The sequence below is a fragment of the Polypterus senegalus genome, chromosome 1 (genome assembly GCF_016835505.1).
Source record: "Polypterus senegalus isolate Bchr_013 chromosome 1, ASM1683550v1, whole genome shotgun sequence".
Taxonomy (NCBI): Eukaryota; Metazoa; Chordata; class Cladistia; order Polypteriformes; family Polypteridae; genus Polypterus; species Polypterus senegalus.
Window position 1 is genome coordinate 255,597,037 of NC_053154.1, and position 127,349 is coordinate 255,724,385.

At 36.6% G+C, this 127,349-nt stretch overlaps 3 protein-coding genes across 4 annotated transcripts; all 3 read right to left on the minus strand.

The window, feature by feature from the left end:
* Positions 1–21,721: 21,721 nt before the first annotated feature.
* Positions 21,722–62,684, minus strand: chata (choline O-acetyltransferase a). Its single transcript, XM_039742148.1, has 15 exons — positions 62,488–62,684; positions 61,869–61,998; positions 59,198–59,389; positions 57,139–57,257; positions 54,131–54,184; positions 53,300–53,480; positions 44,501–44,678; positions 39,829–39,998; positions 38,155–38,255; positions 32,509–32,637; positions 29,306–29,428; positions 24,590–24,731; positions 22,849–22,911; positions 22,237–22,374; positions 21,722–22,120 (listed from the first exon to the last, which is right to left on the minus strand). The coding sequence occupies exons 2-15, from the start codon at positions 61,929–61,931 to the stop codon at positions 21,845–21,847; spliced, it is 1,929 nt and encodes a 642-aa protein (XP_039598082.1). The 5' UTR covers positions 61,932–61,998; positions 62,488–62,684; the 3' UTR covers positions 21,722–21,844.
* Positions 62,685–63,376: 692 nt separating this feature from the next.
* slc18a3a (solute carrier family 18 member 3a) lies at positions 63,377–67,485 on the minus strand. The gene has a single exon (XM_039772325.1). The coding sequence runs from the start codon at positions 66,866–66,868 to the stop codon at positions 65,318–65,320; it is 1,551 nt and encodes a 516-aa protein (XP_039628259.1). The 5' UTR covers positions 66,869–67,485; the 3' UTR covers positions 63,377–65,317.
* A 20,593-nt stretch (positions 67,486–88,078) lies between these two features.
* On the minus strand, positions 88,079–119,363 carry rgra (retinal G protein coupled receptor a). 2 transcript variants are annotated; one of them, XM_039772358.1, is made up of 7 exons: positions 119,136–119,363; positions 118,677–118,833; positions 118,019–118,140; positions 112,662–112,815; positions 111,914–112,031; positions 107,778–107,891; positions 88,079–88,224 (listed from the first exon to the last, which is right to left on the minus strand). In XM_039772358.1, exons 1-7 carry the CDS (start codon positions 119,212–119,214, stop codon positions 88,192–88,194), a joined length of 777 nt encoding a protein of 258 aa, XP_039628292.1. In that variant the 5' UTR covers positions 119,215–119,363; the 3' UTR covers positions 88,079–88,191. The 2 variants fall into 2 exon arrangements, with proteins under 2 accessions (XP_039628292.1, XP_039628283.1); XM_039772349.1 differs by lacking the exon at positions 88,079–88,224 and adding an exon at positions 102,377–103,469 and having other exon boundaries at positions 119,136–119,326.
* Between the last annotated feature and the right edge of the window lie 7,986 nt (positions 119,364–127,349).

Consider the following 127,349-nt stretch of genomic DNA (forward strand, 5'->3'; position numbering starts at 1 on the left):
ATATCATACTCTATTTTTGCTCCCTAATTCCAAACCAACACTTGATTTCTATAGCAAAATTGCAATTTTTTAAGCACTGTGGCAAAGCATAACAAAAAAGTGGTATAAATTCTCATAGGTATATGTAGTTATCAGCTTCATCTTATAGATGATCACTGATGTCTTCTTGCCTATCAGAGGCCCTCAAAATATTTTCCAAATTTAATTCTTTTTCAAGGTGTTGGGATGCAGTATAAGAACTGCAATCCCCACTTGACATTTTTGTCAACTTTTCCATACATCATATCTATGACTCATAATATATTTGACATTGCAAGGAGACATGTTTGCAGTTCAGGGTACCTTACGTTTCTGTACTTAATTTTTCAAATCATTAATTATGTACAGTTCTTTTAGAAGTATGCCTATTAAACCTGGAAATAAATTGTGCCAGATTTCACAAATCTATTAATAGTAGTAATGGTAGTAATAGTAGCAGCAGTAGTATTATCACACGTGTAGTGTATACACTAAAGACTTTACTTGCATGTCTAACCAACATAAGATCTGACACATTGCAATGCAGGCCAAAGGAATTCTATATTCAACGTGGGCATCACTCATTTTGAGGTGTTAAAGCTATCTAATATATTTTATAGGCTTAACAGTCATAGTATAGTGATGTTCCATGTTAACCATTTATGAATGCAATAAGAAGCGAAGCAAAATGACATCTTTCATTGCCTAACTGACTAGTTTACAATGAGCAAGCTTTCGAGGCAGTCCAGGCCCCTTCTTCAGGCCAAGTGTAAACTTCTTATTATAGGCGTAACAATATCTTTCCAATGAATATTTAATACAGGATGTAGCTACCATGTATGATAAGTAAATATTGAATTCATGTTTTACACTGATAAAACAATTATTACTTTGTCATTGCGTATGACGAAAAAGACGACCCTTGATTCATTAATTGTTCAATGAGGCAAGATGACACGTACATCACATTTCTACTTTCATGAAAACTAAGTAAATGTTTTGTTTTATGATACCTCATTACAGGTGAAGCTATGAATTGCTATGAGGATATTTCACTACATTACAGATGGGTTAACAATCTCACAGGGCACCCTGGATATCACTGAGAGGAGTCGCAATACATGGCATGATGGCCACTCAGGTATGTACCAGGAACTGAGAAGGACGGCTGTAAGGCTCTGAGGGAATTTGTTAGAGAAATCTGTGAGCAGGTGAAACACCATCTATGGTCTAGTGACCCACTTCCATGTTTTTTTGAGGCTGACCCTCCAATTACCTGTGAACCACCCGGTCTCACTGAGATTGCACAGGTGGTGAACCAGGTATGGAAGGCTTCAGGGATCTGTGGTATCCAGGGTGAACTTCTCCTGGAAGGTGGTAAGGCTGTCCTTCCTCACATTGCGAGCAAGCTTTGCTTCTAATTAGGAGAGGGGCATCATCCCAGCTGACTGGAAAATGGGACTCGTCGTCCCTACCTGGAAAGGGAAGAGTGATCGCTTGGATTGTGGCAACTACAGGGGGATAACACTGATCTTAGTGGTGGGTAAGGTTCTTGCCAGGGTCATGCTCAATAGGATTTGTGATCACTTGTTCACCTACCAGCGACTGGAGCAGTCTGGTTTTATGCCTAAGAAGTCTACCATCGACCGCATCCTGACACTGCAAATGTGAATATGAGCAGAGTTTCTTTGCAGCCTTTGTCGATTTTCATAAAGTGTTGATCGAGCTGCCCTGTGGAACATCCTGAAACTTTATGGGATCCCCCCAGAGTTGCTGGATATCATGGTTGGCCTGTACAATGGCACTATGACTGCCAAGCAAAGTGGAGCCAGAACCTCCGCATTTTTCCCAGGGTTGTGCAGTCCAGCGGCTGTGGGACATCTGTTGGTGAAGAAATATTCACTGATCTTGACTTTGCCATTAATGCTGTGATCTTCGCAGAGCCATTGGAGGTCCTGATCAAGACTTTCAAGAGACTGAGAGAGGAGTCTGAGTGTTTGGACTTGCGAGTGTCTTGGATAAAAACCAAGATATGGACCTTTAATGACCTCTTGGGCATAGCCATCAGCAGTGTGTCTGTCTGCAGAGAGAATGTCAACCTTGTCGAGAGATTTACTTCTTTTGGCAGCAACTATCATGTTTCTGGTGACTCTTCCTATGGGTCATGAGGTCACTGGATAGGGGTGTGTGGTGCTCCCAATATCTTTGCAAAAGGGTAAAGGTCCAAGTCTTTAGAGGCCTGGTGCTTCCTGTTTTTCTATATAGTTGCGAGACATGGACACTATCCAGTGACCTGTGATGAAGACTGGATTCCTTCGGTACTATGTCTCTTCGTAGAATCCTTGGGTACCCCTGGTTTGACTTTGTGTCGACCAAGCAGTTGCTCACGGGGTCCTGAATGAGGCACATTACCTGCATTGTGAGGGAGCATCAGTTACGGAACTTCAGCCATGTGGTGTGATTCCGAGAGGGTAACCCAGCTCACATTTTTGAGGACTTGAGCGGTTGGGCTAGGCCAAGGAGACACCTGCATAACACCTGGCTGTAGCAGATAGACCATGTGTCTGCCTGGGGGGGTTGCCAACCAGGATCTCAAGCTGTTTTGCCATGTGGTGGAAACGACAATGCTCTGTACCAGTGCATACTCCCCATCTCGACCTGACCTGACCTAACAATTAAAGTGCTATTTGCCATGTAAATGCCTATAAAAAGTTTTCACACCCTTGGAAGTTTTTACATTTTTATTATAAAGCATCTAATCACAGTGGATTTATTGTGGCTTTTTGAACAATGACAAATAGAAAAAGAAAATACTCTTAAATGTCAAAGTTAAAACAAATCTGTGAAAAGTGATCTAAATCAATACAAATATTAAACACAACATAATTGAATGCATAAGTATGGCATACTTAAATCATCACTGATACAACCAATTGAAACTTGCTTTAGAAGTCATTAATTACAGTAGTTCAATAGATTTCACCTAGCTGTTTTTTAGTCGGTTGTAACATAAATACATCTCATCTGGAAGGTCCAACTTGGGATGTGTCAGTATCATGGACAAAACTACACTGTGAAAACAAAATAACATTCCATGCAACTCTGTGACTGAAACACAAAACTCAAGGGACGAATACAAGAAAATATCCAAGTCACTGAAGATCCCCTAGAATTCAGTTCAATTTGTCTTTAAGAAATAGAAAGAGTATAGAACAGCTGTAAATCTGCATAGAGCAGGCTGTCCACAGAAAAATCAGCTGGAAGAAGGTTCTATGGTCTGTTTGGCCATGGGACTAAACAGAATGCTTGGCATAAACCAAAAACTGCACATTAGCAAAAACACACCATCCCCACCGTAAAGAATAATAGAGGCAGCATTATGCTATGGGGGCGCTTCTCTGCAGCAGGTCCTAGGAGGCTTGTAAGGGTAAAAGGTAAACTGAATGAACCAAAATAAAGGGGAAATCCTAAAGGATAACCTGAAGCAGTCTGTAAAAAACCTGCACCTTAGAAGAAGATTTTCTTTCCAACAAGACAAAGACCCCAAGCACAAAGATAAAGCTACACAGGCATGGCTTAAAAACAAAAGTGCTAATGACCCAAAGTGGCAGAGCCAGCATCCTGATCTCAACCCAGCTGAGAATCTGTGGCTGAACTTGAAAAAGACTGTTCTCTTATGGTCCCCATGCAACCTGACAGAGCTTGAGTGCATCTACTAAGTACTGATTATTTATGCAATCAATTATTTTGTGTTTTACATTTGTAGATAATTTGTAGATGTGTTTTCATTTTGGTACTAAACAGTCTTTTTCTGCTGATCAAAGTCAAAAATCCAAATTAAATCCATTATGACTCAATGTTGTTTAAAAATAAAATGTGAAAACATCCAAGGGGGTGAATACTTTTTATAAGTTTCTTTCTCTGCTCTCTCTATTTGCATACCACTGTAAATAGAGACAAATACCTTTTACTAAATATCCACTGCTGATAGCTAGGGGTGTGTGAAACTTAAAGTGAGCAAGAGCAGGAAGTTCAAAAACCTGACATTCTTAAGGGAAAAACTGTTTGTTAAATGTACAGCCCTTTGTAATTCACAGTTCAACGGAATGTTCATTTCCATGGTTATTCAATTAAAGTCTGTAAAACTTTTATACGACATTCTTGGCCCTAATTCCATAACAGTATGTCTTCTACAGAAAACAAACAATTTCAAGAGTATCCCTATTAGACTACATCCGAGGAAGCTAAAGAAAAGGAAAAGAGGTGGGAGTTGCAAAGGAAGTTCAATGAATCATATGACAATTTTCTTTATCTAAAGCCACTAACTAACCTGGGAGAAGAGCAATGAAACTAATCAGAGTGCACCTCCTAAGACTACAAGTTCTGTAACAACCACATCCAGCAAACCCACAATATTAATGGTGTCCTGCTCCTTCTTAGCTTTCTCTACAATCAAATGATAGTAGGTCAGCTCAACAAGACAAATATGCAACAGACATTTCTGTCATGAATCATTGCCTTTGATGCCAGGAGATTATTTCTCAGTTTTAGCATGTGCTGCCTTTCTGTGTGCATTTGTCTTGGTCATATTTGTGACTTGGGTCATCCCTGCTGTTTATTAGTAATGCCAGATGTTGCTGGTCATGTGGGTCTAATAACACACTGTAAAAGATGGCATCCTACATTTGACCAATAAAAAAAAGCAAAATTGATTTTTGTTTTGTGTTAGTTAGAGGAATAAAATACAAGGTAGTTTTTCGGATTTTGCTTTGCATATTTGATTTCAGTCCCTGTTTGTGCACATTTGGTTTTTTATGATTGGCTTTTCTAGTTATTTTACATTGTGTTGATCTTCTGTATGTCCCCTGACAAAAGCTTTGCCTTTCTCTTTTTGATCTTTGGTATGCCCTTTGCCATTTAATTAAAAATCACCCTTCTGACTGGTGTATTTAAGTCAAACAACGGTGGTGATTAATCTCATAAAACTCTTTCAACCATATTTCAAACCGCAGCAATAGACAAGGTTATATCTTTACTGGGACTTGAAGTCTTTATCATGTCTTTGAGTTTTCTTTTAATAACAGAAACAGCTTTTCTTTCTAGTCAACCTGTTGCATAGCTCTTAGGACTTCTCTACCCACAAGGACACATACAGCCTTAAAAATGATTCAGAAGAATCCATAAAGTGAAGGTTTCTTTTGGCATACATACAATATACCAATATAATCAGAACACATTGCCAAATAATTAATTTAAAAGCTATTTCGCTAATGCATGTCTGAGCGGAAAATTACCTCTGTGCTTGTAAATCTTGCAGTCATTGGTCTTTCAGGACAAACACTAAGTTAATACCTGAATTGAACATTTTGTGTTCTTTTTCTTTCTTTCTTTCTTTCTTTCTTTCTTTCTTTCTTTCTTTCTTTCTTTCTTTCTTTCTTTCTTTCTTTCTTTCTTTTCTTGCCAGCAGTTGAAAGTGTCCAGTAATTAATCGCTGAAGATAGATTTTAACCATGATAGTCTTTAACTTCCCTTTTCTAAATTCAGATATATTTTTACAGTAACATTTTCATCTAGCGCCTCTGCTACTTCTGAGTAGCAGCAACACAAAATGTCAAAATTGGGTAAACAGGCTTCAAAACAAGCAGATACCCAGACCTGGACTTCACTGATAAGTCTCAGGAACAGGCCTCACCCCAGGTAGCCTGGCCTCAAAATCAAAAAGCAGAGCTTATGACTTGCATGAGCCCAAAATGGAGCTCATGCTTTTAAAACGTCAAAGCTATATTTAGTGCTCAGAAATACACAGAGCTGTCCTTCAAGACAGAGGATGACAGTAAACCTCTGGCTTGAGAAGACAAAAGCAAATGTACAGTAGACTCTTTATAAATGAAGAATTTACACTATTCAGAAATCAAAAACCAAAGACAAAAACCAAAAATCTACTACAATATTCACAACAATCTGCAGGCACCACAAACATCAATATAACCCCCGAGGGACCAAATATCCAGTCTCAAATATAATACACATACTGTATAACAGATTTGTTGCTACCCTTACAGCTCATTAAAAAAGTGCTGTATGCCTCCTGAAAACTGATTTTCTGAAAAGCTATTGTCTCACGTATATCACCATGCCTTTGATATGTCATTGAGTAAAGCAAAGCAATTGTGAAAAGAGATTAAGTATTGCTTATTTTAATTAAATTCTAAAATGGCCTGGACACATTTGTTGGTACCCCTAGAAAATATCATAATAATTGGAATACAGTGACTTTTCATACTAGCTGTTTTCTTTAATTAGTATCATAGATGTTTCCAATCATGCATATCACACAATCAATCATTCAGCCTATTTAAATGGAGAAAAGCAATTACTCTGTTTGGTATCTTTGAGTGTTCCAAACTGAACATGGACCAAAGAAACCAAAGGAGAGAGTTGTCTGAGGAGATCAGAAACAAAATTATTGACCAGAATGTTAAATGCAAAGGCTGTAAGACCATCTCCAAGAAGCTTAATGTTCCTCTGACAACAGTTTCAAATATATAAAAAAGATTAAGGTCCATGGAACTGTACCCAACCACCCTGGGTGCAGTCACAAGTGTAAAATCAACCCCAGAATGGGCAGAAGAATAGTGAGAATGGTAGACAAAAAGCCAAGAACAACTTACAAATATATAAAAGCTGAACTCCAAGGTCAAGGTCCATCAGTTTCTGATATCACCATCTGTCACTTTTTGTGTGAGAGTGGGCATAATGGAAGAAGACAGAGGAGGACACCACTGTTGAAAGAAAAACATTAAAACACCAGACTGGAATTTGCTAAAATGAAGATTGACAAGCCACAATGCTTCTGAGAAAAATGAACAGATGAGACACAACTAGAGCTTTTTTGCAAGTCACATCAGCTATATATACACAGATGAAAAAAAATGAAGCTTTCAAAGAAAAGAACACCATACCTACTTTTAAAAAAGGAAGAGACTTTGTTCTGTTTTGGGGCTTCTTAGCTGCATGTGAGTCTGTGCAGGATACAATGAAATCTGAAGACTATCAAGACATTCTGGAGCAAAACATACTATCCAGTGTCAGATAGCTTTTTCCCAGTTGCAGGTCAAGGATCCTCAAACAGGATAATGATCCAAACCACTCAGCTAAGAGCAGATAAGAATGGCTATGAACAAAACTTTGGAATATTCTGAAGTGAAGCTCTATGAACCCTGATTTCAATCCTACTGAACATTTAATGACAGAACTGAAACATGGAGAACACACCCTTCAAACTTGATACAGCTGGAGCAGTTTTCTCAAGAAGAGACGGCCAAGTGAAAAAGTCTCATTGAGAGCTGCAGGAATCACTTGTTTGCAATGATATTAGGTTAAGAGTTCCATCATTTTTGTCCATGCCATTTTCATTTGTATTTGAAACATTCTGTTGAATTAAAACTCTAAAGCAAAGTCTGATTTTTGATAAATATTGAATAAAACAATGATGGGTGACAATTACTTTTGCCAGTTTCAAGTTTTATTTTAGACACAATTGATGATTCTTCGTTTATCGTGGTCAGGTACTAACAAATTTGTCCATGTCTGTATGTTAAATAATAAATAAATAAATAGTGACATATGCATTTGAGTTTCTCCTCACAGGCTCATTGAAGGTTTGTGATAACCCACCAGGGAGAGAAGTGGTGCTGTCACTAACATTATTTGTCCTACCCACATCACAGAGAAACCACTCAGTGAGGGCACTTCATGAAGTGGTCATCCCTGGTCCTTTCAATCTGTGTAACATGAGAAGCCCAGCCACCCAGAAGGAGGTGTCTTTTGACAAGCAGAGCCAACTGTTGGACAGAGCTCCTCTGAAAATGACCCGACTTACAAATGGCCAAGCACTAGATTAATTGTACTATTTAATTTTGCCCAATTATAACCCTTCTTTATAAGGGTTTCCCACAGTACCAAGCACAAGTATAGCAATAATGCACAACAATACTTTGTCTTTGTCTCTTCTTCTCTTTATTACTGACTCCTCCACTCCTCCTGGAAAGCTTTGTCTTCCTCCTTTTCCTCCTGCAGCTGACGCAGCCAGCCTCTTTTGTGGGCTCACTAACAAAGTAGGGATCCCTAGTCCCTACAGCACGTACAGGACCCAACATGGCTGCATTGACAAACTCCAAGTCCCATGATGCCCTGTGAGAATCTGTGGCACCACTACAACCCAGAGGGGGCTGCCACCTAGTGGTTCGGTGGAGACAGTGCCCTACAAAAGTGGTCTTAAACCAACCTTCCATTTCATGGGCTTCCTAGCCAGGTAAGGATACCAGATGTCCCTCAATATCTCTCTATTATAAAAAGAAATCCTGTCCTGGAAAGCAAAAGCAAGGCTACAATATGTGATCTTCTCGGAAGACATTTAAAAGACCCGCGAGACGAAAGAGACTACGGGAGCAGCAGAGACACAAAGTAGGAGAAAGGACAGCTTCTGTAAAGGCTTTAAAAAGATCGAAGGGCAGCGCGACAGCAGCCCCACGCCCCCACCCCCCGCACGAGTGAGCAAGTGAGCAGTGTTGTACGTCCTGCAAGAAAGAATTTAACCACGCGCGGGGCTGTAAATAAAGGAACAAGTGTTGTTTTAAGAACGTCACTAAAGACCAGCCAGTGAGCCATCATTTAAAACAAGTCCACAGACATCTAACCCTGGCAGTTGTTGGATTGCATCTGTCAGACAAGCATCATGTGCTCCCAGCTCCTAAAACAACAACAACAGACAAGCAAAACGTGCAGCTCGCCAACAAAAGGAAGACAGCAGATGATGCGACGGCTGCGACGGCATATCCTTAGTGTACGTTCAGCCGCCCCTCTCTTCACAACGCAAGCAGCGTTATATGTCTGGCGAGGAAGAGATGTAACCATGCACGTGGCCGAAAATAAAGGACAAGTGTTGTTTTTACAAAAATTTTTTAAGCTAAATGTGAAAATAATGCATATGTAACAATTCCCAAGAAAATAATAATCTCTTTAAATCGTATATTGCCTGCCTAAGGTAAAGTCATCCCTGATGGAGGATCGCAGGAATCGTGGGAAAGAGGTGTCCATTCATCGGATTAGCCCTATTTCAGTTGTGGAATGGCCAAATGGGGGAGGCAGCTTGATGAATGAGGTCTCCAGGACTTAAAACAAATCCAAAACATATTATATGATATCATCTAATGTGAAATTCTAATCCGTACTTGTAGAATTTTTATTTTTATACTGTATTGAGGATTTATTCTGTTCTATGTATTGTATTGTATTGTATTGATCCCATTCTTTTTGACACCCAATGCACACCCAACCTACTTGAAAAGGGGTCTCTCTTTGAACTGCCTTTCCCAAGATTTCTTCGATTTTTTCCCTACAAAGGTTTTTTTTGGGGAGTTTTTCTCTGTCTTCTTAGAGGGTCAAGGCTGGGGGGCTGTAAGGAGGCAGGGCCTGTTAAAGCCCATTGTGGCACTTCTAATGTGATTTTGGGCTATAAAAAAATTAATTGTATTGTATTGGATATCCGGTAAACCAAACACTGAGGTGTTTTTTTTTTTTTACTGAATGCAAGTGTTGTTTCTTCCGTCACCTCTATATCTGGGCTAGATCGATGAGTAGACATAGATGCCAGGGAGAGGGGTGTTCTTTTTTTGTTAAATAAAAATTTATCTAATAGGTGGAGAGAAATGAGAAAAAAAAAACTATACCTCTTTAAATGTGAGAATATAAGATGGGCCAGCATGTGTCTAGTGGCAAATAATGCCAAAATGGGTGGAGCTCATGCCAAGTACTGATCATAGAAAATGTGAATTACTGGCACAGAAGACTTTGGTTTGTTTGAAGCTAGTGGTTACGTATCTTTATAAGGTTTCAGCGTTCTCCTTGACCCCAAAATCTGTTCAGACTTGTGACACTACTCTTCTTAACAGACATCATCTACTGTACAATTTCAATGTCAGGTTTTAAGAGAATTGCAAGGGCCAGATGGAATTGGAATTTACTGTACATACTATAAAACAGACAGGGGGTCAAAAATCTAAAATACAAAAGGATTCTGACTCACATGCATATTCAGCATAATGACTGAGGCTCAAAAGCACATCCTTTTATTATTAACATACAAAGATGGAATCCATTGGATAGGATGAGAATTATATGGCATTTGTGAGAACTCATCTAAAGTGTGGTATTGTTTATATTTATTATGTATTCCTTAAATTTTATGATGTGATACCAGACTGTACCCAAAGATTATTGTGAGCTAAAGCAACTAGCAGATGATTGCTGATGAACTTTAAAACATTTTCAGAAACGAGCAAGGGTTAGGACTGGAAAGACAAACTAACAAGGCAAAGTCAAAGGTCAAGAAACAGAGAGGTTAGGAGCACGAGCTAAAGAGCGTATTGCCACACCCACCACATGACTAACCAACTCAGGATCCCAGATTAGGACCCGAGTGCAGCCATGCAACGGGTGACACCTTAGCACCACACTAGTTCAAATGGAATGGACAGTGTGAGGTTTTTTATGGTGACTGGAGTGCCAATTCTGCCACCAACCTCCAGGTTTTTCCCTGCACATTGGAAGGCATACATGCAGAGCTAGATGCAGATTAACATCATACTCAGAATGAGGAAACAGAGCAGAAGTCAAAATCAAGCTGAAACCTAACATTATGGCCTACTTAATGAAACAAATATCACTAAGAATGAAGTTGTCTAGAACATCTACCAAGGCATACTGTATAAACACATGGCGTATCACCTTATTTTTACTGGCCACACCATCATCCCACAAGTCCCGCAATGACATGAACAAGAAGGTGAGAATATACTGTACATTTAAAATACCACGCAAATAAGAAAAACTTAACATGCTTGTCAATGCCAAAAAAACAACACTTAAAAAACTAGAAACCTGACAAAAACACACATATAAAAATGAACATATACTACAATCAGGGCAATGACACTAACTGCCTCGGTGGGCTTTCTGGTACCAATGAAGCAGACAGACGATTACCTAGTTTATTCAGTATTGGAAAAAAGGAGATAAATCTGTGCAGGTGAGGTCCATTAGGATATACAAAAAGAAGTCAATTTCTGAAGATGTTGTCCTGTGCTGTGTTTGTTGTATTAATTGGCTGGATTTGCATTTGGGACTTGTTTTCCTTGCCTTTACAGGCATTCCCTGCTGTGCCTCTTGTGTTCTTCAGAATTTCAATGTGTAACAGCGCCTTTTTTTGAAAATAAATCTTTTATTTATTTATTATAACTTATGTGCTTTTGGATTCTCAAGCTTCATTACACTTAGGACTAAGACAGAATGATAACCAAAAAGTGAATACAAATGTCTCAGCCATACTGCCTGCCAATTTTGTGAACTAAAACTAAAACACAAAACCAAAGCTGAAGTCAAAAATAAATAATGCAAAGTGTTAATACTAGTTTGTATTTCTTGCCTTTAACTCACTCAAACTATATCACAAATTTGTCAAATGTTGACCATGTCACATGACCACTGGAGTGCATAGCAGCTGTAAACAAAATGCTGTCTTCAGAATAACCAAAAAAATAATAGATTAGTCAGTGGTGTAACTAGGATTTAATTTCTGGGTGGGAGTGAGAAAGTATTCTAATTATTCATAACTCTGGCTATGATCAATTTGCTTGAACTGTCATAAATATATTTTGAGGGGTTCAAACCCACACCCCCCACCAAGTTATGTCTATTAAACCAGCTGAAAAAAATACTAAAATTACAAACAAAATGGATAAGTGATGTTAAACATTGTTTTGATATTGTTGCCAGTTATGACATCAACACAGCTATTTAAGATGGCAGTTCAAGATTTTAGATTTGAGGGAACTTGAAATATTGCAGTTTTAGTTAACACTTAATTCTTGCATATATTTTATAGATCATTTCTTGATCTTTTTGATTTATAGTGTTTGTTTTGGTTTTGGTATTTGGCAAATTCAAATTCTTGGACAGTGTTTTGTTGTGTTTTATGATATCTTCCTGCAGTGTGTGCAAATTTGAGCACAAGCTCTGCCCAAGTTTCAGTTTGAAGAATCTAATGCAACTGACATGAGTGGGTAGTGCAGTTCAAAAGGTCAATTAAAAAATTTGGTGACCCAGAATTATTTTCACTGTTCAAAAAAATTAAAGGAACACAAATCATACAGTACATTGGATCTCGATGAACAAAATATTTAAGTGGAAAACCTCTACTGTGTAATTCATTGAGAACAAAATGATATAACAATGATCAATTGAAACCAAAACCACCAACCCATTGAGTGCTGAGTTCAACATCACACTGAAAGTCAAAGTCAAAAATTGAACAAAATAATAAAACATAATAGATAGATAGATAGATAGATAGATAGATAGATAGATAGATAGATAGATAGATAGATAGATAGATAGGAAAGGCACTATATGATAGATAGATAGATAGATAGATAGATAGATAGATAGATAGATACTTTATTAATCCCAAGGGGAAATTCACATAATCCAGCAGCAGTATACTGATACAAAAACAATATTAAATTAAATGCAGACAATAGCTTTGAATAATGTTAGCATTTACTCCCCTGGGTGGAATTGAAGAGTCACATAGTGTGGGGGAGGAACGATCTCCTCAGTCTGTCAGTGGAGCAAGACAGTGACAAAAGTCTGTCACTGAAGCTACTCCTCTGCCTGGAGATGACACTGTTCAGTGGATGCAGTGGATTCTTCATGATTGACAGGAGTTTGCTTAGTGCCCATTGCTCTGCCACAGATGTTAAACTGTCCAGCTTCATTCCTACAATAGAGCCTGCCTTCTTAACAAGTTTGTCCAGGCGTGAGGCATCCTTCATCCTTCATCTTTATGTTGCCTCCCCGGCACACCACCGCGTAGAAGAGGGCACTCGCCACAACCGTCTGGTAGAACATCTGCAGCATCTTATTGCAGATGTTGAAGGACGCCAACCTTCTAAGAAAGTATAGTAATGTGACTTAGTAGTGTGTATTGCCCCCAAGTGTCTGTATGCCACCCCTGACAACATCTGGGTATGCTCCTGATGAGATGACAGGCCATATCCTTGGGGAATGTCACTGAATCACCCTGAATCCCTTGGATTCTGTTGTGGGGAATATGCAGGCCAGTCAATGGCATCAATGCCTTTGTCATCCAGGAACTGCCTACATACTCTGACCATAAGAGTGGCATCTTCCTGCACCAGGAGGAACACAGGGCCCACTGTATCAGTGTAAGGTCTCACAATGGCTCTAAGGACTTCATCCTGAAACCTAATAGCAGACAGGGTACCATTGTCTAGCACATGGAGGTCTGTGCAACCATTCAAAGTTATCCTCCCCAGATCATCACTGGCCCACCACTAAAATAGTCATGCTGGATGATGTTACAGGCTGCATAATGTTTACAATGGCATCTGCAGACTCTTTTACATCTGTCACATGCGCTTAGTGTGAACCTGCTCTCATCAGTGAAGAGAATGGGGCCCAATTGGCAGAGCTGCCAACTGTGTATTCTCTGGCAAATGCCAATCGAGCTGCACGGTGATGGGCAGTGAACACAGGTCCCCATGCCATCCCTCCTGGAGTCTGTTTCTGACAGTTTGGTCTGAAACAATCACACCATTAGCCAGCTGCAGGTCATTTTGCAGGGCTCTTTGAGTGCTTGTCCTGTTCCTGGGTCGATGCTCTTCTACAGCCCTGTCCAGCTCTCCTCGTCTAACAGCTCCTCTACTAGAATCTTCTCTGTGCTCTTGAGGCAGAGCACAGAAAACCATCTTGCGACAGCACGTATGGATGTGCTATCCTGGAAGAGCTGAATTGACTGCAGGTACCTCCTCATACTAATAGTAGTGACAAGGACATTAGCAAAATGAAAAAACTAGAGAAGAACCAGTCAGATAGAATAAGGAGAAAGCAGTTGTTTGTGGCCACCACTTGCAAAACCATTCCCTTTTTGTCTTGCTGTTGCCCCTCAAGGACACCTGTTGTCACTTTCATTTGCACCAAAGCAGGTGAAGTTAATTCACAATCATTTTTCTTCCTAACTAGATAGACTGATATCCTCGAAGGTTAATTGATTTGGTGTTCGACTGTGATAATTAAGTGTTCCCCTACATTTTTTGAGCAGTAGGTTTGCCATAATGACTTCAGTGTGGTGAATTGTGATTTACACATCAATTTTAAGAGTGGTTAATTTTGCAATTTTATCGTCATTCTTAGGTATTTTTGTGTATTAGAGGCATATAAAGATGTTAATTTCAATATTCCCCTTGTATTATTTGGCATATTTGTTATCAAATGATTAGGAATTGTGACACAGAGGCAGAAGGTTATATGGTCAACACAATGGAGATCCTGACAGGTACAGTGTTACCGCCGGCAGATTTCTTCTTCTTCTTTGGCTATTCCCATTTTTATATGGGGATGCTATTTAATTTCAAATCAAATTTTTGTTGCCAGCAAGCAAGTGATTTCCATTCTTTTAACAATTAATATTCCTAACCCCGCTTATCCAGGATAAGATTGCAGAATCAGTCCATTGTAGAGGGAACACACACATATAAACACACACTAAGGCCAATTTAGAAATGCAGCTCAGCTAACCTGCATTTTGGACTGTAGGAGGAAACCGAATGCAACTCTAGAAAACTAAAATAAAGAATTGTACTTGGCCAGATTTCTTCAGTTTCCTTGTTTTTCAAGACTGCTCAAACAATCTGTTGATCACTAAAGAATCTGCAACATGACTAAAAGCCAGACCGAGCCTGATCTTTATACCATTGCTTAATTTAAACAATTCATTTTTAAACATTTTTACACAACATAAGGAAAGAGTTGCAGCTCTTGGCTGACCTTTATTATAAGCATTGAATGTGTGGTGTGGATTAAACCATATCATTTGTGTTTTAGGCACTGTCTGAAGCATCATATTTCCTTATGTATGACTGAGCTATTTTAATGTATTATTATGTAAGGTGTGGCTGACATCACTGTGCTTAGTGTATGTAGAAAGTGTGGTTTTCTTTCTGAAAGTGAATTTTGCGTTTGGTAATTTATTTGCCTTTTGTAAACACACCACAATTTTATTCACTCATTTTTTTACTTAACAGGCAGTCATTAAAGACAAAAGTCATCGTGTAATTCAAGCTTCTTTATTTCTGCTAAGAAGTCTTGACTGAGCCAATTAACTGATAACATCATTGACAATACAGGCTACACACAGAAGGCACAAGTAACAGGTTATGTGTAAATTTCACTAAATGACATTGTTCACTGCTCTAATAAAAAGACATTAAACACTTTTACAAAAAAAAAATACATATATGTATTGCTTAAGTACTCCATTTGATCTTTAATCTTTGATCTTTAATTATTTAAACTGAAATTTACATGTAAATTTTTCAATCTATAACTCACATTTGCAGAAAAATATTTAATCTTTACTATCTATACCTGTTACCAGGAAAAATAAATATATATTGTACAAGAAACACTATTGCAGTATGCTAAATATACATGTTCTCTTTTATATCAATCCACATTGACACTGGAAATTATATTAGTTACCTAAAATTCTCACAAAGACACTTTGAAACATTTACTCTGCCATTTTTTAGCATATATTTGATTTTTAAGCAGTAAGTTGGAAGAACCTGCAAATAATTGCTGTTGATGGTGTTGTTTTAGAAAACAGAAAATGTCAAGTCATTTAAGATTACCTATAAGAAGCCATTTTATTAAAATAATTTCTTTCAAAATGTCTCTTTTTTATTCTTTCTTTTGTTTTCAGACGTTTACCACCAGATCATCTTTGGAATGCAAAAGCTAGAGTTAATCAAGCAGAAGTTGCTGAACTCCAGTAAGAATTTGTGATGCATTGCTAAACTGAATTTTCATGACAATTTTCTCAATCAGAAAAAAATATTTATATTGCTTTTGCTATTAGTATTGCTTGTTTGGGCAAAGCTGCATGTTTTAGTTTTTATACAAACATAACTTTTTACACTACACGAAAGTATGTTCAACATTACAGTTCTTTAAAAACAACAAAGCACCCTGCATGGCAAACTGTTGCTAAAGAGAGAAGCAGCTTTCTTCTTTTCAGGGTTAGTACTGTATGTCATGCATTCTTTTAAGTGAAAGTTCACCCAACTGAGACAAATATCCAGTAACTGTATTGTGCAAAGAGTGATCACCTCTTTCTTTCTTTAATACAGTTTTATTTTATTAGAACTTTTTTCTGGTTGAAGATGAAGTACTGTAAAAAAAACAATCCATTGTCTACTTACAAAATGCTAGATCTTTATGTAACATAAAGCAATAGCACCAGTGGAAATATTTGCTACACGTTAACTGTTGACTTACTGTAAGTAGGCCCGTAAGTATATAGTTTTAATATTGGCTGTAAGTCACTCTGGGGCTTCCATTCGGTTGAAGCCTAATGGGTTTATTAGAAGAACTTGTCCATTCCCTTAGTTCACACAGCGACCAATCCTAATTGTCAAATTGGGTGGGCATGATGGAGATCATCCTTATATTTCTTTAACTATCACACCAAGGTGTTGGGCAATTTCTAAGCATTATTGTCACCAGTTTAACTTTATGAAGAAACCAGTGGTGGGCATTGAATCCCAAATGACTTCAAGTCCATATGTCCTTGTATTAATTCAGTGAAGCTACCTGAACATTCATTCACCCCGAGTGGCAACTAACACTTATGACCCGGGCAATAGACGCTCACACTTGCACTGTATAAAGGACGTTTTCCACTATTTAGATGACCGATATTTTTCTGTATTTACAGGAGTTGTGTATTTTCCCACTGCATTTTGAATAAACAGCCCTATTGGTCTGTATTTTAGATGCATATGTAATTACTGCTCAGTAATTGTTGATATATTTTGTTGCTCATTTGCCTCACTTGTAATGTGATTATTTAATGCTAAAAGATCTGCAGGTTATGGGGCACTAAATTAGCAAGTTTAATATTATGAATTGTACGTATTTGTACTTTTTCCTAAATGATTTTTGACTCCTTATCATAAATCCTTTCTTTTGTTGCTATAAATACAAATAAATCTGACTATGTGATATATACTCCCATAACTCAGTAAAATAACCTTTATCAGTGCGTCTCAAGAGTGGTAAAAAAGAGTAATGGCTAAAGAACAGTCTCTATAATAAGAGATACTATGCCAACAGTGCTAAGTTTTATTTTGTAGTTCTTCGCTTGCTTTTATCTTTCTCTCTTTTATATTTAGCATATTTTACACATTAGTTTCTCTGTCTGTTGAGCAACTTTATATTTTACGGATCCTATTTACAGCATGTGAAAAAACAAATTGATAATGTCCCTTTCACAGCATAGGAAGTGCATAGCAGATCTTTGTAACCTTTTGAATTAAACTCTCCACATGTTGTATACCAGTAGTTCCTAAGATAAAAGAGTGAAAATATATAAGATAAGATAGTAAAAACACATTTATTTCAGCTATATTAAAAATATAGGTTTCAGATGTGTACATTTTTCTTAAAACTATGAAATTATAAGGGTGTTTCATTCATCTTACAAGAAACATTTTAAAAATAGAACTGCAAAGAATATGATAAACACTGCAGTACTGACATATGATTTTCTACTTGTGAAGAAAGATGGCTGTCAGCATCTTGAACAAATGGAATTAAAGCTCTGCAATTATAACATGAACATCTAACATATGGGGTGGCGCAGTGCTAGCGCTGCTGCCTCACAGTAGGGAGGACTAGGGTTCGCCTCCCAGGTCCTCCCTGCGTGGAGTTTGCATGTTCTTCCCGTGTCTGCGTGGGTTTCCTCCCACAGTCCAAAGACATGCAGGTTAGGTGCACTGGCAATCCTAAATTGTCGTGAGTGTGTCCTGCCCAGGATTTTTTCCTGTGTTGGCTGGGATTGGCTCCAGCAGACCCCCGTGACCCTGTGTTAGGATATAGCGGGTTGGAAAATGACTGACTGATATATAACATATGGAGCACATGTAATGTTCAGATATCTTCCAAAAGATAGTTACAGTATGTGTTTTGCAAACTATAAAATAGTAACGCTTAATTAACAAGAAGTAATTTTGAGATACCTTAAAATGTACAGTACATCACTAAGCAAATGGAAGCAGGTTTCTCTCTTATGAAAATTAATAAAACAGTAATTTTCAAAATGAAGGACAACATATAAAACAGTATCAAACAAGATACATTTATAAAAATACTGCATTTAGGTACATGTAAGCAAAATTATCATATCTAGAAGCACATAGATTATACAAAAACAATATTGCATGGAAATCCACAATTCAATACAAATCTGTGAAACATTTAAAGCACAGAAAGGGTTTCATTAGTTAAGGAAGCTATAGAAGTCATGCAAGTCGATCTATTTAAATGCTGTTTACCTGACTGGAATATCTGATTTCTATAAAAATATTAAATACATTTTTAACAGAATTTAGTAAGCCATTCAATATTCGGTGAGATACAGCAAATTGAATACTAATCTGTTGTACTGTACTGTACTGCTCATATATTTTGTTTTTTATCAATAAGGCATTAGATTACTAAGTGTGGGATTGCCAAGCCAGAGACCTCACTGAATTTCTAAAATACTTTTCTATTCTTTTTATGGAACTTACATATTGCTTATACATTTTTTACTGTCAATCTAATTTTGAAAATGCTTAATCAATATCAGTGACTTGAAGGCCAGACATATCCTGGCAGCACTTAGTATACAGCACTTCTCTATCACAGCCTGCACTTGCACACACTCTGATTCACTCGTCTTTTCTGCTTAACAGTCACATATTAGTCTATCCTGCACATCTTTGGAATATGAGAGCAAAATTTCCTCCAGGGGACAGATACAGTTCTGTCTATCTACTCTAAATCTAAATCTATCAATAGAGGAAACGTCACATACCACAGATTTCCTCTAGATACTCCAGTTTTCCTTCCACATCCCAAATATATGTGTATTGGGTTAACATTTTAGTATTCCATAAATAAGAAAAATAGATGATGCAATGCAGCAGCAAAGCTCATGATTTTAGTATATCATTCAATCTTTCTATAGTATCTTCAGCTGACACGTACAATGACAGACATGCAATAGGAAAGTCTTTTATATGCAAAATATTATATGAATGCAAATGACATCAGCAAAAAGGGATTGAAAAGATCGAGAAAACAAAGATTTTTTTTCTGAAAGAACCAGATTAAATTGAAATATAATAAAATATATATGTACAGAAAGAAATATGTACAAAAATATCAGTGACTTTCATTATATTAAGTGTTTCAGAGACATCTGACTCAAAAATGCAAACATCTCTAAGTATCAGAGATGGTCAGACTGATCTTTGCCTCTTAAACAATTTAACTATGTCATTTTGGCCTTTTTTGGTATCTACAGCAGGCCCGCCGCCAGAAATATTTAGGACCCCAGACAACTGGGTACGTGTGGGCCCCTCTGCCTTCCCCCGGGTCCCCACATGCCAAAAAAAAATCAAGCGTGAAGGGGCCCTCTTCCGTTAGGGCCCCGGACCAGAGTCCCGTTTGTCGCCCCCCTGGTGCCGGGCCTGTCTACAGTTCTCAATGACTTTCATGAATGAAATTAAAAAGAGCACCAGGTCAAAGATTAAAGACCACATTAAGGAAGAAACCTTACATAGGAACCTTACAACTGATCAGATTGTTTCTAATGAATGTTTTGATGATGTAGTGAAAATTGCCACAAATCATCAGCAATTATATCATTTTGTAATCACTGAGTGAGTATTCTTTGAAATGGAAATGCCTGATCATACTTTAGGGTTACTTAATACATGCTGGTTATTAACATTAGGCAGCTTCTGACCATTACACAAAAATGCAAGAAGTATCCATTATATCAAGACTATTCCTGTGAAAACCACATGTTTCTAAGCCAAAATGCATGCAGACTATCATTGTCATTGTTATTACTTTGGATTTATAAAGAGATACCCATATGAATCTCTCTCACTGAGCTTAAATTAAAGTAATGACTGGTACTTAATTTTATGAAAAGTAATTACATAAATAGGTGCCACTAAGGATTAAGCTTATAGTTTTACTTCTTTAACAAAGTGATTGATACAGGGCTATACTTGTTGACAGAAATAATTCCCTTTCAATGTTTATTGGGGTCACCACTTATGCTGGCCATACTTTAACGTAGGCAGAAACCTACCTTAAGTTAGATGCTGTTGCATCACATCAAAATAAATTCAAGTACTGTATGGCTTTGATATAAAGAAGAAACATATACTTTCCATTTGCATTGATATACAAGAAACAGTGTCAAAGTATTTTCAGACTTTTTATAGGTAAGCTATGCCTCTTAATTTGATTAAATTCTTAATCATTTGATTGCACACAACATCCATCCATCTATTCACATTGCATTTTCTACACATGCTTTCCAAGATTCAGACACTGAACTCAGTGGCCCAGAGATGTGAATCTAAAGCATTAACCTCTGCTGCACAGTACAGTAGACAACGTAGGCTTTTATAATTGTTTTTGCATAGATGAAAAGAATTATCTTAGAATTAAAATTGCAGCTATGAGAAAAATAAACCTCTATAATATATATTTATAAATATTCATTTTCTTTGTATTTATGTGAACCCTAGCTTATACATGGTATATAAACAATATTATATACTGAGCAAAAATGGTTTTAAAATGTAATTGCCTCTCTTCCAATAAATACGGTAATAATTGCATCTTATTGTTATGATTTCTGTACTTATTTTTCATTTTCTGTAATATATATTAATATATGCAGTCTTCAGAAATCTGGTTAATAACATTCTACAGACGGATAAAATATTGATATATAAACTACAACAACACTGCAGACAAATCAATGTACTTGATTGTATTAGAGTAAAAGACAATTTAAGAAAGTAATGGTCTATCAGCTTTATACTATAACTTCAACAATTCATGTGTAAGAGTAGTACTGTACATTCCAAACTTTTTATGTCCAAATAACTACTGCATTCAAACTTTTCACTTTGCATTCAATAAATGATCACATAATATTCAGATATGACATAAAATCATAATCAAATCTAACACTTTTTGATATCTTTGGTGTTGAAATAAATAAATATTAGATATTAAAATAAAGGGAAGTTTATATTTTCTCCAAGGGTAATTCACACGAACAGCTATTATACTTCTCTTACCTTCTATTCATTCCAACTCCATATATATTTAGAGTGCCTAGAGAAATTAAATGCCCCGCCACTGAAAATACTGCTTTTCAAATCTTGCTGACACTGTTCTATGCTCTCATTTTACTGTGCATTACAATTTTCAACATTTTAGCCAATATTATTTTTAGATTTCAGAGTGTTCCTCTTTGAAGATTTTCTGAAAACTGCCACAGATCCTGCTGTGCAATATATTAAAATTTAAAATATTTTTTAGCAGTTAGTCTTGTGACTTATAAACAAAATAAATATACACTATATAAATTGATGGACATAACTGATGTAAAACTAAACGGGTACAAAAGCTAAATAAATATATAATTTTCATTTATAGTAATATTACCCATTTCTAATTATGTAATAAAAAAAATAAATCTCACGTTTTGTTTTATCTATACCAGAAATAAGAACACATTATGATGTAATGCATTGCAACACAATTCAGCATAGCCTTTCTCAATTTCAAAGGTTAGGCCTCTGAAATCAATATGTTTTCTACTCCTTTATGGCTTGCTTCCAGGTTTTTCTTGCTTTCCTTGTTTTGCTGAACCCTCACTGACAGATGCTTTCTTAGGGGTGTTAAATTTGATACACAAATCTCGCATGTCGAGAAGACCCTCTTCCATCGCTTTTGCAAATGTCGTAGAACACGTTTCTTTACAATCTCTGAAACTTGAAATGCAAAATATGATATGATCTGACTGTGGATTGTAGCAAGCACCGTACCCATTGGGAACCACAGGACCATAGCAGCAGAACATCTCTACTGTCGTTGGAACCTGCAAAGTAAATTATAAAGGAAATTTTAATGTGCAGTGTAATTTTTTGAAAATTAAGGTAACAATTAACAGCAGAATCAGATAAATAAATTTAAATAAAAAGGCGCAGCACCCACTTGGCTAGTTGACAAAATGAAGTGATTGCTGATCATGTAGGTTTCATCTGTAAATATTTCTGGCTTCTCCATTTTCATTTCAAGTGCAATTTCTCTAAGTCCAAGTAGGTGGTTGTCAATGGCCATTCCTGTTATTGCCTAAAATTAAATAATAAATGTGTAGCAAGAAATAGATTTCATTCAGACATTAAATAACTTTAACAATCATTTATAATAAAAGGTAACATGAAATACAAATACTGTTCAACAATATTTATTACAAAACTATACAGGAAGCATTGCCGATATTATTGTTATTTTACAATGCAAACTTTTGTAAAGCATAACAAAACAGCTAAACTAACAGAATTATACAAAGGTAATCTTTAAGTAATGTGCCTCAGCAACTTAATCACAAAAAAGCACTGTTGATTTGATAACACCTTTTGCAAGAGGTAGATTTACTTGTAGGCTAGATGTCAACATTTATGATGAAAGTCCTAGTAAAATAATGATGGCGTTAGAGTGGAAGTCCTAATTATATACAAGTCTTTCAAACCATTATCTACCGACAGATGTTAACCTGCAAATTGCATTTGCAAGGGAAAAAGAACCAGGATCATTCATACTTACAAGGACAGTGTGATTAGTCTGAGCATTAATTGCACTCCACAGCTTCTGCATTTTCTCAGAGTCCTAAAGTAGGATTAGAATTGAAAGATTACACATCATTAGATATAATCAGTAATATCAGTAGGATGACACATAACTCAATTTATTTAGTATACCCATTAACATAACTTATCTTTAAAATGTTTCAAGTACACAGTTATATGACTAGAATGCATTTACTATGTCGAAGGTTGGTTGTTATGGGTATCAGCATTTTAAATGTTGATAACAATACCAAGTGTGCAGATATCCTTCAGGTACAACTGAAAGCAGATTCAATGGATTTACTTTATTAGAAATTTGATCATAAATGTTTAAAGTAGAATTAGCAAAAATGAATGGTGGCATTGTTGATTGGGAAGATGTGTGTCATATGAACAAATACAGTATATTTTAAAAGCACATACTGTACACGTACTTCTCATAATGATCATGAGGTAATGCTGCTGAAAATTGCCCATCTATATCCATTTAAGAATAAGTTTGGTATTTTTCAAGTCAAGGTTGGTTTATCAACACTAACACACTCCAAGTTGGTATGCAACCCTGGGGTGGTGGTCAGTGACCAGTTGTACTCCAGGGGCCAGATTGCTATGATCTGTCCATCTGACAGATTCATTCCATACACAATATTTACAAGATCAAACTTATACCTCCTACAGGGTACGCAACACGACTCCTAGATTAGTCTTTGGTCTTGTCACGTCTGGACTGATGCAACTCGCTGGTGGGAGTACTGGCATGTGTCAGCAAGCCACTGCAGACAATTTAAAAGGCATTGGAATGTCTGGTGTTTAATCAACCAAAGCGGGCACGTGCCACTGCTCTCTTCAATGCATTCACTGCATTCACTCCCTGTAGCGGCATGTATTATGTTTAAACCCTTGAATTTGAGGATGAGGACACTTGTAAGGTCCTATGCTTTTTCTTGACCACTCAGATCTGTTGATGAATTACATCTCGTGATGCCACAGAAGTGTTTGAAGAATCTTGTTTGTTGAATTTCTATGTAACTAATCTAAGCTGTTAGGTTTTATTATCTAGGAACTGCAAACCTCTTGTATTTTTAATTTTTCTGACTCACTTTCTGATCAATTTTGTAACTGTGCTAAGCAAATAAATATAAATATAGTTATTTTTAACAATCATGGAGTATATTAATTTATCACTAGAAATTACATCCTTAAGTAAAACTTTATTTTTTCAATTTTAAAAAACACTTTATAGTTTGTAACATCTTAAAATGGCTGTTGGTGTATGTGTGAACACAAATGCCTTAAAACTTACTGAATATGTGAAGTGGAATGCAACTATACCTTGTTATAAACATAACTCTGAAATATGAAAGACGTATTGTCTGGTATCAAAATCTGTGATGCTTCAAATAGGTTTTAAGGCTTTTGTGTTCACTCATGCACCAATGATCCATACGCCCCATTTTAAGCTGCACAGTATTTTTCATCTTAATAAAAAAAGTTTCATTTAAGAGCACAATTCCCTGGGACAAATTAGTGTATATAATAATTGTGGAAAAATACTCTGCTTTCAACTTAAAACATATCAAACATCCTTTTTTTTAAGACTTGATGGATCCTATTGTCTATAACAATCTTCAACTTAGAAATTTAAATAGAATCTAGAATAAGCAATTAACAAAACTAAGAAGTCAAAAAAATGAAAGAAAAAGGTAAACAATAAATACCGGTAATGAAGATTTCCCCTCCGTCATTGCTTTAACAAATTCAAATGCTTCAATAGTAGCTGATCGGATGTTATCAACTCTTCCATCTTGAAAACGTCGAGTAGAAGCACTTTCATAAGTACAAACCTGCCTTCTATGGCATCTATTCATAAAAATATAAAGTATGAGTATTTTATTGAATTCCAATGATATGGACTTTACAATTCAATTAGAAATGTTGTAATAATAGTGTCCTATGATTGGACTTATAGGTAGTCTCATTGATCCCTGATTGAATAACTCGGTCTTTTAATAAGTAAAAGGCTTTGTTCCTCAGCAATTCTTTGGTCTGAATTCAGTTTACTGTTAGATAAGGTCTAGGGGTACAGCACAGGCTCATATTAAACATCTCAGTTATTTTAGCTCATCTAAAAAGGGAGTCCTAAAGTTGTCATTTCTTCTTGGCAGTAAAGATCATCACATTATTTACAAAAATATAGGAGAAATTTCACATCATCTGCCAAAGTAATGTGAGCAGTAAGGCAATGGAGGTAGGCAGACCTAAATTTGTGCTACAGCCTACTTTTTCTGGTATTATATAACAGCAGTTGCTTTGTTCTTGCTCACACAATCTTTTTACATACTTTGTAATAGTCCTATTACTAACTGAGCTAATATGTGAAAACTCCTCAGTTGACATCCAGACAAAGGAAATGTGGAAAGTCTTGGCTAATATGGAGAAAGTTATTGTGTAGGTGTACATTTACAGTGCATGCTTTCCATGAATTCTCTTGAAAGCCATCAGGTGAAATGTTGGGCTGCTCAAGGGTAGTTGCATACCCATCAGATAGACAGGAAACACTTTAAACCTTTTTTTATCCATTTTTGTTTTATTGATGCTATCGATTAATTGCTTTTCATAAGAAGAGGTTTATGAAAAGGTTACATTTCCATCTATAGTTAAAGATGGCAACTCTTCTGGTAGGACTCTTGGCTTAAACTCATTACCCTCCTAGAAGGAGGAAAAACACACATATTGAGCAGAGTAAAAACATTAATGTAATGATGGAAGGGATTTTTCTGGAAATTTGCCTTCTGAAGAAGACATTGTTCTACAGCTATTAGCTACAGTACCTGTATATGACGGCAAGGCTTAATACAAGAATAATTGTCTCTGTTTCTAGCCAGTTGCTTTGTCTTTGCTATCCAACATACACTTGTCCTTTTATAAAAATGGACAACTTAAATGGTCTTCATTGGTTTAAATACCAGCACCAAGCACAGAAATAATTTATAGGAGATACTGTTATTACCCAATGGCTTTATTTTGACTTTACCCAAAATTAACATTAAACAAAAAAACTTTTTTTGGAAAATTTGTCACTACACAGCCACTGTAAGTTGGTTCAAATGAAAATATTTCAAGTGCAATTGACATAGTTTTGTTAGATGTCCTAATAGCTTAATTAATTTTTGTATAAACAAGGCAAACAATTCTCATTTACATATAGTCATCATTCACAATACACTGTCATACAGCAGCATTGCCAAGGCGACAGGTTACCCCAATTCAGAAGATTTTTTTTTAAATGTTCAAAATTGGAAAGAGGGGTTTCAACAAAAAAGTCATTACATCACAGAATCACAACTGAATAAAAATTGTGGGACACATTTGTGCATAATAATTCAGTTCACAAATCAAATAAGTGAGAATTGTGCAAGTTGAACAAGAATTGTGCAACTGGTTTTCTGCTGTTGTTTCACTCACTAATTAAATGAGTGAGAATTGTACACCATTTGTCTTGGGTAATTCATTCAGAAATCAGATAAATAAGAATTGTGCAACTAGTTCTCTGGTAAAGATTCCATTTGAAATTAAAAGAATCACATAATGATACTTGTCACGTGCAGTCATTGACCTATAAAATGTGTGCAAAAGTAAAGTTGAAAGCAAAAAATTGTTAGAAATTTGAATATTTATAAGGTTGAGCTTAGTGTGACTAATTGTTGAATGTACAAAGGGATATAAACATATTGAAACAATTCCAATAATGATTTGTATTAAACAAAGCAAATAACATATTCTACGGTATTGTGGTTGTATTATGAAAAAGAGCATCATCAGTGAAAGTTATTGTTCGCTGATTTTGATATAGTTTGTACTCAACAGAATCATAAGTGAAGCTAGTGGATGCTTTTGATTAAGGTGGTTGTTGTGCATGTGTTTCAAACATCTATTAGCATCGCCAAAAAAGAAGTTGGTGACATTATGCAGGTCATGCATGCATATTATCACTCCCATTGAGCTCAACTGAATCGATTTATTCATGCTCCCAAATTGATTTGTATTATTCAATAAAAAGAGTTGTTCAAAATGAAGTAGTTTTTTGCAAGTCACCCAATAGGTTGTTATGGGAGCATGCCCAGGGGTTTGTGACAGAGTATCTGCGTGGTGAAATGATCGAGGGAGAGACCAGGGAGGAAATGAAGGGACTGGGCCAAAATGAAAAGTGAGAAATACCAAACTGCATTTAACTGAAAATGAAGAAGACCTCAAATACATGTTAGAAAAAAATGAATGAAATTATGGGGATACAATATAATATGACAATACATAAATGCAAAGCAAAGGTATGTAATAAGGATGAACAAGCCAAAATGATGATTGATACTGGTAATGAATGTCTTTAACAAGTAGATTCATTTATTTATCTGAGAAGCAGGATTCCGAAGGATAGACGAAGCTAAGTTGAAGTAATGAGATTTAATCAAGCAAAAAACACTTTCAACAAAAAGATAAAGGTCTTGGCATCTCGAAACAACAGTCTTCAAATCAGAAAAATGCTCCTAAAAACCTCTGTCTGGAGTGTAGTTTTATATGGCTATGAGACATGGACCTTATAAGTTAAAGAGGAAAAGCAACTAAATTCATTTGAGCTATGGTGCTACCGGCATATGCTGAAAATTAAATGGACTGATAAAATAATGAAGTTTTCCTAAGAGTAGGTGAAAGACACAATTTATGGGAAACTATAGATGATTGCACCTTGTGGGACACCTATTACGAAATGAATGGCGCTTTTTTTTTTTTTTGAAGAAAATATTTACCCAATAATGATCTAATTCTGTGTTTTTTATAACGATCTACACATTTGGTTAAGATAAGTGCAACTTAATGTAATAAAATGGAAATACCTACATAATTTGATTAAATAATATAATTTGTTAGATCTGTCTATTTGTTTTATAGTAGAACTACATATTACAGTTCAATGGTAATATGTGACATCATTTTGTTATGTGGATTAAAGAAATAGTTTTTTTTCAGTGTATAAATTTAGCCTGAACCAAAAACTATTGAACCAGGTATAGAGAGGTGGAGAGAGTGGCTCAGGCTAATAGTGGCCATCACTTAAGTACGATACTACCTGCTGGGCAAAGAAATTACCTTGATGATAGACTATGCATCACTGCACTAACATCCAGGAACAAGGAGGCCAAGACCTAGACGTCTAACCCTTTCAAGGTGGTTCAGTTCACAGGAGGGGTGTTTTTCAGTCCAATACCGATGCCCTCCCTCATGGCTTGGTTCACTAGCTCCACTGGGCTCATGGTAAGGAGGTAGTTGGGGATCTTGTCACATACACACGAATTGGGAGCATCCTTACAACAATTTGGAGGTAAGGACTCACAAAATTAGTATCTGTGCAAATATGGTCGCAAACTGCCTCTTTACTCTCATTCCAAATGACAAATCCCACTGATGTTACTTCTGTTTTGGTGTCAGAAGTCCCAACTCTTCTTCCCTGAGGGCTATTTAAAGAGCAGAGCCTTGGAAGTCTGTGTTCAATAACGAACTGGAATCAAAAGAGCACTGAGCTCCAAGACGTCATAGAAAATCTTCCTAGAAAATGAGGAAGCATCAAATGCATGACTGTGATTCCTTTTGTTGTTGGGACTCTTTGTCATGTTAAAGTAGTACTGTCTTATGAATATTACTTAAAAGAGAGATGCTTAAAGAAATATATACTGTATAAAGTACTTGATTATATGATTATATGTACATAATATACTGTATTCATTTGTGTATGTACTAATGCCATTAGGCAACTCTGCAAATACATTCCCAAAGCTGTAGTAAACAGGTGAAATTCAATTACAATGTAAATATTCTAAAAATAATTTAATTGTTGACGCTCTTTATTTAATTACTTTCCATTACCTAAGAATCACACTGAGTTGACCTTACTAAATAAGCTGCATATATGCCATTTTTGTGGTAAAAGGAGAAAATGTCTTTTATATATTCAGTGAAGTAATGGGTCATCAAGATTCTGCAAAATGATAACACATATTTGCCCTCATCTGGCATGTCTATTTCTTATCTTACTCTTGCTCCTTTTTCTCACTAATCCTTGTTAGCATTTGTCCAGATCGTCAGTCTACTCCTGGCACTACTGCATCTCTATTTAACCTTCATTGTGTCACTTGATTCCCTAGAGAGGTGCCCCATACCTACAAGAACTATTCTCTTTGACTCCACTCTGTCCTGCCTCTAACTGCCAACAACAGAAAATGAGACTGCATGAAATATTACAAAACATAGACTCAAAAACATTCTATATTTCTGAGATCAATGAATCACAATTTAATCTTTGGTCTCAGATGATAATTTTAATTACATGTAGAATTCAAAACAGTTTTCTAAATATAAGCAGTATTTACTGATTTGCTTACCTGTAAAATGCCAGCTGAAGAGCAACTTGAATGTAAGCATCAGGACTCATTTTTTGCTCTTTTATAAATTCTTTTCCATAGACTTTAAACTTGTAAACATTTAAGTCGAGATTCCTCACTAAACTAAATGAAAGATAAATTGAATATAATAAAGCCGTAATAGTAGTTTTCACATATGTACAGAGTACAGTGAAATTCTTAATTACATGTCTTGCAATAACTGGTGATATGCATTTTAATTTAATGATTCAATTTTTCCCTTTGATAGAATATTGTACCTAAGTAAAAGTACAGTACTGTATACAGTATAGAACAAAGGCTTTTATTCAATGTACATGAAAGAAATTGAGTCACCATCAAGAGTGTGATGAATTTTCAGCAGACAAAACACTGTTTATAATTTTTTTATATTTATCAATGTGAAATTTTTTTTTCTTTTTACATAAACCCTACATAATGAACAAGTATTATATGCTATGCAGTTTGCTCTGAATTATCAATATTTTCAATATAATACTAACAACAGCAAGACAAGAAAAAAAAGAAGCCAAGCCAAAAAATGACCAATACAGAGATCATATACATTGTCACACACTTGCATTTGGGATACAACCAAAGGGACCAGAAAATGGCAATTTCATGCCAGACCAGGGGCAGCGGGTTAGACCAAATCTCTCTCTTTTTTCTCTGCAGACCAGACATTAGAAATTCTGCCTGTACGATGGTACTTCCTGTCCCAGCTCCAAGGATGTCACTTTCGGTTGTGCCCCGATGACATCACTTCCCTTGAACCGCCTTAAAAACACGCCATCCTCCATACTTGATTAGTTCTGTTTTGGACTCTAACCTGTACACATTGTACACAAAACTTAAGCCTTTTACAGCCAGGGTGACTGCCCCAATCCACATTCGTTGTGTGTCCAGCTATGTATTTTACAAAATATATATATACAGTATATATATATATATATATATACACACACATATAGACACATACATATAAAACTGCTCAAAAAAATTAAAGGAACACTTTGAAAACACATCAGATCTCAATGGGAAAAAGAAATCCTCCTGGATATCTATACTGATATAGACTGGGTAATGTGTTAGGAACGAAAGGATGCCACATCGTTTGATGGAAATGAAAATGATCAACCTACAGAGCCTTGAATTCAAAGACGCCCCAAAAATCAGAGTGAAAAAATTATGTGGCAGGTTAGTCCATTTTTCCAAAATTTAATTGCAGCAACTCAAAATTGTACGCAGCACTTTGTATGGCCCCTGTGTTCTTGTATACATGCCTGACAACATTGGTGCATGCTTCTAATGAGATGACAGATGGTGTTGTGGGGGATCTCCTCCCAGATCTGGACCAGGGTATCACTGAGCTCCTGGACAGTCTGAGGTGCAACCTGGTGGCATTGGATGGACCAAAACATAATGTCCTAGAGGTGTTCTATTGGATTTAGGTCAGGAAAGTGTGGTGGCCAGTCAATGGTATCAATTCCTTCATCCTCCAGGAACTGCCTGCATACTCTCACCACATGAGGCCAGGAATTGTCGTGCACCAGGAGCCACTGTACCAGTATAGGGTCTGACAATGGGTCCAAGGATTTCATCCTGATACCTAATGGCAGCCAAGGTGCCTTTGTCAAGCCTGCAGCGGTCTGTGTGACCCTCCATGGATATGCCTCCCCAGACAATCATTAACCCACCACCAAACTGCTCATGCTGAATGATGTTACAGGCAGCATAATGTTCTCCATGGCTTCTCCAGACCCTTTCACTTCTGTCACGTGCTCAGGGTGAACCTGCTCTCATCTGTAAAAAGCACAGGGCACCAGTGGTGCATCTGCCAATTCTGGTATTCTATGGCGAATGCCAATCGAGCTGCATGCTGCTGGGCAGTGAGCTCAGGGCCCATTAGAGGACATGGGGCCCTTGGGTCACCCTCATGAAGTCTTTCTGGTTGTTTGGTCAGAGACATTCACACCAGTGGCCTGCTGGAGGTCATTTTGTAGGGCTCTGGTAGTGCTCATCCTGTTCCTCCTTGCCCAAAGGAGCAGATATTGGTCCTGCTGGTTATGGACCTTCTATGGCCCTCTCCAGCTCTCCTAGAGTAACTGCTTGTCTCCTAGAATCTCCTCCATGTTCTTGAGACTGTGCAGGGAGACACAGCAAACCTTCTGGCAATGACACGTATTGATGTGCCATCCTGGAGAAGTTGGACTACCTGTGCAACCTCTGTAGGGTCCAGGTATCGCCTCATGCCACCAGTAGTGACACTGACTGTAGCCAAATGCAAAACTAGTGAAGAAACAGTCAGAAAAGATGAGGAGGGAAAAATGTCAGTGGCCTCCACCTGTTAAACCATTCCTGTTTTGGGGGTCATCTCATTGTTGCCCCTCTAGTGCATCTGTTGTTAATTTCATTAACACCACAGCAGCTGAAACTGATTAACAACACCCTCTGCTACTTAACTGACCAAATCAATATCCCATAAGTTTCATTGACTTTATGCTATACTCTGATTAAAAAGTGTTCTTTTAATTCTTTTGAGCAGTATATATATAGGATACACTCCTTGCTTTTTCAATTGCTAGTATAATCTGAAGGGTACTTAAAATGGATATTTTCAAACTCAGATTTACAAAATCGTGAAAACTATACTTAAATGCATATAAGGAAGTTTATCCAAATCACCCCAAATAGCAATTTCATTTGTTTGGACCGCCTCATTGATGTTTCTCTGCTTTTGTTTCTTAAGATGGTTTGGTGGCATGCATGCTACAGTATCTGTAACGGCATTGCCTTACGTAAGAAACTAAACTTGACAAAAGAGAGCAGATCACTCAGTCCATCATGCTCATAGCTAAGTTGTCCCAATATCTCATCCAGAAACTGTACTTCTTAAAGGTAGTCAAGGGTTCTGTTTCATGCCTTTCCAATTTGTTCTAGAATCTCATGACTCAATGAATAAAGAAGTGCTTCCTGGCTTCTTTCTTAAATGCACTTCTCTACTCTAGCACTAAACTATGTGTGAGCTCTTTCATGTTGCCAAAGTTGAAGGACATTATGGATGGGTGTCAGAATGACCAGACATTATTTCCAAATAGTTAAATCTTCCATTTTCTAATTTTGTTGCCTAAATGATATCACAGAAATCTAAAGGAAGCATAAATGATCTACATAAGATATAGTACCTTTGCAATTTGTCTACCGATGAAGCTAAAAGTCCCTGGATTTCAGGTGAACATTTCCAACGAAGTCGCCTTGGAGCAGACAATTCACTGACACTTGCAGCTCTCACAAGCTTAGCAGGGCTTCTTCTCCTAACACATACGGGTTGAGAAATTTGATGCAGTATTACAACAAAGTAAATATGAAAGATATAAAATCCACTGTAATGTTGTATAAAATATACTAAACTAAATCACACTTGCCTGAAAAGCAAAAAAAAAAACCAGTCACACCTGACTCATGTGGCAATTTTTCTACTGGGTCCATTTAGAAAGAAATACACATTCCCATATCACATTTTCTCATAATATATGCCAAATAAATACTAACATGACTTACCAAATTACTGTATTTGTCCAAAGAAGGAACAGTTTAAAAATAAGCTGCAGTTTACCTAACAGGATTCATGCAAATGTCAAGACTGTTTAATTCATAAATCAGAGCAGAAGTATAAACAAAAAGGCTGTATGCAGAGAAGAGTGGCTGAAGGTCAGGTTTCATTTATTGCATTTAACTGATATAATGAATACCTCCTATTTTAGGCTGCCTTCATTTAAAATGTGAAAAAATACTAACGTTTCCTGGAGGGAATGTAGCAGCTAAGATGATCTTCTTAGTTCATATACCATTTTTATGGTCATTTATTTTTAAATATGACTTTCTTTGAATGTAAAAAGGAAAACAAATGGTTTTATATGGATTGAATTTCCCCATCTAAAAATATGGTAATTGGATTTACAAACAGATTGAATTTTGCTTGACAAATCTATGTTTCATAAAAGCTTTATCCATATTTAAAGAGGTTAGGCATTCTAAAATGTTAATTTAGTGCAATTTCCAAAAAAAAAGGTATATTCCGTACAAAATATGCTAGCATTTTTTTACATGTATGCCACCCCAAAAGGAGATCCATTTTTTTGCTAACTGAGGTCAATCACTTACTCTTAACCTACAGGCATATCATGAACTCTCTATCTAGGAAGATGTCATTCCCTGATTGTTTTAGGTTGCATGAATCATTCAGTATCAGCAAAATTACTTTTGATATAGTTATGAAGGTTTCCATTGATCAAATAAAGCCAACAGCTAGAGAAGCTAATTTACAGAAGTACAATAATTTAAGTAGCAATGTCATGAAAAGGGAGTTATTCTTGAATGACTATTTATACAAGGAATATCCTGAATATGGAGTCACACTGGAATGTCATGAATTCTGAGTTATGTTTGAGTGGCTATTCATGCTAAGAATACAGTAATCCCTCCTCGATCGCGGGTGTTGCGTTCCAGAACCCCCCACGATAGGTGAAAATCCGCGAAGTAGAAACCATATGTTTGTATGATTATTTTTATATATTTTAAGCCCTTAGAAACTCTCCCACACTGTTTATAAATATTCTCCGCACAGTTATACAGTAAACCCTTGTTTATCGCGGTTAATCCGCTCCAGACAGATAAATGAATTTCCACGAAGTAGGATTCTTTATTTATAAATCTAATATTTTCGCAGTTAGAGCATAGAAAACCTGTTTACGACCTACTAAATACGTTTTTTAACATTATTAGAGCCCTCTAGACATGAAATAACACCCTTTAGTCAAAAGTTTAAACTGTGCTCCATGACAAGACAGAGATGACAGTTCTTTCTCACAATTAAAAGAATGCAAACATATCTTCCTCTTCAAAGTGCGTAAGGAGCAGAGAATGTCAGAGAGAGAGTAAAGTAAACAATGAAAAATCAATAGGGCTGTTGCGCTTTTAAGTATGCAAGCACCGCGATAAAGCAGCGGCAATGAAGGGATCAATGCGAAGTTAGCCTTTCAGCATTTTTTACAGGAGCGTCCCTATCTTCTAAGCAAACAGCCTCTGTGCAAAAAGCCCCTCTGCTCACATCTCCTCCGTCAAGCTCAGAGAACGTCAGAGAGAGAGAGAGAGCGCGATATTAAAGCAAAAATCAAAAAATCAATAAGTGAGCTTTTGGACGCACCTTGATAAAGCGGCATTTCTTAGAGGAGCGTCCGTATCCACTAGGCAAAAAGCTTCTGTGCAAACAACACCTCAGCACACACCCTCTCCGTCAGGCGCAGAGAATGTCAGAGAGGGTGAGATAGAGGCAGAGACAAGCAAACAATCGAGCAGCGCAGGAGGCATATCTTATAGCATTGAGGAGTTTTAGTTAATATGTAATACGTGCTCTGATTGGGTAGCTTCTAAGCCATCCGCCAATAGCGTCCCTTGTATGAAATCAACTGGGCAAACAAACTGAGGAAGCATGTACCATAAATTAAAAGACCCATTGTCCAGAAATCCGAATCAGCGAAAAATCCAATATACATTTACATATGCTTACATATAAAATCCGCGATAGAGCAAAACCGCGAAAGTCAAAGCGCGATACAGCAAGGGATCACTGTATTGCTGTGTGGCACAGTGGCACAGGGACTGACTGAAATTAATTTCTGGGTATGAATCAGATCTCCTTTTATGTGGAATGTTCATGTTTTCCCTCTGTCTGTCTCAGTTATACTTGAACTACTCCAGCTTTTCACATTCTAAGCACGTGTGTGTTAGGTCAGTGTGGGTGAATGAATTAAGCCCTGTGATGGGTTGGTGACCTGTCAGTGTTTGGTTTTTGTCTTGTCCTTATAGCTACTGATATAGACTTTGTCGCTCACTGAATTGGAATAGGCAAATCTGAGATTGTTATGTTAAACATTTTGCCCAACTTTCATTATTTGTAAGCCCATACAAGAGACACACATATTTTGCATTAAACTCATTGACAAGACCCTGTGATTCTCAATTATCAAATTAATTCTTTGGATATCCATCCTTCTTTCTCCACTGTTACTATTTTTTCTAATTATTTCCAATGCAAAAACTAAATATTTAACGAATGTCCAGTTTAAATATTTCTGAGTTTTAATTGCATTAGATAACAAAAACATTTAGATTGAACACCGTTGACAATGGATGCCATAAAACAACACTGTAGGACAGCCACACAGGATTATTATTTTGCTGCATACCTTCTCTTATTAATGGCTGCTCAGGCTTCTGCATCTCATTGAGGAACTGTACATCCCACTAAATCAGATTCAAAATGAGGTTCAGTTGATGGAAAGGCAGAATCACAAAAGTGAGATATTAGCAGATGTATGACACCGAGTTGTGTTGCTTGGAAGTGATGTCTCACTTGCTTGTTGAAATTATGACATGTTATATAACTATACAGGTATACCTGCTGACTGCTGGTATACTTTTTGGACTTTGAGAATCTTGTGCAAGATTACACCACAGTGAGTAGACAATTTGTTTTTGCATACTAAACATCACAATCCTGAAAAAGCCTTGAACCCAAAAAGCAAGTATACAACCCAAACAAAAACACTAGGAACTAGAATATGTAAAAAAAGGAACAGATAATCTAAATAAAATATGCACTAAATTACTAAAAACAAGCAAATAGATAAAATGGCAGAAAAAAATACAAAGATGGTGTCACACATGTGCGCATGGGAAACTGCTAAAGAACCTACAAAATAGTAATTATACGCCAGACCAGGGGCGGCGGAGTGTGCTAACTGTCTTTCTAAGTCTCTTGCAGACAATTCTCGGGAAATCCTACTTGGTTCCGGCACCGACAATGATGTTTCTTCCGGTCAAGAAAACATCACTTCCAGTTCTGGCACGGACGGTGATGTCACTTCCGGTCACGAAGACGCCCCATATCTTTATGATGTCTTTGACTCTTTTTGATCACAATGGCATCAGGCTTGTTTAAAGAAAATCACAAAAGCTGAATGTTTTCCTGCATTTCTGAGCTTTTTCTATAGGAACACATTTGCAGTTTTGTGCTTAAGCTGATGTCACATAATGCAACTTATAATTGAAAGGTAAGTCAGATTTGCCAATCACATTTGCTGATCTCATCACCATACCTGACCTCTCATCACTTTTTCTGACAGCCAATAGTGTGATGCTTGACAGAGTTGGCACTGTATGAAGGGTTACCAGTCACAGCAAGTTCATCCCTTTTTTCTTTTTCCATTCGGTTGTGTTACATAAAACACGAGACATCAGACAGACAAGCTTCTCTTTTGTTTGTGAGATCCAAAACACTGGCATTCTTTGTTCCTCGTCTCTGTATTCCATACATTGTACTTCTGAATGGACATTTATGATTGTCATCTCTCATGCATACAGAGCCCACCTCTAAAGACAAAATGAAGCCTGTTTGATTTTATGAGAGTGAGTCATAGATTAGCTGCAGTGAGTCGCTGGGTATGTCACATTAGGTAACCTGCTTCACAGGATTGCTACAGATTCTCTAAGTTTATGTAAATTAAGGCTGTGACTGAAAATTGCTGGAAATGTTTTGTAGCATAAAATAGCCTTTACTTGTCCTCCCACTACAATATGCACAATCATGGTGACATCAGAGCAGCACAATTTTCTTGTAGTCTTGGAAGACTAAGGACCACAAGTTAGAAAAAAGGGCACAAAATAATATAAAAAATGTAAACAGTCTAAGACTGGGCAAAATGAACACTCCAAAACAGATTGATGAACCTGACCAGTTGAATTTTCTGCACCCTTCTTAGTGCTGATGTCAGTCTGTTTTGACTTGAAGCATTTGAAGTCCTGTAAACCATGGTATTAGCAGATTTTCAAATGGTGATGTCTTTTTTTATTGTCAAGTGTGCCGTAATGTAATGCTGACTAGGAATGTGTAGTAGAATATGACATCAGAACTTTTGCAGTTAGCTCTTTATATACTCTGTAAAACTTGACAATTAGACCTGTGGTAGCCCAAGGTGGTTCATTGTCAATGCTTTCCCTCCTTGAGCAGAGAGTCATGAGTTGTGGTGGACCCCCTAACCCTAACCCCAACCTGGGTTGAATCTCCACTACTCTAACCTAACTTCTTTGGATGAATGCGTTGGCAGAGCAATAATGTGAGGATAAAAAACAGTAATGTGTGTGTACACATTGTATACCATCTTAGAAATGTGTTTTTGATATTTATTATTCTCTCTCAGTGTCAGGTACCTAACTACCACTTGAGCAACAGACTAATGTTTTGTGGTTGTGTTTTTGTGTCTTTGTGTTTTGTTCTGCTTTATTTGGTAGACATATTGAAAAGACAAGGCAACATTTTTTAATTTTCTAACGTAAACATTTTGCAGAATTTACAAAATGACTGTCCTGTTTCATGACAATGTGCTGAGCTTTCTCTAAAAGGTATACAACAGTAAAAGGTATACAATACCTTCTTAGGTGGTGTTGTGGTAGTAATAAGGAAAAGAAAATTAATCAAACATCCAACAAAAGTAACACGACTTGAAGGACTGATTAGGCTTCACTTAAATATCATGTTCTTCTGCAGTTATTAATTCCAATAAACACAATTATTAAACTAGAAAAATTACTCAAAATGAATGTATTACTGTAACCTTTTCAAATGGGCTAAAAATACTGTTATACGGTATAAAATATGCTTCTCTGCTTAATTTCTATTAATTAATGTGAGTTTTTGCAATAAATTCAGATTTCATATTAAAGACAGTATAATGCTTATAATGTGTTACAGTCTTAAAAGATGTACTTACATGTATTTTAACAGATGTTCACTGCACTGTACCAACACAATGCCTTCAAATGGTGAGTGCTCACACACGACACCACAGGCACCATCCATTCCTACAATAAACTGAAATAAAATATATAGAGTTGATAACAGGCACGATTCAATCTTTAAACTATTTGTATACCAAATATTGTTATGAACTAGTTCTGTGATTTCGTTTTTAGAATATTGATTGTACACAATGCAATCACCTTAAAATAATTTCTTCCACTTTGTTCTACTAAATTATGGAAACAATGCATGAATAAACCATTTATTTATAGATTATTATTATTATTATTATTATTATTATTATATTTTTGGCAGATATTATCCAAGGCAACTGACAAGATTAGGAAACAAAAATACTGTTTACGATATGATACAATTTTTTTACAATGGTATCAAAAAATGATAAATGTACTAGCTCAGGATCACACAGTGAGCCAGATGCAAGAATTGAACCTGAACTCTTGGAATTTAATGTTCAATGTCTTAATGCCAAGGCTGCCAGTTTAGAATGCTTCAGTGACTGTAAACTGTATTTAAAAGTGTGGAGATATTAGTCAGAAAGAAAATATTACAAACACTTCAAAACTGCAAAATTAAGAGGCACCCAACCATAATATAAGGAAATATTCTCAGACCTGCAAAATGCAATTCAGTGTCATGAGGAATTGGAGCCTATCCTCATAACATTACGCACAAGTCAGAGCAAACCCAGGACTAGGTACTGGTCAATCACATGGCACACTCACATGCTGATTCACACTCACACTGGGGTGACCAGCATGTCTCTACAGTGAGGAAGGAAAACCAGAACACCCAGAGATAAATCCACACTAACACATGGAGAACATGCAGACTCCATATAGACAATGACTGGGTCTGAGAATAAAAATACAGGACCCAGGACAAGTGAGTCAGCAGCCTTGGTGCAACCTGCAATAAAAATAATATGAGGTACATTTTCAAAATTTTATAATGTTTAATGCAAAAAAATACAGGGAATTATTAAACTCAATCACTGGAAAAAGGTAGGTAAATTCTAGATTTTGCACAAGTTACTCTGAGATGTCCCATAACTTGAATTTCATGTTTTGTGTTTCCTCAATGCCTAAAAATCTGTTAAAGAATTCCTTTTGCCCTTTTGCTTTTGTCTTCACTGTACACTTTTCTGTGTTTTCTTTTCCTTTTGGACTCAATCACGTAATAGGGAATCTGAATAAAAAGTTAAAAGTTAAAAGTTATTGTTTTAGTCTTTCAGGGAGCACTGCTTTTGCACTGACCTTGATTCCAGACTGGAGTGTCTTGTGTTTGGAGTGTGCATATTCTCCATATGTGTATGTTGTGGGTCTCTTTTTCAACTTTTTAACCACAACCTTAGGATCTGCTGCTACAGTAGGTTACGCCAGTATGAATGTGTCACTCTTTGCTTCTTTTTTCTGCTTCAATAAGTTTCAATGATGTCTTTAAAATTTGCATTGATGAATAAATTATTCTCTTTTAAATACAGAATTATGATGTAATTTATAAACATTTGACTTTTTTGTTTTCTTTATATAACAACTTGTGTGCCAAATGAAGCATTTTATTAATTGATACCATGGGCGTCATGTTGAGCCTGCTGACTTGTTAAATTAGTTTGCAGTCTCACCTGCATTGGTTTATCATACCAGCGATTGCCACTGTTTTTATCAACTCCTCCTCCATGCAGCATCTGCAGAGCTCGGTTAGTGTCGGCAGGTTCAAGCATAGTAGGTTCATCTAAACATACCAGACATATGCATCTTTCAATCATATCTAGTGAGTCACGATTGGTGGAGTCTAAAAAAATAAGGTAAAATAAAATAAAATAAAATGTAAACAGTAGAGTCTATGTTTAGCATCAGGTCATTCAATTTATATGTTACATAGCAGAACATTTTGGATTAATGGTTTAAGAAAAGCATGTGTATTTCGTGCACTAAATCACAAGCTCTAAATGCAAGAACAATTTTGGATTCCTCCTGAAACATGCAGTAAGAAATAACAATTCTATTTTGAGAAGGAGAAAGTGAAATAAAAGGTAATAATGAAACCCTGAGAAGGAGTCACTGTTGATGAAAAGGGCAAGAGCGGTTAGAACCCAGGCAAAAACCTAATACATAATTGGACAGTGGGAAAATGGACTCAAGTGATCAGAAGAATTGATCAATGAAATGAACTCACAGAAGATGGGAAGGTGAAATCAAGTGGGTTGCGGATGCAGAATGGAGACATTCAGCTGAGGGTAGTGAGATTTGAAGGCGGCATGGAGAAGCTTTCATCTAGAACTGGAATGACAAAGGCTGTTGCTGCTAGTAAACACATTTACAATAAATAAAATGCTCAATTTATTAACAATAATTTCTATTTATAATATTTTATTATACCAAAGTCCTACTTGTATAGTTACATTAGTAAAAACAAACATGTGGGTAAAATTTACATTGCATGTTAACATTTTATGTTTGCTGCCACAAAATTCAAATTCTTGCTAAAATAAATGTATACATAAACAATAATGTATGCTGATTCGTCACTCTATTTTCTAACCTACTTATCTAGTTCAGGATTATTGCTACATTAGAACATTAGAACAATCGAGACGAGAACAGGCCTTTCAGCCCAACAAAGCTCGCCAATCCTATCCACGTACTTCTTCAAAAAAAAAACTTTGTCGAGTTTTGAAAGTCCCTAAAGTCTTACTTTCTACCACACTAATAGGTAGCTTATTCCAAGTGTCTGTCGTTCTTTGTGTAAAGAAAAACTTCCTAATGTTTGTTTGAAATTTACCCATAACAAGTTTCCAACTCTGTCCCCATGTTCTTGAAGAACTAATTTTAAAATAATTATCTCAGTCCACTGTACTAATTCCCTTCATAATTTTAAACTCTTCAGTCATATCACCTCTTAATCTTCTTCTGGTTAAACTGAAAAGGCTCAGCTCTTTTAATTTATCCTCAAAATTTGTCCCATGTAGCCTAGGAATGATCCTAGTTGCTCTTCTCTGGACCTTTTCTAACGCTGCTATGTCCTTTTTGTAGCCTGGAGACCAAAACTGCGCACACTACTCCAGATGAGGCCTCATCAGTGCATTATAAAGATTGAGCATAACCTCCTTGGACTTGTACTCCACACATCATGCTATATATCCTAACAATCTGTTTTGCCTTCTTAATGGCTTCTGAACACTGGGGGAGTCATGGGGAGTTTGAACTTGGGGGCAAAATAGAAACCAGTGCCTATATTTATCAAGTGTCTCCAAATTACTCATACAAATTATACCAAAAGTCTGAATAAGATAAGAATTTATCCTACCCCAGAAAAGGTCATAAGAAGTAGTTATGAAGCATCCCACTCCCACTCCCAGTGACAAGTTGGAGTACACTTCTAAGAATGATTGACGTCATGATTTTGTGGCACCAAATAGGCAAAATGGCACTCATGAGGAGTTTTGTAGTTTCCTTGGAAATATGATGATATTTTATAGTTTTCTGATGCTAACGCCAAGGCATTACCATAATAATAATAATAATGATAATGATAATAATAATAATAATAATAATAATAATTCAAAATATAGGAGTAGAAGTAGAAAAAGGAAATCATAAGGTACGATACTGCGCTAAGCTGCACGTAACTGTCACCACAAATGCTCAAATGTAAACTTCTACTTCTCGCTAGGAGAGGATGTAGAAAACTAAATAAATATTTCTCATATTCTACTCTAAGTTAGGACTATCAGTGCAGCTAGTTGGAGTAATTTTGAGACACCTGACAAATGCAAGTACAGGTCTGAATGGGTTGGCAGTCCATTGCAGGGTAAGCTCATACAAGTAGTTTTGTTCACTCATAGAAGGCCAATTTAAGTAAACCAACCCATATAACATAAGTCTTTAGTTTTAAAACAGAGTATACAGTGGAAAACCCATACAGACACAGAGAGAAATGTGCACTAATCACAAATCTGTGTGCACTGTCTGTAATGTGACAGGGCTGACTGTGAGTTCTGCCACATTAGTCAACACCTCTGCTTCACATTTCCAATACTCTGACAGTGAACACCAAATTTCTGCATCTGCACTTATTTTTCCTTCTACATCTCGGGTGCATGTCACATTAACTGGTGACTCTAAACTTGCCCCATATGAATGTGTGGTTGAGATTGTCCTGCTCTTGATTTCATCAGGATAGGTGTTGGCTCCCCGATGACACTGAGGAGGATTAAAAAGGCTTGAGAATAATAGATTTTGTACATTCTATGTTAAGATCTCATAAGTCATTTGAGAATTCTCAAAATTGAGTGTTTGCATGAAAAAATTAAGTAAAAAAAAGAAATATGCAAAACAACAGGTTTTCAAATATCTAGGCCTAGATGTGCATAAATAGATAGATAGATAGATAGATAGATAGATAGATAGATAGATAGATAGATAGATAGATAGATAGATAGATAGATACTTTATTAATCCCAAGGGGTAATTCACATAATCCAGCAGCAGTATACTGATACAAAAAAAAAATTTAAATTAAATTAAAGAGTAATAAAAATGCATGTAAAAACAGACAATAGCTTTGAATAATGTTAGCGTTTACCCCCCCTGGTGGAACTGAAGAGTTGCATAGTGTGGAGGAGGAACGATCTCCTCAGTCTGTCAGTGGTGCAGGACAGTGACAAAAGTCTGTCACTGAAGCTGCTCCTCTGCCTGGAGGTGACACTGTTCAGTGGATTCTTCATGATTGACAGGAGTTTGCTTAGTGCCTGTTGCTCTGCCACAGATGTTAAACTGTCCAGCTTCATTTCTACAATAGAGCCTGCCTTCCTAACAAGTTTGTCCAGGCGTGAGACGTCCTTCATCTTTATGCTGCCTCCCCAGCACACCACCGCGTAGAAGAGGGCACTCGCCATAACCGTCTGGTAGACCATCTACAGCGTCTTATTGCAGATGTTGAAGGACGCCAACCTTCTAAGGAAGTATAGTCAGCTCTGACCTTTCTTACACAGAGCATCAGTATTGGCAGTCCGGTCCAATTTGTCATCCAGCTGCACTCCCAACTATTTATAGGTCTGCACACAGTCACCTCTGATGATCACGGGGTCCATGAGGGGCCTGGGCCTCCTAAAATCCACTACCAGTTCATATGCAAACATTTTCAAGATATTCTAGATGAATATAAAGCTGAAATAATTTATATCTTAATTTACAATTAATAATTTTCCCCAACCATTCTAAACTACAAGTAGCACATTATGCATTTAGATATTATATGTTGCAAAGAAGATCTTCCTACATTTCTATTAAATTAACTAGATAACTGTCATGTTTGCTAAAGCAAGTGGCTTATTCTCATTCGGCAAAACACAAAAGTAGATGACAGATGTATCAATTAAATTAGCTTGTTCCATTAGAGTTGCATTGGAAAAAAATATGTTTAACCAAATGGTTTAAATAGATGACAGCTTAAAGGCACAAACTGAAATTATAAATTGAAAATAAAATAGCATGTGGTGTTCAACTTAAGCATTCTGGAATATTTTAATAAAATCTGCTACGACTAGTGTAAATAATTTTATCACCTCATACAACAGTTGCTGATTAAACAGAAATGTATATACTGAAAAATATCTGTAAGTGGGGATCAGGTAACACTACATTTAAAGTGACACAAGAAAAAACAGTGGTTTTCAGAATTGTATTGCAAAAGTAGACCCATTAATTTTTCTGTCCTTAACTATTTTCTTTTTGGAAAACCATCAGATCGGAGGAGAACGATATTGTGCAGTGACAGAGTAGTACAACACACCCAAATAACTAGAAGAACTAGGGGTGCAGTATACCTGCCAGACATGAGGCAGCTGTAGGAAACAATTCTGAACTGCTGATGTAGCTTTGCATTATACTGTACATAAGTATATGACTGAATGTCACAAAGTAGAAACTAATGCTAAACTCAGCAAAATTATATTTTAAAAGACATTAATAAAGGTATGCAACATAAAATCAATGTGCTGGTTTGCATTTTCAAGTTGGCATTTTGTTTGCACTTATTAGATTTTGCATCTCTATCATTGTCATTTCATCAAAATCTTGAAGGACGACCTTAACAAGGCAGAAATTGACCAAAATGCTGCCATGTGGCTGTACTTCACTAAATGGCTATAGATTGGTCTGAAATATGAACGCTTTAAAAAAAAATTAGTGAGACACCATATAACATTTAATTTTGATAAAAATATCAGAAGTGGATCTGTCTTGCAACAAACAAATGCAGCATGTATTAACAATTTTACTGTTATAACTAACCTTTCATGATAACTTCTCTTGCTTTAGCCCATTCATTTCTTCCATCTGCTGTTAACAGACCAATTGGTGGGAGTCGCTCTTGTTCATTTGCTGCCATTTTAACTATTTTTTCCAGCTGGGTAAATAAATCTGATTCATTGAGACGTCGGAAATTGATCACAACATCTAGAACAAAAAACTACATCAAAAAAGATACAAAATAAAAATTACAATTCAAACAGAAGAAATTAAACTTTTCAGGTCTAATCATTTTAATTCCTTGCAAATAAGCCTTACTTTTAAAATAATATAATAAATAATATTCTCTTAAAGGTACTGAACAGAAGTGTGGTTGTGGGTGGGCACGGGAACAACAGTGCTTATCCAAAAGGGTCATCTTACCCATCCAATTAAAAAATCAATTCAAATAAATATTTAGCATATGTTGCTATTTTGTTGCCTTCCCTACACATTTAATTTCCTACATCAAAAAGAGATCCTAGTAACGTCACTGGTACTGTAGGGCTTTCAGCATTAAAAGGTTGTCTGATGTGGTAAATCAATTGTTGTCCTTGTGAAAACTGATCATTATTAACTGCCTTAAACAAATTAAGTCAATGGTCCTTACCAGTAATAAATGGCAAATGAAAATTGAATAAAAAACACAAGCCACACATTTTTGGCTTTGTAACAGGGACTTTTCAGTTACCAAGAAGCTCCATAATAATTGTATTTGTACTTTGCTTGTCTTAATGTAGTCAGAATAAGTCCTGAAAGGTCATTCATCCTAATCTAGCTCACCCCAAAGTCCCAATTCCAATTGAACCGGGGAAAAAAAAGTCAACATGATATTTGAATTTCCCCCAAAGTATTACTGTGTACAGCACAATGCAGTAAGTTCTTACATTTATATTCTATTCTCTTTGGAAACAAATACTCTGTGTTTTTGTGTGCAATTCATCCTTAAGCATCTTCCATCTTTGTCCCGTGTTCTTGCTTAAAGACTTCTTGTAAAAACAAAGCTTGAGTCTGCAGTACCATACCAGTCCATCCATCCATCCATTGTCTAACCCGCTGAATCCGAACACAGGGTCATGGGGGACCATACCAGTTTTCTACATAATTTTAAACATTCTTATCATGTCACCACTTAGACTTTGGTAGCTTAGACAAACAAGATTCCGCTCCTTCTGTTATTCTCCTGTGAGGATTTAGCAACACTAGTTCTAGGTTATACATTAATCAACATGGTTTTGTGTAACTGGCAAATATAATCAGTAGGCTAGTTACATTCTTTTTTAGATCACTAATATCATTAAAAAAGAGGAGACCCCCAAATGGACCCATATAGGACCCCACTTGTAACATTAACTAATTTGGAAAAAGTTACCTGAACCATAACTAATGAATTTTCCACCAATCTGTACATTGCACCTTGAATTTATTCTTCATGTAGTTTATAGGTTTATGTGGTCATTATTGCCATGTATCCATAGTACAATGAAATTCTTACTTGTATGTACTAATTATCATGCAGCATGTTTCCCACTACCAGCACCTTGATTAATAATTAGAGCTCTCTTACCTTCCAACCTATGTCTCCCTTAAATCAGAAATCTCAGAACCAATTTGTCTTTAACCGACAAATAGAAAGATTAAATTTATATTAGATGTAACAGTTACAACACAGTTAGGTTTACTGATTTACAACTACTGAGTTCTGAAGTCATCACCAACCTCTCATCTGTTATATTTCCAAAAGATGTTTGAAAATTTAGATAAATAATATATGTACTGATCTGTGCCTGTTCCATGATCTGTGTCTAAACTAATACTGACTGTTTCTCAGACATGATTGTAATAGTTGTTTCCATGAACTTAACCATGTTACCTTCTAGGACCTGACCAATGATGAGCGATGTACTGTATTGAATTTGTTTATTTTTGTTGAAGCTATACTTCCATTGCATCACTAGCTGGAATGGTGTTGAATTCATCAGTCTCCACATCCAATCAAAGTACAGAAGCCTTTAAGAACACTAACATATTTTTAGATTACACAACATGATGTGCAGAGTTCAAGTCAAAGAAGGTTTATACTATTTAACGCACTGGTGAGGCCTCACTTGCAGTACTACTGGCAGTTGTGATCTCCACTTTACAAAAGACCCAAGCAGTGGTAGAAATATTCCAGAGAAAAGTTGATTCCAGGAGTGAAAGGAATGAACTATGAGTAGGAATTGAATTAGTTGAATATTATTAGTTTAAATAAATAGAGATTAGGTGGTGATATGAGTAAGCGTTTAAAATTATGAAAAGAATTAGTGCAGACTTTTACTCTTGACAAAACACCGGGGTGCAGATGGAAACTTGTTTAGGATAAATTTTGCACAGATGTTATAACAGTGGTTCTCAACCTGTGGGGCGGGCCCCCCTAAGGGGGCGCGAAGTAATAAAAAGGGGGTGCGAAGATGTGGAAAAAAAGAAAACAAGAATTAAAAATATAAAAAAAACATCTGTTGAAACCAAAACAAATTAACTTAAACTACATTCTGATACTAGAAAGTTAAGTAGGTATAATAAAATATGCATCTACATTTCAAAAAAAATGTTGGGGGTGCGATTAAAACTGTTATGAAAACTTGGGTCACAAATACTTAAAGGTTGAGAAATGCTGTATTATGAAGTTTTTCTTCACGCAGAGAATATAGACACATGGAATAGTGCGGTAGAGGTTAGGGCTTTAGGGACCTTTACAACTCACCTTCATGTTATCTTGGAGAAATCACATTGATAGAATTTAGCTTTGTTGGGCTTAATATCGTGTTCTTATTAAAAAACCTTTCTAACGTTCTGAAATTCTGTTACCCCAAAGTCATTTTAGTACATCAGTAAATTCCCTGCAGTTGCTCTGGAACTCCCATTTTCATCACAAGTTAAAACAAGTAAAAATAAGAATTAAGAGCATTTTATACTTTCTTTTCCAAATACTTTATTTCCTCTTGCATTTCTTAATATACTTCATGTCGTATGCTCTCTTGTTACTGATAACTGAAGCTTAGAACTGATGTTTGAATTTTCAGCAGAATTCTTTGTTTTCCTCTGCAATTATAATGCCCAATTCATTCATTGAGAATTTTTTAAAGTAGCCATTGCTTCTAAATATTTGAATGTACTTGACCTGCATTATATGAAGTTCACCTCACTTCTGCTTATTTTTTTCAATACCTACATTTCATCCCAGTTTGCTCCTTCAAGACATTTACTCATAAGTTAAGTTTCTAAATTTAAATTTAACAGTTCTAGGTTTTAATGTACAATTAGGTCCATAAATATCTGGATCGAGACAGCTTTTTTCTAATTTTTGGTTCTGTACATTACCAGAATGAATTTTAAATGAAACAACTCAGGTGCAGTTGAAGTGCAGACTTTCAGCTTTAATTCAGTGGGTTGAACAAAAAGATTGCATAAAAATGTGAGGCAACTAAAGCATTTTTTTAACACAATCCCTTCATTTCAGGGGCTCAAAAGTAATTGGACAATTGACTCAAAGGCTATTTCATGGGCAGGTCTGTTCAAGTCCGTCGTTATGTCATTATCAATTAAGCAGATAAAAGGCCTGGAGTTGATTTGAGGTGTGGTGCTTGCATGTGGAAGATTTTGCTGTGAACAGACAACATGTGGTCAATGGAGCTCTCCATGCAGGTGAAAGACGCCATCCTTAAGCTGCGAAAACAGAAAAAACCCATCCGAGAAATTGCTACAATATTACGAGTGGCAAAATCTACAGTTTGGTACATCCTGAGAAAGAAAGCAAGCACTGGTGAACTCAGTAACGCAAAAAGACCTGGACGTCCATGGAAGACAACAGTGGTGGATGATCGCAGAATCATTTCCATGATGAAGAGAGACCCCTTCACAACAGCCAGCCAAGTGAACAACACTCTCCAGGGGGTAGGCGTATCGATATCCAAGACTACCATAAAGAGAAGACTGCATGAAATTAAATACAGAGGGTGCACTGCAAGATGCAAGCCACTCATAAGCCTCAAGAATAGAAAGGCTAGATTGGACTTTGCTAAAGAACATCTAAAAAAGCCAGCACAGTTCTGGAAAAATATTCTTTGGACAGATGAAACCAAGATCAACCTCTACCAGAATGATGGCAAGAAAAAAGTATGGAGAAGGCGTGGAACAGCTCATTATCCAAAGCATACCACATCATCTGTAAAACACAGTGGAGGCAGTGTGATGGCTTGGGCATGCATGGCTGCCAGTGGCACTGGGACACTAGTGTTTATTGATGATGTGACACAGGACAGAAGCAGCCGAATGAATTCTGAGGTGTTCAGAGACATACTGTCTGCTCAAATCCAGCTAAATGCAGTCAAATTGATTGGGCGTTTCATGATACAGATGGACAATGACCCAAAACATACAGCCAAAGCAACCCAGGAGTTTATTAAAGCAAAGAAGTGGAAAATTCTTGAATGGCCAAGTCAGTCACCTGATCTTAACCCAATTGAGTATGCATTTCACTTGTTGAAGACTAAACTTTGGACAGAAAGGCCCACAAACAAACAGCAACTGAAAGCTGCTGCAGTAAAGGCCTGGCAGAACATTAAAAAGGAGGAAACCCAGCATCTAATGATGTCCATGAGTTCAAGACTTCAGGCTGTCATTGCCAGCAAAGGTTTTCAACCAAGTATTAGAAATGAACATTTTATTTCCAGTTATTTAATTTGTCCAATTACTTTTGAGACCCTGAAATAAAGGGATTGTGTTAAAAAAATGCTTTCGTTGCCTCACATTTTTATGCAATCTTTTTGTTCAACCCACTGAATTAAAACTGAAAGTCTGCATTTCAGCTGCATCTGAGTTGTTTCATTTAAAATTCATTGTGGTAATGTACAGAACCAAAATTAGAAAAAAGTTGTCTCTGTCCAAATATTTATGGACGTTGACATTTTGTCTGCAAAGCTGATCAACACAGTTTGTTTAAAAGTATGCCATCCTCTCCCCATTTTTTTAATTACAAGAGTGTCAATGTACAGAATCTTTGCTATTTTGAGATAACTTCCAAATGTGGAATATTGTTTTGTGTACAATAATTGCTTAACAGAAGGCCTATCAAAGGTAAGCAGCGGTACTGTCCGAATTAATCTTAGTCTTTAATCTTGATATGCTATACTTAACTCAAACATGGCAAGAATCTAATGATTTTGTGTATTTAATTGCAGTAGTTCATGTTAACTTAGTTGAATAGCAAAAGAATACCCAGTGAATACTGACTGTCCTTTGAGTTTGTCTCCCTAAAACTGATAATAAATTGTGATAATATCATCCGTATTGTTCTTTATCGTCCTCTAAAATACAATTGGACTTTATTAAGTAGCCTGAATTACTAATTCAGTTAAAGTTCACTTTCCCAGGCAATCTTAATTTAAAATTTTTCCAAGTACAACATCTCAACAGAATTTCTGTCTTTCTGACTGTTTTAACTTGGTGCAAAATGTTAACGATCTCTGTTTTTTTTAACAGTAACAGTTTTTTTTAACAGTCTCCATCCCCTTGCCATCTTTAACTGCAAATATCAAATTTCTTTATGAAAACATAAAAATATCTGCCCCGCTAGCTTCTCTGTAACTCAGTCCTCCACTTGAGGCCTTAGATTAAATACATTTCTTTAAAATAAAGTGAAGTCTCCTTTAGCTATTCAATTCCATGATATAATACCTAATACTGTATATCAACTCACCCTTGGTTCAAATGAAGCCTATGCCATACATACAGGTTTTATTAGGTTTGAAAGTCACCCCAAGGTCCCATAAAGTCTCACACTGTGCTTTACAATTATAAAAAAAAGATTAGAGTACAGTAATTAATTACAAAAGCAAAAATAGCAAGAATGCTGCAAACAGAAAACATCAGCTATGTAAAGTATTATAGGAATACTGCAATTAACAAATTTGCTTTTGTGACCAGTAGGGGGCTCCACCAAGCCCCAGACCCAGTAATAATCACAGATGTAAATAATGTATTTTTTTTATCCATCAAGCACCTTGTACAATGGACACAGCCAATAATAACACAAAAACAATGAAAACTCGCCCTCTCCTTCTGCTTCGAGTTGAGCTGCCTCCCAACTTTCACTCACCGAGGTAAGGCAGTGGACTCCTTTTATGCTGGACCCAGAATGGCTTCCAGTGACCTATCATGATTTGTGGGGATCACTTCTGGGTTGTTTTGGAACCAAGGCAGTCCTCCCATGACAGTGTCCTTTTATAGCACCTAGTGAACTTCCCATAAACCCCTACAAGTATATAAGCTGGGATGCCTCTGGTGGACAACTGCCACCTAACATATAGGGGATGGAACTCCTCCTGGCCTCCGGCTTTTGCCCCCTGGCACCTTCAGACTAGGCAGGAGGTCATGCTGTCATCCAGCTGGGATACCTGTCTATGCTCCATGGCACTCACACTATGTTTACACTCATATGTATGTGTGTACATATAGAGTGCATTCAGAAAGTGTTTAGACCCTATTATATTTTATTTTTAGTAAATTTGCAAAAATTTCAAAAATCCTGTTTTCCAATTGTCTTTTTGGGGTATTGAGTGTTGCTTGATGAAGGAAAAAATTAATTTAAACAATAAACATAAAGCTACATCATAACAAAATGTAAAAAAGAGATCTACTGTATATACTCGCATTTAAGTTCTCCCGCGGATAAGTCGGGGCTTGATTTTACTGTATAATTTCCAGTATAATTTCGATTTCACACTATTGGTCTAAGAAATTGATATGCTAACACCTACCTGAAAGAGTAACCACAAGCACACTGCCTTTTTTCTATGTAATGTGCCTATGTGACCACATGGTAATACCTGAACTATTCTGAAGCGACATTTGCACTATTTGTGTTTTTTGTATCTCACACCCTCATACACCTTTATCGTAAGAGCATCCCTCATCTACAATGGAACATTCGATCAGAAGAAAATATGAATCTGGTTTTAAATTAAAAGTTGTTGAAGTGGAGAAAGAAATAGGTAACTGTGCTGCTGCAACAAAATTTCGATGTGTCTGAGAAACTGGTGTGAGATTGGTGGAAGCAAGAAAATTAAGTGTCGCATTTTTGAATGGGAGTATAAGTCGGGGACTGATTTTATGATCGATTTTTTGGGTTTCAATCACCCGACCTATACGCGAGTATATATGGTAAATACTTTCTGAATGCACTGTACATATACAGTATACAGTGAAAGGTTGCCTGACAGATACCACCACAATGAAAACCGATTACTTAAGAAAACCTCTGCAAAATAGATAGGCCAATACTACTAAGAAGAAAACATCTCAACATGCCAGTTTGGGAAGGATAAAATTAGTAGGGACTGGTAGACTTTGCAGACGTTTTCTGTAATTTAAATACATTCTAAGACTCCATTTTTATGTGCATACATACATGTCTATATACAATCAGAACCTACTAAAAATAAAGACAACTGTAATAAAGTAATAATAAAGCAACGCTCAGCTCCAAACAACCATAACTATGACACATGGAAAAGATATAGAGAACAAATTTCAGTTTGATATTCTGCAGTGCTGCATTGCTTTTGTCTCCTGCTGAGGCTTTCCAGACATGACCTGGCAAATTGAATCAGTAACAACATAGTTAGATCTTCTGTTTCACCCGAGAGAGGGCTTAAGGTAGAGTGAATTTATTTCTAATGATATGTTCTCTTAATAAAACCCATTTAATTTCTCAGCCCTCCTTCTCTTAGTTGTCAGTGACAGCAGTTTTGTAAAAGCTTTGTAATGATATCAGTCTACTTTGTGTTTCTGATATAATTAATTTGGCATTGATCTACACAATACAAAATCATCCTGGAAATGTATAGAAAAAAACAAAAGCAAACAATAGAAATTGAGATGCTTGCTTAAGCTTTTAGGCAAACCAACAGTATATAGATAAGCTGCTCTTATGCTTCTAGTCTTATTGTTCAAAGGAGACTGTAACACTGATAGTGCCCTGGTTTTTAAAACTAATTATGTATAAAGGCTTTTCCTGAACCTTAAAGAGATTATAAAGCTATCAGTGGAAAGTGCTGAGGAAAATAAGAAAATTTTGGTAATGACTTCATAAGTCATCTTCTTAGGCATTCAATGACTTGCAATTTTTCTTCATATATTCATTATTTTTGAAATACTCTTTTTCTCTATAGCTACAATAATGTCTAATTCTAAGAAGGTATTTTATGCATGCATATTTATAAATCTGACATGATTAGTTCAGCAAATTATTAGCAGGTAAGGAATCAAGATATTGCTGGCAAGTTTTACGCTCATGGAATTTGGCTGTTAAACTAAAATGAATAAATTATCCAGATATTATTCAAATATTTTATTTGATACAGTCAACCGTTCAAAATGCTAAATGACTTGTGATTACAATTAGGTCCAAACCTAATTAAATTGACCTAAATGATATTCCCCCATACTACAGCTGGTTTGCTTATTTACATCGCTGATGAAGATCACTATTTTGCTTCAAATAAGCCCTTCTACACTTATCTCCAGAAATTGTAATGATCCTTTGCCGATATGGCAGTATGGCATGGGGAATCACAAAGGTCAAACACATTGTTTTTCCTGCATATTGTAGTACTAGGGTGTTTTACCATGTTAGCCATCATGGATGTAGTTACAAACTGTGTCATTTTGCTTAACTATCTTACTATTTCCTGCATATTGGAAAAAAAAAGTAATATCAATATTGCATTGCATAGGAGTTCATTATGAAAATATTCTGACCTGGTTTTTGCAAGCAATAATGACATGTTCTGGCTCTGGCATAATGCTGCTCTTCTGAGCTACTAGCGTATCTTTCTTGCAACCAGGAAGGCGATAGGAGGAGAAGAGTCTGTAATATTGCTCCATGCAAAGTGGAGTGCCGGCTAGCTGCCCACGTGCACAGTCAGGTGGTAAGGCATGTCTGTGAAGAGAATGAACAGCTTAGTGTTTACGACATCGTTACATAGTCATGCAGTTCCTACAATTATTGGGTAGGTTTTGCTTAATAATTATATTTATTTCATACTGTGCATTAGAATGCCTTTTAAGCATTCATTTTGTTTATGCTTGCTGTATATTATATATAGTAAAAAGTTACATAAAGGACCCCAGTCGTATGGCAGAGCTGACAAAGGCATTTCACCTGGAAAACCTCTGCAAAAGAGACAGACCTTTAGTGCCAAGTAATCCATGATCCTGGATTGTCAGCTTGTTTAATGAATAAAGCTAAATTCTGTTAATTAAGACCTCAACACGGTTCCTTAATTGTATTATGGCACATTTTCATTCCAAATTGAATTATTGGTCTAAAACTAAAAAATGCTGCCATCAGGTTAACACAACTTGCATCCCAAGCAGGGGTCGTTCACCATTCATGTTGTTCCAACTTAAATGGTGTATGTTCTTTTGGTTTGGTGGAGAACTTTACTTATTTTATTCAAATAAATAAATGAAATAGGGATTAAATGTAATCTTAACTGAATGTTTGCACAGAATAAGCCTGTGAAAATGTATATTTAAAAAATGAAGATAACAATTATTAAAAAGGGAGAAAACAAAAATTTCACTTACGCATCTAATAGTGCTTTATAATCTAAGACTCCTGATATAAGATGTGCAGCAAACCTGAAAAATAAGATTGGGGTGGTTAGTTAATTGTTGAAATACTCTATTTTAATTCATCATCTGCTTGCTGTCTCATTTTGTTGTAATTGTATGAATAATACAAACAGTTTAGCAGATGCTTTACAGCTTTTAACGGAGATGTGATAAATTGAATACTTTCTTAGTGCATGACACCAGCTGAAAGAATTAATCAATTTAACTTAACATGCCATTAATGAAAGATATATGGGCCCCATAAAATCCTTTTGGTTGGTAATGGAGGTCCAGGAATATAGTGTGTATTTTCATAGTTGAATAGACAAAAGCATACATAGAGCCTGGGCCATAACATATGCTCCCAGTTCCCTCTGCCTTTAAATGTGCATCAATGTCTAACATTTGATCAGAGCTTTTGGGAAAGAATGCTTAAATACTTTGTTATAGTCATTTTCAGAATGCATTTCAAATCTTAAAGTATTGAGCACTGCTTTGAGAAATTAGACACTGTATCTTATAGATTTTTTTTAGCATTTTTAATAATTTTAGCCAGATTAAAATAATTTTAAATAGCAGGGGTAATACCATCTCAAAGCCATTACTCGCACAGTTCCACTGTTTCTTATTTCTATAATAGAGATCAGGCAGGATAAGTGGCTCTCATAAAATCATGCAATTGTTTAATGTTGGGGATTTAAGCTGCAACTTTGTGGTTGTCAACACAACTCCTTAAACAAAAGCAGAGTATTCATAAATTTCAATAAAACAGCAGATTTCTTAATGTGTTAAATTTAGAGATTTATTTAAAGACTTAGGAAGCATTATAAGGAAGACACTGAAAGCTATTAAATGTAACCGATTGTCATTTTAAACAAAAGTAAAAACAGATTTCACTTCTTTTCTACAATTTATTCTTTTTCTATGTTTTAGTAGCAAACAAATGAGAAAATAATTATGTAGAACACTTTTATCCTAATCAAGCTATCAGAAATTCTTAATCTTGCAACATTTTCCATACGTCTTTAAAAATGCTCTTCGGTTTATCTTATTAGTGGCACATCATTTACCTAACAAACATACTGTAACCATTGTTTGTGTAGTAAATTACAAAATGTCTGAATTTAAATCAAAACCTCGTTTTGCTGATTGTAAAAGACAACTTTATAGCAATTAACTTGTAGTTCACTGTGTATATTTAAAAGTTTCACATCACACTCACATTAAGTTAATCCTTGCATCAAACTTACAATTGTGCAGAGCAGAAAAAAGGTAATCTCAAACCTAAAAGAACATTACTCCCAAATGGTGTGTTAATGTTACTGTACTTCACTTTTACAAGTTTGTTCTTCATACCCTGCTTCGCTTAACTTAACCAGTCATGGTGGAGGGTTTCCCACTTTTTTCATCTATGTAATAAATCTGCATAATACTCATAACAACTTACAGTCCAAAGCATATGCAACCTAAAATCAAGTGCTTCTCAGACCTCAAGCAGAGCTGTAGAATTATAGAGTTAATGTACTCAGTAAAAGGAAAGTTACTTTTACCCAAAGAGCCACTTTAAGAATGGGTTGTGATGCCACTGTGCTGCACCGCCAAAAGATGATTTTTCTATTCCTAAACATTCACTCATACAGAAGTTTACAGTGTTTGTTCAATGCTAATGATTTTCTGACACCAGCATAACAAGTTTAAAATACACCCTCCAAGGGATGCTCCTTATGAGGATTGTATCTTATGATCTGTCACTGCTTAACACTCCCAGGGAAAAATCGGCAGCTAGCTGACAGTAGCCCAGGCTCTGTACCATTCCACATGATGACCCTCCTTTTATTACATAATATTGTGCTACTCTGTAATTCTTGTTCAAGGCTTAGGACTATTTTCTAATCATTATCACCTAATGCGTAGCCTCTGTCAAGGACTGAGAATTTTATGGGGAATGGATTACTTTTGCCAGTTTTTTCTTGTTTGGAAATCTATCTGTTGGGAGAAGAAGTATGACCTAAAGCTGAACAAGTGAGACCAGCTTATATAGCACATGTACAAAACTGTCTTTAATGCAAATCTATCTATCTATCTATCTATCTATCTATCTATCTATCTATCTATCTATCTATCTATCTATCTATCTATCTGTCTATCTGTCTATCTGTCTATCTATCGTAGGTAAAGACCTAAGCGTGCTTTTAGTTCTAGTCTCCAGTTTAAAGACAATATTTAATTCATAGACAGGTATTAAAAGCAAACCCAATAACTGCTAAAGTATTTTTTTGCATTTTTCTATAAAGCAATGTACATTCAAAGGCCATTTTTTGCAACAAAACTACATGTCCCTTTTTAAATGAAAGACAAAGGACAGCAGGAATTGGGACAAGTTTAATAGGGCATGACAGAAGCAGTAGTTTAACAGCAAAATACATTATCGGGTTGCATTTTCAAAGGTACAAATCCCCCTATTTATTTGATCACACTCTGTCCTGTTCTGTCCCTGAAGGTGATTAGTCATTCATTTTCTTGCTGCTTGATCTGTTAGTAATGCTTTGTTTTTATCCAGTGCTGCAGTTTTGAATTACACTGCTCCATAGGCCATCCTGACTATGGCTGTAGTCTCATCTATCTTTGTTTAATTGATTGATAGCTTGCAGTGAGATTCATGTGGTTGTTAAGAGGGACTGAATAGGGCAGCCCAAATGTATGCTGAAGCAGAGGTTAGCCATGCTTCTAATTAGGAATGCTCTTCAATAGTTAAATTGATTCATTTTGGCAAGTCAATAGGCAATATCTATTGAGAATTGGCCTAAATAAATGGAATTTATTTATGCTCTACAATTATTCATTCTTATTTTTCCTAGCTAGTCATTTTAATTTAAACCATTTTTATGCTGGTAGAGCATATTGAAAGCTTGCACGTGTTTTATAGTAAAGTTCTGTAGGTATGCATTTGTAGTTTCAGGAAAATATATTAGCAATATCACCTGAGATGATCACTCTGATTGTGGAAATTCTGATGTGGAAAGACCATAGCAGGGCTGGAATTGACAGGTAGTGGTAATCTGTTATTCAAGTACATGTCCTCAAGCCAATAATCATACACCTAGAAAGAAAAACAAAAAAAAAAAAAACATTTTGTTTTCAGCGCATGTTGTATCTTTTGCATGCACTATGATCTATACGCTGTTGTGTCTGGCAGTTTGTTTATTTCCTTAATGATTTTAGTTAAATGATAAAACACCAGATTGATGCACAGAGCATTACAAGAGCTAAGGATGCTTAACTCAAGTCTGCTTTGTTATCCTGTAGATGTGTAGTTTAGGACGGCACTGCAGCTTTGACTTAGATCGGGGCTGTTTATTATTATTTATTAAGACAGATGATGTGCATTCTTGCTTTGTTTTCTTAAGCTCTCTCCTGCAATCCAAAGCTGTTCTTTAACTTTGCTAGGTGGGAATGTGCTATGATATGAATTATTGTCCCATAGTGTGCCTATTGCTACCAATGTAATAGTGTAGTTATTATTGTTTTTTTTTTATTAAAGTAACATCTAACCTTTTTAAATACTGCATAGTCCAGATCATGGTTACGTTAATATTAAGTTTATGTACATATAAAAATATGCTGTCCAAAGAAGCAATTTCTACATGGTTTTAATTTGCACATTTTCTTCCTAATAATGTTGGGAAAAATAGTCTGCATATTTTTACTTTGTAGATTATAGTTTTATATTTCTTTTAATATGTTTTAGCATAGCACCATTTCCTGATTGCCTTATGCATTCCAAATGACTAATTGTGACTATCCTACTTTGCAGATAAGTGTATCTTATTCTACGCACAATTCATCTGAAGGCCCACGCCTCTGTGAGTTAAATTATCCCAAATATATATTTGCCTTTTTTGCCCATTGGGACCCTCAAGGTCAATTTAGTACTCTCTTGCAGATTGCCAGAACACAAATTAAATCCGGGAACCTCAGTGGATGACATGCAGTAATACATTTACTGTTTGTGTCATTAGACGGTACATGCTGCCTTTCCTAAAATGTGATAAATCATGCAACAGACAGTATCTCATTGACCTGTCATTTAGCGCAATGTATGTGCCATATTCTTGAACAGATCCTGATTCTCTGCTTTTTTGCCCTGTTTTATTTCAGATTAATATACCCTGACTTAAATAAATAAATGACAACAGCATACTTTTACAATACCAATGCAAAGTAATTTTGTACTTGTATTGTTTCCTAGGTAAATCATACATGTATACTAGGAAGGCTTACTTTTATATATAAATTGCTCTAAATTTACTATACATGCCAATCAGAATGTGACCATCCATAAATCTGTTTAAGTACCTGCTGTTTTGCATTCAATATGATACAAAAAGCAGTACACCCACGTACTGTAAAACACCAGGCAGTTTTCAATCATATCTTTAAACTGTGCATAAAATCCTTTCACAAAGAGAATGCCTGAATATGTTACAATTGACCTTATGTGTGCTTGTGAATGTGCATTTGTACATGTGCTCCCTTTGTTTTTATAAGTAAATATGCGGAGCTCAGAATGGAACGTTTACAATATGCAAAATAGCACATATCTGAATAATATCATGGCTTTAATTCTGTCTTCAATATGGCACCATGAATACTTCCTAAAGTAATTGACTGCCAACTCAGAAGTTTACTTTCTTTCAATTTTTTCTTCATTTTTGTCATCCTGGGTGTGTTCAACCCATATCTATCTATCTATCTATCTATCTATCTATCTATCTATCTATCTATCTATCTATCTATCTATCTATCTATCTATCTATCTATCTATCTATCTATCTATAAACTTAAAGAGCTTTTGTAAAAGGCCAAACTTCTCCCTAGGGAAAAAACAGTCCTATGGGTAATATTTTTAACTTTTGTAATGTAGGCATTTTTCTGACTACTTTCAGCAGTTTGATGGGTTTAAAGTATAGATTTCTAACTTGTTCTATATTTCTTTTCTGTGGAGTCTTGTCCTGCATTTAAGTAATATTAAGGTCATACCCAGTTTTTTGTTTTCTCTCGTCTTTCCAGTAGCCTTTGCTGTAAAATTTCTCCCAGACCTCCAGAAGCAGCAAACTTCTCAACGATAGCTTTGGTTTTTCTGAATTGCTCTTCTGTAACCAGGTGTTTCATACATTTCAGGTACATGTCCAAGGTCTGTTGTAAAGGTGGCACAGGCAGCTTTGGAAACACCTATTCATAATATAATAAGTGAACCTTCGTTAATAAAAGAACAATTGCATCCACTGACCAAGGTATCTCATTTTTTTTAATGGTAAATGTATATTTCCTAAAACCCAGATTTTTCAAATAAAAAATAGCAATTTGTGCTTTATATTTTTCAAAATATTGCTTTTAAATTTTCATAATATTAAGGAGGATATTCACTAAAGGAAGTAATTTATTGCATATTTATTTTTTCATGATGTGGACCAACCACTTGTGTTCTACTTGCACTATTGTTTTGTGAGAAAAGATTATAAAATTATACCCACAGTCTTTGTTGAAGCCATATTTAAGCAAAAACCTCTATGGTGAACTACTGAGAATTTATTCATTTGTCAAAAATCTATACCTTAATATTATCATGTATAAACAATGTATCTGCAGTAAACTCTGTATCAGTTTAGAGAACAATATCTTCTTTACAAAATGTAACTGACACCCCTAAATCAAGTGTGTGTCCTGTAGCAACACTACATTAATAAATAAAAACCCAATGTAAATTTGTACAAGAGATATATTGCATGCAATAATTCTACATTATTTAAGAATGTGTAAATAGAGACAAGATTGCAGTTCTGCCAAAGATGTTCATTGATAATATTGTTACTAATGACAATGAATATGCCCTGTGATTTATTGGCAACCTTTCCAGTGTTTGTTCTTGTATTTCCGATGTGCTAAGGATGGATGTGAACTCCACTCACTTTTAACCCATGTAAGCAAGTTAGAAAATCATTGGATGGATGGATGGATGGATGCATAGATTTACAACATGCATTTCTTGCTAAGTGTTGTTAAGGATTGTTATGCATATTACAAAACTGGCATAAAATGAGTTTACTGTTAAAATTTGGCAGAATAAAACAGTGTAGACTGATAAAAGAGTTTCTGCCACTTCATGCATATCCCACCACAACACCCAAGACTGTAAACACACATTACACGAGAAAACCGTGCAAAGCTAAGAAAGCAAGTTCAGTACCATGGACAAGAGTCCCAGTCAGTATGCCTTTTCCTGAGGGTAGCTGGTTCTGCAGTAATACTCTTTTCCTTTCGCAAATTAAACGTCTTTAATTCTAGCTTTATCAGGTTTGATTAATGATTTAATTATATATTCCTTCAGAAACTCTGCATCTAAAATCAATTAATTTATTGCATAATGTGATGCCTACTTATACACATTGTTAGCATCTTTGTAAAGATGACTTTTCTACCTTCTACACTATATTAAATAAAAGCTTTCAAAATTTGTTTGTAAAACCACAAAGTTAATGTTCGGAAATATTTGTTAGTTATTTATTTCAAAAATGTAACAGATTATTATTATTCTAAGGCAAACAAAAGCAAAGAAAATAAATTGAAATATGTTTGTTACTTTCATACATGATAATATTACCAGCATTAATGCAAATATAATGCTTTTATTTAGTATATCTAGTAGAATAATAGTACATTATTATAGGTATAATGTTACTTTTGGTCTCCTTTTTGTATGTTTTCATTACCCTGTATTATTATACCACACTAACTGCCTTAAATCTCAGCTTTTTTACTTCATCTTGCACTACACCTTTAAGAATTACTAGAAAACGTATTTTCCGTATCTGCATATTGAATAACAATAATGACTGGTGTCCATTCCTTTGCTGTTGTACTTTTATAATTTATATATGAAATAATCATAAACTATGGCAACTATATGTCTTTAACTTTTGTATGTGCCCAACTTTTCCAAAATTGTATATTGATAAAAAAAAGTAACCTATGCAATTTATATACTATACTTTAAGCTAATACTACAATTAACCGTCTGAGAGAAAAACAAGAAGTCTGATTTGGCAACGAAAAACGTATTCCACAAGCTGTGCATAGCAGGTTTTTGAGTTATCTCAAGGAATCCACGGAGATTCCATTATGAGAAGGAAATTGGTTAACATTTCAAAGTAAACATCTTCCTTTGCAAACATTTTAAACTCATTATAAAATGAAGTTCCCAGATAAATCAATTGGTTTCTGTTGTGCCATAAGCATTATTCCTTCCTGTATTGGCTTGTGCCAGGGCTATAACTTGTTAATAACATTACATTAGATAACTAGGGAGTATAGATAATAATACAATCTAAATGATAATTGCCTTATACTTAAAATGTCAGCATGTAGAAGTTAATTCATCAATCTTTTCATACAACCATTACATTTCATGATTTCATATACTCAGACAACCAAACCACCAGATGACTGACAGACAGACACACAAGATAGATAGATAGATAGATAGATAGATAGATAGATAGATAGATAGATAGATAGATAGATAGATAGATAGATAGATAGATAGACAATAAATAAAACTGATAACTACCTCAAAACAGAGACCAAAACAAAACTTTTAAATCTCAGAACCATTATAGATTGATTTTAATACATGAAAAAAAGTTGCATTTACGTAATTCTCCCTATGCACTTTGGACTTTTCTTGTTCCGCCTTGTGTTTCTCTAGAACGGGCATTTTCGTGCATATACACCACAGAATGAATAAAGCTGATATTCAGGAGGTCTTAACTGCTTGTTCTTCCCTGCACATGGAGAGAGAGAGAGAGAGAGAGACAGAAAGACCGAATGATAGAAAGATAATGAAACAGAGAAAGACAGAGCGCAAAAGTTGACTTTCGGCAAACATTTCGTGTTGCATTATTCCCGTGCGCTTTCTAACTAACGAACTTAGATGTTAAAAGCGAAGGTGGTATAGTTCAAAGTATAGCGTCTGGCAGATGAAGAGTGATAAAATCACAGCATGGTTTCTATTTCGTAAACATAACTCATAAATGCGTTAAATTTGATATTTTTAAACTTTTACAGAAGCAACTGTATTTTGTTGTTCATACCTTCGTTCTAGGAACTCAGCGTAAACAAAAGTGAATACAAGCACAATTAAACATTCCACAGGTGCGCAACAGGCTTTAAAGTTGTAAGGTCGTCTTACGCGTATGATAAATTACACAATTTAGACAGTAAATGTCACACATTTAAATGCAAAACAGTTGGTTTCAAAAAACTTGGCTTACCTAGATTCGAGAGCAAATCCAATTTGTCTAGAGGCGGAAAGTTAATGCTCCTTCCATATTAGTTATATAAGTACGTGAAGGGTGGGGGCCAACGAAGCCTTATCAGAAAGGCGACAGTAAGTTATACAATTGGATGTCTCCATTCGGTCATGTCCTCATCACCGTTTCATCCTTTGCTGGCTCGGACTTCTTTAGCAAGCATGACAAGGTGGTTAGAGATGCCTTTCCTGGCTGTGAGCGACATTTGAAGTGAGGCTCCTCCCGCTGCATTCCATTCGTGGAAATCGCAAAGTGTCAGTGTGGGTTTCCAGCCCACCACTATTTAGGAGCAACTGGGCTCGGTGGATTATTATAGAAGAAGAGCTCAAGGAAATCCTTATGAGATCGACCAGTAAAATATAGTAGTTAACCCGACACTTCTGCTTTTTTTGTGATAGTTTTTGGTAATCGGTAAATGACTTTATAGTAACAGAATGCAGTCAAATGCCATTTACTAGAGTCTGCTTTTCCATTTTCGCTTGAACATCACTAGTATATTTAAAATATTCCACTGTTTTTGCAATACTCTGGATCAACGTAGTGTCATTCATAAGCTATGTGATATAAATGATCAAAAGACATTACGGATCTTTAAATAAAATACACGCTGCCTTATTGGTAGTTTATAAGCTGAAACAAAATGACCAACATAAGTCTTACATAAATGTGTGTATACATATATATATATATATATATATATATATATATATATATATATATATATATATATATATATATATATATATATATATATATTCAGGGGGTCTTAACTACTTGTGTGTGCGCCGTGTTTAGTGCAAAGTACAATAGAAGTAAATACGCCCACCCAGTAATAAACCAACACAATTTGTAATTGCCATCATATGTGTTATTTATTGAGCAACGTTAATCACGGGAATAACAGTTATAATTTCATGAGAATAAATATAATAACAAAAACTGGAAATATTTCTATACAATAAAAAGTTATCTGAGGCTCCTCACATCACATGCAACCTTTAAATGTTCTTTTTATCAGTTAGATGCTTACGGTTGGCACCGAATCTTTGTAAACAGTCCACTTTTTTTTGCAGAGAATGCCAATGAATGGCGCCAGTAACAACCTTACACAATTTTCCCAGGGGATTAATGTGTAGAATCCTGGCGGTCGCTCCCTCAAAAGTATCTCTTTGCAGAATAAATGAAAATAAATAGAGTACATAATTCCCTCAGGATATTTAAAGGTAATTCAGAATATTGACTATACGAATGAAACCTTAAATGAGACGCCACTGAAAGTGTCTCTGAGAGTTATACCCTCGCAATTCGCATGCAACATACTGTAAGTCCTTTATTTTCGTTTTCTAAAACTTTGTGAAAAGTCATGGATATTGCTACCCGGACTTTATTCACTTCCCAGAGAGGAGTGCTATAAAAATAAATAATTAAATCGTATCTTTATTTATATGTTACATTTAATAATAATTTGGTATCATTTTAGGCAGCTAAAATACAGATTGTTTATTACTATATAAATTCATATAATGTTTCATGTTTAGAAGTACGTTTCCGGAATGGAAAACTGTGTGAGTGATTCAGCATTGCTATAATTTGGTACTAAGTTTTTAACATACAGACACTTACAGTATATTTTGTTTAGCGCAAGCTGCCAGGCTGGGCTCCAACCCCCGCCGACGCTGAATTGGACTAAAGGTTGTAAGGATGTTAGACTGTTTTGTTATTTAAAATAATAATCGACTCTATAAACCCTTAGATATGATATGTCATTCAGTTTCAGACAGAGAATATCCCACTTTAGACTTATGCAGTGGGGCCATGCTTGTTCATCAGCTTGAATGCGTTTATTCAACAACATTGTGTTTTTATTTTGTATAATCATATTGGAAGAAATCTAATTTTAGACATACTGATAAATCATGCCCTTTCCAGTACGATTCAAACAAAACAACTTTTTCTGCGTTATAAGGAATAATACAGCAAGTTACTTATACAGTTTTGATGGATATCAGAAACGACTTTGATAAAATAGGTTTTATTGCTGTAAATGTCATATGCAAATAAAATCGACGCAGAATTTCATTTCTGATAACTGTTTAATTATTGTTCAGATATTGATGCTAAAACTCAGAATACAGGATATTTCCGTATACATACAGATCAATAGTAAACCTTAAAGGTACGTCTTTTGGATATTTGATAATCACCTTTGCCCAGTTTATGCGTTGTCTCTATAATATTAACTAGAGGATATGAGCATGCTGGCACTCACGTTCGATCTTCTGTCTGTTATATGACTCTTAACGCTTCTCATCAAGCTTATATTGCATTTTTCAATGAAATCTATTGGCATGACGATTACAAATCGTATATTATCCCTAGAACAGACAAAAGGTCGTTTCAATGTACAAATGGCACTATAGATATTTACAATATTTATTATTCCTTTCATTATACGTTATTAATAAGCCAAAAATAGTTGGAATACATTTTCATATTGTTCTTTTTACAATGATATACATTATAATATGTACGTACACCTTTAACGTTAGTAAATTTTGCACAATACTCCAGTGAAACATCTACATGACCGTCACTACAAGATTTGATTAAATGTGATTGAACGAAATTATCTGCATTGCCTTATGACGTGGTAACGTTTAACATCAAAATAAAAAAATGTTGGAAACAATTTTCACGTCATGTCAAGATTAGGTGACGATGGTATTGCACGCTGATACTGTACATATGGACAGTACATTCCCAGCTATTAGTAGATGTTATTCAGTCCAGATTAGTTGTATTCGTTGCCGGAGGAGTCCTCTTCTGAAAAGAATCCACTTGTCTGATGCTGATTATAAGCATCAATGCCATTCTCGTCGCCAGGCATGTGGTTTCTGGAAGAAGTTCCAGTCCCCTTTTTCTTTGCGTTACGCTCTTCCATCTTGATGGTATCATAAAGACCTTTAGGTCCCTCGTCCAAAAGGACATTTCTTTCTGAATGAGATGGCTTCATTTGGCACACGTTTCTAAGTAAAAGAAGAGCGGGTGCATAAAGTACATTGGCAAGACCCATACCCAGATTCAGTGAGACAAAACCCAAATCATGAACAATTTGCCCGGCTACTATTGGACCAAGGGCATAGGCAACACAGTATGATATGTCTGCTATAGCATAGACACTGCCATATACAGATACATGGCGCACATCAACTAAAAAGGCAAGGGTTGGTAAAAGGGCAGTGTCTACTAGCGCTATACCAAAGCAGATGCCACACAAAGGTGCTATTAATTGTCCAAAAGTCCTACAGGCTGGCACTGTGCATGAGCTGGCTCCAATGATAACCATGCCCAGCGCACCGTAAAACCATTGGTAGTTAGGGTGTGATGCCGCTAGTTTAACAGTTATATAAACACCCAGAACATGGGGGAAAAATGCTGGGAGCCAGATTAGCCCCATTTGAAAGTTTGTGGTCCCCATTTTCGTTTCCATCCAATTGGCTATAGTGGGCTCTAGGAAGGCCAGGGGAATGTTGCATGTAGTTAGTGCCCCCGCCACGACTGCAATGTAAGGATCAATCATTAATTTGTAAATTGGAGTCCCCACCGGCATGTTTTCTCTAGTCCTGTTCGTGAATGGTTTCATGACGCTCATTAGCAAAATGCCATCTATCAGAGAGATCCCGGCGAGCACCATGAATGGCATAAACGTACCCACAAATTGATACAGAAACCCACCAAAAGGGGGCGCCACTAAGCTTCCAAAAGAGATGAATGCTAAAGCAATACCCAATGCTCGGCTTCTTTCTGATTCTTCGGTGTATTTATCAGCTATCATAGCAATACCGGATGTGTCTGCGAAAGCGGACCCCAGTCCTTGGAGGCTCCTTGCAATAAATAAAGTCAGGTAATTTTGCGCAAAAGCGAATATGCAAGTAGAAAAAAACATGACAATAAGTCCTATAAAAAGCGGTATATCATATCCAACCCTGTCTATGAATGTGCCACTTAGAGGGTTCACGAGTAACTGCAGAATGGCTTTCGAGGCAAAGAGTATCCCTATCTTCAAGTCGTTGTTTTCCCCCGAGTGTTTGCTGGTACTGTTCTTGGAAGTGCTGGAAGAGGTGTCGTTGTTTATAATTTTAAGGTAGTCTGGTATAATCGGCACAATAACCATGTATAGCATATTGTCAAGTAAAAGGGCCACACAGACAATCACCAAAATAAGTCGTCTCTGACGATTAGGATCCTGCATAGCAGTACCTAGTTGTTTAGTTCTTTCGCCCATCTCCGATAGTTTCAAAGCAGCAGATTTTGCCAAACCGGTGGTCTCTTCCGAAGCCATGGCTGTATTTTTTTCGTTAATTTCTGAAACTTTTCTCCACAGCCGTACCGAAAGGTGCCGATCCTCAGTACTGTCTTTGGAATTCTCAGCTTTTATGCTAGACTCGATATTTAGTCAGTTCACTTACTTATCCGTTAATGGCTGAGGAGCGTCGAGATTTAGATCATCAGCTTCTTTTTCGCCCCTTCTTTCTTTCAGTTTGCCCTTTTTCGGATATGCCTTCGCTGAATTTCTTCATAGCTTTGGTTACTTTTCTGTTATCAAACAGCTCGTCATGATGCGGTTTTCTCTTTGGACTGAAGTCGTCCTGTCCCTTCGATTCCTTCAGGGGCACAACTTTTGAGTTACGGCGTCCTGTAGTATGTTGCTTTATCTTCGTTCACCCGAATTTATTCTTCGGCTGGTGTATTTTCCATCCCGGGAAATTGTTCAGTTGATTTTTTACTTTACAAGTCGCTGAAAAAAATCCGTTATCTGCTCTTGCGTAAATTCATATCTTCCGCCACCTGTAACACTGACAGATCTGTTCTCAGCTCTCAGCCGAGATCACCAGTTCTGATTTTGCTACCATTGGCTTGGCTTGTGTTACATGTTTGTTGATCAGACAGCTTTTTTTTTTCTTCCTCCTTTTTCAATGTGCGGTGACGCAGTTTCAGCTGAAGCCCCAGTGGTTCCTTCAACAGATGCGTCTTTTATGCTAAATTAACACATGGCTGAACCTTACCCAATAACAACTGAGCGGACCGTAGGGCTGTGCTGCTTGCCCCGTGAAGACGCAAAAGAGTCGCATAATCAAATGCGGCTTCAGTTGGCAGACTAAAACAGCTTTAATAAGTGTATATGTTATCAAACAGCTTACATTAGCAATGTGTCAGATATGAATGTCGGTCTGCTTTAAGTTGTACTTTACTGGACTTTCTTTAGAGTGGCAGTCACGTTTAAAAAAAAAAGTTTTCTGTTTTGTTATTTCAGAATCACAGCATAAATAATACATCACTCGCAACCTCTCAACATCAATCACTAAAATGCTTGGGTGGTTATTTCCTTTGATGTATTTATCCTTGTAAAATGTGACCAGCTGAGTTATGTGAGAATTTCACGGATTTGCTACAACAGGAAAACGGCAAGTGAAATTTTTAAATGGCAAAATTATAAAGTGCATCCATCTCAAGTTTACTATCGATGTTATGCCGCAGTGTTTAAAAGGTAAATTCAGTCAGCTCCGCGACTTCGTCTTGTCCATCTAACTTCTTTTATCTTGCAAAGCTTAAGAACAGAAATAACAATGGTCATTTTCATGATTGAATGAATGATTGAGATGGACGGGACTGGTGTCCTGTCCAGGGTTGCTTCGTGCCGTAGACCCGATGCCGTGTCCCGTCTAGGATGGTTCCTGCCTTGTGCTTTGGCCTGCAGGGATACGCTCCAGCTCTCTAGGCTTCTGTAATGATAGAGGCGTAAAAAAGTTGATGTATGACCAATCGAGAAAACTCAACTAAATAAATAAATGTCAGAAGTGCCTGAAAGTAGCTGCTGCTAAGAACGTTTTGCATTTCAATTAGTGACTGACTGATGATGGGACAAACGTTAAAACGTTTAGCTTAAAAAATATTTTTTATGCAATCTCATAATGCAGAGGCACTTTCCATTATTAAACATATTCATGCAGAATTTAGCTCCATTTAAAGTCTGAACATGAAAGTTAAATTAAATTGATCTCCGTATAGTATTCATGGAAAAAAACGTTTTAAATTGTGGCTTTTATGAAACCCTTTAATGTTATTGACTTCTCTGTCCAGGTTTTAATGATCAGACTCATAAATATCAGGAAACCCTCACACACTGCAGACACATCTAATCTCCAGTGTATTAAAGCTTTTTTTTCTTTCTCTCTCTTTTCCTCTCATACGTCAGAACAATTTCTAACGAACAGGCAGAGTTACAAATTGCCTAAGAAAATGTAATGGGTGGGATGGAGCTTCTGGCAGTGGCGGTTATGTAATCAAATCAGTTTTAGTCTACCTTTTTTCCCTTAGGATCTGGACCATTTACTTGATATTAAATAAATCACTTTTTACTTTGGTATACTGCCAAGTTCCATTTCTCTGTTCAGCTAATGTTATCAGCTTTAATTAGAGTAGCCGATTTTTTTTTTTAAATTTTTTTTGCTCCTATACCGAGTAAAGAGGTAGTGGAACCAGAACGTGAACGATAAATGAGGATCAGTGATGCCCTTTTTGGCACTGTCGCTTTAAAGTGAAAAATATTTCCAGCTTTCACGATCCAAGTAAACTGAACTTCATTGCTTTAAAATGTCTGTCAGTTTTAATATTTGTTAACTTATTTGTGTGGAAATATTTGTACACTTCACCACTCTGGGTATTGCAAATCCCAATATAACCCATTATATGATACACCAGTGTGGGAAGAATTTCAAGACTAAAGCAGTACAATTAAGTAAAGGCATCGAGAGCACGCCAGCCCTCGAAATTCTACAGTGCTAAGAGCGTCCTCTGTTGACAGAATCAGCAATTCACCACGCCGGAGAGGTATTTACTTAAGCTGCTGCAACTAGAAGTCTGATTAAATGCTCTATTCCCCAATGACTGTTTAAAATGCCTGTAAATTTGATGAATCATGATGGCAGTAGCTTAAAGCCACAAGTTTAAACAACAAAACCTTTAATGCAAACTTTTCGAATGCCTCTCACATACATACATTTGCATATTCTCAAACCAGCTTAATCCAACTGAAGGTCGCGGAGTTGAGTGGGTGAGCCTATCCCGACACCCCGAACAGGCGCATGTCCGTCGTCACACAGGCTTCGAACACACACACACAAACACACACACACACACGTAAAATGGGCGGTTTTGGGATTGTGGGTGGAAAATTCAGGCAGAACAGAGTAGAACGTGCAGACTTGAGACAGAATACAGAATTCGAAACTAGAACGCTGCGCCACCATGCTACCCACGCCTATCACAATCCAAAATTAAAGGGCAGTTACAATCGGAAAAGAATGCATTAATTAGATTTATACGGTAAGTGTCATTTTTCAAAACAGAACAACTTAAACGTTGAGAATGTTGTTTTTGACAGTGGGAACTGTAGTCTAAGTAAATAATATGCTAACAAATTTCACGTGAGGGATTTTAATAAAAAAAATAAATAAAAAGTACAACTCTAAATAAAGACTTCTAAAGAAATATAACATGTTTATACAAATCTGCTACATTAATTTTCTTTACACTTTAATGAAATAATCATGTATGATATATATAATTATGTAATCATTGTTAAATTTTGTTTAGCACGATGGAGTCTTTTCAGTCTGGAAAGAAAAAAAAATAAGTTGCTTTATTCACAAAGGGAATATTCAGTCTCAAATATATGCATCGTTTGAGTTTTAATTCAGGTTTTCGCATGCAGTATTCATTTCAAGAGACACTAATTGAACAACAGGAGGCTAACTAACACGCCTAGTGGTGCAATAAATCAATTCCTGCATAGCTTTGCAGTTAAGGGACTCTTAATAGGTGAATCGTCAATTAAAGGAATTAACCCCGTTGATGTATCGGTCAATCCAGTCGTTTAATTTTCCTCTTGCCTATCATTTTGCATATTCTGTTATCCCTGTCGATCAAATCCCTGCAGAGCTTTAATCTTTTTCACAACAAGAGATCAAGACGAGCTGATGTGAATGCTGATATGACAGAAAATTAGACGGATTCAATTTGACATATTCCTTTGAATTATTCGCGCAAATCTAAAACGCAGAAATACGTTTACTCTTTTCAACTAAAAACGCAAGCACGTATTCTCAGTCAATCTCTACTGTGTTCATGGTGCTTTATGTGCCTCAGAATCTGTTTGAACTTTATCAAATGTTCAGGGATAATCTATCTATCTATCTATCTATCTATCTATCTATCTATCTATCTATCTATCTATCTATCTATCTATCTATCTATCTAGTTCAAAGTTCCATTTTCCATGTACTCAGTCCCCGTATAAAAGTAATATTTTTATGATTATAACACTTTGGTTACATAGTGCCATAATGTGTATATTAAAATGGACTCTTAAAGGGACGAATATTTTTTTTTTCTTAATCATAAAGCCTCAATAGCGCTTTTTATTTTCAGGTGTTAAAAGCTAACTTTTTAACTAACTTTCGGTACCAACTAACTTCGAGTTAAGCCCAGTGGATACCGACCTACCCTCTCAGCCTTCAAAGATAATGTCATTGCAGAGGATCAAAGATCGCCAGGCCTGAGAGCAGCGTGTGATAATCGTGGTTTCACTTCAAAGCTAGAGGTATTCCCTCCAATACTTAGGGGCAAGCATGGGTGAGGATATCACTGTCTAAAACTTTCATCTCCTATACACTTTTGCAACAGCTTGTTTCCCTGCCATGTTGCTAGTGTTATCAAAGTACCGATGTATCTCCTCTCTGCTAAACCACACTCTTAGTTCTTCAATGGCACTATTTTGCTCTTTTCATGGGTTGTGTGGTTCCGTATGGGTTCCCCTGACCAAATACCACTTCAGTCTGGGAGGGTATAAAGAAACACAATCTAAAACGAATGCATGGTGTGGAGTAACAAATTATGAAAATCTGAACTTAGCCTGTGGCATTGTATGCAGCAAGAGTCCTTTTTAAATCACGACCCATTGGTATTTCACAAATCTATTACCATCTGTTTCATGGTCATTTTCTGTATGGCGCCTATTCCAGATCTAAATAAAAAAAATGTTAATTTTGGAACCTTCATTTGCATAGGTCTTTTTGGAAACAAAAATGGTTCACTGTGCAGTCGTTCTGAAAATCCACTATGGCACCTTTATTTTTAACAGTGCTTCAGACAAAGAAACAATTTTACTCTTCGGACTATGAAGATCCAAGCACAAGCACCCATCTTCATAGATGACATGTGAGTAAAATCCACTGAGAAAAACATCTTTGTGCGCGAGCCATTGTACTGTACTAGAACCTCAAAAGTCACAGTTCTGCACTACTTTGCTCTTTAGTTGTGTTTTTGTTGCTGATCATTCGGTAGTTACGTTAATTGTATTGTTTCGTTACTTGTACGGATAACATCCTTCCAAAGTGAATGTTTCCGATCTGACGCATTGTTTCTTATTTATACAGTGTTTATCATTATGTACTCATTCATCTGTGTCTTCTGCACAGATGTTGTACCATATGGTCTCAATATTGATGTTTTTGCACCATATTGTGCCAAATATATTTCATGGATCCCTACAAAAGTATAAGAGCAATAAACTGAATATAATTACGCGAGAACGTACGTTTTTACAGAACGTTTGAAAACAAAACATGCCTTTAACAACATATTTTGAGGATTTTTGTTGTAATGCTGTCGCTGAACCACAAAACTGAGAGCAAGTACCAGTAAATAATGTGGCGCTTAATGAAAATATTGCGCTGGGTTAGGTAGCTTGGCACATTCAGCACCACGTTAGCTGAACAGCTCTTTGCCATTTTCCACTGCTACAGTGGCGCCATCTTCAGGATAAGAAAACGAACGCAGTTAAACGCTGCTAAATGAACAAGAAAAAGCTATTCCGCCCCGCCCGTCTGTTTTTCATAATGAAAATTTATAAAGACAGTAGATTATGAAGTTAAAAACAGCCAAAGAAAATGTGTATGTATTTTATTGTTATGCGTAGTTTTGGACTCATGTTTAAACATTAAATAGCATTATCCATTCATTTTTACCTCATTTGAATGTAAAACAAACACTCTTTTTCAAAGTGCTGCCCAAAATAGAATTTGTAAGTCGTAGACTAATTCACCTTATATTTTTTTTTTTTTTTTATCTGACTGTTGGATATTTCACAATTTGTTTCTTTTGGTTTGTCATGATATACATGAAGATCAACTGGAAAAATTATTATTTTAGTATTCTTTAGGTTTTGCGTGTGGGACAATAAAGCTTGCAAGTTCAGTCTTCCCACAGGCATCTGGAGATTTCTCGTGCATCAGTGGGTCTCTCTAAGCCTGAACAGTGGGATCATGGCTTCAAATAGGCAGCTTCTGAATGTCTTGACTGTATGGTTGGGCACCATACAGAACAAAGGAGAACAAAGGAGTTCAGAAACCGTTTGGAATTACCTTGATTTAGGCATTAACTGTTCATAAAAATGTGGTGTTATCTTCAGCTAACTCCCATAATAGATACAAACAAACAATTGTACTTAACCTATTAATACAACCAAATGTCCTTCTTGTTAATACAGAATACAATAATAAAACACTTCTGGTTAAGACCAGAAAAAGTATGTGAGCTAACATGTTTAGTAACTGTGAGAACGTCCTTTAGCAGAAAAAAACTTTCCTGTAGCTGCTGATCAAACTCACACAATGGTTAGGAGAAGTTCAAGACCCTTCTTCCTTATAAAACTTTTTCAGTTATTTACTATAGGATTCCTTGCATGAACAGCTGCCTTCAAATCATGCCATCAGTTTTTGCTCAGGTCCGGACTTTGACACACCATTTCAGAACACAAATTTCTTTTGTTTAAGCAAATCTGTGGCTGACTTATCATACATGTTTAGGTCATTGTCTTGTTTCATCAACTTCTGTTTACTGTTGTGTAATGAACTCCTACCTTGACATTCTCCTTTAAAATAACGTGGTACAATTTTGAATTTATTGTTCTCTATATGACACCAAGCTGCACAGGACCTAAGGCAGCAACTCCTCCCCAAACTATCATTCTCCTTCCACTGTGCTTCACAACTAGGATGAGGCTGTGGTGTTGATGTGTGGTGCTTTTTCTCCTTTAAGCATTGCATGTTTCTGCAAAAGAATTCAGCTTTAGTCTCATCCATCCACAGAACATTGTGACAGAAGCATTTTAGAATATTAAGGTGGACCTTTGTAAACCTGCAGCATGCCAAATGTTTTTTATTTGGGGGGAGCAGTGGTTTACTCTGTGATGTTTTTCAATGAACAGCATTGTTGCTTAATGTTTTCTTATAGTGGACATAAGATTGCAGATATTGGAAAGTTCAGGAGATTGCAGCTCCTTTCTTAATACTATTGTGGTTTTTTTTAATCCCTTCAGCATTGTACACTGCACTCCTGCTCTGATCTTTCCAGGGAACCCACTCCTTTGAATTTTTTCAACAGTATCCAATATCATTTATTTCTAGATGATTTGTTTTACTGTAGATTAATGAACAGCCCAGTCTTTGCAATTGCATTTGTAGCACTTTCCAGGTTTATGCATTTCTAAAATTCTTCTTATATGAAAAATAATAGTAAAATAATAGAACAGTATCGTCTCCAGACAGAGGAGCAGCTTCAGTGACAGACTGAGGAGATTGTTCCTCCCCCACACTATGCGACTCTTTTTAGTTCCACCCGGGTGGGTAAACGTTAACATTATTCAAAGTTATTGTCTGTTTTACCTGCATTTGTATCACTTTTTAATTTAATATTGTTTTTTTATCAGTATGCTGCTGCTGGAGTATGTGAATTTCCCCTTTGGATTAATAAAGTATCTATCTATCTATCTATCTATCTATCTATCTATCTATCTATCTATCTATCTATCTATCTATCTATCTATCTATCTATAAGGTCTTCTGAAATTTCTTTTGATCAGAATATGGTTCATTGGAAGAAATGTTTCTTGAGAACAGCAAGCCAAACTTTGGATGCCTTATAGGCCAGGGCATCTCCAACCCAAACATGTATTTCCATCTCATTCATTGGAACACCTGACTACACTAACATTTGGAGAAGTCATGTGCTCAGAGATTTGGACAATTTTTGTGGCACTAAATAGCTTTAGACACAAGTGCAGTGTGATGATGTTTTACTTATTTACATGAAAACTCCTCCCACAATGATGGCTGAACAGACGAATGGAGAAGGAAACATCCTTAACTCAGGAATATTATTGTCAAGAATCTTTGATAGAATTTACTATCTTCAATTTCCTGTTATTGCCATAAATATACTTCAGCTATATTTAAGGTATGCTTTCTGAAGTTGAAAGCTTTTTCATTTCAAAGTGAATGTTCTTGGTAAGTTTTAATGCTTTAGTTTTTGTATTTGCACCAATGCCCCATAGACCCTTTAAAGAGTAGCCACACACACAGTGTTTTAAAAAAAAAGTTTGACTTGAAAAATATCAAACTTTTTGATCTAACATATATCACCGCTAGATGTCATTTTTGTTTCATGAGACTGAGACACTACAGAATAATATCTCTCTTATGCTAGGAACACATTGCAGGATGGACAGACCAATTTTGGACCAATTTCAACCATTTAGATAGTTGGGGGGTATGCAGTGAATTCATTTAACATAACTACACATCATGCTATACAGCGTAACATTCTGTTAGTCTTAATGGCTTCTGAGTACCGTCTGGAAGTTGATAGTGACAAGTCCACTATGATCCTAAATCTTTCTCATAAGGTGTACTTTCAATTTTCAGACCTCCCATTGTAATCAAACCTTATATTTTTACTTCCTATGTATGTAGTGAGAAGTCAAGCAAAATGACACCTTTTATTGGCTAACTAAAAAGATTACAATATGCAAGCTTTCGTGGCATCTCAGGCCCCTTCTTCAGGCAAGATGTAATCATAAGTAAATTATTTTGTCCATTGTTCTGAGTTTGTACTGTATTGTGAAAGTATTTTATTAGTGACTCTTTATCACAGTATATATTTTATGTGAATTAAGTGTATCAACTCATGCCTAATAAGAATATATATGATGGGAACGAGTGACATGATAATGTATTAGAATTTCATATAGTGGATAGTGGAAGTGCAGCCTAATAAGCCAAACGAAGGTTAGAATCATTCCACATGTGTGCTGGTTAATTTATTAGGGGCTTTAGAAATAGTGGGGTGCTGCTGTACTGTTGCCCATGGTGAGTCATACAGTCTTGTCACAGTGATTTTACATCATTTATCAGGGGCACACTAACAAAAGAGTGGCAACAAATGCATGACATAACAGAGGCATGGGAGAAAAATGCACACAGTGATAAATGCACACAAATAGTAAAGGGTCACTATACTGTACAATTCATAGAACCTCAAACAAAACTTCCAAAGCAAAAGAAAACAAAACATATAACACCATTCTTGTCAGCATTGTGTGGCAGAAGGCATTGTCCCTAAAAATTGATCTGGAAAGAGTTTTGTCTGGGTTGCTTTTCTTTGTAACAGATGGGTTTGCATGTGGCCAATGCAATGTACTCTGAAAAAAATCAATATTTCACTATTGGTGCTTGACCTATCTCAAACTACATTTGATCACATTTCTTCCAGCATCATCATCTGCTAAAATATGGGAATATAGGTTGAAATATGTGAGCCTTGCAGAGAATAAATTGGCTATGAACTGCTTAAACTGATACAAAAAAGGTGTGTTGCAGTTGATCCTGAAACAGCAGAGTAAATATTGTGTCTGGAGTTCTCAGTTCTACTTTTATCTGGTTCCTCTGTGCATTTTGACAACGGAATCATGTGATAGGTAGGAACCAATCCTAGTGGAGGGAGACACACACACAATAGAGCAGTTATATAAATTAATCATGTGAAAAAATAAATTGACCCTTCTAAAATTCCTGTGGTTTTACATATCAGAAAATAAGTAACAAGAATCTAGATGTGACCATGCTCTAAAATTACAGTAGATAAACCTACCCTCAGGTAACAAACAACGCATAACATACTTTACTGTCATCATTTAGCCAGCAAGCATAAGATGTGTGAACAAGTAACATCCTTATCATTTCCAAAAAAATTAAGAACATAGTTAGATCAAAGCGTTACACTTTATTAGTTGATGATCTGGAAGCGCTACCTGCTGCATCTACATACAAGAAAAACAATTGCTACATAAAATCAAAACCTCTGAAATTGAGCTTCTGAAATCTAGCCCCAGGTTCCTGCGAGGCCTATTCTCCAAAATAAGCATTTCCCCAAACCAAAAGAAACAAAAAGGAAAAGACCAGACTTTATACAATCCTTAACAACCAACCATAAATATTCAAAAAAGGAGAGGAAAACCTCTTATTCAAAACATAACCAAATGAAACTTTGAAAGTTTATTACAAAGAAGTATATTTTCAGAAACAAAACAAATGCAAAAATTGGCAAAATGGGTTAGCCTAAGAGGCAACCAAGGTAAAACAAAAAAACAGTCAGTAATCCAAATCCTCAGTCCATAACAAAGTAATTGAAAACAAGCCATACATATCCAATACCTACAATGTGATAAATAAAATATCAAATCATTGCCAATCTGGACCACCTTACCCTCTGCCTGCAATATAAACACAAAGGGTGGTCCTCCAGCTGGATTGTTATGGTGGCCCCAACCCTGAAATTCTATAAATAATAATGGGGACAGGGCACATAACAGAAAACATTAATTCACAAATAAACATAATAAATACATACTAAATAATTAGTGAACACAAATACAGGTATATACAAAACATAATATACAAAAAAAAAAAAACAAAAACAAAAAATCATAATCAATGACATAGTGCACATAATAATAATAATATTTAGAAAATAATTAAATGCTCACCAGAATTAAGTTACACTTAAGCTAGAGTTGAGACCCTGGTTAAAACATGACACGGTACATCAAAAAAGTCATCCATATATCAGTGTTATTTGATCAGGATACAAGGCACCAGACTTAAAGCTAATCATATTTTAATAGATAGATAGATAGATAGATAGATAGATAGATAGATAGATAGATAGATAGATAGATAGATAGATAGATAGATACTTTATTAATCCCAAGGGGAAATTCACATAATCCAGCAGCAGTATACTGATACAAAAAAAAACAACAAAAAAAAACAATATTAAATTAAATAGTAATAAAAATGAAAAATGAAAAAAAAATAAAAATAAAAAAGCAGACATTAACTTTGAATAATGTTAGCATTTACTCCCCCAGGTGGAATTGAAGAGTCGCATAGTGTGGGGGAGGAACGATCTCTTCAGTCTGTCAGTGGAGCAGGACAATGACAAAAGTCTGTCACTGAAGCTACTCCTCTGTCTGGAGATGACACTGTTCAGTGGATGCAGTGGATTATTCATGATTGACAGGAGTTTGCTTAATGCCTGTCGCTCTGCCACAGATGTTAAACTGTCCAACTTTACTCCTACAATAGAGCCTGCTTTCTTAACAAGTTTGTCCAGGCGTGAGGCGTCTTTCATCTTTATGCTGCCTAATATGCAGGTTAACTTTTTGGTTGTTTTTGTGAATATTCACTAAATTAAATCCCTGTTCTTTTCTACAAAGTGACTGCCTGAGATGGATACAACTGACTGGCTATGCCACTGAGAATACAGTTTTACATAAATTATGGAAAACGTGAATAGTGAATACATGACGAAAAAGGTATACGTATACCTTGACTGTGTGTCAGTTCAGTTTTGTCCCCTCCTCTTTAGGACAGCTGTATACTATACAGTTTTAGCCCATCCTGTAATCTCCCTAGAGTTTGTTTTTAAATCAGCACTTAGTCATTGACTTTCATGAAGAAGTTACTCACAAGCCATAAGATAATTGTACCATCCAAAATAGTAGTGCATTTTTAAATTTTATGTTTTTCAATCATGAGTTGTTTTAATTGAGTTTATTTTTATTCCATATAATTAATCATACAAAAAACAATTGATGTATGTTACACAAGTATATAAAATTGAGCTCATAGTCTACATATCCTGGTAGAGTTTGTGAAATATTGCACATTGTTTGGAAAATATAAGTAACCATGCAGAAAGCTTTCTTTTAATTAGGGAGTGTGCGCAGGCAAAGCAAGTTATTATCACATAATGGTATGTGCCCTTTTCAAATCATAGTGATAACTGAAATCAACCAAATTGGCCTGATCAAAAGTGTATATACCCTTGAAAGTTGACACACACAGGTTCAAATTAAGGGTAATTAAGGGAGAGTGTCCACAGTTGTAACTTTGTTGATTGCAATCAATGTTGGTGTGCAAAGCATCAATTTAAATTAATGCAGAACTGCACTGACTTTGCTGGATACCAAGCCATGGGGATAGCAAAAGAATTATTAATAGATCTGTGAGAAAAGGTTGTTGATTTGTATAAATCAGTAAAAGGATATAAAAAAGATATTTGGTGAAGTACAATGTTAGTACTTAGTTAATACAAAAAAGTGTTAAAGTTAGAGCTCCTGTTGATAACAAGCCACAGTCAGGTAGATCAACCAAACTTTCAGCCACAAATGCCAGGGTCATTTGTCGAGTTGCCAAGAAGAACCCACAAGCCATTTCAGCTGAGATACAGACTTCTCTGCAAACAAGCAGTGTTGCTGTTTCAAGGTGCACAATAAGGAGATGCCAGAACAAAAATGGGCTAGACAGTTGAGTTGCAAGAAAAAAGCCTTTACTGCCTTTACTTTACAAACACAACAAAACAGCCCACTTACAATATGCCAGACAGCATCTAGACAAGCCACAAAACTTCTGGAAAAAAGTCCTTTGATGTGATGAGACTAAAATTAAACTTTATGGTCACAACCATAAATTCCGTGTTTGGAAGGGATGCAATAAGACCCATGATGAAAAGTACACCATCCCTACTGTGAAGCATGGAGGAGGTCTCTAATGTTGGGGGTTGAGCTGAGGCACAGGTAACAGTGAAAATCAATGGCAAGATGAATGCAGCATGTTACCAGAAAATACTGAAGGTCAACTTGCATTCATCAGTCTGTAACTTGCGCATGGGAAACACTTGGATCTTCCGTCATGTCAATTATCCAAAACACATGGCCAAGTAGACCCTTCTGTGGCTACAGCAGAAAAAAAGTGAAGGTACTGGAGCTGTCATCACAGTATCCTGACCTCAATATCATTGTGCCACTTTGGGGAGATCTCAAATGTGCAGTTCATGCAAGGCAACCCAAGAATTTACCTGGAGGTTTTTTACCAAGAAGAATGGGCAGCTCTACCACCTGAGAAAACCAAGGGCCTCATCCAGAACTATCACAAAAGACTGCATGACATCAATGATGCTAAAGGGGGCAAGAAACAGCATTATAAACTAAGGGTGTGCAAACATCTGAACATGTTACTTCTGAATGTTTAGTTTAAGGGCTGTGCTATTCTGTGATGCCTTACAGTTTAATTAGGATTGCATTAAAAGTAAATGAAATGTGCTTTCCCTGATCACTTATCTTTTCTTTAACGTATGGTACACATCTTAAACATTTTGCCAGGGTATGTAATCTTATGAGCACAACTGCACATATACACTCACCTAAAGGATTATTAGGAACACCTGTTCAATTTCTCATTAATGCAATTATCTAATCAACCAATCACATGGCAGTTGCTTCAATGCATTTAGGGGTGTGGATCTGGTCAAGACAATCTCCTGAACTCCAAACTGAATGTCAGAATGGGAAAGAAAGGTGATTTAAGCAATTTTCAGCGTGGCATGGTTGTTGGTGCCAGACGGGCCGGTCTGAGTATTTCACAATCTGCTCAGTTACTGGGATTTTCACGCACAACCATTTCTAGGGTTTACAAAGAATGGTGTGAAAAAGGAAAAACATCCAGTATGCGGCAGTTCTGTGGGCGAAAATGCCTTGTTGATGCTGGAGGTCAGAGGAGAATGGGCCGACTGATTCAAGCTGATAGAAGAGCAACTTTGACTGAAATAACCACTCGTTACAACTGAGGTATGCAGCAAAGCATTTGTGAAGCCACAACATGCACAACTTTGAGGCGGATGGGCTACAACAGCAGAAGACCCCACCGGGTACCTCTCCACTACAAATAGGAAAAAGAGGCCACAATTTGCACGAACTCACCAAAATTGGACAGCTGAAGACTGGAAAAATGTTGCCTGGTCTGATGAGTCTCGATTTCTGTTGAGACATTCAAATGGTAGAGTCAGAATTTGGCGTAAACAGAATGAGAACATGGATCCATCATGCCTTGTTACCACTGTGCAGGCTGGTGGTGGTGGTGTAATGGTGTGGGGGATGTTTTCTTGGCACACTTTAGGCCCCTTAGTGCCAATTTTGCATTGTTTAAATGCCACAGGCTACCTGAGCATTGTTTCTGACCATGTCCATCCCTTCATGACCACCATGTACCCATCCTCTGATGGCTACTTCCAGCAGGATAATGCACCATGTCACAAAGCTTGAATCATTTCAAACTGGTTTCTTGAACATGACAATGAGTTCACTGTACTAAAATGGCCCCCACAGTCACCAGATCTCAACCCAATAGAGCATCTTTGGGATGTGGTGGAACGGGAGCTTTGTGCCCTGGATGTGCATCCCACAAATCTCCATCAACTGCAAGATGCTATCCTATCAATATGGGCCAACATTTCTAAAGAATGCTTTCAGCACCTTATTGAATCAATGCCACGTAGAATTAAGGCAGTTCTGAAGGCGAAAGGGGGTCAAACACCGTATTAGTATGGTGTTCCTAATAATCCTTTAGGTGAGTGTATATATAAAATGTGCCTTATAAGAATTTGTGTTGGAGGCTGTGGTAGTCAGCTTGGGGCTGTGCCTGGAATGACCGGGAGAGAGACAATGCCTCCCCCAGACCACGAGAGGGCAGCTGCCCTGGTTTGTATGGGGGTCATGGGAATTGAGCATGGAAGCTCAGCCCTGTAAGGGCCCTTGGCCACCGCCATTGAACGCCCGGAGGATTAAGGAGCCCTGGATGTCAGCATTCTGCCACACCTGGAATTGCTGCCAAAAGGATTACCAGGGACACCCAGAGTCCCGCAGTGAGTTGCATTCCTGGTGTGGCGGAAGTGCCGCAGGAAGATCATCAGAGGGCACCTGGAGCATGTCTGGGTGGTTATAAAAGAGGCCGCCTTCCTCCAGTCATTGACCAGAGTTGGGAGGAAGAGGAGAAAGCTCAGGAGAGAGGAGCAGAGGCTGTGAAAGGAAGGACTGTTGAGAGGCCTGAACTTAAGGGTGTTTGGTATGAGGACACTGTGTGCTATACAGGACTTTATTGATTGAAATAGTGTAAATAAAAACCGTGGGTGTTAGACTTATCGGTGTCTGCCTGTCAAACATGTCTAGATGGGAAGTGGGCTTTCCTACCATGTTGAAATTCAAACATGAAAAAGTAAGAATAAGAGATGGGTGGGGTTATATGAACCAGTTACTAGAAGATGCGTCGATTAGAGTGAAGATAAGACAGTGTTAGTCATTCCATTCTGGGATCAGGTTTCAAAGGACTGGGTGAAAATGGGCATGGAACTTCCTGTGTATCCACAAAACCATCTCCTGGTGTAGTCTTTAATTTTGTCCCAGTAAGAACTAAAGAATGGTTGCAGCTATGACAACAAAAATATATATTGACGGGATATTGGACTATCAAAGCATATGCACCTTGCGAGTGTTAATGGTGCGTAATTTCTTCATGTACTGCATCCTTCAGATGTTCCAGAAACAAAACAACAAACTTATACCTTGAATAATCCATTAAATATTAAACCACACTAGATTTTAGTCCCTAAATTTTAGCTACAGTACTTCTTTCTAAAAACATTCTGGAGAGTGTATAATTTTATTTGCTGTAGCCAGAGATAGTTAGCAAGTGAGGTGATTGGTCTCCTTGTTAAACAAGCAGGTGAATATGCAGCTGAAACATGGCTTATGTCTGTATTTAGTACAAGAAGCAATGCACATCTTGGGAGTTCATTCCCATGCTGTCTTTTGAGAGAGACAGGTGGGCAAAGTACTCATTTGAGTGTTACCTTTTCTTTTAGGACGAATTTATGATCTTGGTTTTAGTTTATATTTCAGAGGGGACCTTTTGCTGAGTGAAATTTAGAACTGGTACTGTGATCAGCAAACATCAGAGTGGGTAAATTTTAAATGTATTTGATAATTCACAGACAAGCTTATTATCAGAGGTATCAGATTTTCTATTTATTTTTAGTGGGTGTTGTCAGCTGCTATTGCCTTAATTTTAATAATTTATTGTTTTTTAGACTAGGGTGCCCTGCTCTTTGCTGCTTAGTTAGAGGAGGTATCGAGTTGACTGAATGTGAGCAGATTTTTAAACTTGTCATTAGAGCTTTAGTGTTTGGTGGGGGTAATGTGGATTTGTGTTTACTTTTTCATTTGTAATTTAAATTATAGAGTGCTTATTGAGTTTTTTTTATTTTTTATTCTTTTCTTTAATGTAAGTACCTGTATGTGTCTTGTGTTTTTCTTCTTTTAATACTTTTTAAACCCACCCATATTAACTTTGATCAGACTGTAACTCATGCTTTATTGTAAGGAATTTTATCTCCGGTTTGTAGCACCTGTAATATTAGTTTGTGTCTTGAATGATTTTGGGAATCTCTCTAATTTTGGTTTAAGTTATTCTGTGAGCATCATAGTAAAATTGTACTGAGTTTCTGAATTCCCACAAACATTTTAAACAGAACCTTCTAGACATAACACAGTAAGACCAACAGCAAGGGCCAGCATCTTATCTGCATGTGCAACTGAAGATATTTAATGCAGTTTATATAGTAGATTTAAACCTCTCATTGTATAATTTTGCATTGATGGATATAAAGCACATAAAGCACATGAGCCTTGTATACTTTGCCATATACTTCAATCACTATTTTTTGTACACAGTTATTTTATAGCACACATTATTACAAAAGTTTATAGTAAATCTACACCTTCTGCAGATCTCATTAAATGTAGTGTTCTGAACTACTTAATGATCTCACTTTCAAATCATTGTCTTACTTATGGGCTGATAACTTTCATTTAGTATTTCAATTCCACAATAATAGTGGAAGTTGAGTTTTTCTACTGTGCTGAAATACCACCAGACAACACTAGATGTCACAATGGTACAGGGAGCTCTGTTTTGCACTGCATTAAAAGGGTGCAAACCTATTATGTGGAAAAGCAAAACATTTCATTCATTGTACAGACTGAGCAATTAGAGACACTAAATAAATTAACAGACATTGTGTAATTTGTAAATGACAAACTTGTAAAAGACAATTTCAAGTTATTTACGTTTATATGTATTTCTTTACTAGGTGTTCCTTATTCAAATAGACGTACTGTACAATTCACAAGTGGGTGAAGCCAAATACCAGGGAAACTATACATGTGCTAACTGAATTTTTTTAAGAGTAGCTATGTGTATATGATTGTTGTGTTGACACTATTATTATATGAACTGTAAGTCAACAGTAAATAAGAATTTAATTGGGAGCTGATCACTTATGAGGTATGCTCTTCATATACAAAATGTTTTGAGCCTGAACATGAAAGGAGTATTTTACAGCTTTCAGTTTGAAAGTGACCAAGCGTAACTCCTGTATGCTACAATGAGTGAATTACAAGTTTCTAGTATTTGTGATTTATAATTCTCTTGTTTCATAACCAAATCAAGGTGAATGTCAAAGACTGCAAATTCAAGTAGTATGCTATTATTGAATATCTAAGGCTAGAAACAATCTTGCCTAGTCAATGTGTTCCAGTGTTAGGAAATGGGAGGACCAGTGAGATGTGGGTTTTATTATTTTAATATGTTTTGAAGCCTACTCCTGACTTTATTAGTGGTCCCTGTCCACATCTTGAGAAAGGTATCTTCTTGCGATAAAGAAGACCCTCATTCTTAGAGCTTCCTTACAGACGTCAATGTCATCACTGCAGAGGCAGCAGAGTTTAAGAAACTGTGAAAGAGGTAGAGAGTTTTTAGTATGCCAGTGATGAAAGGAGCTGTGGAGTCGGTAACTTTGTGATTCAGCTGGCTTGCAATAGACAGGGGTTTTAAGTACTGGAAAACTGATAGAAAGACCAGTATCTAAAAATGGTACAGTTGTGGTGGACATGTCAACTGTAAACCCTAGAGATGGATGGAAACTAGTAAAATCATTAATGAATTTCTGTAGCTGGCTTCTGGAACAAGAGGCAACACCAACACAGTCCTTGATATACATTTTTGTACAGTACCTGTACAAAGTCTAGGTAGGAAGGAAGAAAAATGCTCTTTCAACCAACTGCCAAAGATGTTGACATGATGGTCCCATTCTAGCACCCATTATATATATATATATATATATATATATATATATATATATATATATATATATATATATATATATATATATGAATTGTGAATTGTTGGGTTATTACAGTATGGATATTAGAAAGTACATAAACTCATTCCTACAACTGATCATATAGACAAGACTGGAAAGAACTCCATACTAAGAGTCCTCCACGCACAGTGAGTTGCAATTTTTGTCTCACCCTCCTTGTGTGCTCTTCCTGCACCATGGTGTTTCTACAATGTATACCGTACATATGTGTTAAGTCTGTTTTAGCAACACACTATTCTAGTTTTGAGTACTTAAGTACAACATTCAAATAATATTATATTTGATGAATACTGAGGTGGGCTGGTATCCTGCCCGGAGTTTGTTTCCTGCCTTGCGCCCTGTGTTGGCTGGGATTGGCTTCAGCAGACCCCCGTGATCCTGTAGTTAGGATATAGTGGGTTGGATAATGGATGGATGGATGGATGGATGGATGAATAAATTTTTATATAATGGCCATAATATCTGCATGCTGTTCAAAATGTTTAATATATTTATTGCCTGGTTTTTGTGCTCTTTGATTAACTAGTGTAGCTTCTCAGTAAAACATTTATTCTATTGATGCTAGTTTGACTGCTTGAGGGCAGGATATCTACACATTACAGCACTGAGTTCTTGTCACAAGCCTTCTCTGCAATCTAGTGCTTCATTGATTACTGTGTAGCAACATGCAGAATGAGACACATTTCACGGGGCCAAGTACCTGTAGGGTTACTGCAAGGGGCCGGCGATTATGAAAGGATGTGGGGCCATGTGGTTGAAAGCAAACACTCTAGAAGAATCCCATCTCTTGTACAGCTATCTAGGGAGTGATTTAAATTAGAGCACCATGAAAGTCAAGATGTCTGGTTGTGGGAAGTGATGTTGAAACATGATAGGAACTGACAGAGCCAATGATGAGGAAGGAGTCCATAGCCCTGCTGATTCATGACCAGGAAAAGAAATCACAAAGAGGTGTCTAGAAGATGCGTGACTGTAGAATGGCCTGGCAATCATCTCAAGTGTCCATGCAGTGGGGACAGCACAAGTTGAGATGTGACATTTCCTGGTGTTTAGCAGCATATTTGTTATTTATGGAGGCGATTTGAATATGTACATTAAGATTTAGCACTCTACTTGTTCTGTGTTAAAGCAATAAATATGCTCGTTTGTCTGAAATGTCAAACCTGTACGTCCTGCATGGTCGCTCTCTTTATCTCTCTTTATATGTACGTGACTCTTCTATTACCATGCTCATTATAATGGTGTCTGCTCATTTAATTTAAATTATTTTACATCAATGCTTTATTAAAAAAGTTCTCAAAACCAGAACTTAAATTAAAATTAATTTGACTTTGCATTTAAAATTCAATTGTCAAGTTTTTGTTCAGAGAAATGAAAATGATCGCCTTACGATTTGGTTTAGGCAATAGGACTATGTATCAGGATCAGCCCCCTTCATATGTCACAGTTAAGAGATAAGCTGCAGAATTCTGTCATAGCAGGACATCAATCAAATATGACCCATGGTCTGTCTGGCCTGCATTATCAACAAAAGATGAAAATGTTGCCCCCATGGAATAGTCATTAATGGAGAATCAAGTAGTGACAGTGAGTTTAATAGTGGACTTTACAGGCATTTCTTAGGGGTCAACTGAAACCATTATTCATGATTAATGAAACATGAGTAATATCTTCCCATGGCTATTTGGCCATCTTGACATATCAAAAAACATTTTGGCCATTCAGATTTGACAATAGCAAACTCTCTAGAAGTATCCCATCCATTCTACAACTTTCTAGGTTCCGCTCTGCAGGAGCTAGGCCTCCTGCGGCACTGGGTTCTATAAATTGGAGCAATGATGATAGCAAGGTGTCTTCAACAACCATCAATAAGAGTGTAGTAGACTTAAGGAAACACCAGAAGGTTGTGGCATTGTATAAAGACCTACCAAAGCATCAAACCCAACAGTTTTCATCATTTTCAGAAATGTGGTGCTCTCAGTTGACTTCAGGCAACATTTTATATTATAAGCCAGTGCTTAGTGATAAATGATTTGTGTGAAATTGATTTTGCAGTAAAAATTAAAAGTTTGTTTTGCAAAGAAAAAAATCACAAAACAAATGCTATTTTGTGATGAACAAAATGTGTACCATAGACACAGGAAGAAAGGTGATTAGTGACTATCTGGAAACATATTCCTACACACTGATTTCCTGTTGAGAGGTTTGTTGTGGTTGTTCTGGGAGTACAATGGCAGTGTGATGCCCACTTTGGCTAATTGAGATGTGTTTGGCAAACAACACTCTAAGCTCCATGATGCTTGAAGCGTACACATCCTCATCCTTATCTGCAGGAACCAAGAAATGGGAAAGGGTGTGTCTAGGCAGTGACAACAGTCGGGGTCCCCGTGTAGTGAGTTTTTTTCTAGGGGAGAATGCAGTAATACACATGATGTTGCATTTTGTTGTTTCTTTGTGTGAACAATATGCATCAAGTCATATTATTAAAAATATACTGTGCTCCGATATGGCAAGAGCCATAAAAAAAGCCATTTTATGCGTGTGCTATGGGTTAAACACAAATGTAAAAGTGAGACTTTAGTGAGCAATATCCCTTGTTTTAAAAAATCTTTAACACGATAAAAAAACTAATTATTAGTATTATTGTTAATATAATTTTAGTGTCAGTTTTGCAAAAGTGTATGATAAAGAAAACTTGCTCATCACTACCATTGATACTCAGAAGTGAGTCATTCTCCAAGTGGTGTTCCATTTGTCACTTAATTGACAAACGGATTGGTACTAGGCTTGGGATACCGTCTGCTTTTTCTTTGGGACTGATATGGAGATACAGACACAGTGTAACAACAACAACAATAGCATTTATTTATATAGCACATTTTCATACAAACAATGTAGCTCAAAGTGTTTACAAGATGTCAAAGAGAAAAAAAATAAGACTAGGCAATAATATTAAAGAATAAGCAAGAAAAAAAAAGAAAGAAAAAATTTAAGGTCAGATAGCCAGGAGGACAGAAACAACAAAATCTGCATGGGTTCCAAGGGCATTCTCCGCAACATAAATGTTTTTAAATCAATCCTCTTTTGTTTTCAGGCTTCACACTATAGGATTTGACAAAGTTGGTCTTGTGGACATCCTTCATTCCATCATCACAGGTGGCTGCATGGTGCCTTGATCAGGTACTGGTGGCGCAGATTACCACCACAGAAGAACCAGAAAAGACAACAGAAAATGGTAGAGATTAGTAAAGATTGCAGATCCCTGAAGAATATAATTCTATGACAATATAGTCTATTAGGAATACAACTAAGATGTAGCTATGAAAAAGACAAATTAAATTAATGGGTTTTTAGAAGTTATTTAAAATGTTCCACAGTATTAGCCTGGCTAATTTCTATAGGTATAGCATATTTCTATAGATGCATAACAGCAAAACGCCGCTTCACTACTTCTTTTAAGTTTGGCTTTTGGAATAATAAGCAGACTTCCACAAAGATTTAAGGTTTTGACTTGGAGTGTAGGGGGACGGGCATTCCAAAATATAAGACAGAGTGAGATTATTTATTTATTTATTATATTTGTATTGGTTTTATTGTAATCATTCCATACAGATAGATCAATTTTTACAAATCACAGGATTGAAAACAAATCAGCCCAACTCCCACCCCTGGGAAAGAGAGCATGGCCAATGGACTAAAACCTAAAGCTGGTCAAAATACATAAATTGATGAGTTTTTAGGTGGATAAAAAAAAAGAATATGGGAAGAGGATATTTTTCCTCAGTGCTTTAACAGCTTATTCTAAAATATTATTGATTAGATCCTGCCAGGTTTTGAAATGCCATGTTCTGCACAGATTTTCTAAGAATTAATTTTTTTCCAATTTCAAATATTATACCACATCAAATATTATAACACATCAATTACCCACTGACTTAAAAGAGGTGAGTTAGGATTCTTCCAGTTTAGCAAAATAAGTCTGCGTGCCAATAGTGTAGTGAAGGCAATCACAATTTGTTTGTCCTTCTCCACTTTAAGCCCATCTGGGAGAACACCAAACACAGCTGTTAATGGATTAGGAGAGATTGTAACACTAATGCTGTCTGAAAGACACTTAAAAATATTTGTCCAGAATGATGTTAATTTTGTGCAGGCCTAAAACGTGACCCAGTGAGACTAGGACTTGATTGCAGCGTTCGCAGGTTGGATCATGCCCTGGAAACATTTTGGACAGTTCTAAGCGAGACAGATGTGCTCGATATGTAATTTTAAGTTGAATAATTGTATGCTTTGTGTATATAGAGCTCGAGTGAATTCTCTGCATTGCGACCTTTCACTCCTTTTCTGATATGTTAAGTGGCAGATCTTTTTCCCGTTGTCCTCTTGGATCTTTGAAAGGGAGGGACTGTAAAATAATTTTATATATTGCAGAAATGCTGTCTGAGTCCTCCAAACTGAGCAATATTTTTTCCAGCATGGAGGAAGGTGCGAGATGAGGGAAATTGGCCAGGCTCTATTTGACAAAGTTTCTAATTTGGAGATAGTGAAAGAAATATGTTGCTGGAAAGTAAAATTTGGAATGTAATTGTTCATAGGATGCAAATATGTTGTCTATATAAGGATCACTAAGTAATTTAATCCCAAATGTTTTCCAGATATTAAAAACTACATATGTTTGCGACTTTAGTGTTTTAATGAATCATTGTCAAATCTGTAGAACAGACGAGATTTGGACTAACCAGGAGAAGCATGTGAAAGCAGAAATGAGTGAGATTATTTAAAACTTTATAAACCATTAGTACTATTTTAAAGTCAATTCTGAATGACACAGGTGTTGTGATGTGAAATTTTGCATACAAGTTGATAAATATTTTGTATGTCTTTATTTGTAACTTATATTAATATTAGTAATATTAGTGTTACATTATAGATAGTAACAGTAATGGTTTGATGGTTTAAGAACCCCTTCCCCAATTTAGGACAGAGTTTACGACAGGGTTGGGGGAAGTGCCTCAAACAGGTTTGGCCAATAATACTCTGCTGAAGTCTCTCAGTCAACCCCCACATGAAAGCCAGGCTGTCTAAATACCAAGCTTTACCTTAACATATGGTTTGAAGGGCAGGTGTGAAGGTGTTCTAGCCCCCAACTGGTCTGAAGTATGGCTGTTTAGAACTGTCTTGTATCAAAAGTACAAGTACCACAATACCCTATTGGCTCTGGGGGTTGGACAGAAAACCTATAAATTTGATGAAAGACCATCTTGCATCATGAATTGAAAAGGACAATACAATGAAGAGCATAGCTCGGCAGCCATATTGAGACAGGCATGTGGCCTGTTCTGAAGAAAACTGACCACAAATGATGCCTTAACAACAGACATTTTAAGTAACTAACAAGTTTGTGTGCCGCCTGAAACTACACATCAACATTTATCAGGTGGTATAGTTGCCAATATTCAAATGTACTTTACATATTGTTATTATTTATGAATATTATCAATAATAAATTGTTTAAATTGTAACTTAAATCCTGCTTGTCTTTTACTGCACCAAATTGCCTGAGGTTATAGATCTACAAAAGAAGGTGGGTAGAAGTTATATGGTACAATACTTTAAAAACAGTGATAAGTATGTGAGATTTGAGGCATTCTGACAAAGGCTATGTATCAATAATACAAAAGGGGAAAGTAGAGTAAAATATTACTCTGCCAAGACAAAACACACAGGTAACTAATGTAACAACGTTAAAGTTGGTGAGATGTGCTCAGATTTTCTTTTTCTAGTTAATATTGTGACTGCTGCAGTCTGTACTAACTGTAACCGATTGATTTCTTTCTTACTAAGCCTTGTTACGGGTGCATTACTGTAATCTAGTCAATTAAAATTAACGATATTAACTAATTTTTCAGTGTATTGTGAAAAGTGAAAAGATGCAGTCCTAGTAATCTTGTTAATTTGCGACTTAAAGTTTAGGTCAGAGTCAATGATTACCCCAAAAATTCTTTAAATCTGCCTTGATTTTTAAGCATAAGGGATCAAGTTTATTTCTAATACCCTCATTATATCCATGTTTCCCAATCACTAAGATTTCTTTGAGAGCTTGATAAATACTTTTTAAGGTCACCGTCACTGTAGTTGTGAACCGCTGGGCTGGCTGCTTTGAGTAGCTGATTAAAGCTGATCCTCCGGCTAGGATGTTGGATATTTCTGGGCCCATGGCTCTTGAGGCTGATCCTCCAATTAGCTGTGAGTCTCACCCTAACCCTAACCCTAATGTGCAGGTGGTGAACCAGCTGAGGGCAGGGAAGGCTCCAGGGATCTGTGCTATCCCAGGTGAACTTCTTCAGGGTGGTGGTAAGGCTGTCCACCTTGCATTGAAAGCAATCTTTGCTTTCATTTGGGAGACCAGTGTCATCAAAACTGACTGGAAAATGTGACTTGTTATCCCAATCTGGAAAGGAAAGGGTAATCGCCTGGATTGTGACAACTTCAGGGGGATAACACAGCTCTCAGTGCCTGGTAAGATCCTTGCTAGGATGATCCTCAGCAGGATTCATGGTCACTTGTTCACTTTCCAGCGACCGGAACAGTTTAATGCCTAAGAAGTCTACCATCAATCTCATCCTGGCACCTCATCAGTAGAATTTCTTTGCAACCTTTATCTATTTTCATAAAGCATTCAAGTTGATGAGGCTGCCCTTTTGGACATCCTGAGACTTCATGGGATCCCCTCAAGATTGCTGGATATCATGGCCAGCCTGTACACTGGAACTGTGAGCGCTGTGCAGAGTGGAGGTAGAACCTCTGCATTTTTACCATTTGATTTTGGGGTTCGTCAGGGGTGTGTTCTTGCTCCTACTCTATTCAATGCTTGCATGGAGTGGGTGTTGGGCAAGGTCGTGGGGTCCAGTGGCTTTGGGGCATCTGTTAGTGAAAAAAGATCCATTGATATTGACTTTGCTGACGTTGCTGTGATCTTCACAGAGTCAATGGAGGCTCTGATTGGGGCTCTTGAGAGACTGAGTGAGGAGTTTACGTGTCTGGGCTTGCGAGTGTCCTGGATATAAACCACAATCCAGGCCTTTAATGACCTCTTAGGCACAGTTATCAGCAGTGTGTCTGTCTGCTGAGAGAGTGTCGACCTTGTCGAGAGGTGTACTTACCTCGGCAGTGACATTCATGTCTCTGGTGACTCTACCTATGAAGTCAGTAGAGAGATTGGAAGAGTATGGGGGTTCATGCGGCCACTGGAAAGGGGTGTGTGGTGCTCCCGATATCTATGCAAAATGACAATGTGTTCAAGTCTTTAGAGTCCTGGTACTTCCTGTCTTGCTATATGGTTGCGAGACATGGACAGTATCCAGTGAACTGAGACAAGGACTGGATTCCTTCGGTAGTGTGTCTCTTCAGACAATCCTTGGATACTGCTGGTTTGACTTTATGTTGAATGAGTGGTTGCTCACAGAGTCCCAAATGAGGCACATTACCTGCAATGTGAGGGAGCGTCACTTACAGCACTACGGCCATGTGGTGTGATTCTTCAAGGGTGATCCAGCTCGCAGGATCCTCATTGTTGAGGACCCGAGTGGCTGGACCAGGCCAAGTGGACACCCACAAAAAACCTGTCTGTGGCAGATAGAGGTTGTTTCTGGAGGGTGAGACTGGACCGCATGTCTGCCTGGGGGATTACTAACCAGGATCCCGAGCTGTTTTGTTGTGTGGTGGGTGTGGCAAAGCAATGTACCAGTGCATGCTCCTCAACCTGACCTGATTTGTATTTCTACATTATAATAATACACTTAGACTGAATGAACTTTAACTCACATACTCTGATTTATTCCATCAACATCAAAGTCAAATGGCACAGCAGATTCTTAAAATTCCCCGGCATTAATTCTTAATCTTTTTTCTTTTTTTTTTTTGCACAGTTGTCCACCTCACGTGGACATTCACCGCATTATTATTTAATTCCATGTCCACGTTGAAGAAAAGGCTTGCAGCCCCAGCTAACCTCCCAGCGTCACTTGCACTATCAGGGATCAAACTGTTTATTTTTCCTGTATATTTGGTGTGTTTGAGCTGATCTGAAACCAAGCCTCGTAGATGAAAGATCATCATGTAATCTTCTGTGACAGCCAGACCATTAATTTTTAACAACAATGAACAATCCTATACATTCAGGGGCCAAAATCCCACTTTAAACTGTATTAAAGGTCATGTATGTTTTACAAGGTTCTCAATGGAAATTTAGGTCAACATTTAATATTTAAATATCTTTGGTACATATAAAGGCATTAACTCTTATAAGAGCTTGCTGTCAGAAGACATTCAGTAATGAAAAACAATCCTTAGTAATGTAGGTGCAGATTTTTTAAAGGAATGCACCATCAAAAAATCTTGTTACTTTAAAAATTTAAACTGTTTATACAGCTAATTTAATTCTATTAAACCTTGGATTATGGCATGTAAACACTCTTAGTTAATGTGAATATTTTCATAATGGGGTTAAGCCAGAACAAAACTTTCTGTCATGTACAGAAAGCCTAAAATATGCAACAAGTAAATGTTCAAATGAACTTAACATTTTATAACCAAAATGTATTATTCAGCACCATATTTTAATATCAGTAAGACTGTAGGATATTTTTGTGAATGTTATGTTCTTTTTCATTGTATAGCAACACTTAACTGATTGACAAATTCATTTTTTAATTCCTACTATATTTTCTATTTTCTAATATGTGTATCTTTATTTTCTTATTAAGTGGTGTTTTGAGCAAAATGAATAGAAGTGAAATGAAGAAAGCTAGTTGCATTCCTCAAAGAATATCTACCTACTGACTAAGTGGATGTATTTTATCTGATAATAAAATAAAATACTAATAATGTTGTATGTAAATGTTGCACAATAAATGGCACGTTAAGTATGTTTAACATTGAAAATCCAAAAATATAATATGCAAAGCTAGATTAAAACCCTAATCCTTGTTTGGTGAATGAACTGTAAGTAAATGACAGGGATTATAACTTCATCGTCTGGAAGTACAATTTCATTAATGGACCTAGGCAGCAGTGGCAGCAGCCGGCTCTGTTGCTTTAAACAAATAATTATTGCATGCATGCAGGACTATTAAGGAGTATTTATTTATAATATAAACATTATGTGCCCCATGGCTTATGAGAGTTGAATACATGATCTAATGTGCAAATGTAATAAATGAAAAATGAAAGGCCTCGAAAGGGCTCGACTTGATTGACGGCTATTGATTTCTATACATTCTGAATCAAAAATATGGAAACACAAGCCATATTTTCATATTGTGAAAAATTTTGTGAATATTGTGAATTTAATAATGGACAGTGCCACTGTTTCACAGTCTCATGACCCATGTACTGTATGTTAGGTTAATTGGTGCATTTAAACTGGCCCAGTGTGTGGTTGTGACAGTTATGGATCCCACAACATCCTGCCACTGTATTCCAGGACATGCAGTCAGAATATGTTTATGGCCCTGGATCCCTGAAATGAATAAAAGGGGAGCTGAGAATTTAATGCTCCATTTAATTACTTCAATAGTTAGAGTTCTGCAGCATGGAATAGTGTTTAGATCTGTTGCTTTTCAGCACCACCCAAAGTCCTGGGTTTGAATCCTGTCCTAGGCATTTTCTGGATTTGATATACTGTATTTGCTCAGTGTCTGGGTGGGCTTTTTTGTAAGAACTCCATTATTCATCAGACATGTGGGTGGTGTTCAATTGGAAGTTCTAAATCAGTCTCAAATGAGAGTTGTTGGTATGTGCTAGAGTGTGCCCTGCAATGGACTTGCATCCTGCCCAGGCTACATTTCCCACGACTCTGAACTGAACCTTTTGGAATCAAAAATTAGTAGATGCATAAATAGATAAGATTAATGTGAGGAAGTGCATGGGTTTTGACAGGTCTAGAAATTTCTGTTGTCAGGAGGTGCTACTTTCCTTCAATTGGCAAGTTTAGTAGGATTAGAAATAGTAAAGGCATTTAATTTATTAACAAAATGACAAACCCACTTGATCGTGAGTCACTCGTGCTGAAGCCTATCCCCACCATCATTAGGCATTGCATTAGGCAGCAAACACCTCTGGATTGTCTGCCAGTTCATCACACACATTTACATTTACACAGGGCCAATCTGAAATCACTTTTCTCGGATCTTTGGGAATATGGAAGGAAAACCAAAGTTCCTGAAGGCAATCATCTGGAATGGTTTACCATGAGGGATATGCTGGGCCAGTACAGCTGAATACGTCAAAAAACAACTTAAAACACACCTCTTTAATCTGGTTTTCGTGATTACTTAAGAAATTAGCTGCATTACTAGCATTCCTTCATAGTGAGGGGAGGGACTAAAGTGATTCCTTTCTTTAATTCTGTTTGCCGTTTCATAGGCTGGTCACTGACCAGAGTTTTCTTTTATTACAGTACCCCCAACCTAATTATGATGCAGCCACAAGAGATACTGGGGTGAAGAGAAAGACCTCCACAAGAGCACCCTGTTAATGGTGACACATTCATGAACTATAGAATCCCTAAGGGAGGTCTTGGCAGTGTTTTGGCCTTGAAATTCCACACGTTTATTTTCTTCAATATCCCGCCACCTGAAGATTTTATTTCCCTGTCATCCCTAAGCATCTGATCATAGTTTGACAATAAACCAGGAATTAAGACTTTCTACTGTTGTTAATAACTATTCTTTAGTTTTTCCTTTCTTTTTGTAACTATGTAAACATAACTTTGTTTAGTTATTATTATTATTGTATAGCCATTTAAGCTATTTTCATTAATGAAAATCTGCTATACAGTATTATTAATTATTGTTATTTTCTCATTATAGTTGCTGTGCCACTGCACAAAAAACAGAAAGTTGCTTCAATATTGCAATTGAGATTCAAGTAGATTTACATTTTATATTGTCATTTTATGACTCCCTACACTAAAACAGCTGACACCAATAACCCATGTAAGGAAATTTGTACAATAAAGATTAGTACATTCTTCGTTATATCCTCTTTCTTCCTACAGGATCCTGTTATTTATTTATTTCAGAGAAATAAGGTTCTGAATAGTAGCATTAGTATAATCCAAAATCTGGAACAAGCCATGGCCCGAGCAAGTCATCGCACTTGGATTTTGTACAAATTAGATAAAGGAGAACTATTCTTGTTGCTTTAAAGTGCACTGACACTTTAGATAATCTGCTTGGCACTGCTAAATTCAAGCACATGATCAGGAAGTTGCAGATTTCACATTTGCTCTTTAGGACTTAGTGCTGGAAATCATAGAAAAACAGAAAGTCTCACTTTGTTACATAGGCCAGCTTTGTCTTTCACTCTTTATGTTCATGCAATTTGTAGCTGACAGAGGACTGTTTAACTTGTACTCTAAATCTACAGTTTACTTAAATACTTGTTCTAAGACCTCCTTGATGTATGCTATTAACTTACTATTGTAAATAAATGATAACTTTATGAACAAATTAAACATGTGAGACATTAATTATTAAATGTTTTAGCAAGAAAAAAATCCTTATTATATATTCACTCATATTTTGAGTCCACATACAAAATTGTTCCACGTTTGTAAATGTTACTGTTAATTACAATTAATTGAAGCATGCTGGGGTTCAAAAAATGGAGTTGGAAGAGGATAGAGAAGAGTAATACAAATCCAAGGAATATGTCCTTAGGCCTTCCAGTGTTTATCTAATATAGTGTGTTCATCCAAATTGAAGTTCTTGTACAATTGATCCCAACGGAAGCACACCTTCTGCTCCTGGTCATGTTTGAACTGGGAGTTTTATACTTTTTCCCTCTTAAATCTCTCTTTCTGAGCCATCTTGTAGAGTGTCCCGTATCTTTTCATATAAAGTACACACGTATCATGAAGGGAAGTCAGGCTGTCAAAATAGTCCCAGGGAAAAAGGACGCATAGAGAAGAGGCTAAACAGGAGACAGATCTGGTGAAATCTGTACTGGAAAAAACACACATACACTGGGGGCAGAGAAACATCCTTATACCAATCTAGATGAAAAACATAGTGGATTGTTCACACCACAGGGTTATGGGGAGAACCCACAGTAAACTTAATGCAGTTAACTTGCAGTCAGCTGCAAGATGAGGGTGGTCTCCAGAAATTTATGAAATTCCCCAGTTTAGGCAGAAGGACAGGAGAGTTCCACCTGACTGTTAGGGGCAGCAGGGAGCTCCAGTATACAAAAGGTGCTGTGCTGCTGCAAGTTGCTGTGACTGACAGTGTATTGGGACTCATTTCGCCAAAGTATGAGAACACGGTGGTAACCAAAATCATGACATGATTAAATATCTCAAGATATTTAATTTCTCTTACTTTTGTTTCTGTCTTTTTTTTTATTGCACTTTGATGGTATTGCATTTCCCCATGGATCTAAGAAAATGTGATGCAAGGTTAAACAGTTATTACTTTAAATGTTAGACTGAATTTATTTTAAATTATTATTAGAGCAGCTTCTGGTTTTGATACTGTTTTTAAAGATCTGTCCATCTATGCATTCTTTCATTCATTCATCCATATATGCAACCATACATGATTGTTAAAAAGAAAAAAAGACACAAAGGGTTGGGAGTTTTGGAAATTCACACAGTAGCAGAGTAAGAAAAAATCGTCCATTGACAGGTAGATCAATTGATCTTGGTTATAGGAACATTAGAAACATCAAAAGACAAAGACATCATTCTTGCATCAAATATGACAAGGTTTAATACAGTCTTGTAACTTTTAGTGGTTTCATTACAGGTGATTTCATCCATTATTTTCACAGAAGGTTATAGCAACAAAAACATATTTGCAGCTTTACTTTGCAGTCTGGGAAATAATTGTGGTTGTTCACATGATAATGTTTACAGTATAAAGAAGATTAAAATGCTCTTCTCATTCAGAAATCCAATTGATGCCACTACATTTGTGCACAAGTGAACAGGAAAACAATCCTTTAGATTAAATGAGAAATTTAGGCATTTAATTGGTTGCTTGTAACAGTACTGATTGTTTCGAGGCCTGTTAAACTCAGCTGCAATTAATAGGATTACCAAGTTCAGCCATGCATGATGACACCAAAAGAAAAGATGCACAGAGCTTTACATTTGTTTAGACAGATCCCACATTGTTTGTTTTAATTGTAACAAAGGAAACTAAGTATATAAATAGTGAAAGTACAACTGATTTGTAATCTTATTTAGCTTGGTAGTCTTAAAATCTTAGCCAGTGAGTTCACTAAGTTTTGTCTTAAAAGTTCATATATTTTTTTCTTCCTATAATGTAGTGAAAGAATCATTAGTAAATGTACAGCATATCAAACACTTTTTTTATTAACGTTTCGGTGGAACTTCATTGTTTTTGTTTTTCCTGACTAGCCTATACTTATAAATTTATATTTTTCTTCCTGGAGTACTGAAAATAAGCATGTTTCCTCACATCATGTTTTTTTACCATCTACAGGCCCGGTTCTAGAGGCGAAGCCGCCATCGTGCCATTTAATTTCAGCCGCCCCCTCACCCTATAATACCTTCACTCGTTTAAACACTGAACACTACAAAAACTTTTGATTGATGTGCTGTGTACTTGAGCTGCCACAATTCATGTGTTGTGACTTTCCCGTTTGTCTTTGAACACAAAAGACAAGCCCCGCACCGAGCCTTCGTTTTGTTGCAGCCTCTATGTTCGGCCGCCTTCGTGCATACACGCTTTGCACGAACAGCAGAACCGGGCCTAACTCCTTTGCATTGGCTATGCTGTGTTGCTTTTTCATAATTCATAACTGAGATGTGATACATTGAAGATTTACTGAGAAAAACATACCTTCCGCACCTGCCTTTTTTACAGGAACTTGGCTGTGCACTACATTTTCAGTAAGTCTTATAAAGTTTTGTATTGTTGACGTTGAATACTCACTGATTGTCTTTGATGAACTCAACATACGAATGACCTGCATGAATTAATGTGCATCAACTCCATGAAGTTCAGCAACTCCAAGACCTATGAGAATTATGGCTCTGAACTAAGGATAGGTTTGGTTCAGCATCACATTTACTATTACCTTTAGATGAAAATGAAAACGAAAACCACACCTTTGACAAGTAATTATCTTATACTAGCCAACCCGCGGTATAGCATACGCCGAATAATTATTTATTGATGTGTGAACTCTTCCTGAAAGACACAGTTGTCCAAATGGGGAGGGTTTGAGGATACAACTGTCAGTGAATGAAAAGATGGAACTCTGGAGAGAGCAACATACAATTGTCGGTGACTGAAAACAGATATTGTCAGATACAGGCATATTTTTTCGAAAGTTTGGCCCTGTGCCTTATTAATTGTCATTGCAAACACCAATCTAACAGGAAATTGTCTGCGTGTAAAAGTAAAAGGCAAATTTGATTCTGATAGGGTCAGGGAAAACCGGGGAATAAGGACAGTGTATGAGGTAGCAGATGTGATAGTCTTACACTCCAGTACATTGCGGTGAATGCTGGTAACAGAAAGTCTAGTGCCATTACAGAGATGGATCTCCTCAACCATGTGCAAATCCATTCAACACAAACATTTGTCTGCAGCCACACTGATGTGACGTCACCTTCCCACTATCCTCTTACTGAAAAATATTTACAAACGCATTTCACATCGGAATTTCAATGCAACATTTGCTCAAAAACCTTCACGCTCCAGAATTATCTCAAAGCACATTTAAACACACACTCCACTGAACAAACGCATTCCACACAGGTCTTTCAATGCACTATTTGTTCGAAAACGTTCCGACTGCAGAGATATCTCAACGCACATTTAAAAATCACACTCCACTGAACGAATTATGCAATGTGAACATTGCCAGCAATGCTTCAAAACAACTTGTGCTCTCAAGAAGCACTTACAAACTCATTCCAATTCCTTTCAGTGTCAACTCGCAAACCCCATGCGCAGTCATCACATTCAGTTTTACGCTGCTTTTCAAGAAGATACCGGCATTCCCGTCCAAGAACATAACATTGGCCTATCTACCGCAGTTCTTGCAATGCTCTTCATTGGCTATCAGAGGAGTTGGCGGGCCTGGCCCTGTCGTGCGCATCCCATGGTATCTTACAGTTGGCGGGCGGGGCTCTGTTGTTCTTTCCCCATGACGCGGGAGGAGGGTTAGAGTTGGCGGGTGGAGCTCTGTCAAGCGTATCCCATGGTCTTAGAGTTGGCGGGCGGGGCTCTGTGAGTAGGTGGGCCTGGCCCTGTTGTGTGTATCCCATAGTATCCCATGGTCTTACATTTGGTGGGCAGGGCTCTATTAGAGTTGGCGGGTGTGGCTCTCTGTCTTGCGTGCGTCTTGCGTGCCCTTAGTGAATTATATATATAGATTATATATAAATGTGTATGCGTGGAAGTGTGTATGTCTATCTGAAGTGAGAGGTGGAATCAGGGTAAGGGTCCACCACCGAGGAAACAGAAAACTCGCTTAGTTGATAAAAACACAAGTAGGGCCAGCACGTCAGCAAAACGAAACCTCAGAAAAAACACAAAGTCGCTTAGCCGCTAACATCGGGAAAACAGTATTCCTTTTACTTTTCCTCTTGCTGCTAATGCAAAAGTGATGTGAACACGTTGGCAAAATGAATCCTCCTACTCTCTCTTCTGTTTCTGTTTCTGTTTCTTTTTCCGGTTTCTTTGTGGTGGCGGCCTGCGCCACCACCACCTACTCAAAGCATCATGATGCTCCAACAATGATGGACTGAAAGCCAGAAGTCTACGTGATCATCATCATCAGGTCCTTCCATGAAAATATGATGATTTATGTTAGGTAGAATGCCCAGAGGGGACTGGGCGGTCTCTTGGTCTGGAACCCCTACAGATTTTATTTTTTTCTCCAGCTTTTGGAGTTTTTTTTTGTTTTTTCTGTCCACCCTGGCCAACAGACCTTACACTTATTCTATGTTAATTAATGTTGACTTATGTTTATTTTTTATTGTGTCTTCTATTTTTCTATTCATTTTGTAAAGCACTTTGAGCTACATTTTTTTGTATGAATATGTGCTATATAAATAAATGTTGATTGATTGATTGATTGATTGAGATGCCCAGAGTAGTTCCTTTCAATTACCGGACACCTCTACATTTCAATTTTTTTTCTGTTGATTTCAAAAGTTTCTAGGACCCCGGGCTTTTTACAGCACGGTTTTACACAGCTAGTTGTATATATTTGCAAATATTCTCTGGCCTTGCTGATCCATTTGCCTCTGTTTCTCTTCATTATTACTCTTTCCAGGATGTAAGCAATAATGGCTAGACTAGAAGTGTAAACTTTCAAGTTCATCTTACTCAGAAGCTTGTTTTAGACAAGTCACCAAGGTCATTGATTTGAAGTGTTTATTTTACATTTGCTTTGATAGATGTACACATGGAAATACTTCACTCTTGCACGAAAACTGTAACTTGTATTCAGTGAAGAATGCTGGACAGGAATAAAATGAATCAAACTGAATTTAACAAGCACCCTAAATATAAATATGTATGTGATGGAAAAATATGAATTCAGAGTACTTAAATAGTACATTAACCAAAATAAAGAACAGCAAATAAAAAAGTAATTTACATGTGGATATACTACAGTTTAACAGGAGACAGTACTGCTACCTCAATGTTTTTGGAACTTAAACACCTCACATGTCCTCCTTTGTTTAGCCATGTTTACTTGCAAAGCCTGAAAATGAGCAAGTTAGATTATCTGGCTACTTTTGATTGTCCATATACAAACGTGAGATAAAGTGTATGTGTTTTGTGTGTGTATCAGTCTACTACAGTTCATTCAGAAATGATTTCTGCCTTATGATTTATTTCACTGCAATTACTCTAGCTCCCATTGCTGCTTCCTGTGACTCCATAATAGAAAAGAGACAACCCCACATATGGATACATGAATGGATGTTCTAACAAATTAACTTTAAAAATTAAACTATAAAAACAAAGCAAAAAGATAAAATTAAAACTTCTAGATTTAACCCTTCTTATCAGTGTTTCCTATTACATCATAGAACTTGATATCTTAAAACTAAACAGCACACCTCAGAAGGCTCAGGCCTGAAATGATGTAGCAACATTTCAAAGTGGAATTCAGTCAATGTTGGAACCTTCTTATTTGTAGAAGAAGCAGCCCCCAGGCATTGTGTAGCCTTCACATATAGTTCTGCATGCATCAATCATTTCCTAGTTAGAGAGAGATCTGTTTTTCTATAGTACAGAAAGGTGCTATATAAAAATCAAAGGCCATGGTCCTGGTCAAATCAAAATGTGTTTCTTGCTTCAGCAGAGTTTAATACACCAAGAAGATCAATTTCTTATTTGAAGTTTTTTACAAACTAGTACAGCAGAAAGAAAGGTGTGATATGTGCTATTGCAACAGAATGCATGCTAGGAATTTCTTAAACCTGCAAGATAATAGGTCAAAATTACCAAAAAGAAGATGTAAAACCACAAAAGTCTGATAATAGATAAAGACATTTAGGCAGTCAGCAATGAAGTGACCAAACTAAACATTTCAGTATTAAAAGGCACACTGTATCAAGTAACCATGCTTCACAGTGTTTAGAGTCACAGTCCTGGTCACAATCATGAATGCTCCAGGTTGCTTTGGTTCAAAAACACTCTGAAAAAAATAGCAAGTTTCTAACTAAAAAGTACACAATGTCCACATAGGTTGTGAATGTTATTGTAGCAATCAAATGTAAGTATAAATTCTATTATTTCATTACACAAGTGTAAATTAATTACATATATTCTATGCATATTCACTATACAGAGGAATATTTTTAAATCTTTAAAACACTGATATGAGTGAAGAGTTGGGGGAGGAGGAGCTTTACTCTAAGAACATTTATATTTTTATGCCTAAATATATAAATCAAGGAAGAAAGCACACATGTTAACATTGTGATCTTCAGACATTAAGATAAGGATATTATTGAATTGATTTGATAGGATATGACTGAATATTCTGAATTATAGAAAAATTATGAAGATGTTACAGATAGTTAGTTTATTCAGATTCCTCAGATTTGTTCATCTTTATTTTAGCTTCATATGTGACGTATGGTTTTCCAATGTGGAACAAACTAAAATGTCCAGTTACACAAATATTTTACAGTAATCTAAATTTAAACATACAATATGATGAGGTTAAGAGTGTGGGCTAGGACGTGACAAAACAGTGTAAAAATAATGGAAGAATATCATTTATTTGGATTTGTTATCAGGTTGTACTACTTCAATCTTCTGTCCAGTTAAAAACTGCCAAATTCCTCCTCTGTAATTCTCATTTCCAAGGGCATACATAAAGGCATTTAACATTGGTGATGTTTTAGCCAAGATAGCTGGAATCTGACAAAGAAAAAAACATATATATATATATATATATCAAAATTCACAATTTTTAGACATCCAGGACACAAACTTCTATATTGGAAAGTGACAGAGGACATTCATATAATTTCTCTGTAAACTCTATGTCTTTTCTAAATATAATTTACATTACATGGCAGAATCACAACCTGGAAGTCGTTGCTTGACATTTCATTCCACTTCCCAAAAATATGCACTTAGAGTTAACTGGTGACTCTAAACCAGCCACGTATAAATGAATGTGGGTTTGTGACTGATTCCTTCAATGGATTACTATCCTATCCAAGTTGGCCTTTGCAGTTCTGGACTGGATTAAGAGGATCAAATAATGTGCATGGATGGATATTCTGAACAAAGCCTGGAGGCCAGAAGGGGTTGCATTGCGTCTTTGCGGACCTGGAGAAAGCATATGACAGGGTGCCTCAAGAGGAGTTGTGCTATTGTATGAGGAAGTCAGGATTGGCAGAGAAGTATGTAAGAGTTGTACAGGATATGTGCGAGGGAAGTGTGACAGTGGTGAGGTCTGCGGTAGGAGTGATGGATGTATTTGCAATGGTGATGGACAGGTTGAGAGATGAGATTAGACAGGAGTCCCCATCATCTATGATGTTTGCTGATGACATTGTGATCTCTAGCGATAGTAGGGAGCAGGTTAAGGAGACCCTGGAGAGGTAGAGATATCTTCTAGAGAGGAGAAGAATGAATGTCAGTAGGAACAAGACAGAATACATGCGTTTAAATGACAGGGATGTCAGTGGAATGGTGAAGATGTAGGGAGTAGAGTTGGCGAAGGTGGATGAGTTTAAATACTTGGGATCAACAATTCAGATTAACAGGGATCTTGGAAAAAAGGTGAAAAAGAGAGTGCAGGCAGGGTGGAATGGGTGAAGAGTGTCAGGAGTGATATGTGACAGACAGGTATGAACAATAGAGAATGGGAAGGTGTACAGGACAGTAGTGAGACCAGCTATGTTATATAGGTTGGAGACGGTGGCACTGCCCAGAAAGCAGGAGAGAGGTGAACGTGGCGGAGCTAAAGATGCTAAGATTTGCACTGATTGTGACAAGGATGGATGGGATTAGAAATGAGTACATTAGAGGGTCAGCTCAGGTTGGACGGTTGGGAGACAAAGTCAGAGAGGAGAAGTTGCGTTGGTTTGGACATGTGCAGAGGAGAGATGCTGGGTATATTGGGAAAAGGATGTTAAGGATAGAGCTGCCAGGCAAGAGGAAAAGGGGAAGGCCTAAGCAAAGGTTTATGGATGTGGTGAGACAGGACATGTAGGTGGTGGGTGTAACAGAGCAAGATGCAGAAGACAGGACGATATGAAAGAAGATGATCCGCTATGGCAACTCCTAACAGGAGCAGCCGAAAGAAGAAAAAGAAGATATATACAGTAAATGCTACATATATACTACATACTATACAGGTGCCGGTCATAAAATTAGAATATCATGACAAAGTTGATTTATTTCAGTAATTCCATTCAAAAAGTGAAACTTGTATATTAGATTCATTCATTACACACAGACTGATGTATTTCAAATGTATATTTTTTTTAATTTTGATGATTATAACTGACAACTAATGAATGTCCCAAAATCAGTATCTCAGAAAATTAGAATATCAATTAAGACCAATGCAAAAAAAGGATTTTTAGAAATGTTGGCCAACTGAAAGGTATGAACATGAAAAGTATGAGCATGTACAGCACTCAATATTTAGTTGGGGCTCCCTTTGGCCTGGATTACTGCAGCAATGCGGCGTGGCATGGAGTCGATCAGTCTGTGGCACTGCTCAGGTGTTATGAGAGCCCATGTTGCTCTGATAGTGGCCTTCAGCTCTTCTGAATTGTTGGGTCTGGCGTATTGCATCTTACTCTTCACAATACTCCATAGATTTTCTATGGGGGTAAGGTCAGGCGAGTTTGCTGGCCAATCAAGAACAGGGATACCATGGTCCCTAAACCAGGTACTGGTAGCTTTGGCACTGTGTGTAGGTGCCAGGTCCTGTTGGAAAATGAAATCTGCATCTCCATAAAGTTCGTCAGCAGCAGGAAGCATGAAGTGCTCTAAAACTTCCTGGTAGATGGCTGCGTTGACCTTGGACCTCAGAAAACACAATGGACCAACACCAGCAGATGACATGGCACCCCAAACCATCACTGACTGTGGAAACTTTACACTGGACCTCAAGCAACATGGATTCTGTGCCTCTCCTCTCTTCCTCCAGACTCTGGGACCTTGATTTCCAAAGGAAATGCAAAATTTACTTTCATCAGAGAACATAACTTTGGACCACTCAGCAGCAGTTTTGTCTTTAGCCCAGGCAAGACGCTGTCTCTTGTTCAAGAGTGGCTTGACACAAGGAATGTGACAGCTGAAACCCATGTCTTGCATACGTCTGTGCGTGGTGGTTCTTGAAGCACTGACTCCAGCTGCAGTCCACTCTTTGTGAATCTCCCCCACAGTTTTGAATGGGTTTTGTTTCACAATCCTCTCCAGGGTGCGGTTATCCCTATTGCTTGTACACTTTTTCTACCACATCTTGTCCTTCCTTCGCCTCTCTATTAATGTGCTTGGACACAGAGCTCTGTGAACAGCCAGCCTCTTTAGCAATGACCTTTTGTGTCTTGCCCTCCTTGTGCAAGGTGTCAATGGTCGTCTTTTGGACAACTGTCAAGTCAGCAGTCTTCCCCATGATTGTGTAGCCTACAGAACTAGACTGAGAGACCATTTAAAGGCTTTTGCAGGTGTTTTGAGTTAATTAGCTGATTAGAGTGTGGCACCAGGTGTCTTCAATATTGAACCTTTTCACAATATTCTAATTTTCCGAGATACTGAATTTGGGACTTTCATTAGTTGTCAGTTATAATCATCAAAATTAAAAGAAATAAACATTTGAAATACATCAGTCTGTGTGTAATGAATGAATCTAATATTCAAGTTTCACTTTTTGAATGGAATTACTGAAATAAATCAACTTTGTCTTGATATTCTAATTTTATGACCGGCACCTGTATATACAAACATAATAGTTTAGCCAATAAATGCTTTATATTCAACACTTTTTTCTATTTCATCTTCTACACAAAATTGACTTTAATCTATTTTTTTCTTATAGTAGCTGTTATGTGAATGTCTGATGTTCTATTCAGGCTCTGTCTTTGTTCAAAGGATTTTATTAGGGCAATGCTATGTACTCCTCTATTTCAAAGATATCCATGTTAGTCTGATTGTCAGCTAAATAGTGTCCCCTTGTTCCTGTATAACCAAGTGTGAGTGAGAACATTCCAGTATCCCATCTAGCTTTGGTTCCTTCCTGTACACATCCCCTGTTCTGAAATGTTAAAGAGTGCATAGTTGCAATAAAAGGTCAAGTATTGAGAATGCCCTGTCTGGGGTAAGTTTCAAAATTACACTGAATTACAAGTTATTGTCTTTAATTACATGAAAGCAGCACTCATTTATCTTCATATATTGTTGGGATACTTCCAGTCATTGAAATCCAGAAGATGGTTGGGCACCTTTACAGCAGGCTTTAGGTTCTGATCTCATTGTATGTACAAGTGGCCTATTAAGGAGAAATTACCTTATCTGAGATCCTCTCATTGTACATTCACCGCCTTTTTTATGTATAGCTTAGAACACACTGCAGCAGATGATAAGAGGCAGCATATGGTAGCTCCAGTGATTTGGAATAACCTCTGACATTGACAATGTAACCTAAATAAAGATAGTAAAAGCCAAACCCATAACTGCCTAAAAGACAATAAAACTGACTGAATGATCCAAACAGCAACTGTATTGAAAAGAGATGACAGTGGAGAGTAAAAAAAACGGTGAAATGTTAATGCCAGAACAGAGAAGAAAAAATGCGGAGTATCTCTGACTGAGTGCAGAATTTCAGCATAGTAAAAATTCCCTATAGAAACTGAAGCAAGATTTTTGGTTAATAGACGTAAAGAAAAGACAAAGAGAATTACTTATTATGTGTGGAGGTATGCACCTGATTATGGTGGCTGATATACTGTACTTAATCTTGCTTAAAGTTAAATAAGAATATTAAATGTTTGATACAATTACCCCAGTTTCTTACAAGTTTGCAATTTTTAAACTTGTCACACATTTAATATTTAAAATAATAATAAAGTAACTGCATTTTTTTGAAATTTGGTAATATTTTAATGTCTTTCTCAGTACACCAACATCATACTTCTGGTAATGGCTAAAAGTTTAAATTAGCTATTGATCTAATGTAAAAATTGCTCTTTGCAACATTCTTACCATTCTCAGTTTAGGGGAGAACACTGTGATATCTTCAAAGACTGCATAAAGACACATGATGGAGTAAGGACCCCAGCAAAACACGAGAGATTTCAATGGAAGACCTGTATTGAACTGCCAAAACAGAAAAAAGGGTTCAACTGGAATGTAATTATCTTTAGAAAAATGAGCATTTCTTTCTTAAAGACTTGTATTTAAAATTCAAATTTTCTTCCTTAAAGCATTCAACTGCTATTCTGTTCTAGGCAGCATAAAGAAGAGGGATGCCTCACGCCTGGACAAACTGGTGAGGAAGGCAGGCTCTGTTGTAAGCACAGAGCTGGACAGTTTGACATCTGTGGCAGAGCGACGGTCACTGAGCAGGCTCCTGTCAATCATGGAGAATCCACTGCATCCACTGAACAGTGTCATCTCCAGGCAGAGGAGCAGCTTCAGCGACAGACTGCTGTCATTGTCCTGCTCCACTGACAGACTGAGGGGATCATTCCTCCCCCACACTATGCGACTCTTCAATTCCACCCGGGGAGTAAACGTTAATGTTATACAGAATTATTGTCTGTCTGTTATACTTTCATTGTTATCACTCTTTAATTTAATATTGTTCTTTATCAGTATGCTGCTGCTGGAGCATGTGAATTTCCCCTTGGGATTAATAAAATATCTATCCATCTATCTACAGTACCTATCTAGGCAAAATATGCTAGTCTTTATTTACTCTCTTAAACATTGTAATTGTTCAAGATATCACCTGTTTATCCCTATATTGTCACACATGTGAGTCTCAGATGTGTCTCATATTTCTGGGGCTGACTAGAAGTATAGGCAACAAACAATCTTGATATGGCACTGCTAATAACACAATTTCTGTTTGCTTTAGAGTTGAGGAGAACTATCTGGAGGGCTGCTGACGCCACTTTCTGCGTGAACATCAGATGCCCTTTCCCTTCTGCTCCTTCCATTGTAAAACCCATGTGATCCAATAACTCTTCATCATTCAGGACCTAGCTTCCAACTGGAACAGAGGTATGTGAAGAAGCTATATTTTGGGATCTTGAAGAGCCAGTGAAAAATCATTACTGATATGAATTCTTTCTCAATAATGTCTATTTTTCATATTTAAATTGAACAGAGTCACCTCTGGTGCTAGTTCCTATCTATCTATCTATCTATCTATCTATCTATCTATCTATCTATCTATCTATCTATCTATCTATCTATCCAAAATGATTACTTTTCCATTAATTAAAAACCGCTTACAGTTAAAAATAAAAACACTCCGTGTGCAAGTGCTTTCTGCTGTTTAACAAAAACAACAAAATTTGCCTTTTGCTATTTAACAAAACCAACAAAGTTTTGTTCATAATTATCAGAAGAGCTAATCAATCAATGCATTATCTAGCATAGCAAGCTTAACAGTAAACAAAGTCCCAGTTGACACATGCAGAATTTCATATTGCATTTTAATACTTTATACACATGTATTCCCTTTTTGATGCTGAGTCATGTTAAGTAATTGAGTCATGTCAGGCAGATTGTCAGGGATAATGATGAGTGAAACAGGCAAGTTTTGTTTTAGATACAGTTTTCAAAATTAACCCTAAAATTAATCTCTTAGGCAATACTGCATTTGGAAAACTCACTAAAATTCGTTTTTGTAGGGTTTTTAAAAATCCTGAGGGGTGGGGGGTAAAAAGCCAATAATTTTGCTCTGTAGGTGTCATTTTGCAGCCACCCTCTAATGCTGCACTGATCTTCAACATTTCCTTCCATGTGGGTCCATGTACTCTTAACTGCTTTGTGCACCACCTGTCTGCATATTCAGGCCACCAGTTTCACCTGGCATCACTTATTTGGGGTCAAAGGTTGCACCATCTATACTCAACTCCCCAACTTAACATAACGTAAGCTGATTCAAGCCAGGATTTTTGCACAGGCTTGCTGGTGGCCATACACTAAGGCCTATGGATTACAAATTCAGTTTTGTGCAAAGCAACTTGCTCTCCACTAGCCAGGGAAATATGAACTGTCTGCCTTATGATTGGGTACAACAATATTCTTAATTTCCACTACACTAATATGCTAAGTGCGTTCAATTTTTTACTTGAGCCCATCAGGTTTAATTGAAGACCATCGGTTACTTTCTTTAGTGGAGAAACTCTACTGTACTAAAAATAATTTCATGTGCCTCTCCTTGTTGTGAATCTTTTTGTTCAATGTCAGTAGTATGGTGTGCTATGCAGTCACTACTGTTAAGATAGATAGATAGATAGATAGATAGATAGATAGATAGATAGATAGATAGATAGATAGATAGATAGATAGATAGATAGATACTTTATTAATCCCAAGGGGAAATTCACATAATCCTGCATTCCAAAATTCATTAATTTTTGTAGTGATCTTTTGAATCTTAATATTATTTTGATATTTACTGCCATGCCTCCTCCTTTTTTGCTTTGACTGTCCTTCCTGCAATCCTTTATTTCACTTTCATTAGTCACGATTCAGCATTCCCAAAAACATCAAACCAATAGTTCTGTCTCTGAAGAATTATGTTTCTAATGTTACTCACTTCAACAAGTATACATTAAAAAGAGAAGTTGTGACAAAAATGCAATTTAGTCATTTTGTAAAGAAGTACTGAAACCAGCAAGTAAATCACATTTTGGGGAACCAGTCAAATCAAAATGGAAAAATGAAATTCATCAGCTTTAGAATCAGTCAATCAATATTTCGTCATACCAGTTACAAGGTCATTTACAAGTTAGACTTATATTACAGTATACAATGACAACTTATTGCACATAAGGAACAATGTATGACAATCCAAGATGTAAATAAGGGTTTCATTTTACATGTCAGCACAGTGCTTAAGAGAAGTTTGTATGGCTATACGTCTTTAAAAGGGAGCGTAGGACTGAGGATTTCATTTTTTTTCTTTCTTTTTTCTCAACACAGCTCTGAACTTTCCTTCCAATACACAAAAACATGCATATTGGGTTAATTTGTGATTTTTAATCAGCTCTATTAGAGCGGGAGAGTGGGAGTGGATGAGTGTGCCCTTCAGTTGAGTGCTCTACTGTGCCAGTAAAGCTCTCTGTGACCCTGAGCTGGATTAAGCAGATTTAAAAATACTGCAAGTAGGTGACTAGACTTTTGAGCTATGTGAAAATTCCTGTCTTCAAAGTAAGTTTGTATTGGGAATTTACATTCTACCCCAAGCTACTTATGATATGTTACACAATGAGGCTGATTATCTGCCATGTTTATTTCTAAATAATCTATAAAGCAACATACTGCCACTGGTGGCAAATAAGCTCAGTATCCTACTTCATTTTTATTGCACTTGTATTTTTTCCTTGTTAACTCTAATGGGAGAGATAATTCAAACAAGGACAAAAATTAAACAGAAATGAAGCCCAACTGGAATAAAATTCATACACCTCGATATTCTACATCCTTTGATGAAAGCATGCATTTTTTACAATATTTTTAAAGAATTACACAATGACTCTATTCTCAGAAAAGAGGGGTGCAAATAAATGCAGACACTGACTTTTGAAGCAAGAAACCCAAAACAAAAAGGTTATAGCTTTCCCAAACCCCAAAATGGACATCTGCTTTCCAAAATATTGTCTTATACTGCTACTGTTCAATTAAAATAAAGTTGCTGTTATCTTTTTAAACTTTTAAAATCGATTCATTCTACTCTTTTATTTTAAAAACAAACAGCCTTTTCATTATCATTCTCTGTGAAAACATGCCATTAAAAGAAGCAACAAAGTGTGAATGCTGTAACGTATTTTGCTCCAGGGATAAAACTGTACAAAAAATGATGGCTTGAACTTTCAGTTATGTAACAGTGTTATATCACTAAAGATGTTCATTTCCCATGTATGAAAATGTGAGGTTATCTGACAGACCATCAACCTTTACAGACGTGCACTGCGGCTTTGTATTTAAGGAGCTGGACCAGATGCTGCAGGACTCTAGGTTTAATCTCCAGGCCTGACTGTCTGTCTGCCCCTGAGTAGGTCATGTCACCTCTATCTGTGTAAAATCTGTCTCCTGGAAATGCTTTGCAATAGGGGCATCAGTTATTTTGGACGTTAGTCATTTATTGTGTTGTATCTTACCTTCATCTGCCCAGTTTTCTTAAACTTCTGGTACACTGACTGGTAGGATGAGAGGATAAGTAACACTGGAACCACAAAATTGAAGAATGCCATTGGAAGCACATAGGAGACAAAATTCCTGGAAGGAAGTACAGTATGAAAGAAACCTTATACTGAGAACAGTAGTAATAATACAAGGCATTTTTAGCTTTTTATACATTATGACAGCCAAGCAGGTCTGGTACATTTGTACATACTGTATAGTGTAGTGAATGCATAAATTAAGGAAAATGCACTTTAAAAATTACTAGTGTGTAAAGACAGAACTTCTAAGCACAATTTTGGAAATGATTATGCGGTATGCTACTTATGCTGTGCAGTTTTTTTTTTATTTTGTACAATGTTTAATTAATTTTTATTTCAATAAGTTCAACTAAATTAATTTTCAGTGTACAGTCGGGCCTTCACCACAGAGATACCGTTCAACAATTGAAATTAATTTATTATTTAATAATTGATTGATTCACAGAGATTGCCATTATTATTTACTATTAAAATATGTGTAATTATATAATCAACACAATTTTTTTTTTGTATGACTAATGGCCACCAGGTAATGTAGTACCATAAACAGTGTAAACCTCCTTTGAAAAATAATAATCATGCATTTTGTAAGCACAGTAATCTAAAATCTCCTACAATGTTTACATCAAAAACATTCATAGAAATGCATATTTATGAGGACTCATGAGTTTTAAAATGTATTTACCGGTCTCTCTTTGTATAGTCCAGTGTGCAGCAGGTCCTTAATGGTTCATAATCGTATTCACCCCATCCTACTAAGGGCATAGCAGACCAAAATGCAGAACAACCCCACACAATAACCATTACTGTTATGGCAGTACTCCACTGAAGTTTTGTTCCTACAAAAGTGAATGATAAAACTTGAACTTATATATTTTCATTCTCATTACAAGCAAATCATATTACAGAATACTGACCATGGGACTAAGCAATAGTTCAAGATTGTTTTAGAAATTGCAAGAACTGACTAATGGCAGCATAAAAATGGCCTGTCTTCTTTTTGCTTGATCTTTCCTACTACTTTATTATACTGTATAGGATCAATGATATTGGACCATTTGATACTTATAGTTCACTAATGTGAGTTGGGGAAGAAGATTGTCACTTTCTTTTAGTCTAAAGTATTTCTTCTTCCATGTTTTTTTTTCTTTTCTTGAAACATAGTAATTGTACCAATTTGTTATTCACGTGAGTGAATCTTTGACTGTATTGTTTGCTAAATTAAGAAAACTAATAGATTTAAATTTCTGAGGACGATTTCATACATCCATTTGGTTCCTAAATACATGTGCTAAATTTTCACATACATATTTATGTGCACAAGTATACCTGTGATATTTGTTAATTGTATGTAATTTAGTTCAGCCAATGACTGCTTCATAGAAAGTCAGTCCAGGGATTGCTGAGTATCAAAACAACTCTGTCACTTCACTGTAAGAATAACTGACATGACACACCAGCCTACTGTCAGTCTGACTCATCCGGCATTCAGGTTTTAAGCACCTTCAATAGATTATGTTTCCTTGAAAATCTCCTGAACTGATATATTTAGAAGGCATACCGTATATTTAGAAAGTTTATCCATCGATCTACCTTCAAAATATACTTTGCACAAACTATTAAAAATGTTTTGACTCCAATTCTAAAAGTTTCTACAATCAACATTAGGTGTAAAAAATAATATTTTCCTCTGATACATTTTTCTAGTGTACATGTAAAAGCTCCTTACATTTGATCTAATTAAAAATGACTGAAAACGCAAAAACAGCTGAACATGATAAGGTATTTCAGGATCTGAAAGACTGAAAACTCAAAAACAGTTGAACGAGATAAGGTATTTCAGGATCTGTCAAGCAGACCGTGCAGCCAGGAGTGTAAGGACTGAATCCACAAAGCTGGTTTAGTCCCATCCACTACTGACTGTTATATAAAACTTTAAACAAATCACTAAACTAACTATGCTGAAACAGAAGAATCAAGTATTATTGTAAAAATGCTTTGAGGTGAGGCTCATCATGAAATATGCTCTCTCATATAGAGTACTGCTTGAACTGTGTGAGCCATCATTGTGAACAGAGGCTTGCAGGATATTCATCATTTAATCCTCTATGTTTAACCTCAACAATATAAATGGGTAAATGCTATGAAGAAATGTAGAATTAAAACAACAGATAGGTGTATAATATCCCTTTCAAAAGACATATGAGATATAGTTTGTAACACTAGGGGGAAAATGATACACCTAAGAACTAATTAACACCTCTGGAAGAAGGGTTATTATTACTAGGCTGACAACTTTCAACTTAAAACATTTGAGAGACTGAGCATGGGAAAGGTGCTATATAAATAACATGCATTATTATTTATTATTAGATACAGTTGGTTACATGTTTTTCTCCCGAGATGGTAGACAGGCAGGTGAAGTGATTTGCACGTGGTCACACAGTGTCAGATCTGAACCCACAACCTCAAGGTTTGAATTCTAAAAGCCTTAAACAATACGCCACACTGCCTGCCTTTATTAAATATGTCTGGAGATGGAATTCTGTCTTCTGTCTCCATAACTTAGATTTCCTGAAGCTGAACTGTCAAATCACTATCACCTTCATTAATCTTTAAGGGCTGAATATTTTTTCCAAAAAACAGTTTCTAAAAAGCAATGGTTTCACATAGAAATCAACATAAAATGTCTGTTGCTGCATGCTGTGGCTGCCAGCTTGCCAAGAATGTGTAGCAGGCTTGCTGCCAGGCTGTCTTTACGTGGCTGGGGCAGCAGCAGCACCAGCAGCAAACACAGTCACAGTGCATTGCAATGTGGTTTTTACTGTACCTCTTATCATTGTTAAGTGGCAGTTCTACCTGGTGAACATTGTCAATACCACGATAAGCTGGGGTCAATCAGCTGAAGCTGGAACCTCACATTCGTTTTCGATCACTTGTATCAAAATCGGAGTCTGACAAGTCATAGTCCAGTTCAGAGATAATAGGCAAAATGTCATCTGCGGAGTATTTTGCTTTACGCATTCATTTTGATCTCTCGCCAGATGTCAGTCCCAGGAAATCTTGATCAAACCAATGAATCTAATTTTTCTAACTAAAACATGACAATTGGTTTTGTCACAGTTTACAGCTGATTACCATCGTCAACTCCTCGTTTTGACAAAAGTCGACATCAGCCCTGAAAGAGTTAAAATTTATATAGGTTGCTTGTGATGTTATTTTAATTTTCAATATTTTTGTTATTATTATTATTTTATAATAATATCAGCTATTAACCTTTCTTGAGATGCTGAGGACCCTCAATAGCTGAAACACTTTTCTCATCTCTTTTAATTTTTTTTAAACAGAGAGCTAGCATTGCAGTCTGCCAATCTCATAATAATGCTTTAGTTAGTCAAGGCGTTGAATATTCCTGACTATATTTTTTTCATTTCAGAGATCTTTAGACTATGGAGCCTCTGCAGTGAGCTAATTCAATCTAATCCAGAAAGAGCTACATCAGTGAACGGGTATCAGTTTTTTGCATTTGTTTGGATGTTTGAGACATTGAAGGTTTACTAGTTCTGTCAATACTTATTTTATGGCCTTGGAAAAGACATTGTATTATGCTGCATGTGGCATCATGCAAATGTTGATATAAATTGACGGAGTCCTAGGGTTATAAATGTATTCCATTCTTCCTATGTATTTGTAGGAGATGACATGTGTGCACATACTTGCAGTTACATTTAATCCACTTAAAGAGAAAATAGGATTCTGCCATTTGTTTATCTGGTACCCTTGTCTTCTAAGAAAGAATTGCCAAAGTGTTCTCTATTCTTAAAGAGTATAGGAGAATAGAGAACTGTACATTTTCTACTTGTACATGAATCTGTCCTTTTGTCTTTATTTGACTGATTTTTAATGTAGATTGATTTTCAGTTGACAGTTAAAGTGATGTGGTTTGGATGGGAATCAGCACATTTCCAAATTTGGGGTCGTGGCCTCTTCAGGAGGACAGTGGTATGTTCCCTGAAGTCGAGGTTTGAGCAGCTACCAAGAGTAGAGGGGTAATGAAAGTACAGTAGATGTGATCACGAGAAAGACCTTCAGTTTGGTGAAATAGCATTAATAATGAGAACATTCTACTCGAGGGTTGTGGTAAGTGAGGAACTTGGCCCTCACACAAAGCTTTTCAATCAGCATCTCCTTTTTAATCCCATGGGTACAAGCTTTGGGTAGAAACCAAATGAATGAAACCTCTCTTACAAGAAGCCAAAAAAGGTTTCTGCACAAAGTTAATGTGCTTAGTCTCTGTGACAGACTAAGAAGCATTGTACCCCAGGCAGACCTTGGAAAGGAATACTTGTTTCTCCAGCCCAAAAAGATTCAGTTGATACAGTCTGGGATCTAGTGAAGATGTCCATGAGCACCTTACAGAGGAGCCCACTGGCCACAGACCTGGAGCAAACCAAGAACACATCGGAAGAATTACATTTCTAAACCAGCCTGGGATTTTAAAGATTAAATTTCCCAGAAAGATTTGGAGATGGATGGTTGTTAGTGAAGACTGGTCTGATCAACACACACTGTTCTCACAATAACGTTCACCAGAAAACAGGACATGTTTTTCTTTCCTAAATATTTTTGTCATTGGAAAAAAAAACTTTTTTCTCTCATAAATTACGAAGCACTTTTATTTCATTTTATTTTTCTTAGCAAAGAAAATTATACAATTCTCAATGTAATGCTACATAAATCTGTTACATTTTCATTTTAATGAATCCCAGTAATTGTTGAGGCATATTATTATTATTATTATTATTATTATTATTATTATTATTATTATTATTTTTAAATTCTTAACCAATTAAGAGTTGAAGGGGTCCAGATCCTATTGCAACACCACAACACAGAAAATAGCCCCATACAGGTCAATTTATATTATAAGCTGACACTCACACTTTGACAAAAAAAAAAAAAATCAACAATGAACCTAAATTGAATTTTTTGTGGATGTGGGAGAAAAAATATGAGTAAGGGAAAGAAATCCAGTGGTGACATGGGGAGAGCCTGCAAACTCAACGCAATCAGTGACCAGAATGTCAGGATCTGTGAGGCAGCAATAACAAGCACTGAGCCAATTATTATTATTATTACCTTTTAAATTAAATTTGTTCCAGTCAGTTCAGGAAAAAGCTTTGGTTGTGTAGCTTGCTATGATGTGCTCAGGTCAATTATGAACATTTAAATATTTTTTTCAACATATAATGCAGACATGCTTACTTACAAAAAAATACTTTCAGGGCTAACCAAGGAGTGCAAACGAGCAAGAATCAACATGGGGACAACAAACATCCAAGGAAACTGTGATATTGTGGATTATGGATTTTATACTGGTTTATACAGTACAGGTTTGACATGCTCAGAATGAAAAGTTTTCAAATAAATGAATTAGAAGCAATGGATAAATGTCCTGGCCTGCTAGAATTCTTGGTCAATTTGCTTTGTGTACATGTGCATAACACAATGTCTATTGAACAAAATAAGTAAATACGACCATTTATAATACAGAAATGTGTTTGTAATGTAAAGATCATTTTCACATTTGGACGACCTGGGTTCGTGGAGTTTGCATGTTCTCCCCGTGTCTGCATGGGTTTCTTCCGGGTGCTCCGGTTTCCTCCCACAGTCCAAAGACATGCAGGTTACGTGCATTGGCGATCCTAAATTGTCTAGTGTGTGTTTGGGGTGTATGTGCTGCCCTGCTGTGGGCTGGTGCTCTGCCCAGGGTTTGTTTCCTGCCCTGTGTTGGCTGGGATTGGCTCCAGCAGACCCCGCGACCCTGTAGTTAGGAAATAACGGGTTGGATAATGGACGGATTTATTGTTAGAAGTTGGCAGTTCCTCAGAAGCAAAGGGGTTAAGAGAATCTGACCAACTTGAATCCATCTTTAATTTAATTTAATTTATTTTTTGAAATTAGAATGCTAATCTCATCTCCGTCATCGCTTCATTTCTGATTAACTGAAAGGGGACGATCAAAGCTTCAGAAGCCACTTACTTGTGCAGTAATGGTGGTATCTGTCCCAGGCGATCACAGCACAGGTGCTGATGCTGGAGAGTGCCGTTAGGAAACCATGGAAGCCATGAATTTGACAGCCTTCGGATCCGTAAGGCCAGTATCTAAAAAAAGGAAGTAAATAAAAGAGTATTAAATGTGTTTTCTTAGGGTTCACCGTGAACTCCTCAATATATGCCAATACGCCATCGCTTATAAAAAATCCCTTTAAAATTTCCAGCAAAGAATGGCAAATTTGAAAATGCTACACAACAAAATAATCCCAATAATGCCTTGTTTTGCATATCCCGCAAGTTAAAATGAATCGAATACGAGCATCTATGATCTGTTTTGTTATCATGTAACATTGTAAAAATAAACAAATAAATAAATAAAAAACAAACTATGAGCTGCTGTGTTATGCAACCTTTTTAGATAATGGTTCATATCTGCAAGCCACTGCTTTGTTTGCGAAATTTGTTTAGAATAAAACGCCGCGGGATGTTAGCATCCAGAGAGCGTAGCATGACATATTAAGGTCACTGGCTACATTTACCAGGCTTGTTTATGAGGATTTGCTTCATTTTAACTGAATTCCCTTTTAAATAATCCCTTCATTTTTTTTTGTGTCAAATGAATGAAGTAGAGGAAAACCCATCACCTCAAAAAGCTGGAGAATGCAGCAATGAATGCGTTCATACAAATCCCAATGTCGGACGCAGCAAGGGAGAACACGAAAAAATTGCTTGGAGTCCGTAATTCTTTTACTTTATAGAATGACAGCAATGTCAGGCCATTGAAGATGAAGCCAATGAGTCCTTGAGAAAAAGAAACACAGCTGAGTTTGTATGTCTGTGATGAGGATCGCACATCAGACTTACAGAGGGGGGCATAGCAGACCCCGAGCATTACTAGACATTGACCCTTTTCTATTTCTTTTCACTGTTTTTAAGCTTGAGGTCAATGACTAATATTTCTATGTCATTTATTGCTAAATGTTTCTGAACTGTTGAGCTACAATATTATTGCACAACATATTCTTACTGCTGTCAGTTATTTTAATTCAAATCACATTTCACTTTGTTTTAGGGGGGCAAATATCAAATCAATAAAGACTTACCCTCCACAAGCAGTGCTGTCCCTAATCCAAACACGTCCAGGTCATTGAATCCTTCGGGTAAAGAATGTGAGGACACCATCTTGAGGTGTCTGTTGTGTGCAGAAAATATGAAGAAAACAACAACAACAACAAAAAGAAAGCGAAAAGAAACCCTGCCAACGTTCCCTTTGCTCCTTCAATGCACTAGCATCTGGACGGGGAGCCTCCTTTTAAAGGAGCAGTTCACGTGAAAGAACATGTAACTAATTATGTAAAGTTTCTTTCTTCTCTTTCAATCCGAAAAAGAATGCCTTAATGACCAGAGCGGTTCTGTAGCCATAATTAAAAATAATTATAAAACACCAGAGTAATGCCTTGCTTACAAGAAATCCTTTGTTCTTTTACAGAACAATGTCCTGAAATACACTCTGCCGATGTATTGAGAAACCTCAATAATATTATGTACTACTGTTATGCTTGAATTAAATAAGAAATAAAAATTAATTCCGGGAGCGGAACAACTTATACTAGTGCACTGTTATCTGCACTTGTTGCACAGAGACAGTAACCTATTAGTTTAAAGAGAAATAAAAAGTGTAACGACACAAAGCGGCTTTTATTACAATAAAGAAAACAAAAGCTTCATAATCAATAAAAGGTTTTATAAGGATTTTTCAAGAGTTTAGTACGCGCTAATGCAGTATATTGTTGGCATTTGTTTCTAACGCGCAGGTTGCATAATGGATGGATGAACTGATAATAGGTGCGTCTTTTGGTTATTTAGCAAACTCTTTATGATTTAGGGACAGGTGGGTGGTAAGGGCAGCAATGCTGTCTTATAGATCTTTGTGAAATCTGCACGTTCTATCAGTGCAGCTTGGATATTTTTCAGCATGCATCGGTTTTCCTGCCACATTCCATGGAGGAGGAGCTTGTTGCGTTGTGTAATGTCGCGAAACTGGACACGTACCATTGTGTGCGCATGTGTGTGCGAGCGAGTATGACCTGCGTTGGACTGGTCTCCTTTTCGCGGATGGACGCTGCCTTGTGCACGGAGCTGGTGAGATGTGCCTGCATCTCTGAGGATCTCTGAATTCAGATTGGTGAGTTTCAGAAACGGATGGATGAGTGGTTGGATTAATAATTGTATTTGGTCAGTTGCAGAGAAGCATCTGCATGTCTGCTAATTTTACACTGTAACTTTCATAAATGATAAAACAAAGTACCCTGTTAGCAAATAAATTGAGTTGGATACTTTAATTGCCTGTAATAGTACTGGTTCTTTAAAGGTATTTTATGGTTCTTTAATGGATTGAGTTCCATTAAAAGCACTCATTGGTATTTCATAAATCTTTTATCATCTATTTATGACCATTTACTGCATGGACCCTGTTATGGATCTACATAAATAAAGGTTCTTCTGGAACGTTCATGTGAATGGGTCTTTTGGGAATCAAACATGGTTCCCCTATGGCATTGCTCTGAAGAACCATCCAGGCACCTTTAAATTTAAGAGTGATAAGCAAACTAGAATGCACCCTTAAAATAATGTGTTCTTTACTATGTTGGGAGGTTCATCATAGCTCCATTGTTTGACCAAGCACCATTTCATTCTGGGTCAGGTTCTTTGCATATGAAGTAGGTTCTTTAAAAAACTTCCTAACATGTAGAAAAAAAAAAAACCCTCTAATGTACAGTACACTCTTAAAAATAAAGATGCCAGAGTAGGCCCACAGATCTATGCAGCAAGATTGCCATTATCATTTCACAAATCTGTTATAATCTATTCATGTTTATTTATTGTATGGAGCCTGTTACGGGTCTAATTAAATGAAATGTTCTTTTTGGAACCTTCATGTGGGTGGGTCTTTTGGGAACCAAAAATGGTTCCCCTATGGCATTTCTTTGAAAAAAAAAAAAAACAAACACTGTGGCACTTCTATTTTTAAGAGTGTAGAGCTGCGTCAGAATACATCTACAAAGGTAATAGACTGAAGCTTATTTCCACACTGAAAAGGAAAGAAGATCAAGGACACAACATTTCGACTTTACAGCCTTCATCAGAAAGTCTTTAGGTTTTATGTGATTAAATTGTGACAAGTAACTTAACAAAGACAAGAAAGTAATTATTGTAAACAATGCATTCAATGTTGAAATATGTTATAAACATGATCTATCACTACAGCCTCCAATTCAAAATTCACCTACTGTATTATACATACTACATGTTAATTGTTGAGTAATTATTAAAAGTAATGGTCAACTCTAGCAAAGCTGCTTTTGATATATTTATTAAACTAGAATAATCTACTGCCCTTCAGTAAACTGCTGTATGTAAAATTTAATATGAAAATGGAAAAAAACCATGTTCACAACAGTTATAAACATAGCTTTTTTCAAAATAATAAATTCTTCATTTTCTATCAATGGAATAATCTATCTTCCTATTTTCTACTTCCTGGCCTTAAGTCTTGTCATCAGAGGAGTAACGTAAACGTAATGAAATTATTCAAATATAAAAGACTACTGTAATAACCATAGCAATATGTAGAATAGCCTGACCAAACACTGTTACCGGAAAAAAAAAGCCTTCTACTTTTTTTTTTTTTTTTATTAATTTTATTACAATCAATACATAGCAATCACATTTTTACAAAAAAAAAAGAAAAAAAAAGAATTATGCTAAGAACAGATCAATCCCCACCCTTGAGAGAGAGCAAGCCAAACGGTGTAAAATTTAAGGCTTTTAAAAAAACCTAAATCAACAAATTCTCTGTGCTTTATGATCTTATTTTAAAATATTACTGATTAGATCCTGCCATGTTTTGAAAAAAGTCTGCACAGATCCTCTAACTGAGTATTTGATTTTTTCCAATTTTAAATAATATAACACATCAGTTTCCCACTGACTTAAAAGAGGAGAGTTTGGGTTCTTCCAGTTTATCAGAATAAGTCTGCGTGCCAAGAGTGTAGTAAATGCAATCACAATTTGTTTGTCCTTCTCCACTTTAAGACCCTCTGGAAGAACCCCAAACACAGCTGTTAATGGGTTAGGAGGGATTGTGAGTCCAAGACTGTCTGAGAGGTAATTAAAAATTTTTGTCCAGAATAATGTTAATTTGGTGCAGGCCCAGAACATGTGACCTAGTGAGGCTGGAGCTAATTTGCAGCGTTCACAGGTTGGATCATGTCCTGGAAACATTTTGAGAGTTTTAGTCGAGACAGATGTGCTCGATATATAATTTTGAGTTGTATAATTGTATGCTTTGCACATATGGAGCTCGAGTGAATTCTCTGCATTGCTACTTTCCACTCCTTTTCTGATATATTAATTGAGAGATCATTTTCCCAGTGTCCTCTTGGATCTTTGAAAGGAAGGGATTGTAAAAGGATTTTATATATTGTAGAGATGGAGTCTAACTCCTTTAAATTGAGCAATAAATTTTCCAGCGTGGATGAGGGTGCCAGATGAGGAAAATCTGGAAGGTTCTGTTTAACAAAGTTCCTGATTTGAAGATAGTAAAAGAAATTTGTAGCTGGAATGTTAAATTTGGAATGTAATTGTTCATAGGATGCAAAGACGTTGTCTATATAAAGATCCCTAAGCAAGTTAATTCCAAAATCTTTCCAGATATTAAAACTGCACATGTTTGTGAGGGTTGAAAGAGGTGGTTCTTTTGCAGGGGTGCCACAGAAAGAAGCTTCTCCGTCTTAAAATGCTTTCTACATTGGTTCCAGATTCTAAGTGAGTGGAGCACAATTGCGTTATTAGTGTATTGCCGATAACGTGTGTTTATTGGTGCACAAAGCAAGGAATACAAAGAAGTACTGCAGGATTTTACTTCTATTGCGGTCCATGCCTGTGTATGTTCTTCTATTTGTGTCCAGGTTCTTATCGACTGTATATTTGCGCCCAGTAATAAAACTGGAAGTTAGGTAGAGCCATACCGCCTTCTACCTTTTGTCTTTGTAGAGTCGCTCTTTTGATGCGTGGATGTTTAGAATTCCAAATAAATGAGGTTATTGTTGAATCTAATTGCTTAAAAAACGATTTATTAATGTATATTGGTATGTTTTGAAATAAAAAAAGGAGCTTAGGAAGAATATTCATCTTAATACAGTCTTACACTTCTTATACAGTATGATGATTCATGCCGGGTTTACATGTCCTTCCATTTAGGTTAGGTTTACTTGAGTATCTTAACTGTCTTTGTATGAGTGTGTGTGGATATGTAATGGAGTTTCCATTCAGATTGACTTGTGTCTCCGGCCAATTTGTTTCCTGCCATGTTCCAGATGCTGCTAGAATTGGGCTATGCCAAGTGAAATCCTGCATTGAAACAAGCTGGTTCATAAAAATGTTGCAAAATAATAAGTTGTGTGGCCTTAAATATAATATCTCTATTATAAAAAGAAATCCTGTCCTGGAAAGCAAAAGCAAGGCTACAATACGTGATCTTCTCAGAAGACATTTAAAAGACCCGCGAGACGAAAGAGACTTGCCACGGTGCGTCTCACGGGAACATAAAACGAGATTCTTGCAAGACACGCCCTATTTACAAGCAATATCAACAAATAAGACCAAATAAGTCATTGAAGCAGCACACACAGATACAGGTGTCTCAGTGCACATCATTCAATGTACAAAACGTAGATTTACACAATAATGGAACATACACTATGAGAATCTGTGGACACGCAACTGTTAAAGCGACAAGTTTAATTTCAAAGAAAACACAATTCGGTCAGGTGTATATTTACTGTATGATGACGGAGAAGCGATCACAACTCAAGCAGCAGAGACACAAAGTAGGAAAAAGGACAGCGGCTGTAAAGGCTTTAAAAAGATCGAAGGGCAGCGTGATGGCAGTCCCCCCCAATGAGCGAGCAGCGTTATACATCCTGCAAGAAAGAGTTTAACCACACTCAGGGCTGTAAATAAAGGGACAAGTATTGTTTTTAGAACGTCACGCGAGACCAGCCAGTGAGCCATCATTTAAAACAAGTCCACAGACATCTAACCCTGGCAGTTGTTGGATTGCATTTGTCAGACAAGCATCATGTGCTCCCAGCTCTTAAAACAACGACAAGAGACAAGCAAAACGTGCAGCTCGCCAACAGCAGGAAGACAGCAGATGATGCGACGGCATATCCTTAGCGTACGTTCAGCCGCCCCTCCCCTTCACAGTGCTAGCAGCGTTATATGTCTGGTGAGGAAGAGATGTAACCACACACGGCTGAAAATAAAGGACAAGTATTGTTTTTACAGAAACTTTTAAGGTAAAAGTGAAAATAATGCATATGTAACAATTCCCAACAAAATAACAATCTCTTTAAATTGTATATTGCCTGCCTAAGGTAAAGTCATCCCTGATGGAGGATCGCAGGAATCGTGGGAAAGAGGTGTCCATTCATGGGATTAGCCCTATTTCAGCTGTGGAATGGCCAAATGGGGGAGGCAGCTTGATGAATGAGGTATCCAGGACTTAAAACAAATCCAAATCATATTATATGATATCATCTAATGTGAAATTTTACTCCGTACTTGTAGAATTTTTATTTTTATACTGTATTGAGGATTTATTCTGTTCTATGTATTGTACTGTATTATATTGACCCCCTTCTTTTTGACACCCACTGCACGCCCAACCTACCTGGAAAGGGGTCTCTTTGAACTAACTTTCCCAAGATTTCTTCGATTATTGCCTTACAAGGGTTTTTTTTTTGGGGAGTTTTTTTCTGGTCTTCTTAGAGGGTCAAGGATGGGGGGCTGACAGGAGGCAGGGCCTGTTAAAGCCCATTGTGGCACTTCTTTTGTGATTTTGGGCTATACAAAAAATAAATTGTATTGTATATCCAATAAACCAAACACGGGGGTGGGCGAGCGAAGCGAGCAGGGGACGGAGCCCCCTAGTCTTATATATAAATGACTACATGTGGAAGTGTGTGTCTGTTTGTCCGGCCTGGAAGTGAGAGGTGGAGTCAGGGTAAGGGCTCCATTTCTGAGGATACACAAGTGAGGTGGGCAAAACAAAACCTCCTATTAGAGAGAGAGACACCCAGAGTAGTTCCTTTCAATAACTTGACATCTCAACACTTCGATTTTTTTTCAACGATTTAAATAGCTTCTAGGACCCCAGGCTTTTTACAGCACTGGTTTAAACAGCTAGTAGTATATAACGAGAGGCTTTACCTTTTTTCCCATTCAAGGCATAACACTAATAACTAATAGAAGAATGTATTTATTTTGCAATAGACTACTCTGGTTTTACATAAATATGAAGTAGTAGGGTGTTGTACTGTGTTAGCCATTATGGGGGTAATGAGAAGTCAAGAAAAATGACACCTTTCATTGGCTAACTACATACATCTAAAGAAATCTTTTATCTTCTGATATCTGCACGTACAAAAATAAAGACACAAAAATGATTCTTAAGAGTAATGCAATAGGAGAACCATTTTTGGTTCCCAAAAGATTCATCTATATCAGGGGTGTCCAACTCCAGTCCTGGTGGGCCGCAGTGGCTGCAGGTTTTCATTCTAACCATCTTCTTAATTAGTGAGCCATTTTTGCTGCTGATTAACTTGTTTTGCCTTAGTTTGAATTAATGTGACTCAGGCCCCTTAGTTGTTTCTTTTTCCTTAATGAGCAGCCAAACAATAATGAGGCACAAAACAAGCCACCACATGACCAACTAGCCTACAAATAAAGAAAGGTGAAGGTCTCAGTCATGTTGGTCTGCTTTGGTCACCAAAATATCTGCTGTGACAGAATGAGAGCAGCAACAAGTCATGATACTCAATGATGGCTTTAATTGACAACAAGAATTGACTTCTCATTAAGGAAATGGTTGGAGTGAAATTGGCTGGAGTTTGACATTCCACTTTAGCTCGTCACACGTCGGCTCGTTTCACATCTCATTTCTGTTTGGCTGCCATTTAATGAAGAAGCAAATCAATTTAGAGGACTGAATCCTTAAAAACAGGTCTATTAAAATGAAGGGAAAGGGAGTTAATTAGCAGTGAAAACTGGTCACTGATTAGGAAAAGGGGTAGAATGAAAAACTGCAGCCACTGCGGCCCACCAGGACTGGAGTTGGACACCCCTGATCTATATCAAGAAGTATCCAGAAAAAAAGAAACTTTTATTTTAGTCTGTCAAATTCCATAAATAGCAATGCATTGATGATAACAGATTTGTGAAATACTAATGGGTCCCTGGTTTTAAAAGGACTGCTGTGGCATGCAATAACACAGGTTAAGTTCAGGATTTCTTCATATGTTAACATCCAGCTAGGTACTCTGTCATATATTAAAGATGTCAGTTTTGTGCACATGCTAGGAACCTTTTCAAAGCCCAAAGAACTCTTCCCGGAATGAAATGCTTCTTTGTCAATTGTTCTATGATGAACCACAAACCCCAGTCAAATGCCATCACAGAACCATTATTTTTAAGAGTGTGGCTGACCAATACTTGCAAACAAAGAGAACACAGGAAGACAGTAATGCATGATATGCGTAAATGTTAACAGCAGAAATAGTAGTAATATTGTCACATGTAGAGTGAAAGTCTTACTTGCAAACATGTTGAGGATTACTAGTATGTTAAGATCATAAGAAACTGACAAAGACAAAGACACACTAAGATAGTCATATTCTTGCAAATGCCTTTTATAATGGATATCCATCTTAATAAAAGGATAAGTGTCTGCGTGTTTGTCTGTGTTTCCATCCAGTTGCTATGTCTCTGTCATTCCAAAAGATGATGCATCAGAAAATTTTAGTAATGAAATGCATTGCACTTGTCATTCCAATAGATGACGCATCATAATACCTTTGCTTTTACAAATCCCATACAAAATGGCATATAACAGAGACATGACATGGTTCACTGCAACTGTTAATGCGGAGGTCGGCAATGATTACTTAGATTTCAATCTGTCTTAGGTGGGTTGCACAGGTAGTGCAACATAAGTCATTTTATCATGTCAAGAAAGACTTTTTCATGCAAATATATGTAAATACCAAAAATACTAAAGCACAAAGGATGAAGTATTTTCATATTATACATTGGACCAACAACAATGGAGTTTTTCACAAGAACATTTTAGAGAAACTGAACATCCATTTCCAGTATTGAAAATGCCAGTATTTAAAAGCTCCAACAGTGATCCTCAGCAAAGGTCATAATCTTAGAAAATTAATATAAAACATTCAGTAAATATTGTGATTAAT

Coding starts and splice junctions, on each gene's coding strand:
- chata (XM_039742148.1), bottom strand. CDS start 61,931: ATGCCCGTTCTAGAGAAACACAAGGCGGAACAAGAAAAGTCCAAAGTG. Junction 38,256..39,828: donor GGTATGATAAACCAATGCAG/GTGAGACTGCAA, acceptor ATTTTATTTCAG/TTTATTGTAGGAATGGATGG. Junction 29,429..32,508: donor TCGGTAGACAAATTGCAAAG/GTACTATATCTT, acceptor TCTTTCATTTAG/TTTAGTGAGGAATCTCGACT.
- slc18a3a (XM_039772325.1), bottom strand. CDS start 66,868: ATGGCTTCGGAAGAGACCACCGGTTTGGCAAAATCTGCTGCTTTGAAA.
- rgra (XM_039772349.1), bottom strand. CDS start 119,214: ATGGTGTCCTCACATTCTTTACCCGAAGGATTCAATGACCTGGACGTG. Junction 118,834..119,135: donor GACAGCACTGCTTGTGGAGG/GTAAGTCTTTAT, acceptor CTTTTTCTCAAG/GACTCATTGGCTTCATCTTC. Junction 112,032..112,661: donor GACTATACAAAGAGAGACCG/GTAAATACATTT, acceptor ACTTCCTTCCAG/GAATTTTGTCTCCTATGTGC.